This window comes from Podarcis pityusensis, assembly GCF_964106645.2.
Source record: "Podarcis pityusensis genome assembly, chromosome: 5".
In the NCBI taxonomy this organism is placed as follows: domain Eukaryota; kingdom Metazoa; phylum Chordata; class Lepidosauria; order Squamata; family Lacertidae; genus Podarcis; species Podarcis pityusensis.
Genome location: NC_138032.1, coordinates 49,967,027 through 50,110,743, shown reverse-complemented (window position 1 = coordinate 50,110,743; position 143,717 = coordinate 49,967,027). Strand labels below are relative to the sequence as shown.

The following is a 143,717-nucleotide window of genomic DNA, read 5'->3' as shown; positions in this document are numbered from 1 at the left end:
TTGGACTCTTAACTTCTATCCGTTCTAGTCAGCGTGGTCGGGGGCAATGGGATCTGCCCTGCAATCTGGAGGGCCACAAGCCTGGCGCAGAATGAACAGAAAAAGCTACCCACTATTGGTTGCTGAAATGATAGGCACCACCAGGAGACAATGAACAGCTGCATCTCTGCCAAAAATATGTATGTGAGCTATGCGATTCCTAAAATACCAATTGCAAAGCATTGGAAATAACTGAGCACTTGAGTAGTCTTGCTGGTGGATAGCATGTACTTAGTAAAAGCTCAAGAGCAACAAGTAAAATTAAGTTATCGAGGCTGTTTTGGGAAGAGAAGAAGCTGGTGGGAACTTCAGGCTTTTCTCTTTCTCTTGCTTTGACGAGCGCTAGCATGCGTTTCCAGGGAGCAGAGCAATAAAAGGGAGGCTCTGGTTTCTTATGCTTTAAACCTTGAAGTGATAATATGTGGTTTTTCATGTTCCTTTTTGAGAAGAGGGCAGTGCATGTTCAGGCTTGAGCTTGTTCTGATAGGAGGAAGATGAAGCAGATGCTTGCCTTGCCCTTTCAGGAAGTCATTGGCGTACGGTAAATGCATTATTCCAACTAGGTCATTGCTTTGTTTTGCCTTATTAGAATATAGCAGCTTTGAAAAGCTACACTGCATCAAAAATTAAGGGTAATGAAAAGAAATTGACATATGCCATTCAAGTTTAATTAACTTTCTTCCTTCAGTCCCCCCCTTCCCCACCCAAGGGTGGAGGCTTGAGAGGAAGGCAGCCTCTATTTCAAGTTGCAACGTTTCTTTTAATTTGTTTGTTTGAAATACAAATCTCAACTTGAACTTCTTACATAGTTGCATGTGGAGGCTCCATTCCTCTTCTCACGTTTGTGGATTGAGTCTCACTTTGAGAGAACTGCTCTTTAAAAACAAAAAGGAACCCTAAACAAATGTATTTGTACAAATATGTATATACTGCTAGAGTTTGTATTTTTTAAAAATCCATGCATTTCATACTTATGTACAGTAGCAACATCACATTAGCAAAACATGTTTGCCTTCCAAATGGAACCTTTATGATGCTGGGGAGAAAGAACTGTCCTCAGTCTTCTACATACAAAATTAGACACTTTCCCCTGTTTAGTGTTACTTCATTGTGTATAAATTAGAACTGGAGTAACTGAAACTGTACAAGTCTGCAGTTTTTCCTTCAAGGGGGTCATTGTTAGTCACCAATTACTTGTTTTTAAGGATCAGGAATTAAGGAGTGTTTGCACACAAAACCAACCAACCAACCAGCCCAGAATTTCTTGGGGTTTTTAATGGCAGAAGTGTATTTATTTTCAGAATAGTGCTTCACTGCGCACCACAAATTTAGCCTATCTACTATATATGCTTGAAAAGTTGTATATGTGCAATTGCACTGAGTCTTGTTTAAAATACATCCAGCCCGGGGTGAACCTCCTTTTCTCCTTTCATGAGGAACACAGATGTTTTGGAAGGGAAGAACTTCCTTTTCACCTGTGTGAATTGGTCCAGGACAGAGTTTGACTTAAACTATTAAGATGAAAAAAGAGCTCAGAGAAGGGTGATGTGGTGGAAGCCATTATTTTGATTAGCCTTTTAATAGGCCTGATTGCTTATCCTTTTCTGAATGGAGGATATCAATAAACTCGAGTGTGTGTGATATGCCTGGACAGCAACTCCCAGCTTGTGGTAAACCAATTGTGTGATGGTAGATGGCACAAGCAGAACTGGATATTTGGTGCTGCATCTAGTGTGAGCTATATTCAGAGTAGACCCATTGAAATTAATGGATGACTTAGCACCATTAATTGCAGTGGGACTACACTGAGTAAAACATAGATGGCTACAACACTTAAGAGGTTTGCCACAAAGCCATCTGTTTTCATTGGCATGCAAAATGAAAAACGGCTTTTTGTATTGAGCGAGTGCTCTGTGCAGAATATGCCAACAAACAGGATAGTAACTGCTGCATGAACAACTTCTGTACTTTGTACAAAAGGGAGACTGCACACCCCAAATTGTTAGAGTATGTCTCAAGGTATTTTCTAAAGGAAGTGTTCAGACAGACTACCAATTTGAATCAGCCCTTTGCATTTTAAGATCACTTTGAAGGTGGAATTATTGGAGAGCAATTTAATTTGATTGTATCTTTGCCATTCTTTCATAGATGCAATTTGCAAATGCTGTGAGGGCAACTTGACAAGATGAGGGGAGATCTGTAATTGACAAAAGTAGCCAGGGAAGATTCAGGTGAGAAATAGCAGTGCTGTGGGAGCAAAGGGTTAGCATGAGAAGGAAATAATAAATAATAATAAATGTTATACTGCCCTTCATTCAAATATCTCAGGGCAGTTCACAACATAAAAACACAAAAGACATAACCCAAAAAAATAAACAAAACCCCCCTCCCACAAGCACATTCTTTAAAAAATAAGATTTTAATCTTCCTGGGTTGCAGTCCGCACCCCTAGAACAGTTAACCACCTCTTCCTCCTGATCCAAATCTTTGTCACAGACAGTTGAATTTGCCATTTTATATGGGCAAGCCAATCATCATTACCATGACCAGAGCATCTTCATGGCCAGCATGTGTTTGCACTGAATTGTGGAGTATGCACGACTCTATCAATATTGAGTTTACTTTACCACTACCATAGTTTTCTGCCTACCTACTTTTCTGTGCAGTAGAAGTAGCTTAGACCACCCAGAGGAAGCAGGCATACTTAATGCTATTCTTTTACCGTCAGAGGTATTTAGGTCAGCATATTAGGCCACCTTCTTTTTGAATATTCAGAATGCTTAATTAGAGACCTCTTCAGGGCTACCTGCAGCAAACCGTCCAAATGATAATAATGGTGATTCAGCCATTTATAGAAGGGGTTACTAATAAAAAAAACACCCAGAGTTTTGTAGCGCCTTAAAGGCTAACAAATATGTTATGGCATAGAAGCTTTCATGGGCCTGAGTCTTTATATGCATGAAATATTATCAAGCAGTATCTGGAGAAAACTTGCTCTAGGAATGGCACATGTTTTGCAGCATTGTATGTCCCCAGTACGCAACATGACGTCTTAATTGGTCTTTAATTCCTGATAATTTAAACTAATTAAATAAGGGAGTTTTCGTCAGACAATGGTAATACAAGGATTAGTGCATGCTATGAACAGGGAAAATATATATAGGAAATTGCTTCAATATGAAAATAAAGAAATTAGAAAAAATAAAGTGATGTTACCACTATCTAATGCATTTCTGATGTTCCAAATAAACTGCACATTACTTTTCTTCCTTTTCAAAGCCCGTTCAAGAAAGAAAGTATATTTAAGAGTAACCCAGTCCTTTGGCTGCAGACCTTTGTACTTTTCTGGGATTAACCTCCCCTTGAACCCCATGGAGCTTTATAGACAGACCCCCCCCCCCTTCTGCACCATACCTTTAAAGCATCATCATCATGCCACTTTGAACCATCATGATTTACCCCCTTAAGACTCATGGAAACACTAGGTTTTTTAAGAGTGCTCAAAAGTTGTAAAGAAATCCCTGTTCTCACAGAGCTCATTCTCAGAGTAGTTTAACAATCAGTCCCTCCTTCCAGGGAGCTCCGGCAGTTGTAACCCTGGGAGAAAAATAGAAGACTCATAACAACTCTCAGCACCCTTAACAAACTTCAGGTCACAGAATTATTTGGGGGAAGCCATGACTGTTAAGTGGCATGATACATGAAGAGCGCAGATGGGCCATAACCAGGACTGAGATGCTAAGTCGGTTGTCCAGTCTTTCTAGCCTCATAGGAGCCTCTTAAAAAGCAGAGTCTGAAATGACCATGGCACAATTCACAGAAAGTGTTAGAGATAAAAGAACGAGCTCTCTTCATTTTGAGACAAAGATATCGGCAGCATTTTTGAAAGGACAAAGCTGTTCCATCAGAATTTAAGATTCCATCTTCTGTTAACAGAATGGCTTGGGTTTCGTATCTTATTCTTCTCTTTCTAGGCTTTTAAATTCAAGTGCTACGTGGTTTTCAGACACAGGTCAGCTTGGCAGCCAGTCCTGATATCTGTTCTAAATGAGGAGGTTACTCACAGATTTGGGTTCAAAATCTTGGTATGCCCCAGCAAGTTTTCAATTCCATTTCCTGAAGAGCAACAACCTTTACCCAGTGTCAAAATCACAGTGTTGGTTGTTAACAAGTTGACATCTATCTGTGAGGCAACCCATGTTATTCTTTGTTTAGAAAAATGACAGTAATTCCTCTTGGCGGCTGTCTGCATGTACATGAAAGTGGTAAATCAGATATTTTTGTAACAGAAAATATGCATACTTAGAGGCAGGGTTACTGTCATCTGAGGACATCTGTCATGCAAGAGGGAATGCTGACAGACCTAGACCACTGACTTGTATATGCACGTAGACAACGTTCATGGAATTTTAAAAGAGTGCGCAAATTAGATGGTATACCCAAGTATGTACATCACTTGACTGCATTGAAGAGTGTCGTATTTCAGGTGATGTTGGGGGATGGTTCTAACTTGGAATTAACATTTGTGGCAGCTCAGTCATACATGCAAGCAATCACTTGATGTTCCCACTGAGGTTAGTAGGTCCCCTCCAGTTACTATTGACTGCCATCCTTAGCAAAAAAAAATACAAAAAAAAATACTCTGCTCTTATTGATGATTAATTTGTTTGCAACTCATTTCCTTCAAGTTAATCATTTGCAAATAGTACTAAGGCTTAGTAATGAGGACCAAAACCACCTGTTTTCTAAGACAGCAGACGTGTTCTACTTTAAAAGTGCATCTTGTTCCTGAAGAATAGAGGGGTGGGAGTGTTCTTTCTGTTCATAATATAATTTTAGAGTAAACAAGCCCCTATGAATGTTACTTTATTCATAATCCTTTTAAAGCAAGGTAGTTTAATATTTTGAAACAACAGTAGGTGGTGCTAGAAAACACTTCATATCCTCTAGCGAAAACAAATTGAAGGGAAAACGATGCCATATCTGTGTGGATCTCTCAGTTCATTACAGGTGCTGAACATATTTTTCCAGAAATGATTATATTATTTATCTACTTTGAGTGCTGATAATTTCATTATGTCCAATCTTCCATTTGTATGTATGTGTATTATGACAAAAATATAGAAAATAATGGCTTGACTAAATCATATTCTGTAGATATTTCTGTATAAATGATGCCCCCCCAATACATGGATATACATTATGTATATATTGGACTTTGAAATAATAAATGCCACAAACAAATGTGCGGGTGCTTCTGTTTAGTACTTCTAACAGCAACATGTCTGGAAAAATACTTAATTTTGACCCTCTGTACATAACCTACAATTTATGGATTTTTAAAAAGACATTTTAACAATTGGTTCTTGTTAACTTATACACCTTCATCCTGCAAAAAATTAATGTACGTATATATATACCCTCATTAGGGACGCGGGTGGCGCTGTGGGTAAAACCTCAGCGCCTAGGGCTTTGCCGATCGCATGGTCGGCGGTTCGAATCCCCGCGGCGGGGTGAGCTCCCGTCTTTCGGTCCCAGCTCCTGCCCACCTAGCAGTTCGAAAGCACCCCTAAGTGCAAGTAGATAAATAGGTACCGCTTTATAGCGGGAAGGTAAATGGCGTTTCCGTGTGCTGCGCTGGTGCTGGCTCGCCAGAGCAGCTTTGTCACACTGGCCACGTGACCCGGAAGTGTCTCCGGACAGCGCTGGCCCCCGGCCTCTTAAGTGAGATGGGCGCACAACCCTAGAGTCAGACACGACTGGCCTGTACGGGCAGGGGTACCTTTACCTTTACCTTTATATACCCTCATTGCAATGCATACCCACTTCTTATTGACTAAATTAATGGATCTGATGAGGCTGGAGATATACACATTTCCTTTAGGTGTACGCCTGGTGGATGATGATGATGATGATGATGATTTGTAAGCTGTCCTTCACCATAAGGCCTAATGTGGCATACAACCATTAAAACGGTTTACAAAGCTGTTTTAATTACGGAAAGGTGGGTCCTATAAATATGCATTTCAGGTCAGTGTTAGAAACAGATATGAAAGCTAGGAGCTAAATGACACCTTAAACCTAGGTTATGGGTGCAACAACGAAATGTCTAGGCATGCTTTTTAAATAAGAAGAATACAAAGCTGAAAAAGAAGTAGTAGTAAAATATTTCTGAAGTATTATATACATTTTTTACATGGTCTAGCAGTCCTTCCCCTGCCCACCACCCTAATATTCTTAAGAGGGTCTCTTCTCCAGTCTTCAGAGAGTAGCTGGAAGCGGGGAGGCAGAAAAAGGTCCTCCCTTCCTTCTACTCTGCTGTTTTAATCTGAAATCTTAGGCACAGGATTGTGCCCAGAGCTCAGAACTCTTTGCGCTAATGAGATTCTCTGTTGCAAAATGCGCCTAGAACAATGGGAGTTTCAAACACTGTTTCAGGTGTCAAAAGCCCAGGGTAACGTATTTAGCATTTACTGGAAGTTACCGTATTTTTCGCTCTATAAGACGCACCAGACCACAAGACGCACCTAGTTTTTGGAGGAGGAAAACAAGAAAAAAAAATATGTGGAATCTCAGAAGCCAGAACAGCAAGAGGGATCACTGCACAGTGAAAGCAGCAATCCCTCTTGCTGTTCTGGCTTCTGTGATAGTTGTGCAGCCTGCATTCGCTCCATAAGACACACACACATTTCCCCTTACTTTTTAGGAGGGAAAAAGTGAGTCTTATAGAGCAAAAAATACGGTATATAAATGAAGATGGCAGACACACCTTTAAGGGGAGGGAGGTGGGGGCAGAACAGTGAACGATATTGGGAACAGTAGCGCAGTTCCACTTTCCACTTGACAGTGTGAAGCCTAAAAAACTTGCCTTAAAAAAGGGGGTTCTATGATCCTAGCTGAAAGCTATAATTTACACTTCGCAGCATACCTTTTTAATAGTGTCCTGTTTATTGCCTCATTCTTCCCAAACACAAATTGGCCTGTATGTGAAAACATGTCCTGGATTGTCTGAGTAATCACAACCTATTTCTCTGAAGAAAGGCTGGAGTACACCAGGTGTGCCTAAACCAAATTCTCAAGCCGGACACAAGGAGTTTCAACAGGATGAATCGTACGCTTGTATTGCCAGAGACACACAGACAGACAGAAAGCGCACAAATACAGTGCCGAACTTGGCTAGCTGAAGCTGACTGGGCAGCCCTGCTGGGGCCGGAATATCAGATTTCTGGGGATTTGTCATAATGGTATCTTCAAGTCCCTTGGTGCATGTGCTGTGTGAAAGAAATGATAAATCGTGTCCTCCCTAAAAGAGGGCACATGTTGGGGTGAGATCTGGAGACTGACCTCCTGTGTTGTGGGTGGGTTGGATTGGTTAGCCACAACACTCGATTAGTAGGTCCCTCATTGTTGGGTTCAATCTGGCCAATGGGGCGCAGTCTGAATGGATCAAGGGACCTATTTATACCCATGCGCGTGACCCAGAGCTTCTCCTTTTGGCTCGTCCATTCGGAACACCCGCCTACCTCTGCTTAATTTTAGGGCTTTGTGCGATTGACCTTGCTATGTCGTCGTCTGTCGTTGGGACAGGGGCACGGCAGGAATTTCCCCACTTGACTGATTGGCTGTTGCCATTTGGGCTTTGCCTGCCGCCTAGCAAATCGTCACAACTTGTAAGGTTGCGGATAGGCACTGGTTCAGGTGATAGAGATGGGAGAGTGATCTCACCATCCCTATGTGAAGGGTATTCCGTTAAAGGAATCCAGGGACTCAATTGGTTTTTTCAACCCCCGGGAGGGGGTTGTGCCCGTGCCTGAGTCCAGGGGGGCATCTGGGTGGTGAACATAGTCTGTTCCCGGCTTTTCACCTACCCAGGTGTTCACCCTTGGCTGACCTATGCTGGTGCCCTGGGTCAGCGCTGCCTGCAAGGGTGCAGGGAGCTAGTCGACCAGAGCCTATGCAACCACTCACCTACTGTAATCAATAAAGTTGTGGCCTAAATTCTGCCAAAAACCAAACTAAAATTTGAGCCAAGTGTGAATTTATTTAGGGGGGAGGTCTCAGTCTGAACACGCAACTATTTTGCCTTCTGCCTCCTGTCTAGAGTTCTCAACTTTTTACAGCACCCACTGGATCTCGGAGGCAGGTGAGAATGGGACACACCATTTATATTTCTTTTTAAAATGTTGTATGCAATGCCTTAAAGCAGAAAAACAGGTAATATTAAATTAACCTTGTCAATGTTGAATTAACCTAAGGCAACTGCCAATTGTAGAAAGCTTGGAGCTCAGCTTACGTCTTAATTCGCTATACAGGCAACAACGGAGATGCTGTTTTCAGAGGGGGCGGGGAGGTGCTGGCAGTAAATGTTCTCTGGGTTTTTTATCCTTGTAGTTTCTTCTGTAAATTGCATTAACATTTCATTTGCATTTTTAAAAACCTTTCCTTCTTCCAAAGCTCAATACAAAGAATGTGGTCCCTCCTCCATCTTCCTAACAGACTTATCAAGTACCGTATCTTAGATTAGCCTATAATCTCTTTGGTGCTGCTAACACAGTGGTTTGACTTCACCCCCAGAGGGACAATCCAGTGTTTCTAGAAACAGATGGATGCCAAGCACATTGCATAACCTTGGTGGCTACAAGTACGCATTAAAACATTGGTCCCTAAACCTAGGGCACCCCTCTAAGCACTGCACTACAGTGAGGGATAAGGGAGAAATTAATTCAGTTCATGTGCTAATCCCAAACCTACTGAATTTGTAGTTCCAGAACTGAAATGCCGATATCACCTTGAAATCCTCACATCTCTGAATTTTGTGTTGCAGTTCTGCAACCCAAGAAAATGTACAGTGGTACCTTGGGTTACATACGCTTCAGGTTACAGACTCCGCTAACCCAGAAATAGTACCTTGGGTTAAGAACTTTGCTTCAGGATGAGAACAGAAATTGTGCAGCGGCGGCGCAGCGGCAGCAGGAGTGGTGCTTCATTAGCTAAAGTGGTGCTTCAGGTTAAGAACAGTTTCAGGTTAAGAACAGACCTCCAGAACGAATTAAGTTCTTAACCTAAGGTACCACTGTATTCAGAAATGTATGTTTTAGAGAAATGTGTAATAGTGAAATAATGTCCATGATCACATTTAAGCACAGTTGCTTGTAAAAATGTGTATATTGGGAGGCATGTGCACAAAACTTCATACCAACTTAAAAAACAAACAAACTGATGCAGAAATGGGGGAAAGTAAACTAAAGACTGGAAAAAAGAGAAACTGAAACTGGCAGATCTGTGCATCCCAACAGCACATCACCTTTCTCTTGCCTTTCTCTCGAGTACTTAAGTTATTCAAAAATATTTTATTTGCTTAATCTGCTAGGTATTGGAAGGGTGGGCTCTAAATAGCATCTCATTTCAGTGCTACTTTGATTAAAAGCCTCTGCTATGACTGAGCATTGCATTGACCATAGTTTTGAAGAGTGCTTGTTATGGGGAATAACTGAAATGCAAATAATGGACAAAAATAAAATCAAAAACAACCGGGGAGCAATTTCTAAACAGAGTTCATATTCTATTCATAAATAAGATGCCAGGTGCTGTATAAGAATAGAAAAATGACAAGTTGCTTACCGAAAGCACACAATCTGAAAACATGACCCAAAAGAAAAGACAATTTGGAGAAAGGGGAAGTTGCACAAGCTACTGATCATAGGAGTAGGAAGAAACAGAAGTCAGTCCATCAGGAGTGTAAAGCAAACGAGAAACAATTAGTTTCTAATAATTTCTTAGTCTACGAGTTTTCCACTGCTCACACCAAAAGCCTACTTAAAGCTTTTTATTTTCACAATTGGAAATTCTCAGTGTTTGCAAAACTCCTCTTTGGCCAGGAGAAGGCGCCAGTGAGTAGTCTCCATGACAAAAAATAATGTGCAGAATTCCCACTGAGGATTCTGGGTGAACGAAGATCTGTTGAGGCCTTGGATTGCCTTCTGCACTCTCAAAGCATATCTCTGAGCTTTGAGAGGAAAAGGAAAAAAGCAAAAGGCAAAGGTGGCTGGCAGGATCATAGCAAACAGCGCCTTGTTTGCTTTGGTCCTGCTCTCAAGCGCTGGAGCAATGCAGCAGCACTTGCCTGAATGAATCCCCCAGATTGAATGGTCAGGATGCCACCTGAAAGTGAAACCTGCAGAGGCAGCCAGCAAAATATTTTAAGGAGCCGTGAGAGAGGAAGCAGAGCGATAAGACAGAGCACATGGTGCACGTGAGAAGTGGAGGTTTGATAAGCTTAATGTTTGGTGAATGGAAGGACTAAAGAGAACAGAAAGGAAACACAGATAGGCGGGGTCCCAGATCCCTCCACGACTCCTTTTTTCCTTTAACAACAGATATGAGAAATGCAACTGCACATACGTTGGCTCAAAGACAACACCCAAACTGTTGTTGAGAAGGCTGAAGGGTGATGTTATCAGTAGAAAAAGAAGACAGAATATTGGGGGAAGTGGACACAATGCATTCTGCCTTCTGCATATTTCCTTTAGGATACTGGGTTAAACCACAGAGCCTAGGGCTTGCTGATCAGAAGGTTGGTGGTTCGAATCCCCGCGACGGGGTGAGCTCCCGTTGCTCGGTCCCAGCTCCTGCCAACCTAGCAGTTTGAAAGCACATCAAAGTGCAAGTAGATAAATAGGTACCGCTCTGGCGGGAAGGTAAACGGCGTTTCCGTGTGCTGCTCCGGTTCGCCAGAAGCAGCTCAGTCATGGTGGCCACATGACCTGGAAGCTGTACGCCGGCTCCCTCGGCCAATAAAGTGAGATGGGCGCCGCAACCCCAGAGTCTTCCGCGACTGGACCTAATGGTCAGGGGTCCCTTTACCTTTACCTTACTTACCTGATACTAGGCTTTCAAATAAGTGTAAGACCTGTAGTAATAAGGACAGAGAGAGGGAACAGAAAGTTGGATACTGTCCCTGTGAGAACAGGATGCTGAGTTACATGAACTTTGGTCTGATCAGGCAGGGCTCTTATGTTTCTATCTGCTTTTTTGTGAGACAGGAGCAAAACCAAGAAGGGGCACAATTAAACTTGGCAGATGTGTTTCTCTGTATGTCGAAATGGATTTCCTTTTGGGGTGATTTCTATTCAAAAGTACAATATAAACATTCACTGAAACAGAGATGTTTCTTGTTCTGCTTGTTCTCCAGAAGCAGCTCTCTATCTCCAGAGGTGTGGCCCTCCACATCATTCCCAACATCATCAGAACAACCACAGCTTCCCTACCCCTGCTGCATCTTATAAACAAACGTGTCAAATAATGGCAGGGCTCATCAGTGAAGGCAGATTTGGTCTCTCTTCTATCTCTTTAAGAGGCCACACCGGAGAGTTCCTATTGGCTTCATACCTACCCTGTTTCTCTGTGTGTTGACAATTGTCACCTGCTTCAGATGGCAACAACTGATCACAAAAAAGCAACCAAAGCTTTCGAGAGGAAATATACATAAAATCAGGATACACCATCTCCAGCTTGGACATTTACTTATGTCTCAGAGGAAGAGGAACATCTTACTGCAACAAGGAGAGTCAGATGAAGGCATGGAGGGCAGGGTTCCCCCTCTTTGCCACACATGCATATTCCTGGAGAGCTAGTGTGAGTAGTGGTTACAGTACTGGATTAAGGCCAGGGAGATCCAGGTTTAAGGTCTCACGCAACTGCAAACTTCACCAGGAGATCTTGGAGCAGGAGATCGAGAGATCTTGGAGCAGGAGATCGAGAGAGAGAGAGCCAGTGTGGTGTGAGAGCCCGTGTGGTGTAGTGGTTAAGAGTGGTAGTCTCATAATCTGGGGAACTGGGTTCGCGTCTCCGCTCCTCCACGTGCAGCTGCTGGGTGACCTTGGGCCAGTCATACTTCAGCCCCACTCACCTCACAGAGTGTTTGTTGTGGGGGAGGAAGGGAAAGGAGAATGTTAGCCGCTTTGAGACTCCTGAAGGGGAGTGAAAGGCGGGATATCAAATCCAAACTACTACTACTACTACTACTACTCCTCCTCTTCTTCTTCCTTCTTCCTTCTTCCTCTTCTTCTTCTTCTTCTTCTCCTCCTCCTCCTCCTCCTCCTCCTCCTCCTCCTCCTCCTCTCTAAGCCTAGCCTAACCTAACCTTATAGGGGGTTGTAATGATAAAATCGAGCGGACAGGAAACCCTAACACTACCCTGAACTCTTTGGAAATGTGATGGAATAAACATTTCAGAAATAAATAAATACCCACGAATTATGGGTTGTAGGATTGCCATATTTCAAGAGGTAAAAATCTGCTGAGCTTTTTTAGGGCAATTGCCCAATAGCTCCTCTGCCATCATCAAGCCCATGAACAAGAGCCCAGGTCGCCAGAGCCCAAGCCTAAACCAGAATCACATGCAGGCATGCACACGTACACACAACCCCCAAATTCCAGGACATTTGCTTTAAAATGTAAAATTCCTCCCGAATGAGCATGTAGGACCCCCAAAAGAGGACATGTCCTGGAATTCCCGGACGTATGGCAACCCTATGTAGACAAGGCAAAGCAGGATCAGCAGTGTCCTCTGCTTGCTCAGAGTAGTGAGCAAGCCTAACCTGCAATCCTTTATAAACTGGCAGGGAATATCAATTTATCCGCTCTGCCCTACTGTATTGTGATTAAAAGGCTTACTTTGGCCAGAAGTGAGTGGTGGCACATAAGGTGAGTCTCCCTCAGCTCACAGGTTCTGAACGTGATTCTTGACACAAGTTGACAGGAAAGCCTTTATTTGTCCAATTGATCATTCAAGAGAGAAATTTAGATTTTTCTGCGGTTAAATTAAAATATATCATATGCCTTTATTTGATCCGTTTCTCTGTTACTGTTGTTACTTCCTCCAGATCTGATTATCTCTGCCCATGAGAGTGCTAAGTGGCCTGTAAAACAGTTATTGCTATATTGGTTCCTTCTAAAGGCAGATTATCAAAACAATGGCAATACTAGTTTATATATAGTATTAGTATCATCCGCCATCACCCGGCCTGGAATTCCAAGCATGTTCTGACCTTCAAATTGATCTCAAAGCAAAGTATGCTCCTTTCCCATGCATGCCACACTTCTTCTGCACTTCAACAATGAGACTGCTTCACCCAAAGCCACATGGTGCTAGAAATTCAGAATCTTGTGACTGAAGTGCCGGTCTCTTTGATTATATCAAGCGACTTAATTCCCCCAACAGGCCAATATAAAAGTAGAAAGGTTTAAGAGAAGGAGAACAATTATTGGGAGTTAGTTCCCAAGCCGAAGAAGCCATACCGAACAACACACACACACACACACACACACACACACACACACACACATATACAGATAGTGTGCCCCCTTCCTCCATCTTGCCTTTGCAGATCCTCACATGAGACACTGTGTGTACGTGCCAAAACCTGTTCACTTGCTGTAACCGTTTGTGGGCCAGCAAAAGTGGTTTGATAATAGAACCGTGAAAGGCAGCCTTATCTTTTGCACCACAGTTTGTTTTCGGGGAAGAGAAATTAGCTGCGTCACTGCTGGATTCAGCATGTTGTTATTAGCCTAGTTCGTGGACTTTTTTCTGAAGTTTGTAGTCATGGGGAGAATTCTGATCTGGTCCTGGGTGACGGAGTATGTCTTTACACCTCTGAAATGTAGCTGTATCGAGATGTCAGATATTCTAGTTGATTTAGAATTTGAGAGAAAGTGGAAAGAAAAGTAACTGAAGAGGCATGTTGAGGTGTTGGTGGGTTTTCCACAACAGTTACTTTCTTAGACTCTGCCACTCCAATGATCCAATTAAACCCCGGTTGGCTCAGCTGGCTGTTGGCATAGCATTCACCAGCATAGCCTGTCTGGCAGGTATGGTGGCACCCAAAGCAAATCCTCTGGCTCTCTCAGGAAGTGGCCTAATAAGGATCTATCTGGTTGCATACACACCATACATTTAAAGCACACTCACCCACCCGCAGATGATCCTGGGAACTGTCAAGGGTGCTGGAAATTGTAACTGTGTGAAGTAAACTACAATCTGGTGGGGGTGCTTTAACTACTTTGTGTGTACGCAGCACCAGTGCTCTTTTTCCTGGGGGGAATCAGGGGTACACATACCCCTAAACATTTTGTGAATCTAAGTTTGGCCTCATTGAGGGGCAGTATTTCAATATGAGTAGGAAAATGAGAGTAACCCTAAACATTTTTTTTTTTAGATAAAAAGCACTGCGCAGCCCTATGATTTTGGTTTAACTGCTGAGGCTTTCTCTCAAAGTTATTGCAGACTGTAGTTTGATGATGGCCATAATAATTCTCCATTAGAGATTCCAGTCCCTCCTTTCAAACTGCAGCTCTTATGAGGTTTATCGGCTGCTGAGACCGTTGGTAAGATTTGTATGTATTCTGTGTCGTTTCGTGTCATTTCATTATCAGTTTTAACAGGGAGAGCACCTTACCTAATCTCTATGCTTTTATAAATGTGGCATGCATTCTTCTTATCTGCCTTCCTATCAACCAAAGATATGCTTTTACCATTGTTAAGGAGACAAAGCAACAGTCAGCAAAGGGCAAAAAAGAAATCCCACACGCTCAGAAATAATTCTCTTTTGTGTGAACTAAGCAGAATGACTTCAAATCCATGTTTTACATCAATACAAACATTGCTAAAATACTGGAAAACGCCTCACAAACAAAATTTCCCAATAATTTAAACTATCGCTCCTTCTGAGAGCTAACTCATATGGTGCATGTTGCCAGGATTGTAGCTAAGGTGGGGTCACTGAGAAACAAGAAGTTTCAGGATACTTGGGGAGAATCCCAAGGTTTGCAGAAGTACAAAAAATATTTTTAAAACCCCTAAACAGTCCAAATAGGATTAAGTGTGCTTTGTAGTAGTCATTGAATGCAGAAGGACAGTATGAAAAGAAATAAAGAGGTTTATGTCAACGAAGTGGAATGCCCCATTTGGATGGAATGACTGAACAGGGGCACTCCTTTAAAGAAAGATGATGCATTGCAACATTGTGTTGTGGATTCTGTTTGTAGGGTTACAGTTTCCATTCTATGCTTAGAACTATGACCAAAGCCGAGTCCAAAGCTCAAATGCAAATTCCTCCTGTAGGAAACTTCCTGAAGAACATCCCTTCTTATTTGCTTTCCTGACTGTTCTGTACTCCAGTCGTGGCCGACTCTGGGGTTGCGGCGCTCATCTTGCTTTATTGGCTGAGGGAGCCGGCGTACAGCTTCTGGGTCATGTGGCCAGCATGACTAAGCTGCTTCTGGCAAAACCAGAGCAGTGCACAGAAACACCGTTTACCTTCCCGCCAGAGCGGTACCTATTTATCTACTTGCACTTTGATGTGCTTTCGAACTGCTAGGTTGGCAGGAGCTGGGACCGAGCAACGGGAGCTCACCCCGTCGCGGGGATTCAAACCGCCGACCTTCTGATCGGCAAGCCCTAGGCTCAGTACAAAGGTGCTATTATTGTCAGTCTTTTCTATAGTTTTTGGTGGTAGCGCTGCATTATTAACTTTTTTTGCATATTCTTTCCTTCTGACTTCACTGTTTCCTTACCCCATATGTTGAGTGTTTGTGTGTACGCACGCATACCCCTGCTCCTACCTGCAACTCAGGATAGCACTTCATACATAATCTAATGAAATGAATTTCAGTCCTCAAAAGCTTATTTCTTAATTGTTAAGGTGCCAGATAATGTTTTCCTTGCATTTGTGCATAATATTCTCCACACCAAGACCAGGATGGCTATTCTCCTGGCTTCAGAGGGTAGGACCCAAACCAATGGATTCAAATTGCAGGAAATGAGATTCCAATCCTGCATTGCAGTGGGTTCGACTAGATGACCCTTGGGTCCCTTTCCAACCCTACAATTATTTTATTCTGTTCTAAACACTCATATTCTGCCAATTAACCCGTCTGCTTTTGCTCATCAAACACTTCATGTTACAGCTTTCTAACAAACAGTTTATCCTACCTTGGGATGGTTGGCAGGTATTGTACTACCAAGATACAATCTCTCTCTCTCTCTCTCTCTCTCTCTCTCTCTGTGTGTATTTTACTGGAAGTGCTGAATTATGTGTAAATATGCCAGCACATGAGACCACAGCCCATTTTATTGCATGAATCAGATACAAATGAGCTGTCCCAAGGGATGACCTGAAGAACAATATAAAAACAGCAGCAGTGGTATTCACTTCCCCATTAAAAAAGCAACTCGGCAAACATCACAGGGTTGGGATTCCTAATCAAAAGAGATTCCTTGCTCCACTGCCAATGGGGATTTTTATTTTTTATTTTTATGAGATGGGCTGAACGTCCCACCTTCCTGTTCAGGGAAGAAGGGTTCTTCCCACCCACACCTTGCAGGTCACAATCTTGGTAACAGCTGCACCCAATTTCTTTGGAAACTCTGTCCTCAAAAGTCCCACCCCAGCCCCTCCAACCCTTCTAGAAAGTTCCAGCTACTTACTGTATCATGTTCACAGAAAAGTATCAGAGGTCCCCAATCTGCTCTTGACATGTTTAAAAAGCAAGCCAAGGCATGTGATTTAATCATTCATTCATTTTTTTTTATTTCACTCTTCCTCCAAAATGAGTTTAGGCAAACACTCCTGTGGCAAAAATAAAATGAAATGAAAAACAAAAGCATTTGAAACAAAAACAATCAGACATCTAAAATAAATTTAAGAACAGATGTAACCAAATCATATCCCTTGGATAGGCCTGTTGAAACAGAAAAGTTTTCAGCAAGTGCCTTAAAAACTACAGTGGTGGTGTGTGCCTGATGTCAATCGGCAAGGAGTTCCAAAGAAGAGAGGTTGCCACATTAAAGGAATTTTAAGAACGGCATAATATACTGATGGGAACAGGAATAAACAGTAGAATTTCCTTCTGCCTAGACAAACACCACTAGCTTTGCCCCACAGGTTGGCTTCCCAGGTAAGTGGCAGCCTTGTTTTAATAGATTTCTTAAAAATATATGGCAGTTTCCCAAACAGATTGTGAACTGCCAAGTACGGAACACAGATCAGAGAACCACAATGTTTAGAGCATGGATGGAATCCTCAAATTTGGCAGCTTGCCAATACCTGCAAGTAAATTGCATAACCATCTACACAACAGGTGCTAGAGAAAAGGGAAGTGTCCTAGGTAAATCCAAGCAATCGGAGCTTCGGGAACTGTAGAACAGAACTCGGAAACAATAGTCTTCCTATCTTCAGTATGACAATGAGGCTGTTGAGAACATTTGGCTCCCTTTAGCACCCATAAAACCACTTTTTATTTAATTGTTGAATTACGGGTGAAGAAAAAGGGGAAAGGGGATTTTTGAGTGCATCTGCTGCATTATTATTATTATTTTTTAATCCAGAAATGGGACTATCAGACCTGGATGCCAAATGCAGCCCTCCAGGCCTCTCTATGGGGCCCTCATGACTGTCCTCAGGTCACACCCCCTCCCCAGATGGTCGTCAGGAAGAATGACAGGACAATGTGTCTGCCCAAACCAATACAAGGTTTGCGCTGCTTGAATAAGTAGTGCTAAACAGAAGTCAAGGATAGATAGAAAATTGGGCAGAGGGAGGATTTGTTTTGGTTTGCATTTTAAGAACCTACAAAATGCAGCTCCCCTTCAAAATCTGCACACTTCTGAATGTTTTGGTTCTTGAGCCAAAAAGATGTGTACATTTTAATGTAAATCGGTATGTAAACTGCTTAGGGGCTTTGATGAGTAAGTGGTATACAAACCCTGTGAAATACATGAAAAAATTAAATTGGGCAAATTAAAGGAAAGTGTTCATAACAATGGCTTTATTACTGAAAATAACATACAAAAATGCATTAGCTTAGAGAAAACTGCATACATGAATTTAATGTATTTGGAGAAGTGTGCCCTAAAGTGCTGATTAATGTTGAGTACTTTCTTTTTTTAAAAAAAAATGAGTTTAAGATTGGGAATATGAGAAGTTGGCAGATTTGTTCATCCATAGTGGAGCATTAGAGAAAGCAGTATGGACTGCTTCACCTCAATGTGCACTGTGTAATGGACATTGTCCATAATGTGAAAGCTGCCCAAGTACATGAAGTACAGATAGGAGATCATTTCAACATCTAACCCCCCCCCCCCATAAAACTCAGGCAGCTGCTGATCGAGCTCACTCATCTCCAGCAAGCTCCCTGAACGCAATGATTTCACCATCTATCAACTCATTTCTGTTTGCACAATAAGAGCAAAAACCTCAAGCTGATGTCAGCAGAACTGAATTACAAGTAACTGTCATGCATGCACAGAAATGTTGTGTTGTTCTTTCCTTAAAAGTTTATTGTTCTTTAAGGTCATTGTAGACAAATTCCACTGTTAGGGATAGTGCTCCGGTGTTACTACTTCTGAATAGCAGTAGTTATGATATCACCTCTTTTGACCTTTGAAGCCATCATTTTCAGATGATCCCTTGAAGGGAAGTTTTTAATGTGTGACATTTTAATGTAATTTTAATCTTTGTTGGAAGCCGCCCAGAGTGGCTGGGGAGACCCAGCCAGATGGGCGGGGTACAAATAAATTGTTGTTGTTGTGGTGGTGGTGGTGGTGGTGGTGGTGGTGGTGCTTTCACGTGACACATTTTTACCGTCTGAGTCTCCTGCTCAGTCCAGTGAGGAACTGGAATCTGCCTGAAGCAGCAACTGAAGATAATTCAGGGAGAGCATGCCTGTTTGGTGGAGACTGTGTGTGTGTTTGGATAGATGAGAGAAGAGGGGTGTTTATAAGATAGGGAATTTGCCATGGGCATTGTTTCCTAGATCCTTAATTCATTTACTGATTTGTTTTATAGTGACTAACTTGCACAATTTCATTTGGTTACCTACTTTGCATCAATTTTGAGTTCTTTCATGGATTCATATGATTTTACTGCCTGTATCTTGGCTCATTTCATGGGCTTTTAGTTCTTTGCCATGGATTCACTGCCTTTCAAAATACTATTGGCCTCATTGTTCCTCATTTATAAAATGGGTACATGTTTTCTATGATGTCTCAAATACTTAATTCCTTAATAATATGCTACAAGCACATGTCACTTTGGTTTCACCTGCATGAATTCTTTTCATTCTTCTGTCTTGCTGGTTACACTGTTGGGAGTTTGGATTGTGTAAGAATGACCTCTGTTGACCTTGCGTCATGTATTGATGTAGGGCTCAGTGGTAAATGTCTAGTAAAGTACAACAGCTGTTGTACTTGGACACCGATTGAAGATGACTTAAATGCAGAAGACACATATCTGCTATCTACTTCCTCAAAAAAATATCTGGAAGCAGCATCCTACACTAGTTGCATTTCACACAACTGTATCTACCCAGATAAATATAAACTATAATCAGAGCTGCCCTCTAGTCCCTACAGAACTGTAGGATTGCTGAGATGTGTGTACTTTGTACTCAGGTATCTGAACACAGTGCAAAAGTATTATAAGCGGTACCTTTCAGCAGCTTGAGGATTAGACTTCTGTTCAGTGTTGTACATAGGTGATATATTAAAACTAAATGGAGGACTCTGCACTTCTTGCTTCATTCCTACAAACATGAAAACTCCTCTGAATTACCTTGTATGCCAAATATTTGTGACTGAAAACAAATTTATTTGGAATGTGACACACCCACTAGACATGTCTGAAGAGTAGGCAGAAACCACAGCATTCAGACTTGCCTAAGGGCGGGCCTTCCCTGAAAATGCGATGGGACACAAGTTGACTTCCTCTTATACCTCTTCTTCCTTGCCTAGACGTCGTGTGAAGTAAGGTGACCAGCAGGTAAACATGGGCAGGATAAGTTGTTTAGAAATAGGAAATTGATCAGGCACAGCTCTGTGTATGTATGCATATAACGGCTGAGATTTCATCACAACTATGGGATAGGAGCTCCCCCCACTTTGTATTTATATACAATACATGCAGGGCTGGATTTAGGTTTGATGAGGCCCTAAGCTACCGAAGGTAATGGGGCCCTTTATATGTCCACCTGTCCTTTGTCAATAACAAATTGTCAGTGTTTTTTGTGTTGAATAAATGCTATATAGTAATTTATGGACCTAATAGGTATCTAAAGCCATTTGCACATAACAAATAGGAGCCTACACAACACAAAACACTGTTGCTGTATGTAGGTTTTATTTTATTTGTTTATCTGTTTTAGAAATGTACATCCAGTTTTTTTCCCTTTTAAATTTTTTGGGGGCCCCCAAGAGATTGGAGCCCTAAGCTATAGATTGTTTAACCTATACGTAAATCCAGCACTGACATGATCCCCTCCTTACACTGGAAGCTCGTCAGCTTTTTCTCTCTCTGATGGCCAAACTGGCAGAGGAATCCAACCCTCCCTTTGCCCCAGGCTGTGTGTGTTGGATTGGGTGGAGGTTGCCCGTCAGCCCAGCCTCCAACACCCTTCTGCCACCTGTGAAGTGACACCGAGAGCTCCCTGCTGGTGCAGAGCTCCCTCCTCCCTCCTCAAATGTGCAGGTGGGCACAAGAATCTGCCTGCTCCTCAGCTTCTTCCCTAACCACCATGCCCTCTAACTAACAATCAGCCTTATGCACCCTTTCTGTAACTTATTTCTTGCATTTATATCCCACCTCCCAGCACCACCCAAGGAGCTCAAGGCTATGTACATGGTACTCCCCCTCCTCGTCTAATCCCAACAACTTTGTGAGGTAGGCAAGGCTGAGAGGTATTGACTGGCCCAAGATCACCCAGTGAGTTTCATAGCCAAGTGGGGATTTAAACCCTGGTCTCCCAGGCCCTAGTCTAACACTCTAACCAATACACCACCTCTCTCTACACACAAACACACACCAGCTGTAAGTTTAAGCAGAAGGACAGGGCAGGAAAGAAGCTGCTTAACTACTTTTTCACTTGGATACTCCCCTCCTCCCTGTTACTTTTCCTCAGATCTTGTGGCCAACCAGTTCCCTATGGGATGCCATAAGCAGGACCTGATCACAACAGAACTCTCCCCACTTGTGTTTTACAGCAACTGGTATAGCATCCTGCCTCCAGCAGATCATAGAATCATAGAGTTGGAAGAGACCACAAGGGCCATCGAGTCCAACCCCCTGCCAAGCAGGAAACACCATCAGAGCACTCCTGACATATGGTTGTCAAGCCTCTGCTTAAAGACCTCCAAAGAAGGAGACTCCACCACACTCCTTGGCAGCAAATTCCACTGTCGAACAGCTCTTATTGTCAGGAAGTTCTTCCTAATGTTTAGGTGGAATCTTCTTTCTTGTAGTTTGGATCCATTGCTCTGTGTCCGCTTCTCTGGAGCAGCAGAAAACAACCTTTCTCCCTCCTCTATGTGACATCCTTTTATATATTTGAACATGGCTATCATATCACCCCTTAACCTCCTCTTCTCCAGGCTAAACATGCCCAGCTCCCTTAGCCGTTCCTCATAAGGCATCGTTTCCAGGCCTTTGACCATTTTGGTTGCCCTCCTCTGGACACGTTCCAGTTTGTCAGTGTCCTTCTTGAACTGTGGTAATATAATATAAGATAAGGTAAGATAATATAGCCATTGTGGTTAGATAAAATGGAGAACATTCTGGCAACAGAAGCCCAACCCTATTTACTGGCCATGGGCTTCTCCAAAGAGCACTGGGAATTAATTTCCTTGGTAGCATTTAGAAATCCCCAGACGAGACACCTTGAAGTTTTCCTGCAGACATTGTTGGGAACCAGGGCAATTAAACCAGACTTAAATTAGGGCAGTGGGATATAAAGGAGGACAAAACCACTGGAGGGAGCTGTGTAGAAAATGAATGTCTGCAAGTGCAGCTTGTCATACAGGGGTCAGAAAAGGTGTACCTGCTGAAATGTCCTCTGTCAAAGGGACGCAGGAGCCTTGCTCACCTTTGGCACTGCATCATTTCCCCCCTCCCCAAGTTTAAAGGTGTAGTGTAGATGTACTTGCAGCCTCTTTGAACTCATGGTAGCAACTCTTCCGCTCTCTTTTAATAGCTTGTAGTGAGGACTCTTGCGTTTCTATCTGAATAGCGGGGAAAAGCTTCGCCTGCTAAAGTTCTGCTCCTTAATTATTTTTATTTGACAAATGTATAAACTGCTTCACAGCCTGGGCCCATCAAAGCAGTGTAAGAGAATACAAAATACCAAAGAAACCCCATCAAAACTATTAAAGCCATTTCTACATGGGAGCACCGCCACCGGGGGTGGGGTGGGGGAGTAAGCTACTCTGGGAGACTGAGATTCTTCCATCATCTTTGTTTACAAAACATTTACTCACTCTCATTTTAACACATACATGCATTAAGTGTAGAGCACACTTTGTCCTTATGGAGAAATGTATTCAGATGTATAGAAAATGGCAGCTCATCTTCAGCTATGCCTCAGAATCCGTAGTTCACAACTTATACCTTACCAGTCCGTAAAATCGTGGCATTGCAAGGGGTACAAGAAAATTGCAGGCTTTACTCAAACACAATTTCCACAAGGGGTGGGGGAAATAACTAAAATGATTGTAGTGGAAACCATGGATTTCATGGTGGATTGTTTTTAATTACAAGACCTTGATCAGAATCTCTAGAGCAGGCATAGGCAAACTTGGCCCGCCAGATGTTTTGGGACTACAACTCCCATGATCCCTAGCTAACAGGGCCAGTGGTCAGGGATGAAGGAAATTTAGTCCCAAAACATCTGGAGGGCTGAGTTTGCCTATGGCTGCTCTAGAGAATATAGAACCCTAGAGATCATACTGGAGCCTTAATGCAAATTAACCAGAAGTTCAGGTAAACAGGAATGCTAGCATTTGCACTTTGTTTACAATGCCACTGGAGGTGAACTTTGGCCAAATACCAAAGACTATGATGGTTTCATTGTTTTTCAGATTTAATGCTTTCTTATGTCTGAGTCATGCCTACTTGAAGTGCCACATACCTTGCCTTGTTGGCAGCACCTGGGTCCCACCTTCACCTTGATGATTCTCTCTTCCCACCGATATCTGAGAGTGAGTGAGTGATTCGTCTACTTTAAAACCTCCACAACAGACTAACAGATGAATATCCCCTTAGCAATGTGCCACAAACAGATAGCAGGAAGTATTACAGGCTGGTGCATGGTGCGGAAGAGCAAGTTTAATAAAACACACCCAGATGGCTCAGGATTGCCCTGGAGGATGCTTGTATTATTAGTCAGTGCACCTCCAGGCTAAAGATAGCTGCAGTTCTACAGGTTTATTCTGTAATGGAAAGAAGAAGATTCAGGTACCAGAATGGTCAGAATTTAACCATCAGCACATGGGCTCCATAGGGGAGCCAAAGGACTCTCTTGGGTTAATAGCCAAGGGTGGGTGTAGGAGGAATAGGAAAATTACTGGACCAGAATTTTCATCTCTCATGGGGCGTGTGCACAAAAGAAACCAGTATTTTCAGTCCTACTATCATCACACCAGATTTTGGTTTAGCAGTAGTGATATCCAGTGTAAACCAGGATAGGATTCTCATGCCTTTAATAGTTGTGTAGAAGAGCTTTATTAAATGTACCCCCTTTACAACAAACTTCCCTTCCCCACATGCCATTTTTAGCACCCATCATTGTTAAGGATGGGACACTCATCTATTTGTATTTTTTTCCTTTTTGTTTAAAAGGCTTAAAAACTGCTTTTCAGAAAAATTGTCTCAAAAAATGGTTTACAATCACTGAAATACACTAGGGGCATCCATCTACTACCAGACATTAAAACAAACCTAGACTATCATAGGAGTAAACCAGTATCAGACACGGCCCAATCATTCTAATCCAACATCTGACCTCACATTTTAATGCTTTAAAAAAGTAAGTCTTCAAAGCTCATTTAAAAGAGGTTGACAATGGGGCTTGTCTGACTTTGCCCAGAACTGGGACACGTATTCCTACTGCCAATTGAAGAAAATATCCTGGCCCTTTCTCCGAAATCCTGGTGCACACCAATGACTTGCTGCTGCGTACATTAGTCTCTCTAATTCCAATGTCAGCACCATCTTGCATCTTGCCCATGCATCTTGGCAAGACCCATTGGAGCTTAACACTATGACTGCCCCGCCCCCCGCAATGTTCATTGCCACTTGATCCCCCTGTCAGTGAGACATTGACTTCAGATGATTTTCCCAATACACGGTTACAGATGAAACAAATCAGGTTACAGTATGCCGCAATTTACGAACCAGCCTTTCCGAACACTCTGGGCGAATGTTTCTGTGGAACAGCACTTTTGAAAGAAAGAATCTCCTCATCAGCTTCTACTTTTAGAAATATATCAACTAGCATTTTTATCCCCAAGGATATTCTTCCCATCACTACTTCATTTTATAGATAGGTAAGCCATTCTGAAGGAATTCTGTTGAATGATCCATTCATTCTATATATTGGGGACGGGGAGAGGCAATTATTCCCAAAAGCTACTAAAGGGGTATCAGTTTTACAACCCCTACTGCATTTGCCTGACCTCCTCTAAGGGCTCATCCACCCCCAGATTTTGATCATATTGTTGATTTTGTTGTTCTGGAGCTGTGCCTTGCAAAAATCCGGTCTTCCTCATTGAGTCAGATCTTATTAGATGTGCGGAAAAATCTGAAGAGACATTTTGCTAAATGAGCTTCAATTTAGTGGGAAATAATGGAATTTCATAAGGTTCAGAGATGGAAGAATGAGATAAGCTCTGGGCTTGGGAGAATTAATTGGTACACAATATGATAAAAATGCAGATCCAGGAAAAGTGTGGATGAGCCCTAGGCTGCCCATCACCAGCTTCCTGTAACTGGGTATCATTATCCTAGCAAAGACCCAGGAGAGACATGAAGGTTTATATCCTCTGTGATGGCTCTCCCTTCCTGGCCATTTGTTGGGTCCCAATGCACACCTGGTTCACCTTTGGCATCTCTTTCCTCCCAAAAATTAAATCATCTGGCTACCCCACAGGCACGTCTCTGAACTTCTTGGCAGGCCTGACACCATCTCCACTCCTGAGGGGATAGGAAGTAAAGAGGAAATGTAGCTAAATTATTTTTTTTACTACCTGTGCATTCTGACTGATGTACAGAAAAGCACATGAATCTGACTTTTGAAGAGTTTCTAAGTAAACCATTTTTAAACTTACCAGACGTGTGGTTTTCTCCTATGCTGTGGGAAAAGGGAAACTTCAGAAAAAAATGTTTTAAGGGGCTTTTTGGAACTCATTTTAAAGGGGATATTTTAAAGGTTTTACAGCCTAGATTTCCATGCTTTACGTTGCTGCATATTTTGTGACTTTACATCTTTGCTAAGGTTCTCTCACTAAAGAGTACATGCCCCAAACTTGTATCTTGGCAATATGTTCTTTTCTCCTGAACCAAGAAAGACTTGCTTTGCTTTTTCACTTGTTACATTTCTTAGAAACCTACTCTAAATTCAACAGTAAAAATCGTGTTACAAATCTCAACTCATGCCTCATTCTTTTTAAAAATAGTTCTTTCCCTCATATGGTGTTAGCAAAGTCCCTTACTACACCCCATGCCTCAAAAAAAAAAAAAGAAGTGAAAAATTAGAGTGAATTTTCACACATCATTATTTTTCCTGGTTTGATCTGGTTAGCTTATTCCAAAACTCTGAGTTCAATAAAGCAGAACTTGGACGGTTGACAGACAACATCTTATTTTAGTTATTTCTCAGCATATGGGTGATGGGGTTTAGTGTGTTGTGCAGAGTCTAGATACAAAAGCAACTTTAGCCACTCAAAAGTGTTTCTTAAAATGAAGTATTTTTTTCCTATTTACTTTCATTTTTATATATATTTTCCTTTCAAAAGGATTCTGTGTAGTATTTCCCAGCCAGCCCAAGCTGACGTCCAATTTGGACATGAACTGAATTCTTCTAGTTGAGAAACATGCCAAATGCCTACTGAATGCTAATACCTCCATTATGCCTTGCAGACCTTTTTCTCCCTGGCCAACTGATCTGTTAGCTAGGAAATGGGTGGTCCAAGGTATGGGTAACTGATTTTCAGTACAAACTTTCAGTCGCTAGGTTTTAATCCAGCTTTGGTCAATAATACCCTTCTGCTAAGGTGTTTATTGTTGTTGTTGTTGTTGTTGTTGCTGCTGCTGCTGCTGCTGCTGCTGCTGCTACAATTATATCCTACATTTCCTCCAAGTAGCTCAGGAGGTACACACGGCTCCCCTCCCCCAATTCCTCCTTAAAGGTAAAGGTAAAGGGACCCCTGACCATTAGGACCAGTCGTGACTGACTCGGGTTGTGGCGCTCATCTCGCTTTATTGGCCATGTGGCCAGCATGACTAAGCTGCTTCTGGCAAACCAGAGCAGTGCACAGAAACGCCATTTACCTTCCCACCGGAGAGGTACCTATTTATCTACTTGCACTTTGACGTGCTTTCGAACTGCTAGGTTGGCAGGAGCAGGGACCGAGCAACGGGAGCTCACCCCTTCATAGGGATTCAAACCGCCGACCTTCTGATCGGTGGAATATAAATGGAGTAATTAAATTTATCCTCACATCAGCCCTGTGAGGTAGTCTAGGCCAAAGGTCACCCAGTGAGGTTTGTGGCTGATTGAGGATTTGAAGCTTGGACTCCTTACTCCAACACTCTGCCCACTACACTACACTGGCTCATATGAAAACACAGGGATAAAGATGTAGCAGAGTAGCTGCCTGAGTGTCATTTCCAAATTTCCTTCCTCCGTTCTCAGCTGGCTTTGCTGCAGCTTCCATTTCCCTACTCCCAGTCAATTATGGTTCAAGATATTTTGCTGCTGGAAGCAGAACCCAAATAGTGCCTCCTCCCAAGACTTCAATGCTGCACCATTCAGATATTAATTTCTGCCTTCATCTCTCCCTTGTCATCGTTTTCTCCCTGCTGCATGGGAGGGAATGCCATTCCCAATTATCCATTCATCCTCTCTTAGGTCCCCTGTGTTAAGCTATATAGGCACAAAGCAAGCACTGAGGAGGTAAGGAGGTAGCAACAGTCTGAGAATAGCTTGGACTTCACTCCGGCAGTAAGTTGCACAAATTTAGAAGCGAAGTCACAGGATGAGGCTTTAATGCATGAGGTGGAGCCCATCAAGGCACTGTAGATAGTGACTATTATAACTTTCTTTTTTAAAAAATAAAGGTTTACTGTCTATGGATGCAAAGTAATCAAACACGCATTCAGCATTGCTGAGGTTTTATCCCATTATGGTTCCCGAGGAGAAGGCTTATATGTTGACTGCTGGCCCCTCAAACTCCTTTCCAGCTTTATGAAAGAAATGGCATGCTTAGAAACCATAAATTCCAATGGCAAGCAGGTGCCGAGGGGTCCGTGCTAGCAATTCAAATATGGAGATGCACGAGTACTTCTTTGCCCCTCCCCTCCATTGCAAAATCTTTCAACAAAAATTAGAGTCACGTTACAAGTTAATGAACCAACTTATATCCCCTTTGAACGTTACAGGTGGCTGAACACACTTGCCACATAATGCGCGAAGTGATTCTGAGGCAGCAGGGAGAGCTGGCTAGGATTTCAAGTCAAGCTGTTGTCTTTCTGGATTTATCGTTCCGCCATAAATATTTGCTCTGGGTCAAAACTTGGCACTACAAGGGCTCAGCTTCAAAATGAATCTCAACAACAAAAACAAACCAACTTGTTCTGTCATCTTTTAAAGCTGAAGGAATAAAGAAACAAGTTTCCGAGTTTTGGATAGGATGCCTATCGTTTGCATGCCAGAAGCTAAAGAAATAACCTTGTTTATGGGAAAGAGCATTTCTCGAGCCAATAGAATTTTAATAGGAACCAGGCTTTATTGATGGATTTGCTTTTCCTTGCACTTTAAAAAAAATAATTGCACCAAGTTTTAAAATGCAATGTTTGCACGTTAAAAATGTTTTTCCAGAATACCTTTATTGGCCATATACATGATTTGCTTTGCAGCCTCTGTCCATTTCAGGCAATATAAGTTTACACTTGACTAGAGAGAACTGGGCCATTCTCCATTACAGCTGCTTAGATGACATTCTTGGTACAGTATATATGTCTGCACAGAGGGCTATATACATGTGCAGAGGTCAGGGGCATAGCCAGTGGATGTGATCCTGATCCCTGCATCATATGTTGATTCTATACAAATTTGTTTTGTGTGAATAGAGTCACTTGATTTAATTTAATGTCTGAAGAAGTAGTAAATTTGAAGAGGCAAAGTAAGTGAAAAAAGACCCCCTGGAGATGTATCCAAAATAGTGCTAAGTAACTCATTTCATCAGTGCAAAGATTTATGCTCAAGTGTAACTTGAACTCACTCCATGCACTCTCTAAATCTGTTCTGAGGGTTGCCCAGCCTAACCCTCTGGAGGAGATTTGGGGAGGGTGTGGGGAGAGGAGAGGGGGGCAAGTTCTGTTGTGCAAACATGTTTGTGTGGTTGGAATGTGTTTGTTGGATACTGCCTATACCCCTGGTCTCTCTGAAAAGAGATGCAAAAGGAAATTGGGTGACCACTCACAAACGAGGAAATGCATGACCAGAATAGAGGACAAAAGAGGATACAGCTTTTTAGAAAAATTTGCATAAAATTTGCATGCTTCTTAATATCTGCAAATTTAATAACTATTACTATAATTTAAATAGAAATATATATTGTCATAGTGGGAATGATTGTGTTCAGGTGGTCTGTTTGTCTGCCCAGTTTGCTCTCCAGATGCTCACTGATAATGGGCAACTTCAAAGCCCCATATGTCCTATCATTTTTTATCTTAAAACCGGACTTGGACCAGACAGCCCTTCTAACACAAGACATCTTCAAACAGAAGAATGCCTTCAAGCTGAGGAATGTCCTGTGTAAAGTGGGACACACAGCCAACCAAAATGGAAACGTAAGTAAACTCTGCAGACTTTACTTTGCAACATTTAGTTTACTGAGATTTGTTGACAGATATGGTTAAAACAACAGTTTGAACTGATGTATGTATGTATGTATGTATGTATATGTATTTTATTATTATTATTTTTGGGCTACGTATTATTAAATGGATTGAAATATATAGCTAGTTCTACACCATACTATTAAAGCACATTCAATGCATATCACATCCTCTAAAGAATCATGGGAACTGTAGTTTCTCCCTGACAAAGGTACACTTCTCAACACCCTTCAGAAACTACAATTCCCAGGATTATTTGCAGGAAGTTATGTCCTTAAATGCACAGTGTGGAACTGCCCACTGAAGCATAGTTTAAATGATTCACTGATGACTTAAACTCTGTGTCTGGTCTCTCTGTTACAGTGAATCTTTCAAAATTAGCTCTAGGGTAGAACAGCATCTTTTAAAAGGGATTAGTTTGATAATGTTTTATGTTGTGTTAAGGGTTATGCTTATGATTTGCATGTGCTCCTTCATCTTAAAGCAAACAGTTCATAAAGAAACACATTTTGGAGTGCTTAATCCTGGCAGAACTTTTGGTCCTTCATTTCTGTTTATGTAAAGAGGTGTTACTACGGATCAAATCATTATTGGTGCTTTTCATTCTGTTATAGATCACAATCAGTATGTTGTCAAGAACGCACAAATATTTTTCAATATTAAGTGTTAAAGAAATATTGATGTTACTCAATGTTGGACATCATTTACCCCTCCATGTTTAAGTATTTCTGCCCTCTGCCTTTCTGCAGTTCTCTGTATAACTTGTTTATAATAATGTTGTGCGGCACCCAAGTCTCTGAGCAGTGTGAGATTACAGCAAATTCTGGCCTCCAACTCAGGTTCTGTCCTTCTAACTATCTAAGAACTGGAAGAGAGGCTCCACCCCATTTATTATCTTGGCAAGAAGTCCCCTTTCCTTTGTTCTGTTAATGGCCCATTACCCAGGTGATCACCTCATCAGAAAGCCAGGCTGGCTTGATCAGCTTTTAACATTTGCTAGGATTATGGTGGTCTGGCACCGACAAACTCAAAACTAAAACTTCTACAATTCAGTTCTTGCTGCCTGACAATCATAGTCTAAATCTCCATCTCTAAACTGCAGTGATGCAGCTTGGTAACTTTAGGAACAGAGGAAGTTCTCTTATACTGAGTCAGAACATTGGTCCATCTAGCACTACTGAGCTACAGCCCTTCCCTATTAGACCCTGAACTTAATGGAGGTGCGGAGGGAGGCTTTTGATGGCCACAATATCGTCTTCCAAAGCAACTAATCAATTCCCAGTTTAAGAATGGAAAGTGAAATACTGGTGGACAACAAAAGAGGTTTAAAGATGCTCTCAAGGCAAATATTTAAAAATGTGGTATAAGCACCGATAACTGGGAAACACTGGCCTGTGAACACTCCAAATGGAGAACAGCCTTTACCAAAGGTGTCATGGATTTGAAGATGTACAAACTCAGGGTGAAAAGGATAAACAAGCTATGAGGAAGGCATGTTTGGCAAACCCTCACCGTGATCAACTCCCCCCTGGAAACCTATGTCCCCACTGTGGAAGGACGTGTGGATCCAGAATTTGCCTCCACAGTCACTTATGGACTCACTATTAAGACCGTGTAAGACAATCTTACACAGCTACGAGTGATTGCCAAAGAAGAATAGGCTTCAGCTGTGAAGCGCATAATCACCATCTATTTTCTTTCCATTCCCTCCTCCATCAAATGCTTTTGCAACTGCTTCTGTTTCAATACGTTAGAGCAAAAAAACACAACCAACCAGTTTACCATCTCTGATTAAAATAACTACTTTGAACATGTGCAATTTCACATTTAAAACTCACTTAAATCACAGCAGTACCATGACTCCAGGAAAAAATGAGTTTAATTCTGCTGCTCCTATCACCTTTTGCTTTCTGGGTTGTCATTGGATGGCACCTGGAAGTCATGAAGCCTTGGACACCCAGCCCTAGCTGCGTCATTGGCGCTAGGCAATTGCCACTAGGCGTTGGCCCACTTTACTTTCTCCTAGTCTCCCATGGATGGAAAACACCACAGGGTTAGGTTCTCTCTCAACTCACATTCACTTCCCCAGCCTTCTCGTGGAACAAGTGGTGGTTGGCCAATGCAGGGGAGAAATCTCAGTTCCAGCCTAACAAATGACCTCAGGAACGAGGCAACAGGCTGCCTTTTCCAGGTGGCCAGAACAGACAAAGGCAGAAAATGTACTACAAAGTGTGTTCCACAATAAAAAAGATTAGGAGTACCTTAAACAACCACAGGAGATGCCTGTAATAATTCAGAACTCTCAATGGGAAAGTTTACTGCAGGATATAGGCAGTTAAAATAAACGTAGGAGCACTTTCCAAGTAAAACCTGCAGTAAATAGCAGTATAAACAGATCCATAAACAGCATCATCATATTTATTATTAATACAGAATTGTATGCTTATATCCTGCACATAGATAAATTACCCTCACTTTTTTTCAATGCAAGGGGTCCCCACAGGTTCAGAATGCAATTGTTCTTCACGAGACTTGACTTTGTTACTCTCTTGCGTATATTACAATATCAGTGAATGATAGCCTGGGAGGCCTTTTAAAGAAGAGTATAAACTTACAGCAGAGGTCCAACAACTCCCTCCTTGCTCCTGCTCACAGCAGCCCACAGGAAGAAGATGACTTCTCCACACCCAAGTAAGGACAGACACAAGCTTTATAGGCCCAGGCAGGCTATGTCACATGGGAACACAGGTGGTTGGTATTAACCATTGTCTGGGAACATAGGAGACTGGTATTAACCATTAACTCCCCCTCTAGCTATGCATGGGGCCTGTGGATACTTCAAAGTGTGTGAAACACATATGAGTTCAGTGCTACTGCTGCTACCATATAGGTGGGGGGCATCTTGACCATCAATATGCTGCAAGTAGGGCTTCCATGCCAGCTCACCTTTTCGGGTCAACACCTGGGTAGTTGCCACTGATAGCTTTCTCCTCCGTGAGGAGGAGTGTTGAAATGTTAGAGACGGATTGTAGCTTAGAGGCAAGCCATGTACTTTGCATACTCCAGGCTCCATATCTCATGGAACAGGATTTCAGTTAGGAGGGCTGGGTAAGTAAGCTCTCCATTCCTGAGGCCTTTGAGAGTTGCAGTCAGTCAGAATAGACATCGCAGGCCAGAAGGACCAATAGTCTGTTGCAGTGGCATAGTGGGGGGGGGGCGTGGCCCCAGATGCAAAATTCTAAAGGGGCACCTCCATGCAGTCTATCCATAGATGGGATTTCTAATGGCAGGAAGGGCTGGTGAAGAACTATGTAGGCTCACCACCTGGAAGGCGGAAACTGAGAAAAGCATTGAGAAAAAATTGTTTTATCTAATGTAATCCATTCACTTGTGAGTTAGCTTTTGTTTCCTAATGACACCATCTTGCAGGTGAAAAAGAGTTGATACAACAGATCATGGCAGTGTTTTCACAGTCTACAAGTCTGCAGTGTCAACAGCTACATTCATTTTTTAAACCTGCTTGCATCCAGTTTTATCAACGAAGTATTGTTTAATTAAGTTCCAAAACATAAGATGCTTACCTCACTGGCCTGCTAATTTATCTTTTCCATTCAACCTACTTTTGTAACTACCAGTAGTGTAGTGGAATAGGGGTGGGTTTGGACAAAGTTCTGCCACTTCTTTCAAAGCAGGGATAATGATGTCATCTCCTGGGGCACTATTTGCCAATCCTCTGCATGCCAAATAAATAGACTTTTCTCAGAGAGAAACTCACCAAATACAGCAGACAAGGGAAGCTAAAGCTGTTTGCAATTTAGGCAGGCCTCACTTGCTATTGCCTTTGTGAGGATATTACAGTAGTTGGGTGCAGGGCAGCCAATGTTGTGAGTTAGCAGGTTTATCAAGGGACCTGGTATTAGACACTTGGTGCTGTTATTACATTTAAAGCCCCTTATAGCTTGGGATACAAATAGCTGAAGCCGAAGGAACATATTTTCCTGTATAGTATCAGACTACCCATGTCTCAAGTTCTGTGGTGGGAGCCCTTCTCTGGTGGTCTTTCTGAGCAGAGGTATGCTCTATAAGTACAGAGGAAAGGACCTTTTCTGGAATGTTCTCCTCAAAGAGGTGCGACTGGGACTAACATTACCATCTCCTAGTCTGAACCCCTCCCTTTGCTGCCACAGATATTTCTAACCACCTGAGGATGTTCTGCCTTAGATTTATAGGAAAGGCATCTCCTCCAGACAAAATTATATAAACAGTATATATGTTCACAATGTCCATAATTTTCATTACATAAACAGGGCACATTTTCCTTTGTTATAGAATGGTCTGCAACAGAGACATGGGTCCATCCATGCACTGGGAAAGGACAAAAAATTATTCCGATGATAGCCCCTCATGTCTCATGAGGTGCCACTCTTGAAGGGCCTGACCTTATGAGTGGAGATAAAGAGGAGGAAGCTGCTGCTTGGATGCTTGAGCTTGCAAAAACCCTCCCTTGTATATAAGCAAACATCTACTTGCACCAGTCTGGATCCTGACCACTGAAACATTTGCAATAAAAAGTGACTTTTAAACACAGGATTACAATGATTTGGATAATTATAAACTGTGGATGAGAACTATTTGAATTATGGGATGGTTCTTTGCTATCATTAGGCTGAGTTCAGTACAGGTTGTTCCAATGCAGGGAACTATCTAAGAACGAGATCGGCAAGAGAGCAGAGGGCAATTTTTTTGTCTTGAGGGTCACACTGCCGGTTTTAAACATAAAAGCAGGCTGTGTCTGTGGATCCATATGCTCTCTTTCCAAAACACACTTTTATGTGCGTAATATATGTACCCGTTGCCTTCCTAGCACCAGTTTGTTTAAAATATGTGCCCAGGAACTACAAACGGAATCCTATTACAGGAATGGGTGTGGGCACTCTTGGGAAACATCTCAGAACATCCTTCACTGGTTGTCATAACTTCATAGCTGGACTATAGCTAAACAAAAGCACACCAGGGTAAACTTGTTAACAGTCTGTTCAAGAGTTGTAAGAGCCCAGTTGTAAAATTCCAGCTATTGATCGATTGAGAATAAATAAATAAAACTCTATTTCATCATGAGAAAATAGTTTGCAAAATGTACCTGATTTGCAGATAAAAAAGATAAAAGGGAATTGAATGAAGTAGACATGAAATGCCAAGATCTTTCCTGCAACCAGGTTGCAGCTCACTTCAAAACCAGCCTCTGATATGGGCTGCTGTCCTGACTGGGTCAGGGGTGCAGAACCTGTGACCCTCAAGTTGTTGTTGGACCACAGCGCTCATCATCCCTGTCTATCAGCCATGCTGGCTGGGACTGATGGGAGAAGGAGCCCAATAGCATCCATTGGACCACAGGCAGGAGCAGCCAGTGCCAAGCTACCCTCCTGACACTGGTGTCCCTGCTGCATACCAGGATGGTGCAAGGACAGAGCAGCTGCAGAATCAGGGCTGGTAGAGCCAATACCGTGCTCCTGTTGGTGCACTTTCACATACCCTGATCTTGCCACCACCCTGCTCTCACACTGTCCAGATACATAGCAGTGCCTTTGATACCTGGCCACAGGTTGCCCATCCCTTGACTAGTGCTTCACTAGCCTGGAATGGCACTAGTCAAGGAATTCTTGCAGTGCTAATCCTTCTGGGGCTGCCCCAGTATACATAAACGGTAAACCCTCAACTTATGTGGAGGTTACATTCCAGGGATTGTTCCTAAAGCCAAAATTGTGTGTGGTCAAAACATATTGGGTTCAATGGCAGGTGGGATTGCCGGTCATTTCCCCCAGAAACCTGCTTCCTTTTAAAAAAATTTGCCGTGCGCATAAAGCTGAATGTGCACAATTTAAATGTGCGTAAGTTGCCGGCTTACTTTATGTGACCATCAAACTCTGAAAAGTGGTGATGGTGCTCTGGAATGATAATGTGAACCTGTCCAATTGCTGGTCTTTGCTGTGAGTAGGACTGTGCGTGGCTTGAATGCCCACTCTGTTTAGGTAGTTTGCCCTGACATGAACTGAGCTAGAAACAAAAGCCCAGCAGTGAAAGGACTCATTGCTATGTATATGAAAGCATTAACATCACCACAAATACTCCCAGGTCACATGGCTGAAAACTCTTAACACAAGTAGTTCTGAGCCACATGAAGGGGAGTGTTCCTCCCAATGCAGGATTAAATTTCATCAGAGTTACAAAATACACTTGAAAAACACAGGTGTGTTTATGTTTGCTTTGCAAAAAGAAAGAAAAATGACTCCAACTTCTTAGAATCTTAAGTCAGTCTCTGAAATCCTTTGCTTTTCTTATATGAAGCTACTGGTAATTAGATTCAGGGTTTCAAAACTTTGGGCTTGTCCACATTTGAGCATTGTTTTGAACTACTTAATATAACGCATACTTAATATATACTTCTTGAATTGGACTTCAGAAATTCTAATACATGCATGGAAGTCTGGAACAAATTGCCGTACTCTCAGTGCCACAAACGGTTGCTGGAAATGGCAAACACCTTTTACCTATTACTAATTTTAGAGCAAAAGTCTGCAGTGAAATTTGATGAGGATATTAGAATTTTCCAGCAACAATCCCATGAGGTAGGGAGAAGAGATATTGCCCACTGACTTTCCCAAATAATATTCCAGTTGGGAGTTCTCATGTGGTCATTAGAGAAGAATTCTAGAAGCAAATTGCCGCATCCTCAAAGAAAGGGGAAAGGAAGTTCCTGTGAGAGTTCAAAATCAAGATTCTGAAACTCACTTTATAAAGAAAGTTATAAAGAACAGGGAGAGAATCCATAAGATGTCCCTTTATTTAATTGTTTCTAACCAGTCTTAGCGCAATAAATGACTAACTTTGCCTAAATGATGACTCCCATCAGTATGTTATTCTCCATATACTATTGAAATGTTGCAGGATGGAGATGTAAATTGGAGGACCCTGGTTTTTTTGAAGTACCTCCAGCCCTTTGGCATTACTGTACTGCCATTCTAGATGGCTATTGGCGGTCAGCTTTGTCTCTGTTCAGGGCTGCAGAACGACAGAAGCACCAGCAACCAAAATCCTGAAATTTGGCTGGGGTAGTTGAGACTGGCTCACATGCAATTTTATATAGGTGGTTCTACTTAGTTATGGGGGAGGTCTTTTTATTTTCATATGCTGTATGAAATTTTAATGTTTTATATTTATTTTTTATTAGTTCCCTCCTCATGGTAATAATAATTTTATTATATTATTAATAATAAATCTGTTAATCTACTTTCCCCATGCACATATTTATATTTATATAATAAGAGCAACTGCAGTCTTTCCCATGCATATCAATAGGTATTACTTTCTGTGTTTGCCCCCACTTTCTTATTTGTTTATTCCATTATGCTGATTAAATACTGATAGGACATGTGCACAGATAGCCTGCGTGCACACCTTGTTATTATTTCACCACCCAGTAAGTTCCCCAAAGCACAAAGACAGTTGTGAAAACTCAGTGCACACTTTTGCAATTTTCTGGTTTTGTGCAAATCTGAAGAATCAAAATATATAATTAAATAAATAAATAAATAAATAAATAAATAAATAAGACCATGCTCTGCCTTTCAGGAGCACACCAGCTGGAAAAGAAATGAAAATGAAACTGTAAATTTTCAGCATACACTTTTCAGATTGCTTTGGCGTAGACATTTTTAATGTGGCTTGCTTGTGCAATTTTCTGGTTTTGAGGGATCCAGATGACATGATTGGCCAAGTTGCAGAAGAGCTAGGAGGGATGAAAAATAATATTATCATCACTGTCAGTAATGAAAGCACTGGACATGGAAAGAGGAGTAGCAGGAAATGACAACTGAACCACCCACCCCAAAACACAGAAACAAATGGTCTGCAACTCCAAGTGGAGCAATTTGGAGGCCAGTTCCTTCTACCTTGTTGGATTATCCTATATCAAACTAACTAACAGGGGCAAAGCATCGATATTGTTGTTGCTTGAGGGTATTCTCATGCGGACTACACAAATTAAATGAAAATGCAAACAGCTGCAAACACATAGTAAACTCTGGTGTGGACAAGCCCCAAATCTGTGTGTGGGACAACAGGAAAAAGGTAAAGGTACCCCTGCCCGTACGGGCCAGTCTTGACAGACTCTAGGGTTGTGCGCTCATCTCACTCTAGAGGCCGGGAGCCAGCGGTGTCCGCAGACACTTCCAGGTCACGTGGCCAGCGTGACGAAGCTGCTCCGGCGAACTGGCACCAGAGCAGCACACGGAAACGCTGTTTACCTTCCCGCTATACAGCAGTACCTATTTATCTACTTGCACTTAAGGGTGCTTTCGAACTGCTAGGTTGGCAGGAGCTGGGACCGAACGACGGGAGCTCACCCCGCCGCGGGGATTCGAACCGCCGACCATGCGATCGGCAAGTCCTAGGCGCTGAGGTTTTACCCACAGCGCCACCCGCGCCCCTGGACAACAGGATAGTGGGTGACAAACCATATATCTGGTGAATGCCCCCCACAGTAATGAACAGAGCATGTGCTGTTGGGACGATTTAAAGACCAGGCTGTCAATTAAGGTTGTTGACCTCTGAAAAAGGCAATTCTGCTGCCTCAGTATTGGGAAGGTTTCTAGGAAATGCTTTATCAGCTAGTGCACAAGAAGCCTGAAGGGAAGAGAACAAGCTCTCCTGGACAATGCCCTTTCCTTCTCCCCTCCCATTCTAGGCTGCCAATTTTGCAATCATGTGAAAACAAATTAGCCGTGTCCAGGAAGCTTCACTTCTATACCCCGCCTCCCTGCTACTTCCCGATTGTCTCCCGCAATTAGGGAGAATTAGCAGCCATATAATCATTCTGTGCCTAATTTCTCTAGTAAATAATCTGGATTGTGAAACAATACTGAAGCACTTCACGCAAGTTTATTACTTTCAGTGTAAGCAGGCGATGTTACTCTCCGACTTTACGCTTCTTCCGTTGTCTCTTGGGACAGACAGGTGCCAACAACTAGTTGGTAAAAAGTCAGGATTGGCTTAAGAAGGCCTCTGTGCAAGTCCTATGTTTGTCATGGAATTATTCTATAGTCTTTGGCAAATTTTTCGGTTGCAAAATGGGAATCAGGAACGACCCAAGACATTTTGCTGCCTGAGGTGGAGCAACACACAGCTCCCCTCCCCCTTCCCAAGCCAAGGCATATAATATTGGATAAGTTATTTTGGCAGAAAATTCCCCAGCGTTTTCCCCTCTCACTGGCAGTAAAAATACAATGGTTATAAATTAAGTATCAATTGTTGTACTCTCATGAATCCCCAAACCAGCCACCTCACTCTGCCTACTGGAAATAATGGTAACTGAAGCGTATTGTGAGGGGAAATATCACAATAACAATAGGAAAACATGTTGTATATTAAAACTACTATAGAACCAAAGCATAGCATTTATTTATTTGGAGGTTTGTACCCCATTCTTCAGCCAAAAAGGCTCAGAGAGTGGCTTACATACAAGCAATTAAAACAAGACAGCCCCTGCCCGCAGGCTTACAATATAAAGAAACATGGCACACAAGGGGAAAGAGACATTGGTGAAATGTATTGTTTGGGGAAATTGCTTGCAAAAGGGGAAAATTATGGCCAAAATAGACAACCAACTCATCCAGTAGAAAGGCTTTATTTTCACCATGAATTTGCTCAGGGGTCTATACTGAGGCAAATGTTGTTTGAGGTTTATTTGAGGTTTGCCTGCCATAGATTTATCATGTATCCTAAATGTATTTTGGGGGAAGGGGCCATGAAGCTCACTGGATGACCTTGGGCCGGTCACGTACCTCACAAGGTTATTGCGGGGATAAAATGGGGAGAACTATGTAAGCCACCTTGAGTTCCATGAAGGAAAGGTGTAAATTTGGTATTGTTTTCCAAGGTATCCAAGTTGGGAATGCTTTATAAAGTTATTCTGGAGATTACAGTATGGGTAGACTATTTAACCACTTAGACTTCAGCAAATTTTGGAATAAAAGCATTTCTGTTTGGTTTGTGTACTTCATTTTTCTAATCTTTCCTGCATCTTGTATGCTTCTGCGGTTAGATCTGGGTAGAATATTGTAATAGCTATAGAATCTAATTTCAGTTTGGGAATGTAACATTACTCCAAACAGCAATGTATGCATGACAAGATTTGAGCAAAAGCAAAAAGGGAGGAACTGCATGTGAATATTTCAAAACATTTGCAGAATTTGATTTTACTAGAGCAGAACGTATTTTTGTCATGTCTGCCAATATTTATTAATTTGATTCCATCCAGGCATTTGTATCTCAAAATAATGCAAACAGAAGCAGTCCATTTATAATATAGCTATACCGGTTTTCTTTTTTCTAGTTTACCCCTCACAGATCTACAGATCCCAGCAACTCTTAACAAACCACAGTGCCTAGAATTCTTTGAGGGAAATAATGTGATTTAAAGGTATATAGTGCCTGCAACGTGCTAGCTTTGTTCACATCTGGTCTTCCTTAGCTTCTTCTGTTTATATTTTAAGAGACTCCTTTGGAGGAGTCTTTATTTGAGGACAAGCGCCACTGGTTGAATCTGGCATGGCTGAATCATTTTTCCTCTCTGCTTAGAATGTTATTTATTGATTTTCTTATATATATTGTGGTCCAAATAGGTATTTCGAAGGCAGTTTTCATATAAAATAATAAATACTTAAGAAAACGGCAAAGAATCCTGGGAGCTAGTTCCCCACAGCCAACCTACAATTTCCTGCACCCTTAACTAACTACAGTTTTGGGATCCTTTGGGGAAAGTCGGGTGCTTTGAATGTAGGGTTGCCATATTCCAAAGAGCAAAAAACAGGACACATTTGTAGGAAGAGGTGGGGAGGAAGAAAAATAGTAGTAATAGTGTGTATGCAGGTGTACTGAAATATTTAATAATGGTAATTAAAAATGAAAATGACATACCCGCTAACATTTTGTGAGGAAAATTCGGGGCTTCCCTCGCTCACCACTTCCCTGGCGCTGAGCCCTTCCTCGCCTGCCAGCTTGCCCCCGCCTTCCCTCCCCTCTCTTACCTTTGCTGTCTTCGGCCTCCTGCTCACAAGACACTGAGTCTCCAGACGATGCGAGGCTGAGAAGTCCCAGAAAGGCCGTGACAGGCCTGGTGGCCACTGGAAATAACATAAAGCCTAGAGTGGCCCCAGGAAGGTTGTGCCAGGTCTGATGGCTGCCAGAAACCACACAAAGCCTGGTACGGCCTCCAGAACCAACACAAGGCCTAGAGTGGCCCCCAGAAGGCCGCATGAGGCCTCACCACCACGAGTCCCAGAGTGGCCCTCGTAATAATGGTTAATATAATTGCAAAATATTAAGCATCTGCCCAGATGCATCTGTCCCAAATCTGAGACTGTACTATGAAGCCTCGTGCCTTTGCTGGTTTAGAGAATGGATTATTTTGAAAAATACAGACCTGCTAGACCTAGAAGGATTTGACTTAAGATTTGGTTGGCATGCTTATCTCTGGCAGAATAAGGAAAAGGTGCATAAAGGCTTCTCGAACCATATTATCAGAGGAACATTCTTAGAAACATGGGAAAAGAACAAGAAACTGTTGGGGAAAAAAACCCCTGGTGGCTATCGCCTATAGATATGTTAACTATTAAAAAAACAAATATAGAAGGTGAGAGATGGACTTATGAAGACCTCCTAGAAAGATCAGAAAGAGGATGGAAAATTAGACCATATGAAGAGTTAAAAAGTAAATTATCAGGTTGGCTGCAGTACCATCAAATCAATGCCTTATGGAAGGAAGATAAAAAGATCGGAATGAACGAAAAAAAATCCAAGTTCCAGGTAGAAATAATAGAAGGTAAAACTAAACTGCTATCTAAAATGTACAATCAGCTATTAGATTGGGACACCAAGGATGAGGAGGTTAAGGATGTCATGACAAAATGGGCTATAGACCTCGGATATAATTTGGATTTCAACAAATGGGCGAGGCTGTGGACTAAAGGAATGAAATTTACAGCTTGCACCACCCTCAGAGAAAATATGGAAAAGATGATGTACCGTTGGTACATCACCCCTGTGAAACTGCAAAAAATGTATAAGACCGGAGATAATAGGTGTTGGAAGTGTAAAACCAAAGAAGGAAGTTTCTTCCACATGTGGTGGAAGTGTGAAGAAATCAAAAAAATTTGGGAATCAATATATAATGAACTGAAAAAAATACTTAAATACACTTTCGTTAAAAAACCCGAAGCTTTTCTTCTGGGAATGATCGGAGACGAGATTAAAAAAGAGGATCATATAATGTTTCAATACGCAACAGTAGCTGCCAGGATCTTGTTAGCAAAAAATTGGAAAACCCCAAATATCCCGACTGTTAAAGATTGGCAAATTAAATTATTTGAAGATATGGATTTGGCAAGAATGACACAGAATATCAGACAGCAAAAAGGTACAAAGTTTATTGATGACTGGAATAAATTTATAATGTACATGGAATCAAATTCTAGAGATATAAAAATCACAGTAGGTTTAATATAATCCTTGCGATGTTTAGATGATATAAAATGAAAACTGCAGAACAGAATTACTACTTTACATAATCCAAAATCGAGATGGAGGGAAGTCAACTTTTATTTGTGTTAACTGATGTTTGTCTTCTGGTTTGTTTATATTTTCTGTTTTGGTTGATGTCTTTCTTTTTTCTTCTCATTGGTGTGTTCGGTTTGTTTTTCTTTCTCTTTTTTCTGTTGTTGTTTGGCTTAGAAAATTAATAAAAAGAAATTATATATATATAAAAAAAGCATCTGCCCAGATGGTGATTTTACCTTTGGAAAAGAGGACATGTTCTAGAAAATCCAGACGTATGGCAACCCTATTTAAATGTGAGTTGAGTTGGTTATGCTTTCAATGTATGGTGTGGATTTGCCCTTTAAAAATAGAAAAAATGCATCCAGTTTGGAGCCTGCTAGATGCAGTGTTCAGCTACTATCACACCTAAACTACAAACCCCAGTGGCTGTGTTTCTATGCTTAGCTACTCAAGGAGCCCAGCAAGGCTATTGTGCAACTCTAATATCCTGACGGGAACCTTTGCGTGCTTTAAATCATGTTGCAAGCCAGACCCTCTGATCGTCTGTACGTTCAGAAGCTGTCACTAAGGTGGCAGGAGACCAAGCAGATGACCTTGAATTAATGAATCTAGACAGAGTGAGATGGATGGAGGAACACAGCTAGTTGCTTAGATGGTCCCAGTTGCACACGTACTATCACATGTGGGATAGATTAAGCCTGCAGTGGTGAAGAGTCTTTTGGTAACTTGCTTGAGATAAGGCGAGTGATGGATGAACTTCAAGAATGTTTGAAGATTATGTGTATGTTATGTGTACACACACACACAATCTTCACTAGCTAGGCAAACCAAAATTTAGAAACACCACTGAGGTTAATCCCATTGATCTGATGCTCTTGGATGTGGAAATGTGAAACATAACTTGTGCAAGAACATGGATTGTTCTGTGTCTGCTGCCCACTGGGACAAAGACAAAACACATGAGTCTTATCCAGGCAATCAGTGACACATTTTATCCTTGCCAGGAAAGTCTACAGGTCCCATTTCAAAGGCAATAGCACAACACCCGGTGTATGTTAAGGATGGGCAGAATTGCAACATAGTGAAAACAACAAAGCACCTTAATTTATTATAAGCTTTCCTGACATATCATCCACGTCAACAGATACATGGAGATGCCTTGTGCTGAGTCAGATGGTCATTGGTTTATCTAGCTCAGCTTTATCTAAATTCTTTCCTAGCCGTATTGAGAGATGTCATGAATTGAAATCGGGGCCTTCTTTGCATTTACCCTGACTTTGCAGATATATTTCAGCTTGCACACACACACACACACACACACGAGAAAATGTTATAAACACTGGGGTAAAATAGAAAGAGAATGCAACAAATGCAATCTGAATTAATTAAAATAAAATATGAAAAATAAGCCTAGTGACCATTCACAACATCAGCCATGATATTTCTTGTTAATGATTGGACCACAGATTTTTTTTAAAAGGCTGTGGACTCTCCTTCCTTGGAGGTTTTAAAGCAGAGGTTGGATGGCCATCTGCCATGAATTCTTTAGTTGAGATTCCTGCATTGCAGGGGGCTGGACTAAATGACCCTCAGTGACTCTTCCAATTCTACAATTCTATGATTCTTCCTAGCACATAGTATGAGGAACATGCAAGCTCCAATGGCAAGACTGACAAGAGATGTGCAACAGGGCCACAACACCAAAGGGCAATGAGAGAGTAGTGAGTAGTTGTTTTTACATGCAATGGCGGCAGCAAGAATATTATTGGCACAAAAATGGAAGCAAGAAGAATTACTGACAAAAAAAGAATGGCAAATGAAATTAATGGACTATGGAGAATTAGATAAATTAACAGGAAGGATTCGAAACCTATGGGATCAGAGATTCTTAGAAGACTGGAGTAAATATTTGGAGTAAACTATTTGAAAAGCAACTGTAATAAACAGATTATGCTAATAGGATTGCAAGAAGTTCTGTAAGGAGGACTATTTGAAACACTGCAAGAAAGACTATGATGAGAATTATTGGTTAAGGACAATTAAAAGTAATATAGAAATTAAGAAATGCAGAACAAGTGATAAAGAACGGAAAATCTTCAGAAGTCTAAAATATTGTATAAGATAAGAAGTTATCATTTCCAACAATCGTTTAACATATGTTTAAAAACCAATAAAAATGTATTAAAAAGAGAGAGAGAGAGAGAGTAGTGAGTAGGGTTGAGGTAAATGGGTTGAGAGGCAAAGTTCCTCTCTATGTAAGCTATTTCTGGGGCCCTCGTTTGAGTAGCACAGCACAAGGGAATCAAAATAAGTGGATACTGTTCTCCAGAGCAAAATAGGGCTTCATGTGGAGCAGGTCCAGCCAGAGTGCTACTGGAATGACTCAGAGTAGTGTAGTAGGGCTGAGGATAGGATGGAATAGGATAACAGGTCAAGACAAATCCCTCCTTTTATGTGTTATTCCAATTGTTTTTTAAGCCTTGGGATGGGGGATCAGACAAAGGAGGTTTTGTTCAGCTGTTACTTCCTTCTGGCAGGAGGGGGTGGCTATCAGTTATTTATTTATTTATTTATTTATACATACATACATACATACATACATACTTACTTACTTACTTACTTACAAATATATATACATTTAAAATACAAAATGCCTTAAAATAAGTATTTCAGTTTACTTGGGTGCTTTGTTTCATTTGGGGATAAAGTAGCAAGCCTTCTTTTTACATAAAAAAGTATCTTATTAAGTAACAATTGAATAGAGATCCTGCGTGGTAGAAGTTAATAATCATATTTTGTTACTTTTGTAGAAAATGCTAAAGAAAATACCATCAACACATGACAGTAAAGGTTGCGTGAACTTTTGAAATTTCATTTAGGTTTTGTGAACAGGATCAGGACAGAAGTTAATTACTCATTTAATACACCTTTGTGTGATGTGGAGAAGTTAAATAGACATTTGTGTGCTGGTAAACAAACCACCATTTATTTTCTGTCCTTTGCAGAACAAAGGCAGCTGCTTTGTGCCAAGTCAGACCTTTGGTCCATGTTACTTTGTGCTCTGCAGAAAGGCAGAGTTTTAGACAGGGACCTTTCTCCATCGTACCTAGAGATGGCAGGACCTGAGCCTGGGAGGAGACCTTCTGTATGCAAAACATGGGTTCTCCTACTGAACTATTGCCCTGCTATGCCACATGTTGTTGTGATCTTGTGTGTTCCCCCCACAAAAGCAAAAAGCAGAGGAATAGGTGCAGAAGCAAGAACTAAGGCAGCAGCAGAAACAGTGTCCCTGGAAACTCGATTGCTACCTTCCAATCCTGACAATACCCTCACATTGCATGAAAGGCAGCAGAAGGAGATCAGCTCAAGGGGACCGCAGCACCCACCGTCATCTTCCTGCCTCATCCTGTCATGCAGCCCCGAAAATGTACAATTGTTCTGCTCTCCATACATCTACAAATTTTAAATCTTAAACCGGTTCAGAAAAAGTCACTGGTTCATTTTTTCTATACTTTTTAAATCAGAGCTATGAGCATCATGTTAGTTCCTCCTTGGTCTTAAGCATGCAATGTTACTTTCCCTGTTTGCAATGAGGTGGTGGTGGTGGTTAGAGATTCCTTTACTTAAATTTCCTTGTATTATATTCTGTTTTCAGTTTTGAATACCAAAATGACACTTTTTTTACTAGGAAAAGAAACAAATGGAAAATCAGTAACTCAAATCCTTATAGTAATAGGGACACTGGAGACATTAAAAGTGGCTATTCAAGTGGCATTCATCATGCATCACCTTAGCCAAGACCAGCAGGAAGAAATAAAATGAGCTGAAATGTGTATATTAGGAAAAATGTTCTCTAACATTGAGGTGAATTTCCATAAGGCTTTTTTTTTATTGCACTTCACTGCAAAAATGTGGAGTACTGAATTTAAGACTGGTAAAAGGAGAAACACAGAGAAACCTAAACTGACAGTTACCTCCCTAGGTTAGGGTAAGATTCCCCCCCCCCCCAAGCTGCCCCTGGAGTGCCACACTTCATTATCAAAACCACCACATGCCAATGGGCCATCTTCACTGGTGGTTCTTTCATCAGGCATACTGGGAGGTAGGCCACAGTGGCGTACATGCAGCAGAGTGGCATTGTAGCACAATTTTCTATGGCTCCTCAGCCAACCTTCTGCTGACTGTAGTACTGCACCCTAATAAAGTATTGAATTTTGCTGTCTGATCAAATTGCTTCTTTTACTGGAGAGAGAGAAAAACATGCCTTTCTTTCTTCAGAGAGCCTTTTCAAAGCCTTGCTTTATGTGAATAAAAATGGCAAAAGTCTGAAATTTAGGAAGAAAAATGGCATCTCAAAATGAGCCAGTACATTAAGAGATAATGGTTGCCTTCCTCCTTCCACATAAAACCTCAAAACTGAAGGAAAGAGGTCATAATAAGTTCAGAGCATCATTGTTCTCCTTCCAGAGGTTTTATCTAAGGAGCCAGGCATTCTGCCGAAGTCACCCGAAAGATTATCGACGATGAGTGTTAATGACATGAATGTGACAGTATCAAACCTTTAATTTATGAGGCGCCTCCTAACATGAAGACAAAGGAATGGCCCGACCTATGACAGCCTGTGCTTTGAAAATGAATCGTGTATTCAGATTTTCAGATATCATAGCTTGCAGAGGAAATTCAGTTTGCACTGTAGCATAAGCGAAAACAAGGAGGGGGAAGAAAATTAATTTCCTTTTCATTACTGTTAAACTTCCACAATATTACACAGAATACAACAGAAAAATCCACAATTATTTTCAAGTATTTTTTTTTAGAAAAATCATGATCTGATCTAGCAAACAGGTTTATGCACGGACATCCCTAGATAAATGGGGAACTGCCTAAACAAAGGGGAGCTGCTTGTACAGTTCCATTGCCTGGTCCAGTGATGTGTAGCCACGTTATTCACGAAGGGATATGGGAGGCTGGATTAAATCCCCTGGCCTTTCCCTTTCAGTTGATCATTGTGATTGCAACATACTTGACAGACTCTGGCTGCTTCTGACAGTAGACATACGTGACTGGGGCCACCAAAACACAACCAGTTGTATTCAGACTTAACTGTGCTTAGAGCAAATCCTTGACCAATTCAAGCCCCATTGAATTCAACAGATCTGTGCTAAGCATAACTTAGGATCATAACTTAGGATTCTTCCTAAATTTCAGACTCTTGCCATTTTTATTCCTATAAACTGTGGATCAAACCCAACGTTTTAATTTGCATCTGTGCAAATTCTGTCAATTTATTTATACCTGGATGCTTCCATAAGCAGAGGAACGCCTCCCCACCCTGATCCAATTTACACTGAAGCCTGGAGTGGCAGCACATTGCTTTTGTCAATGTTTGGAAGCTGTTACAGGCTGGAAAAGGGTAGACATATGGGAAGGAGGGTATTACCTGCTCTTGATGAGGTTACACTCTCTCTGAAGGAGTGGGTATATAGCTTGGGGGTCCTTCTGGTTCCCTTGCTGTCGCTTGAGGTTCAGATGGCATGAGTGTCATGAAGTACCTTTAATCAGCTTCAGTTGGTGACCCAGCTGTGCCCCTGTCTGATAACTTCTAGCTTAGATTACTGCAACACGTTATACATGGAACTGCCTCTGAAGATGGTCTGGAAACTTCAGCAGATGCAGAATTTGGTGCTCAGGTTTCCTGTGGGCTTTCGTTTTGTTTGCTGGTTTTCACTGTATGCTTTTGATTCTCATATTAGCTGCCTTAGACTGTGCAAAGAAAGGTGGGACAGGAATATTTTATATAAGTAAATAAATAAGTCCTGGTGGCTAGTAGCCCTTCCAGTTTTGAGTTGGAATGCTTAGATTACTTGTTTTATATGGGATCATGCCTCTTTCTCTAAAGGAACAGGTAGACAGTTTAGGAGCTTAGCCTTCACATGATGACAAGGAGTACCATTGCCACTTTCAGCTGCAACGCCATGGCGAGAAAAGTCAACCTGTCAACCATTTAACATAGCTGTTGCTGGCAAATGAAGGCATCAGAGGCCCTTTCCAAGATATTGGCAGTTCTGTGCTGAATTCTGATATGCTACACCTCTTGCTTATTCTTCTCTGCTTTGTACACTTCAAGCATTCTTTCATATTGCCAATTTACCCTCTTACACACTCATTGTTTTGAATAGTAGGTTCATACCTGGCTGTTGCTATAACCTAATTGGTTGGTTTATAGGCATAGCCATGTGCATATTCATGAAGCTAGTTGTGATATCAGCCTATGGACTCTATCTTTCACTCTGTGCATTGATTTTTGCACTGGCTTGCAATGGCTGAGTTTCCCCATTCTTCTTTGAGTTTCTGCATTGTTGCTTCCTTAGAGAAGCTAGATGTGGGCTGGGGATCTTTCATAATGCATGTCCTGGACAGATTATCACTAAAATGCCTTCCCATTCCAACTTTCTCCATCCAATCCCATCTCTAAGAATTGTTTACTAAAGGCTCATCTCTTTGCTGCATTAGTTCCCAGTTCCCTGGCTGATTGTAATGACTCTTTTAGATTGTGGTAGAAACTGTCTGCTTGCTTGTCTGTCTGTCTGTCTGTCTGTCTCTGTTTATTGCATAATATACTTACTGTACTTAAACACACTCCCCTACTCTAGACATCCTTTCTCTGTGTGTCCCTAGCTGACACAACTCTGTGACACTGAAATTGCTCAAGCTTATTATCTCCACATTCCTCAGTTGTGAGTGTTAATAGCAGGCAGGGCTTTGCTCTACTATGCAGAAATACACAAACCTTGCAATAACACCTGCCTATTTTTCAGTTGATTTGACCTCTCCTATTTCATTTAAAAAAAAAAAAAAAGCTTAGCTCCTGTCAGGGAACTGCCATCAGTGCCGGAGGGAGAGAGCAAGCTCCAGAGGGATTCCAGAGAGTGTCCCAGGATTGGGAAAGGCAGCCCATCTTCTGGGGAAGAGAATCAGCATAGCACCAGTGGAGAAGGGGGGCAGATGGGGGAAGCGGCGAGGCGGTCCCATGACTCCTTGCCGGGGACCAGCGGGGAGAGTAAGGGTCCTCTGCTGCCTACGCCCTCCTTGTGCAGAAGGCTTTCGCGCAGAGAGAGTAGGAGGAGACTAGGCGTCAAAGAGCTTCTTTGCTGGAAGAAGTTTAAGAAATGCCCACTGACGGATTCTGCCAGCGATTGAGTCAGCCACGGGTGAGTGGCTGTCCGGACAGAAAAGGTTCACTCAGGCAACCCAGCCAGGTGTTGGCACTGGCTTACGCACGAGCAACCCCTAGAACCATTACAGCTCCATTGCCATACAATTAGTAATTTAAAAAATGCATGAATTAACATGTTCAAATACTCAACACCCAAATCTGAATGACTTTTGATTAGATTAGAATCTTGGTCATGTATTCTAGTCTAAAGGAAATATTCTGTGGAAAATAAAATGACAGGAGACAACTCTTAAAACTTACATAGCATTCAGGGTATGAATGGTAGGATATGGGCAACTAGAAATGCAATTATGAAATGAAAACTGAAAGGCAAAGTGATTATATTATATGAACAAGAGGATGCCTGAAGTACTCTGAGTTAACTAATCTGTGTTGACTGATCTCAGTGACGGAGCCTAATGTCTGAAGTAGTGGTTCTTATCCGTATTAGAGATTGTAACAAAGGAATGAGAGTACATTCATTAGAGATTAATTAATCAGAAATCACAGAACGTGTCTTTTTGAATGCCTTTGAGCAATCCGCCCAAATTCCCAGAAGAATTGAAGTGAACCTACTCTTCAAGACATAGCTACACAGTGATTCGGAAAAGGGGGCATGAAGTGGCTTTTATCTGAAGAGCGATACTAAGTGGATGTAACTGATTTGGCCACAGTGGCACACACCTCAGTTACATCACATTTGGATCATTGTAACATGCTCTATGGTGGACTGCCTTTGAAAAGTACTCAGAAACTTCAACTGGCTCAAAAAGCTGCAACCAGATTGCTGACCAGGGCTGGTTATAGGGATCACATGACTCTTTTACTAGAACAGCTCCATTGACTGCTGGTCTGTTTGTGGGCACAATTCAAAGTGCTGGTTATGACCTATAAAGCCCCATGTGGCTTCGGTCTAGGCTATCTGAAAGACCATATTTTTTCTTACGAATCTGCCCAGGTTTTGAGATGTTTTGGGGAGGTCCTTATCTCTGTCCTGCCACCCTCAGAGGCACACTGGGTAGGAATGCAGGACAGGGCCTCAGTGGCTGCTCCTAGATTTTGGAACTTCCTTCGTAGAGAAGTTAGACTGGCTGCCACCTTGTTATCCTTCTGCCAGCAGATCCAACAGGCTTTCAGAAGCTGACCGCTTTTATTGAGGGGGCTGGTGCAGTGCTGTTTTTGTTCTGATTGTCTATATGTTTTATAGATAGATATACCAGTTTTAATTCTATAAATGTTTAATTGTTTTTTAATTATTGGGATTTTTTTCTAGGTTTTTAGTTGTTCTTATTCATGTGACCCAGATCATATTGTTAAAACTGAGCAACAATCCTTTTTATAATTTTGTTTAGCTTGGTTGAATAATCATAGTGGGAGAAGGATTGACACGTAAAGATGTTCAAAAGCAAAGGGAGAATTGGGGGGCAGGGTGGACAATGTGATGGTTCTGAATGTCAGGCAGATGCTCTGCAGCCACTCAATTCAGAAATGACTTCCAGATATTATAGCAGCAGTCAAACCGATTACAGGATCCATTAATCCTGTAATCCTGGTGAAACATTGGAATTTGGCTGCATCAGAAGCAGAAAGCAGAAGAACTGGGATTAAAACACAGGAAGGGGCTCAATGGCAGAAGATCTGCTTTGCATGCAGAAGGGCTCAGATCCAATCCCAAAAATCTTCAGTAAGGCTAGGAGAGACCCATGTCTGAAACCCTGAAGAGCTTGTGTCAGTCAATATAGACAAAACCATACTAGACAGTCCATGCCAGAAGTCCATCTAACCCTCTCTTTTAGACTTGGGTACCCAAAGACGCGGGTGGCGCTGTGGGTAAAACCTCAGCGCCTAGGACTTGCCGATCGCATGGTTGGCGGTTCGAATCCTCACGGCGGGGTGCGCTCCCGTCACTCGGTCCCAGCGCCTGCCAACCTAGCAGTTCGAAAGCACCTCCGGGTGCAAGTAGATAAATAGGGACCGCTTACCAGCGGGAAGGTAAACGGCGTTCCGTGTGCTGCGCTGGTTCGCCAGATGCAGCTTGTCACGCTGGCCACGTGACCCGGAAGTGTCTGCGGGCAGCGCTGGCTCCCGGCCTATATAGTGAGATGAGCGCACAACCCTAGAGTCTGGCAAGACTGGCCCGAATGGGCAGGGGTACCTTTACCTTTTTACCCAAAGATGCAACTGGGATATCTTGTTATGCCTAACACACAACTGCAGCTACATGTTTATTCATGTGGGAAAATAATACGTTTTTCTTGTGTCCAGGATAATGACCCCCCACCTGCTGTTGGATGCTCTGGGAAGATCATTTGGGGTTCATGGGGATGATGACTTCTAGCCTGCTCTGGGAATTCAAGTCCTTATTTATAGCTCACGTTTAACAGTAGATTGCATATTCTGTGCTACACATTACATATGAGAGCTAGTGTGGGTGAAGTGTTGAGGTTGTGAGGACTGTGTGAGCTCATTTAAAGACTGAAATAAGTTGTTAAAGGAAGCTGCATTTTCAGATTCAAAAGAGATGCGCATTAATAAGAAGTAATGGTCATTTCCACATGCTGCTGAGGTTCTTAGTCCAGAGAGCATTATGAGAGAACTTGTAGGGTAGCTTCACATACAACTGTTGAGGTTTGTGTGTGTAAAAACATGGAGATCGTCTCCATGGAGGGAGAAAAGTAGCAGTACACTGACATTTGTGAAGTGGGATGCAAATGTTTATTTTGCAAGAAGTACCTGGGTCAGGAAACTGATTTGCACAATCCAAGTCCTCATGCTAAAATAAACAGTTGCAGCACACTTTGCAAATGATGGTGTGTGTATTTTTCATGGAGTTATAGCTATGTTGGGGGGGGGGATGTGTGTGAAGTAGTCCTTAGGTAAACTGGTTTCTAGAGAATCAAATCAAGAGTGTGAATAGTAAACTTGTTGACTAGCCTTGATCATTTCACAATAAAGATATGGTTCTTTATAAGAACCACTCTTTTGATTTTGCTAAATCAGTTGGTGGTCACCTGAACTTTTTCATGGAATAATAAGTCTTGAAAGAAGCCATTTTCATTTACCTTACCACTGAAGCAGTACCTCTTTATCTACTTGCACTGGTATGCTTTCAAACTGCTGGGTTGGCAGGAGCTGGGACAAAGCAACAGGAGCTCACCCCATCATGTGGACTTGCCGACCTTCTGATTAGCAAGCCCAAGAGGCTCCAGTGCTTTATGCCACAGCACCACCCATGTTCCTCCTCTGGAATGAACATCATTGGTTCAGGGGTTTGTGATTATGGAGAATCCAGATGACTGTGCTGACAAACTGTTGCATTCCAGTGTTTCCCCAGTGTTCTTTTTAGAGATGCAGCATGCCACGAGCTATTTCACTTCAAATGCAATTGTAATACTAGTGTGTCCAGTGTAGACAGGCACAGTACTGAGGGGAGACATACCTTATCAAAAGCAGATCCAGTTTATTCACCCCCTCCTCCCAACACACACCCTTACTGATGTGCTTCCTAAATACTCTCTTCTTTGATCCGTTTATAGAATTTTATTGTAGAAATTTATTTACTTTCAGTATTTATCTATCACCCAGTAACAAAACATTTTCTGGGCATTTATGGGTGATAAAGTTTGCCAAAACAGACGTGACAGGGCTGATTCTATGACTGAATCTCTCTAAGAAGCCTAACAACAACAACAACAACCACACCACCTTAAATGCACTTACGGTAAATGCAACCAGGGAAAATGGAGGTGGGTGATTAGAGCAGTGACACTAGGGAAGGTGGGAAAAATCTACTCCCCTCTTTGCTGTTTTCTAGAATCCCCACCATTGTGGGGGCGCAGGAGGGGGGAATGCAGGTACCTGTATTGGCTCTGCATTTTAGCAGCTTCTGGGGGTCTAATAGATTTAGAGGCAGAAAATTGTAAAATGGGGAAAGGTTAGCACCTTTTCACCAGCACCACTGTTCCAATCACAAACAGAGGCTTGCAGGACTGCTGCTTCTATGAACAGAAACAGACACACACACACACACACACACACACACACACACACAGTGAGAAAGATCCCACATAACATCTGTTTCAGCCCTTAGTGACATTTCATAGATTGGAAGACCAGTTAGGCGGAGGGCAGTCTCATCTCCAGGCTGATAAACAGGTCATTTGTAGTTCTTCTGATGTTGCTCTTTGTTCGCTTGGAGGGATATCCTCCAGCTTTGGCAGTTGCTGTGATCAAAGTCAGGCTCTTTCTCTTTCTCCTTTTCAGTTCAATCTGGCTTTGTTGGGCACCAAGGGGTTATTGAATTAGGTAACCGACTCTGCTGCTGTTACTGTGGCTGTTTCCTTTGGAGGGATAGGCAGAGGTCATCTGTTTTAACAAAACCATATTGATTTCTTGTGTAAGGCAATCATAACAATCCTGCCGTTAGGTCTTAAAAGAGCCACATGATTATTTACACAAAGGCAAGTGTGCTTACTTCCTCCTTAGCCCTTTAAGATTTGGCAGCTTCTGAATGCAAAGCAGTGAGGCATGCTAACAGTCATTCTATTGGGAGAAAGTGCTTAACACCATTTGGGCAGATCACATTACTATATTTTTTTGACACACTCAAAGAGAGGCGTTCACTAACCTATGGCTTTTTCAGAGTGAAACTGAAATAAGTGTGTGTGTGTGTGTGTGGTGGGACTGCGTGAATGAATTTCATATCATTTCACTTGCTGATGTGGCTATGGCAGAACTATTTTTAGCTGTCTAATCCTTCCAGCAGAACATGTCTTCTCCTTTCTGATTAGTACAAAGCTGGCTGCTAGTCAAACGACAATTACATCCCAACCCATCACCTACCACAGGCCAACAAACAAGACGCCAAGTTATTTTAACAGTTTCATCCCAGCTCACCTTTTTAATGATTTTGAACTGAACTACAGCAGTGCCCTGAACCTCTTAGAGATGACCAAGATCTGACCAAGTCATCTACAGTCATTCAGGCACTGATCTGGCAAAGGTAGCACCTTCTCTATGAGAAGACAATGGTGGGATGTCTTTTAACCTGCTTAAATTTAAAGATTTTTACACATGAACAATGAGTGGTAAAGGGTGGGTGAGTCTTTGAGATTCAAGAAACAAATAAGAGGGTAATTGCTGAAATTAGAAACAAATTCCTTTCACATTGTATTTGCAAATCTGTGCTGATAAAAGTGTGCTTATTTAGTGCCATTTGGAGGATCTAGTGAAATATTAGAGCCAAATTAAGCCTCCATCAAGATTGTGCAATAAAAACTCAGCAAAGGATTTGTTTGTGTCTGTGTAGCTAGCTCAGGGCTCCTATCCATGCAATTTGATATATTACTAGAGAGAGAGAGAGGAAGTCAACACATTCAACCAGATAGGAAATTACAATAAATTAGGAAAGGGTGCAGAACAAAGCCACATTGCACACTAGCTCCTTAGAAGTTATTAATAAAAACTGAGCTTCTAATTAGGCAGAGAGAGAGAGAGAATATAAAGAATTTGGCCTTTGAATCTTAAAACACTGCTGTTCCCGATGAAAGAGAGAGCTAGCAACAAAAATAGCACATGCTGCTGGAAACGAACGGTTGACTGGATTGCATGTCCTGGACAACACAAAGACCAGGTTGCCAGCATTTTCAGATCTATGTGTGTGGCTTGGCTAGTTGAAGTTACCACTCACTGATGACTTTTGCAGGTACTGCCCCCGCACAGTTTATGAATGGCAGCCCACATAGGGGCGCATTTTCCATTCATCTCAGAGGTCTCTGGTCCTGACATGCTCTGGAAACAAGCCCCTCTATGCTACCATCTGGAGCAAAGCAATTTGATATTTTCAAAGCTTCTTATCTAAACAGAAGTGAATTAGCGTGTCTAAAACTCCAGAAATTATCATTCTGAATGGTATAGTTGACATGTGAGAATTATATTTCATTGCTTAGAATGCTTTATATTTCTCATGCGGCTTTGAGTAAGTTATTTAACTTAACCCATGACTTGGTTTTGTCCTTCTGTAAAATGGAAATAGTCAATAGCTACCTCTGTTATGACAATCCAATCCACTGTTATGAAAATCCATTCCACTAATAACTAATGAATGCTTCTATAAATAAGCTCTATGGAAGTACCTAACTAGATCACCTCACTGGAGAACAACTGCATGGACTGATTTCTAGTGGCTACTGAAATTCAAGCCAATATTATGACATCAAAATCCTAACTTTAGATACCTTAATTTATTGTGTGCATGGATTATCTGTGAGAAGAATATTTTCCTGTGATAAATCTTGCATCAATGCAATGATTTGGACTAGAACAGTAACTGTCAAACTTTATGAACCAGGGATTCCATTAATTGTAAACTCCAAATGGAAAAATGGGACCAAATTTCATAAAATCAAATATGTTTACCTTTCTCTTTCCCCCCTCTGTCCTATGGTGTCTACTAGTTTTTTGCTTCTCATCTTAAAAAACAAGCCCTAATCCAGGAGTAACTAATGTTGGTATCTTCTACGTGTTATTGGAGTACTGAACAACTCTCATAATCCTTGAATGCTAGCCATGCTGGGTTGGGGGCACTGTATTCCCCCCCCCCCCCATGCACCAAACATATGAAACAAGAGAAAAGGGTGGTGAGGCAACTAGATCAGATGGCAACCTTTTTATGAGTCTCTGTCCACCAGTTAAATCAATGCATTAGATGATATCCTTCCAGTATGCAACAGTTCATAAACTTCAAGCAGGGCATGTCTCATAAATATACTCTGAATAGATTTTAAATCGGGGTAGGCAACCTAAGGCCCAGGGGCCAGATACGGCCCAATTGCCTTCTCAATCCGGCCCACGGACAGTCCAGGAATCAGCGTGTTTTTACGTGAGTAGAATGTGTCCTTTTATTTAAAATGCATCTCTGGGTTATTTGTGGGGCCTGCCTGGTGTTTTTACATAAGTAGAATGTGTTCTTTTATTTAAAATGCATCTCTGGGTTATTTGTGGGGCATAGGAATTCGTTCATTTCCCCCCCAAAATATAGTCCGGCCCACCACATGGTCTGAGGGGCGGTGGACTGGCTCATGGTTAAAAAAGGGTTGCTGACCCATTTTAAATGTTTGAAATATAGGATCTTGTGAGGAATGTTTGAAGGAACTGGACATTGTTCTCACCCAAAAGGGAGAGCACATAATAACAGTGCTTGAATAGATCCCAAGACTGCTATAAATAGGACAACCAATGAGAGTAAGCCAAGAGATAATGAGTTCAAACAGGAGGGCGGGGGAATAGTCTGAGCATCGGGAGGTGATTTCTTACACTAAACATAGTTGAATAGTAGAATAAACTCATAGTACACAGTGAATCTTGAATATCTGACATTTTTTCAAAAAAGATTTGATAAATATCTATTAAAGATCCTTTGGGTATTACTTTGGAGGAGAATGGACAGGATGACCTATTAAGGTCAACATGTCTGTGCTGCTGCGATCATAGGCTGTGATTTATTTCTTTGTTCCTTTGCTCCTTTGGTTACCCAAACTGCTCAGCACAAGTGTGTGTGATATTTGTGATCTTTTGACTACAGCTCCCATTCTTAATCCATGTCTGGTTTGCTTCAAATAAATATCCATCATGGATGTTTGGACTCGCTGCCTTGCAATATTTCAGTTGTCCTGTAACTCTTCCCTTTGCATGCTCTTTCAATCCTTAAGAACGCACTGTACTGGGAGAATAATCCAGAGTAAAGCGCTCGCCAGTACTCTTCCCATTGTTTTCCTGTGCACATGGAGACCACATGTCTGTTGGAATCTATATGTTTGATTTTTCTAATACTATGTTAAATGAAAACTGTATCAGCAGCACACATTGCACAGTGTATGACTTTTACTAAATAACTGTTGTTAAAAACGTCACCCCCTCTTCTGACTTACCCAAGCATCTTCTCAGAAAAGGAGCAAGGGGCTAATACTATGTATTAGTATCTATTACTATGTAATACTAGTAATACATATTAATATGTATTATTCTGAGTATACATGCATAGGGAAGGGCTGCAAACCATCTTAAATGCAAAAGTGCCACAGTAAGCAGTTTGTGGATTGCATGGTAGAGGCAACATAGCTGGGTCCAAGTGCAGTACTAGAGCTTTGACTTTAGTAGTGCTGCTGTCCTATAGTAAACTATCCTTGCACCATTTGCCTTGAAGTACCATCATCAAGGGACACGGGTGGCGCTGTGGTCTAAACCACAGAGCCTAGGCCTTGCTGATCAAAAGGTTGGCGGTTTGAATCCCCGCGATAGGGTGAGCTCCCGTTGTTCAGTCCCTGCTCCTGCCCACCTAGCAGTTTGAAAGCACGTCAAAGTGTAAATAGATAAATAGGTACTGCTCCAGCGGGAAGATAAATGGCGTTTCCGTGTGTTGCTCTGGTTTGCCAGAAGTGGCTTAGTCATGCTGGCCACATGACCCGGAAGCTGTATGCTGGCTCCCTCGGCCAGTAAAGCGTGATGAGCGCCACAACCCCAGAGTTGTCCACAACTGGACCTAACAGTCAGGGGTCCCTTTATCTTTACTTTACCATCATCAAAACAAAAATATTAGGGGTGGCATTCAACTAAATAAATGCACAACTGGAATGACATCTGCTTGTGCAACAGGACTGCCTACCCTCCCCAAATCTGCTTAGGAGGGAATCCCCAGGACAGATGTGGAGAGGTCAAGAGGGCAAAAAAGTCCCATTGTGCTGTCGGAACTTTTCAGGACAGATCCACAAAAAGGACCTTGTAAGAATTTAGCATCTTATGCTAGCACCTTCCATGTGAACTGCACAAGAATCATTCAAATCCTTCCCGTCAATAAATGCTTTGTCATTTCTACACCCCTAGTTGGCATATGGTATGCTTTGCACTGATGTGGCTATAGATATGTTTCAGGTTCAAGGTGACATTGTAGGATGTTGTTTCACCCATTCTCAATTGCAGAATAGTGCTGTACTTCATCTGGCAATGGTTACATGATGATGATGAGTATTTATATAGGCTTTAATCCTGAGTTGTCTATTTATGATTAGAATAGCTCCTTCTGTTCACAGAAGGGGCTCCAATTGGGAGGGGGTCCACTGACATAGGTAGAAGAAGGTGACCTTTGCCAACTCTTGTTCTGGTGGTCTCCCAACCAGGAGGGAGGAGAACTCTGTTTAAAATAAGTTTATACATGGAAATAGGCAATTCAGACCTAATTCAGCCCTGGCTGCATTGGACTGCCTCTCACATTGTGTGCTTATCTCCAAACTGCTTGTGTGTTCCTTTTTCTTTTTGTAAGAAAAGCCCAACCATATGGAAAAATTATACACCAAAAATATGTGTATTAAGCATATAGAAGGGTCAAGCCCTATGTGGGACTATACAGGTATTTAAGAATTTAAAAAGAGTCCTGCAGGATCAGGCCCATGACCCACATAGCTGAGCATCCTGTTTTCAAAGTGGCCAGCCAGATGCCTATGGGAAGCCAAAAGGAGGACACATAATTTTATAAATATGCATACCTATGCAAGCATGTTTATATGCTTTGCTGTATGTATGTGCTTTTGCACTGGTTACTTTAGGATACCTGGAATGTACCGTAAATGCATGTAATATTTGCACATAATAATGCATACAATATGTGAGAATTCCTCATATTTTTAGCAGATCCAAAAAAGAAAAGAAAAATAAGCTTTTTGAGATGAAGGAAAGAGATGGGAATTTGAAAAAATAAATAAAAGTCCATGTGGATAAACTTGCCATTGAGATTTGCAGAAAATTCCATCCTTAACCCCAACCCTCCAGACCAGGATTTCAGGATAAAAGGTGATCAGATACAGGACTTTCCAATGATGCTGGAAAATTGATATCAATGTGGTAAACAAACATTTGGTATTTATTATATAAAGCAATTTGAAGCCAGGCTGGGGCCATATGTTTATAGAAGCAGATTTGCATGTGGGTATTCCTTGCTGGACTGGAAGCTGTGCACACAAACAGGTGCCATGGGTACAATTCTCCAGTCTGATAATCAGAGAAGCACCAATTGGCTGCTCAGTGGGTAGAAGCCAGAATGATTATTTCCCACTGCTCTCCATAGCTTGCCAAACAGCTGCTCAGTGAAACTGCTACTTTGCAAACAGTTCTATGCAGGCACCTACGGTAAGTAGACCAGTGGCATTATATTCTTCATTGCTGCATCTTTTATTTGATCAGTGGGTTATTCAAGTTTTGTTTGGCTAAAAAAAATGGTCCCCTCAATTAATAGGGTAGCATTTTTCATTTTAAAGTGAAATGTAAGTAAGTAGGTACAAATCTATGGGTGGCAGCCACCTTCTTAGAGGAAACTTTTCCTCCCTTTGTTTTATGTGAAGGAGGCCACTTGCAAGATGCAGCTTCCTGTGGTACGTTAGCATCACCTGGAAATAAAGAAAGGATGCCTTTCCCCTACTTCTGGACTCTTGTTTTCATAGTTTTTGCAAACTCTGAGTGTAATTGTATACACACGAACCTGAAATCAGCAAGGTTTACTTTTGAGTAGGCACCCATAAGTTGATGCTGTTACCTGATTAGTCAAAACAATTAACAGCCTAAATTGTTTGACTAACAGCCATAATGTTTCTTTACTTAGTAATCTGAGTGCTAAATTCTACCTCCTTGGAATCTAGATCTACTCCAGAGAATTGTAAACACCCCAGTATTTCAACAATTCTCCATCACACTGTAATTCAGCAAGACGCATATTTTTATTTCGGTGACAACTGACCTAGCTTCACCTTGGAGGCTGTTTCCTATGGGGATCTTGATCTGCTACTGGTAGGAGGAGAAATATTAACTGCAGACAAATAAATCAGGAGGAGGATGCAAACTGTCACCCTAATTTCAAAGAAATGTTGCAAGACCTTCATACTTTCTGATGCAATTTATAACATGGTCCTGCATGGAAATTAGTTTTCTATTGTTTTATGCTCCCTACCCCCACCCAGATAATGTTTGATATCAGAGCTATGAAATCAGGGTTGGAGCTGTAACGCTAGATGGATTTTGAAAACTTGTTCCTTGTCAGGACTATGGTTCTGATTAAGCATCACATCTAGGGTGCTTTAAAAAAGAGAAGACCACAAAGAGATTCACAAAGAATTTGGGCCAGTTGGAGAGAACATGATGCTCAACTATTTCAAGCCTCAGTAGGAACCCCCAACCCCTGCTCAATATGCAGCAATTCCATTAACAAGCTGAGAATTGGCTAACAGCCAATCCATGTATAAAAGGTCACTATTAGAATGGAGATGGGAAGTTGCTTATTTGAAAACACTCCCATACTCCACTAACCCCTGCATGCAGAAAGCTCTTTCATCAAGGAGAAGATTAGGCTATAAACCATCTCCCTGACTTGGATGAAGGTCTGTAACATAATTTTCATGCAGAAATCTTCAGGTTCAATCCCTGGTATCTGTAGGTAGGGCTGATTAAAAACTTTGCCTGAAAAGCTGGAGAGCTGCTGCTAGTCCGAGTAGACAACAAGAAGTTAGATGGCATAAGGCAATTCTCTACATTCCTATTCCCTATACAGAGAAGTTTTGGTGCACATGTGTGCTTTCCAAGAGACTACATGCGCATCCTGTGTTGGTACCAGAGGGATGTACCTTGCTCCCTCCCCACACATCTGAATTTGCTCTTAAGGAAGGTACGATTATACAGTGTGGAGCAGTGACATAAAAGAACAAAAATAAGCAAGGAACCCTATACCAGGCGGAATGACTGTAGGAGAGGAACCATTTTGGTATAAGTAATTGAGTCGGCACGGGAAAGAGAGCAAGCTTGTGTGCAAGGTGAAACACTTCTCACTGTTGCTCATGTGCAGACACATTATCTCAGGAAATTAATTTACCCTGCCCACAAAACTGTTTGTGGCTCTTTCTGCAGCAGAAAAAGTACAAAAGGTTTTGATTCAGAGAAGTGTAAAGTTACTTCCATTTAAAATCCTAGAATTGTAGAGTTGGTAGGGACCGCAAGCGTCATCGAGTCCAACCCCCTGCAAGGCAGGAATATTTTGCCCAACATGAGGTTCAAACCCACAATTAGCTTCCTGCTTCTGGTGATCTCTCCCCCTTGCATCCACTGAAAAGCCACATCCCATGTGACGTGAGATGCTGCCACGGGATCACAAACCGGATGAGCACATGTGCAGCCACATCAGCATCTTTGAATCACGGCTTCGGCAGAAGACGCGGCCATCAAGAGACGAATCCTTTTCAGTGATCAGTGTAATATGAAAAGTTCTGTTATGGTAAGTTCTACCTCATAAACCGCCTACACCTATCTCAGCAGCTTTGCTGACTATCTATATACCAATCTACCTACCTATACTGTTCTCAAAGCATTTAGTCTGATTAATACTCATACTCAGTACGAGTATTAGACATACTCAGAAATGAGACAAAAGCACTCTTCGCAACTCAAACACTCTACTTTTTTTATTCTATCACATATTCTGTAGGCAGTTATATTTTTAATTTATGCATCAAAGTCTGTTTTATATGCACAGTGCTTCTTGCCATGAATAAAAGCATGTGTAACAACAGGGCAATTTCACTTATCTCAGATTACGATCTACAGATATCATGGCAGCCAAAAGCACCCTCACATCTGCTTTTAGCTGGTGCAGTATCCATAGATACCAAGGTCAATCTGTAAGAGTAGCGGGGAGCATCACAGATTCAAAAAAAAACACTTTGGTGCATATCATGAACATGTGATTCCAACCTGACAAGACAAACTCCAGGACTAAACTTTGGTACACATGAAGCTCTGTTCATGGCATTGTGTCATGGGGGCCAGCTCACACTAAACACTGAAGCACACTATCCGAAGCAACTAATGATCATGGTATTATAACACCGGAGCGTGCGGATCTGTGTGCCATCCCTAAATCTGTCAAAATGAATCTTAATGACTTCACTTAACGATATATTGCTGCATCACCACTGACAAATATTTTGGGGCTTTACTGCTATCAGTAAAATCCACTCAGCTCCCAAAGCCTACTTTTCCTGTATGGTAACATTCCATTATTAAATGGGGGTGGGGTGGTGGTGGGAAGCGGGAGGGATACACTGCTATAACTGAAAAGAAGCCATACCCATGCCAAAAAGCAGGGCCCATAATATATTGTTGGCCCACATACCCAATGCTACTTAATGCTAAGTACAGTACGTTCCTATTAAAAAGGAATAACTGATGCAGGTAGGGCTCCTAAGAGCAAGAGCGGGACAATGCGATAAATAGAAAACAGAATCTATTGTAAGAGATGGGCAGCACACTTTATGTCCCTCATGGCAATTAGACTAACAACACAATAATGTGTGCGTTGACTCAGAACTAAGAACCATTAACTTCAGTGGGACTTGTGCCTTGGGAAGCAAGCTTTGATTAGCTGTACTTAGTTCCCACTGAAATCAATTGGTCAAGTCATGACTAAGTTACCCTACTGATCTCAATGGGATCTAAGCTAGCTTAGTCCAGACCTAAGCCAACATTTTCCTCTGATAAAAGCAGGTTCTCTCTTTAGTAATCTTTTGAATGAAATACACTGCACAGAATGCTTTTTTTAAAAAATCTGCAGCTTTGTGTCCATAAGGTCTATGCTATCTATCCCAACCTGCATTTTGACACAGAATTTCATCCAAAACCAAATGCAGAGAGCAATTAGTTAAAAGGAGCGACCATTTCCTTTATTTCAACAGGATTGCTTCATCGCCTTGCACTCCGTATTGATCATCAATATCCCAAACCTAATTAGTTCAGATCATGGATATAAGATTGCCTCAAGTAGGGTTGATCAACAGGGTTAATACTGGATTTTGTCTGGCGGAGGTTTTTCTGTGCCCTTAATGGCAGTGTGGCTAGCACATATTGAGCTTGCAGGAAAGCCCCCACTTTTGATTTTCTGCCTGTTGTGCTGTTAACGGCACAGGAGCCCAACTATAAAAAGGTAGCAACTCTAACTGCTAACATCCCACAAGCTGGGAACTGAATTGACCAAGACTGTTGAATTTCCCAAGAGCAAAGCATATAAAACAATTCAAAATGATCATCAAACACAGCAACAACAATTCCGTTAACGACTTCAGCATTCACTGCATGGATGAATGTAGTTTGAAGTTCTGATAAATTTCCTTTTCCTGATTGCTTTGTATCATCAAGAGATCACAGTAAGCAACACTATCTAATTATCACCAGCTTCTCCATTTAAGAAATGACAATGCTGACAAGGTTCCCGCAGGAACACATTAAGAATCTACCTACCAGCTACCGTGGAGTGGTCCATGTAAGTAATCAGAGCGTAGTAAACGGCCTGAAGATTAACACTCGTGGGTTTTTTTAATGGTGTTCTCTCATACATGACTTAAACATCGCTAAAGATAATTGAAGTTAAGTGGATAGAGGAGGCTAGCCTTTAATTCTCAGAATCTCTCATCTCAGTAGCCTGAGTAACCGGGTGACTTCAATGAAATTAATCATGTGTAAGAGATTTATGGCTTCTGCATCCCAGCGAACAGTTGGTTTTTCCTTCCTAATTTTCAGTTCTCAAATGAGCCCAGACACAGCCCTGTCACTTTCAATATTAGGTCTCCAGCCACCTGGCCTGGCATTCTTATTATCAGAGCAGATTCAAACAGATGATAAGACCCATCTATCAAAGGAAAGTAGCCAATGTATTTATAGCCAGCCAGGAAACAACTTGCCTTTGGCTCTGGAATTTCAGGGCAAGTCAGCAGCCTTCAGTCTAGCTGGAACGCTACCTTATTTGGTACAGCAAGCACATTTTTTAAAAAAACGATTGTTGTGTCAGGAAAAGCCATTAAGTTGAACAGTATTGGTAATGCAATCCATATTTTCAGCAAAACAGACTCTGCTTTTTTCATCAGAACTGGGTTTAGTTTCTGTACCTACAGAGACACACTGTAAATAGGTTTGCTTGTGCTGCAGTGGCATTTATTGCACATAGACCGATGACTTATACAGTAGTAAACTGCACCAGAGTATATAAATACATTATAAAATGCATACACACTCACACATGCACGAGCACACACACACACACACACACACACACAAACAAAAAATGGGAAATGACAATGAAGTGTTGAAGTCTCAACAGGTTCACATGGACTCTTGGGAATAAAAATATAACTTATAAAATCTCTTAGAACAGATTCTTTTATAGTATGAATACACTTACAGTACCTCCATTAAATAATATAAAACACTTTTTTTTAATAAAATGACAACATATCAGACAACAACAAATATCAGGATGGGATTTGATGCTTTTTAAAAACAACAACACCCTTCTTTGTTTTCCAGTGGATCTCTCTCTCTCTCTCTCTCTCTCTCTCTCTCTCTCTGCGTGTCTGTGTGCGCGTGTGTATGTGTGTGTGTAAGAGACAGAGAGCATGCATCAAACTACAATTGCTAACACTGTGCAAAAGAAAAACCTCTCTCATTCTTTTCAAATGTGCAGTAACATTTCTGGTTCCCCCAGCCAATTCCCCCCCCTCTTAAATTTTCAATGTGAACAAATTGTCTACAGAGGATCAATGCTCCTGCCTCTCTCTCTCTCTATATGTATTAAACAAAGACAAAACCCTAACTAATGATACATAAATAAGCTGTTTAATATAAACACATTTGTTTTCTGTACAATATGCACAGCTTGAGGTAGACGTTTTATAGCCTGATTGCTGTTGTCTCATAGGACAAGAAAATTGCACACACACACCCCAGAAAGTCAATGGGATGAAAAAAATCAAAAACAGGAGAGATTTGTTCAGAACACAAACATGACAATGAACAATATTACTGGTGTATCTTTACCTTCTAGATGTTTAAGAAGAGTGTGGCCACTAAGTTATTAAGGCTACAAGCTAACACACACTTACTTGCAAGTAAGTTCCATCAAACTCATAGGATCAGACTGCATGGTAAAACTCACAGGAATAGTTTTTCAATGGCTTATTAAAGAGACTTTTAGCACGGTTTGCAAAGGTGCTGAGTGCCTGAAATTTGCACTGGGTGACCAGCACTTCTTTTTAAAAAAATAAATAAATAACCAGGCTACTTTTTCTGCTACTGAATGCCTGGGATTAGTACAAACAATGAAAAAAACGCTCTATGTAGCTCTGCGGTCAAGCCAACAAGGGCTTGATCCTGTTTCCCTCAATATCAGGAGAAGAATCCCCCGCCCTTTTCAACGCCTGTCAGGCTAAGTGCCTGCCACGACTTCAGCTCTTCCTGAAACACTTCTTGTGCAAAGTCCTTCCAACTTATTTCTGCCCTCTTCCTGGCTCACCAACAGCCCCTCCATGCAAATATTATTATCCTTAATAATAATAATCCAAATAGCTTGGGGAAATGGGCCGTTTATCTCTTGGTCAGTTGCTCTCTGTTTGCTTCGGTTTCTGATGAGTCAGAAGTGGTCTGATGCATACACATTCACCTGCTTTTCACCTTAAGTAAATAAAATCTCTCCCCCCCGCCCCGCCCCCCTGCAAGTGAGACAGCTCAGTCTGGTGTTTGTATATTAGCCAGTCCCCTGGTGGGGGTGTTTTCTTCCCTTGCCTGTTTCTTTGGTTCCCCTTCTTGAACTGCAGTGTGCCCACCTAATCCATGGCTTTGATGCTCCCCACCATCTGCCCTTATACCTTGGATTCTGAATAGGAGGTTTTACTGTTCCTGTCCTCTAAGCTGGAGTCACTTCCATCCTGCGTCCCACCATTGTAAGCAGACCATGTCCCTCCCAGAGTGCATGGAGGGCTGTTACCCAGAGTACTGATGAAGCCCCCAGGGTAACGAGAGAGCTCCGTAGTGGTAGCATGCAGCCTTCGGTCGGCTTTCCTAGGGCAGCACAGCAGCCTCTTGAAGGCTTTGCGGAAATCGGGGCTCCTGCAATAGATGATGGGATTAAAGGCAGAGTTGGCATAGCCCAGCCAGTTGAAGAAGACAAAGAGCTGGTCGGGTACGAGGCCTCTGTTGAAAACTTTGACCACGTTGACCAAGAAGAAGGGTAACCAGCAGAGAGTAAAGACTCCCATGATGATGCCCAAAGTCTTGAGGGCTTTCTGTTCCCTTACAGCCAAAATGCGGGAGGTTTTCCTTCTATTGGCTTGACCATTGCCCAAAATCGGCAGGTCCTGGTGGACTGGCTGATGTTGCTGCTGGTGATTGTTGTAGAACCTGCCCTCGCACTTGTCAATTTTCTTCATCTGCTCTTTCGCTTCTCTGTAGACCCTCAGGTAGACAAAAATCATAACAAAGAGGGGGATGTAGAAGGAGATGACGGAGGAGGCGATGGCATAGGCCCTGTTGGTGACGAAGTCGCAGCAGCTGGGGTTTTCGTAGCACTCCATAGCATCATGGCCCGTGTCTCTCCACCAATGCATCATAATGGGCAAGAAGGACACCAACGCGGAAATTGCCCAAACGACGCAGACAATGATCTTGGCCCGTCTCTTCGTCATGAGGCTCTGGTAGTGGAAGGGCGAGATAATGGCCAGGTAGCGGTCAATGGCGATGACGCACAGGGTCTCGATGCTGGCCGTCACACACAGGACGTCCACTGAAGTCCAGCACTCGCATAAGAAGGAGCCCCACAGCCACGAGTCGCGCACCACCAGCGTGGCCCCAAAGGGCACCACCACGGAGCCCATGACCAAGTCGGCGCAAGCCAGGGAGGTGATGAAGACATTGGTGAGGGTCTGCAGCCGCTGCGTCCGCCCGATGGCCGCGATCACCAGCCCGTTGCCCACCACGATGAACACCACCATCAAGGACATCAGCAGGCTCATGCCCACCACCCACTGCTGGGACAGCTCCTGGGGGGCCAGCTGCCTGCTGTCGCCGGAGGCGTCGCTCCCGTTGCTGTCGCTGGAGGCGTTGGACCTGTTGTGAGCGCTGTTCTCCAGGAAGCCCCATCCATCGCCCATGGCTGTCCAAGTGAGGCTCACGTCAGGGCAGCCCGGCCGGAGGCATGAAGGCGAAAAGAGGACCTGCCCTCTCGCAAGCGCCCGAGGAGCGGCGGCGGCGATCGACTTCCCGCAGCTGCTGCAAGCGCCGCCACTTGCTCGGGGGCTTTCAGCATGTTTGGGAGCGATCCTCCGGCGGCCCGCGCCCGCGACGCCTCCCCACAGCCTCGACGTCAGGCGCCGGGCAGCCAATGGCGAGCCGAGGCGCCCGCGGCCGCTCCTCCGGAGATCACAAGAGGAGCTCAACATAGCGCCAAAGGGCCAGAGCCGCCAAGGGTCCCGGCGGAGGGGAAGCCGCGGGCTGGGCTGGGGGTCAGGCGCCGGGCGCCGAGCCGAGCTGGTGGGGATTCCCCTCGCCAGGGAAGGCGCCGGAGCCCGCAGAGAACACTTTCCTTGCCCCTTACGAAGGCGCCCTCCGAAGCTGCGGCTCGAAGGGACGAGCGAGGTCTCGGGGCTGCGGGAGGCGCTTCTCCAGCCGCTGCCGGCCAAGTGTCCTTGCGGCGCCCTTTCCTCCTCCTCGCCGCTCCTCCACCGCGGGGCGGACGACCCTCCCTGGCCAGAGCCAGCAAGGGAGGCTGAGGGAAGCCTCGGAGCAGAGCGCCGGCGCCGCAAAGAGCAGCCCGGGCCCGTTGCCACTGTCCCGGCTGCGTCTCTCCGAGGAAAAAAAACACCAGAACCGGTCGCGGGGGCCCCTCTTGAGCGCGGCCAGCGGCTGCTCCCGCTCCGTGCAAGGGGCTTGGCGCCCCCTCTCGCCCGGCTTTGGGGCGGCGGCATGAGGGGAAGTGGGCTCAAGCCTGCGCTCGAATTGAGGGCGAGGCCACCTTGCACTTCCTTCACAGAGTGGGCCAACCTGCTATTTCCTCGGATTCTCAGTATTTAACATGTTATTTGTATTACGTTATCAACCCCCCCCCCCCGATTTACAGAAAACAACAGAAATGTTTGGAAAGTTAACTAAAAAAAAAGAAGAAAAGTATAGACAAACAGACATATACAGAAACACTCACCTAAAATAAACCACACCAGGCTTGGGAATCACTCAGTTTTTTGGTCTGTGGCTTGGCCTGGTTGCTTCACACTGAATGACAGGCTGTGAGGACCCAGTTTTGTGCAGTGTGTGTTGGTTGCCTCATACAGTGCCTTTAAAAAAAATATGTTTAGGGCCGCTCGCATTTTGACTCAAGAAAATTGGGAAAAATAAATACAGTAAATGGACAAAAGATTCACAAAATGTTTAGGAGTATGTGTACCCCTGTGTCCCGTCCCCCCCAGAGAAAAGCACTGGCCTCATATATTTGTCAGGGAGCCTACCTGCAAGAGCAGTCTTCTCCAACCTCCCGCTCTCCAGTTTGTGTTAAGTCTGCCCTGGCCATCACCTCAAGTCGTTCTGGCCAGGGCAGATGGGAGTTGTGCAACAACACAGAGAACAGTGAGTGGTGGAAGCAGTTAATGCTTCGCATCTTTCCTCCCTCTCTGCTACCTAACAACCAGTTCTCTAATGCAGAAGGAGCAGGAAACCCCAGCTGCTTCCTGCAGCCTCTGCTGCTTGCTTTCCCGTCCGAGCATCCCTTCCACTGCAGCTCCATCTGCAAGGAGCAGTGTCATCCAGATGGAGATGGTGAATGATCATATGGAAGCAGCAGCTGCTCCTCATCACAATCACTTGCTAGCTGATCCACTAAAGGACCAATATTCCCTGCCACCCAGTGTGGGAGGGCAGGCTAGTATATACAGAGGTGACTGCTCTTTTGAACCTCCACCTGGTTTTCACGGGGATGAGTGTTGGTGTGTCAGCACAAGAAGTGGGGCCAACCTCTCAAAGGCTCCTGCCTCTGGCTGTTGCTCTAACCAGGCATGGCCAAACTTGGCCCTCCAGCTGTTTGAGGACTATAATTCCCATCATCCCTGACCACTGGTCCTGTTAGCTAGGGATGATGGGAGTTGTAGTCCGAAAAGAGCTGGAGGGCCAAGTTTGGCCATGCTTGCGTCTAAGCAGTGGCTTGTCGCAAGCCCATTCCTTCCTATGGCACTGCATTCTCTAGGGATGCTCAGTGATGCCGTCTTCCTGCCATAGGGGGCAGCTGTGTGTTGGGGGCATGAGCAAAGAGAGGTTTGTGGGCTCACCCTTAATTTACTGGGGAGTAACTCCTATGGGATGCAGGTGGCACTGTGGGTTAAACCACAGAGCCCAGGGCTTGCCGATCAGAAGGTCGGCAGTTCAAATCCCTGCGATGGGGTGAGCTCCTGTTGCTCGGTCCATGCTCCTGCCAACCTAGCAGTTCGAAAGCATGTCAAAGTGCTAGTAGATAAATAGGTACTGCTCTGGCGGGAAGGTAAACGGCGTTTCCATGCGCTACTGTGGTTCGCCAGAAGTGGCTTAGTCATGCTGTACGCCGGCTCCCTCAGCCAGTAAAGCGAGATGAGCACCGCAACCCCAGAGTCGTCCACGACTGGACTTAATGGTCAGGGGTCCCTTTACCTTTACTAACTCCTATTAATATAAGAAGAGCCCTGTGGGATCCGACCAAAGGCCATCATGACCATGAGCCATAGAACCATAGAATTGTAGAGTTGGAAGGGACCCAATGAGTCACTCTCTGCAATGCAGGAATCACAGCTAAAGAAGTCCTGGCAGATGGCTATCCAAACTCTTTAAAAACCTCAAATGAAGGATAGGGAGCCCATTCTGAGGTAGCCCATTTCAGTGTTCAACAGTTCTTACCATCAGAAAGTTCTGCCTAATGTTTACTTGGAGTCTCCTTTCTTGTAAATTAATCCACTGGTTCAGCAGGGAAAAAAGCTTGTGACAGCCCTTCAGAAATTTGAAGATGACTCTTGTATCACCTCTTTGTCTTCTCCATGCTAAACATTTTTTTGTTACCCATTCCTCAACTTATTTTTGAATAAACATGCATATGATCAAGCTACCCGATGTATATGAGAAAATGAGTTGTGGGAATAACTGTAGTGTGCATGTGTGCTTTGAGAGAAAGATGTTTCTGTATGTTTTTGTGTCTCTGTAGTTTTGTTTGCTTGCAAGTTTCTTTCGATGATGTGTTGCAAGGAAGTGGAAGGTTAGTCTTTCTGAGCTCCTTGAATTCTGTGCCAGCCATTGTTACTTCTTATGTCAGTCCAGTGGTTACATAAATGGGTGAATGACATAACTTGCAGATAGTGTTACTCTATGTAAATATGGCAAGCGAAAGAGTGAATCTGTATAGGCAGAATTATGAGCTAATGGTATGTTTAATCAGATCAGGGGGACTGGAAAGCAAGGGATGGTATTAAGAAAGAAAAAGAAAGGAAGGAAGAAAGAAAGAAAGAAAGAAAGAAAGAAAGAAAGAAGAAATTACATTTAATTGCTGCTTTTATTTACTTCAAACTCAACTGTGTCAATTGCATGAATCAGAGGAATAACATCCGCATCGTATTTCCCCCTTCTTTGCATGCAACCAGACTAACAGAAATATGGTGGTACTCTTTTTTTCTATATGCTTAACATAAAGAGAGCAGTTTGTGCTATTGTTTTATTTATTTTTTACAGCAATGGGGCTATTCAAAAGTTTACAGGTGGCATATAAAGATTGCTTTCCAAGCTTCAAGAGCTTTCATGTCCTCTTTTATCTTCCAACCCTAGACATGGTCAAGGCAAATAGAACTGGGTGGATGCTGTAATACTGTAATAGATTTCATGCACTAGCAGGAAGTTGGATTAGCCAATGCTGATCCTGTAACCTCGTGCCTGCAGTTCTACTTCCTAGCCTCATAAAGTGAACCCATACTGGTATTACATATGGATGGGGACGTGGGTGGCACTGTGGTCTGAACCACTGAACCTCTTGGGCTTGCCGATTGGAAGGTCGGCGGTTCAAATTCCCGTGACAGGGTGAGCCCCCGTTGCTCTGTCCCAGCTCCTGCCAACCTAGCAGTTTGAAAGCACACCAGTGGAAGTAGATAAATAGGTACTGTGGCAGGAAGTTAAACGGCATTTACGTGTGTTCTGGCTTCCGTCACAGTGTTCCGTTGCACCAGTAGCAGTTTAGTCATGCTGGCCACACGACCTGGAAAGCTGTCTGTGGACAAACGCCGGCTCCCTCAGCCTGAAATAGAGATGAGTGTCACAACCCCATAGTCGCCTTTGACTGGACTTAACCATCCAGGGGTCCTTTACTTTACCTTTACAGTACATAGGAATAAAAAGTGATGGCACCAGGTGAATGCAGATGACTGTGAAGGATAATGGCAGTAGCTCCATCATTCCAGTTCCTGGTGGCCCAGTCCCATACTGTGCACACAATGGTGGTGGTGGGAGAAGAATCTGAAAGAAGAAAATGTGCTGAATGCACATGGTCCTGTCTCCTTTGAGGTGCAACCCTGATGATGCACTGCTGCAGCTCACAGTGACATCTTACATGTGTTCACCAGAATAGCTTATTTTCAAATTGTATTTGTTTGAAAAGCATTATATAAATAGGTATATTGCATTAAAAACAATACACTTCATGGCTGATAAGGCACTTGGGTTTCCTTGACTCATAACACTAGCTCTCAGATCACCGTAATGACAAATTAGGCAATTAATATGATACAGCACATATTTGTCATACGCACATCATACAATATTTGGATAACAGCTTAGACAGGACTCTGATCTTCTTCCAAGTTAACTCCCAGAAGCCTCTAAAAACTGCAATACTAGCAGCCATGGAGTATAAGGCCCCTGGAGTATAAAAGATCCTCAATGCGTACTACACTGTTTTTGCAGGACATTAATTCAACATTCAGCAAAAGCATCAAAAGAAAGAATTGGTGACTATTTCATCTCTATGGTAGAAAATGGTCTCGTTGCCCAGGAGTGGTATAGAATGTTGCAAATTAGTAGTGAATTATTTCTCTATTTATACTCACTGTTTGTTTAACCCTGGCTAAAGGCCAGCGACCTCTTACTGCTTGGCAGTCTTTGTCTCCCAGAGAGCCCATGAACTTTGGCTCCCTGTTCCATCTACCCGCTTGAGATTCTCAGCGGCAAACCTCACAGTGTACAGAAGGGAGCGAAGGAGAATGACGTACTCTGCACCTTTATGGAAGCAGTTGGCGTTTAAGCTAGGCTTTCTCAAATATAAAGCCTGCACTGACGATTTGTTTGGGAACAGCTTTCTGTATCACTCTTTCTCAATCAGCAATATTCTAAATGAACTGTAAAAGTGGCATGCAACTAAACAGTTACATGAGAACAATAACTTTTAGCTGCACAATGTAACTTCCTTGCGCTCTCCTCTCTCTGTGTGCCCCCCGCCCCCGATCGGCTGTAGAGGGTTGGGGGAACCCCTGGAGCAGATTTAGAGAGTGCTCAAGCTGTAGAAAGGTGAGCAAACTACATTGCACAACTACAAGTCACTGTTTTGTTGGATCCTGCTAGTCACTGCTAGTCTATTTTGTTGGATCCCACCCTATGTCTCCAGTGCTTTGTTCTCCAAAGGAAAATGACTCTGTTGAAGCCATCTTGGATACAAAATGATAATGCTATCCAGCAGCTAATCAGGAGGCAGCAGGAACTGAGAAACTGTTGTTCCCACATGCAGAAAGAAGACTCAAGACAAGTCAATTAGTCAAATAATTAACTGTGGGCAGGAGAATCAATGATTGCAAATGAGGGTAGCCACATCTCACCCACTGGGCATGTCAGCCAGTGCATTATTTGCTCCCCAGGCAAGGAGTGGGAGAAGTATATCCTGCCTTGCTAAGTGGGCCTTGCAGAAGAAAAGCCCATCCTGTATACCTGAGCCCAGTTAGGGTGCCATCAAAATGCATTTTGTGATTTAAAATAGACCACTGCATTTATTTGTTTTTTTAAAAGCTAAGCCAACTTGGCTAGGGAAATACCGTGTGCTCTAGTGGGGAGGGGGATCAAGGAGTGGGGGATATTACGTTTGATGGCAAAACTGATACTTTGTTTTGATGGATTTTTAATCACAGTGAATTTGGGTATTGCAATCATAGTGATTCTGGAGAAGGATGTTGAAGTACGGTAAATAAAAGTACTTGTTTTTCCTATGGCTATTGTGAGTTTTGCCTAGGAAAGCACAGTGGCTTTCAGAAAAACCCTGGACTTTTGGTATCCTTGCCAATTGCCTTATCTATCTATCTATCTATCTATCTATCTATCTATCTATCTGACTGACATAATTTGGGGCTGTGACTTCAGAGACAAAGGTGATCAAGGACTCTGCCTTTAGGGGCTCCTTGCAATACATTTCAATGAAGACATTTTACACAATCATCCATTGCTTAAAGACCAAGTGATGAACATTAGTATGTGAAGTGACCCTTTGAAAACCATCTTAGACCTGGGTCATTTCTGCTAGGAGAAGTTGACACTATATCCTTCCATCTGACTCCAACACAAAATATACCTACTACAGGAAGGACAATATTTGTGCCTTTGTGAGTAAAGCAGAACTTCCTCTTGAGAACATTAAAATGTTCTCTTAAGAAGTTCTAATTGCTGATTAAAAGAGAGTCCTGTGGCACCTTCAGGACTAACAAATTCATTGCGGCATCGGCTTTCATGAGTTCATTTCATCAGATGACTCCAGTCCACAAAAGGTTATGCCATAATAAATGTAGGGTGTTTCAAGACTCTTTGTTTTTGCTGCAACAAATTAACACAGCTACCCCCATGTTAGTCTTTTGCAGAAAAACAAAACAAAAACAAAACAAAAACAGCAAAAGGACTTGCAGCATCTTAAAGACTAAAACAAATTAATCAAGATACAAACTTTAATAGATGCACCTAGTGAAGTGAACTGTAGTCCACAAAAGCTTACACCATAATAAATGTGTCAGTTTTTAAGGTGCTATGAGACTTTTTGTTCATATGTAACCTTTAAATAAACAACTTATAGACTCTCTACTTTGGGGCGAATAAGGCAAACAAACATTGCTAATTTCATCAACCATAATTACTTGCTTGTTAGATCCATCTGGAAACCTTTTGTCATCTCAGCTAGACATCAAATGTGCAACATTAACCTGTCACATTGCATAATAAAGAGAAAAACAGATACCACCTTTCGCAAGTGAGGAAGAAAATCATAGTGCTTTGAAGTCATGTCATGAGAGATGTTTCCTTCTGTTAAGGGTGTGAGAAGGAACACAGAGAATTAATCCATCTAGTGTGAATTATAGTAGGCAAAAAAAAAAAAAAAAAAAAGCAGTAGGAGCATGAGCATTAAAATAAAGGACCACTTTGTTCTCACAGTGGCATTGATATTAATCGATCTAAAATGAAGTTGTTGGGCAGTTCAAACAAGGAGTTTTCTCACCATGAGAATACATGATTAGGCTTGTCACTTAATGGTTTATTTCACCAAAACTTCTGCCTGTGGAAATTGTCTTTGTGCAAAGTACATTGTTTACAAAGTGCAGAGGGGAGCAAATTCAGGAAGTGGTGGCATGTGAAAGGGGTTTATATAACCATGTGGTGAAACTACAGGCAAGGGGGTGATGAGAAAAGGGGTCCCTGTGCCAGGCATGCTCAGATGCCACGTTAAGGGTGGACTACACCCCTGCTGGCAATGTGTTTGGTGGCTGTTGCGATTGGCCCAATGTAAATGCCAAGGTGGAGGTCCTCCATGCAAAGAGGAACCAAGATAAATCATGATCCCCACTGCCAAATGTATGGTAGGCGAGACTAGTCAATACAACTCCATGGTTGCCTCACATCTGCTTTCTATGTGTGAGGGGGTTGTGTGAAACCCCATTTGAGTCCAGTACTAGTCCTACTCAGAGTTAGTCCCACTGAAGTTAATATACATGTCAGTTCATTCATTTCAACAGGTCTCCTCTTAGCAGAACTTGGTTTGATACAACCCATTCTTCTTACTAAGAGCTCATTGATTGTGTATATATGCCCAGGTGTCTAAAAATGAGACTTAACTGGGCCTGTTTCAAGTATCAGACGGAACATTAATGTATAAAATGGGAGATGATGAGGCATAAAACTCTTAAAGTCATACCTTCTGACTTGGAATAACTTAATCCCTGGTGTGTATGGTGGGCTTGTGGTTAGTCAGTGGTGAGAAAAAAGCACTCTGCTCATGCTCGGAGGTGTTGTGTTAAAATTCCTCAAGGCTCAGAACTGGCACTGAAAATAAACCCTGCTTATTATTATTATTATTAATTGAATTTATATACTGCCCTGTACCTGGAGGTTTCAGGGTGGTTCACAGAACTTGTTCAAATTAAGCCTTGAGACAAATGCTGAATTCTGTAATCGGAGTAGCAGAAGCAAAAGAAAAGTACCTCTGAAGATGCTTTCCGTTTACTAGTGAGTAACCAGACACCAGAGGTGGGGAACTTGAGAGCTCTCCAGATGCTGAACCCACATTGTTATCAGTCCCAGTCAGCATTGTCAGGGATGAGGAAGTTGGAGTCCAGCAACATCTGGGGGTCTGCTAAACTGGCCATGTGTCCCATAGCCAGGAGGGGACACTCTCCTCATTTTGAGGAGTCCTTTATATAACAGGCTGTCTAGTCTTTGGTCTGACATGCTGGTAGGTCTAGGTAGGTCTAGGTTCAGTCCCTTTCCTCCTCCTCAGTTAAGCCACTAGCTCTCAGTCTAACCTCACAGAGTTGATGTAAGGGAAGCCTCGTACATCCCAATCTAAGCTTCTTCAAGGAAGGGTTGGATTAAAATGTGATAAACAAATTAAAAGTTGGTTTAAGAATTCAGAGATAGTTCTGAATGAGAAGACAGTGTGTTACTGGCAGGCCCCCTTTGTAACTCACCCATTTTAGAACCACTAGTCTGTTCCTTATAAGCCTGCTTTAAATCTCCTCAAAATGATGACAATCTACAAGTGGATGCTGAAATTCCAAAGAGCAGAGAAAAAGAGAGAGAGAGAGAGAGAGAGAACACAGGAGGAAACTGAGAGATTTATCACAATTGACTAACAAACTCCCAAACTTAGGAAAAGTGAAATACTCTAGCTTGGGAGAAAAAAGTCCTCTACAGTGACTGATTAACTTATCAAAATTTCACTTGTTTGTCCAAAGCTGAAACCACCTCAGTAACAGAAAGAAAGCTTGAAGAGTAGGAGAGGAATAATTGTTACTCAAATTAAGGCAGCTGCTCCGATAAGCCTTTGTTTTTCCGGAGCTTTAAAAAGTCTCCTTTTCCATGTCCATGTTTTGTGTCTTTTCATACTGTTATGACCTTCAGCCACAATCTGTCATGAGGCCACTTGGCATAAACCAATCAGAAATGGCATCAATCCTGCTCAGTCTGTTTATGTATTTATAACCATAATAGTGTCATTCAGAGTATTGCAAAGTTCATGTTGGCAACGCGAATGACAACAATAGTGATCCGATCCCTCACTTTGAATATTAGATCCATGATCATTCAAGGATCACACACCATTCGAGGTATGGAAGCATCCATTTTCTTTGATGGGACACATTTTCTTTTTAAGAGTTCCTTTACTAGAACCACAGTTTAGAAAAAGAAAAGGAAAATGTAGGAGGGTGGTAGAGCTCAGTGGTAGGGCATATGAAAAAGGTTCTGGGTTCCATCCCTGGTGCAGGAAGGACTAGAAAAGACTTCTGTCTGAAAACCTGGTGAGCTAAGGGCTTGAGTTAGATGGGCAAGTGTTCTAACTGGGAATAACAGCTTACTTTTTAAGTTGCTGCTATTTGTTATAATTAAAATAGAGAGCTGAGGTCTATTTCAGCAACACTGTTTCAGTTAACATTTAACTGGACCTCAGCCTTTCAAAAGACCAAAGCAAAAGTGAGTACAAAATGCAAAGAAACCCCCAAGAGTGTTTAATTGACAGTAGATTGTGAAAGGTGTAGAATAATGATACAAACTGAATACAGTGGAACCTCGGGTTGCGAATGTGATCCGTGTGGGAGGCACGTTCTCAACCCGCAGTGTTCGCAACCCGCAGCGCCGCGTCTGCGCACGCGCGGGTCGCAATTCAGCACTTCTGCGTATGTGCAAAGCACGATTTAGGGCTTCTGCGCATGCGTGAGTGCCGAAACCCTGAAGTAAGCCGTTCTGGTCCTTCTGGGTTTGGCGCGGTGCACAACCTGAAAATGCATAACCTGAAGCGTTTGTAACCCAAGGTACCACTGTACCAGACAGGACTGGAACACAGAAAGAGCATGCAGTAGAATTGATTCATCTACTGTGCTTTAATTGAAAGCTTAACAAGTGGATTCTCCTTTCAAATCACTCCACTCATAAGCCGCGCTTTATGAGGACTAGATTCAATATATAAATATATATGTACAGTGCGACCCCAGACAGTTTACTCTGGATTGTATTCCCCTTTGTTCAATGGAACTTCCTTCCAGCCCATGCAGTGCTTGTCTGAGGTCCAGGATGGGAGTTTTGCTAGAATAAACTTATAAACTCAATCAAGACTTAGTCCTCCAAGGCCCAGGTCATCCTTCAAAATCCATCCTTCTTCAAATTTTGCAATGTAGTTCTTAAGTAACACATGCAAAAAAAAATTATATATTGTGGTAAAGTACCCAAAAAATGCATATATTGGTGAAAATAACATGCAGAAATATATTATTTTAGGGTGAATCATATTGCAAAAATGTGTATTATTAAATACATTTTTTTCTAGTTGTAGAAGGGAAGGGACCTTTTTTTTTAAAAAAAAATGAAAGGCATTAGTGACTTCTAATATAACACCCTCATTATTTAGGATGCAAAAGATCTCTAAGTGGTTCCTTAAAGGCAATCTAAAATATTCATTAAAAATAATAAAATAAACCTGAAAATAAATATTAAAATAAAATCAGTAACTTTAAAACAATTATATTTAGTAAAATGGCATGGGAGGTAAGAGAGCAGGAGTGAATCTCTACACTGGAGACTTCAAATAAATATAATTGTTGTTTCTGAATTTCCCCCCAGGTGTTTTACAAAAAGTAATTGGCACAGAAATAAAATTCACGTTTGTAATTGGCAAACATCAGAGGACAAGGCAATTGTGATCAGGTTTTTATTTCATACACACAGATTTCAGCAGTTCATGGCATGAATCTCATATTCCAGAGATTACTATGGCTCACTCTAGAAATTTCACTTACGTTTATTGGGAGTGAACACACAGGCTGAACTGATCAGCTTGTCTCCAAATATGGCAACCATGACAGTCAGCTTGCAGTGTGTGTTGCTTTTAGGCCAGACTTTGGAATGGACAAATCATTTGTAAACAATACTCACCCAGTGGATAGATTAAGAGCAGGAATAAGAATTTAAGGTTTGGATGTGCACCATGACTGGTCTAGTATAGGATGTCTTCCCCAAAAGCAGATGACTAGACCAATCAAAAGAACGTTGATGTAGGGTTGCCATACATCCAGAATTTCCCAAACATAGCTGGGATCTGGCCGTTGGGAACAGTGTCTAGGTGGAAATCACTGAAACATCCAGGAAAATACGGATGTATGGCAACCCATGTCGGCTGTGTCATTTTGGCGATTTCCCCTAAAAATAGCTCCGAAAGCTCAACAGCTTTATCCAAAAAACCCTTTTGTGTCCAGATTTTCACTTTTTGAAATATGGCAAGCCTAGTTATGACTGATTCAGTTCTGAAGGGTAATGATATCAGTTTGCATCTCTAAAATGGAAACATGAAAATTAGACATTAATACTATGTTTTTAAATATGATTAAAATGAGTTATATTATTCACAAACAGTGTGCTCATTGTCAAAAACCACATAAACACCACCACACAGTTCTCTAATGTGGTAGGCTGTTTTAAATACAAAAAGCACTGACCAAAGTTTTTACAGTTACCATTTTGGAGGCTATTCATTCTCCAAGATGGCTCCTTACCAGAAATTTACTGCAAAACTGAAATTTACATTTTGAGTGAAACCCAAGTATGAAAATGCATACATGTAGAAAAATCTATTTTTTGTGATTTATTATATGGAAAAGACATTAGCTCAGGTCCAGAGCAAATGTTTTTTCACTGCAGTAGGACATAGGCTTCATTCTCTGGTGTTTCCAGGTCTTAGGGTTGGGAATGGTCTCTTCCAGAAGTGTTGGAGAATGATTGAAAAAGTAGTAATTAGTGGGCTCAATGGCTCTGTTTTCTGTATCAGTGCAAAGCAGTATCATATGTTCATATTTCTAACCGAAAGGGACTCACAGCGGCTTATTCTATTGTAACAAATTGTAAAATGGCATCAGAATCATTTCCTACAAATGGAGTGTGTAATGGAATGGTAGCAAACATACCGTATTTTTCTCTCTATAAGACGCACCAGACCACAAGACGCATGTAGTTTTTGGAGGAGGAAAACAAGAAAAAAAATATTCTGAATCTCAGAAGCCAGAACAGCAAGAGGGATCACTGTGCAGTGAAAGCAGCAATCCCTCTTGCTGTTCTGGCTTCAGTGATAGCTGCGCAGCCTGTATTCGCTCCATAAGACGCACACACATTTCCCCTTACTTTTTAGGAGGGAAAAAGTGAGTCTTATAGAGCAAAAAATACGGTAAATTAACCAGAGGTTCTATGGAAACATAGACAGTAAGACACATTGGGAATTGAGAGCCTCATGCGGGAAGCATTAGCATCCCAAGAATCTATTTGTACCTGTTTCACAACAACATATTTTATTTAAAAAAGTGAAAGTGGTAAGAAAATATCGGAGAAGAAATGACACCTTGATGTCTCATGTTCTTCACCACAATTTCCTCTGTACCCATGACTTTGTGTACTGTTCAGAACAAGCATGTTTTTCTTTCCCAGTTGCTTCCTCCACCTAGTATCTGAAAAGCCAGCTATGTATTTTCTGCTTCGTAAACCCTTCATTACAGTAAATCTTTCAGAATCACTGAGAGGAGAGCTTTGCGAAGTGATTGTTGCCACAGCAAGAGAAATGCCTGGACTTCATCAGAGCACAACTTGCTATTACAGCCAAACCTAGTGGTCTTAGTTTGTATTGGCAAAGTGATAAAACCAGATTCAAGGTCTTATCCAAAGTTGGCTTAGATACAATAGAGAGAGCAGATTTAACTCTGTTTGGTGATATTCTGTCATCTAATTACAATGTATGTAAAGCAGCTGAAATTGTTAAACACTCACATAATGAGGAGTAGAATTTCAGTGGAGAGCAGTGGCTTATTATGCCACAAAGAGTCAGGAATCTGAAAGAGAAATTTACATTCCATTTTTCTCTGTATTTTTCTGTTGTGAACTGCCCTAGGACCTCCGGATGAAGGGTGGTATACAAATGTAATAAATATATATTAGTGAAATTCATGATCACTGTATGGCCAAAGTTAAGCATTTTTACATTCTTAAAAGCAAAATTCCTATACACACGGGTCCCACTATCCAAACACTCATTATAAGAAAATTCACTTATCCAAACTTGGGTAATTAATACCCAAAGTTCTCTGTACTCAGATTCAGATATCCAAATAGCTGGACCTGTGTGTGGTGCTGTAAACAAATAAGGTGACTTAAACAAGCCTTACTTTTTGTGTTTTGCTAGTCCATGGCAGCTGTTTTGCCAGAATCCATGGTGGGAGGGAGGGAGAAGTAAGGAGGCAGAGATTGGGCAAATAAAATAGCAGTTTTTTCCTCCCTTGTTTGCCTTTTGCAGGATTTCAGTGGTCAGAAACGCATTAATAATTTTCCCATAGGAATCCATGGAAATTTTCAACTCATTATGCAAACACTCACCTAAGAAGCGATTTCCTGAGAAAGCATTGTGTTGGGATAGCAGGAACTGGGTGTACATCATAGCTGTCAATGTTTCCCTTTTTTAAAGGGAAATTCCTTTATTCCGAATAGGATTCCTCGCAAGAAAAGGGAAAAGTTGACAGCTATGGTGTACATATCTTAGAGGTAAATTATATTATGTTAAAAGAGGCTTACTCCCAAGTAAGTGGGTACAGCATTGCAACATATCCCGCTGAAATCAGTTGGACTAAAATGTGCAAGGCTCTCAAGGCTACAGGGAAAAAATTGTCAAGAGTAATGCCTCCATGAGAAGGACTCACAGCTATGCATGCTAGTCTGCCCTCAGTGTTATCAGGTGCACTGGCACATCTTAGAACTTTTCCATGTTGAGAGGGAATATCAATGAGGAATCTAAACAGGTTTGGGTGAACACATTTAGGTTCTTTTTTGTGATTAGGAACCCTAAAATGGCAGGCTTCCTGATCAGAGGGAAGATTTAAGCACATTCTGTTGAGTACCCTCAGAATCTCCCTTCAGACCTTCCATCTCAATGTGGGAAGCTCTGCAGAGGACAAGCAGGTGTGGGAGGGGGCATGGCCCACAAATGCATCTCTGCCTGCTCCCCACTTTTAGCCCCTTTGCCCTTAGATGAAAGTCCAAATGAGAGTTCAAGCCATTTAGGCAAATGGTACTGTGCTACACTTTATCTCTTCCCAACTCTATTTCGGAGGCTTAGGAAAACAGATTTATCGTATATGAATTCATTTTATCTTCAAAACAACTCTGTAAATTAAGTTGGACAGAGAGGCTGTGGCATTGTTCCCATTACTCCCCCAGGCAGACTGTAATGACTTGCCATTTTTGTATTTTTGATTTTAATTCTTGAGGAGCCTTATTGGGTCATGTGGAATGAAAATTTGTTTGAGGAAACTCTGCGAGGTAGTTAGGATTGATTTTTTAAAAATCTCATCTCAGTGTAGGGTGGACCAAACAGATTCTTGAAACCCATTCCTGTTCAGCACATTTATGTATTTGTGCATGTATTTAGATTTTTAGGTCTTGATGGAGGCCTCCCGCTTTTCTAAGGCCTCACTCCTGCTGTTCTGAAACATTGGTCTTTTAGTATGAAGAGCTAAACTGCTTGCTGTTAATAAGCACCATGACAAAACATTGGTCTTTTAGTACTAAGAGGCAAGTGGTCTAGTACCATGATAAAACCATTTCCTTTGTATACCCTTCTCTGAGTGCTGAGACATTTCCAAGCCAGTGCTACCTCAGTTTCCTTTGAATGCAATAAAGTGCTAGAAACTGAAGGTATAATAACTTTACAAATAAACAAGCAGATCATAAAAGGAGACAAGGAAGCATTCCTACAAGGCAGCAGATTCACTACTCTGCCTCAGAGCCCTCTAGACTGGTGGTTCCCAAACTTTTTTTGGCCATGCCCCACCTAAGCATCTCTAAAATCCTGATCCCCCCCCCCCACGTGGAGGAAGCCTAAAAGACCATTCACTGTTAATAAGTCATTCCCAAATTGCCCCTGTTAAAAATCAAATTGCCCCCCTGTGCCCGAAGTTAGGAACCATGGCCCTAGACAGACGATCAAAGGTGCTTCACTTTCAGCAGTCATTTCCTCTTTGTCCTTGTCTATTTCTCTTTGACTGAAGATACAAAACTGTTGTTTCTCAGATGGTTTCGCAATCTGTCAAACACTCATCACAGACACTACTTCTGCAGGTGAACTGCCCACTCACCATCCACATTAAGAAGTGGGGTGTAAGACTGCAAACTCTGTAGTCCCTGCTGGACTACTTTAACTCATTTCATCCCTATTGACCACGAAGACCGGAGCTGATGGGGCCCAAAGTCCAACAACATCTGGAGAGCCAGGTCCCCCAGTGCTGCATTAAATGAACTACAATCCTTTTTTTAGATCCCAAACTCTAATCAGTTGACACATTAGGACAAACCAAAAGTGACTGATCCAGTCACACACGTGAGAAAGCAAACTCATAGCACTATTTATTTATGACATTTCCTCCATTCAAAGTTACAGGTGAACCTTTTGTTTCCATTACGAGACATTTTGTCTAGATCTCCCAGCCTGATGTAGTTTACATCTGCAGGGGTAACACTGATTTGCTATTGTGGTTTACGTCACCTTTCTGTTTTCATGTCCACTTGGATTTTATGCCCTCACTCATTTTCTAGAGCATTAAACACGACCCCATTCTCTGATGCTGACCCTTGCTGTCATGACAACAGAGTCAGGTTTTGTTGCATGCCCACTTTACCAAGCCCTTGAAATGGAGGCAGCTGAACTGTAATTCATGTTATTTCAAATATTATGTGAATGGGAGCATGGTGCTCCTCTGACCTGAGGTATTTGCTGCGATTCAAATGGCTAATTGTCCCATTTCAGTCCATTTCCCAGTTGCTACATTGTGGGAAAGAGGTGAAGTGGTCACATAGTCAAAACACACAACGCTAAGAAAGGCCAAAGAGGGTCCAGAACAAAACAGGAAATAGCAAAGAAGGGACAAAGGTTGGGGTTGCCCTCAGAAACAGGGCAAATCTACCTAACCTTTTTTTATTTATCTCCGCTCTCCTCTGCCCTCAATTTCGTGGTATGTTTTGTTGACTCTGCCTTTTAACAATTTTCTTCCAGAGTATTCTGCATATCAATGGTGCCTATTCAAGCAGGGGGGACTAAGAATCCCAGAATCCTTTTCTTTTTATCTTTCATAGATGTAAGGAAAAACTATACATATTATACAGGTCATGTCCATTTGGAAATCAGAGAAAGAGTGGCTAGTTCTTTCACTGCATTCTACACTGCTCCAGGTGCATTCCCACCAGAGCCCTCAAATTCCATATTTTTTCCATATGCTTTTCTTGGACTGTGGGAGAAATCGGTTCAAGAAGTACAAATAGAGGCTCTTCCACACTTCACTTGCCCTGCACCCAGAAAGCATGGGTCCAGTGCAGGCTTCTTCAAACTTGGCCCTCCAGAAGTTTCGAGACTACAATTCCCATCATCCCTGACCACTGGTCCTGCTAGCTAGGGATCATGGGAGTTGTAGGCCAAAAACATCTGGAGGGCCGAGTTTGGGGATGCCTGGTCCAGTGGATTTCCCCTTGCCCCACTCCATTCCCAGGGAAAACCCACTCTTTAGCTTTAAACTAGAACAAATGGCAATATGTGGGAAACCTGATTGCTGTTTGCTTCAATTGAGCACTAAAGAGCAGTTTTCCCCAGGGGAAAGGAGCAGGACAAGAGGAAGTGTGGATAAGGCCCCTATTTGCACTTCTCAGACCAATGTGTGAACCAAGACACAATTCTCCAGCTAAACAAAGTGTGTATGAAATGCATATATTAATGAAAATTGTGGAAAGAAACCTGCATTATTCTGGGCGAACTTGCAAAAATGTGTATATTTGGAGAAATTAGCAGTAAAATGCTGACATATTTTAATGAGGATAAAAAAACAAACAAACAGCACATAACAACACCACTAGTTATGAGCAAATGTGGAAAAATCAATTCAAGATTGGAAAAATAAGTAATGGAGAGAGACTGAAATTGACAAAGTTGCTACATTAAATGTATCCTACTTGGTACCACAGAGCCTAGGACTTGCCGATCAGAAGGTCGGTGGTTCGAATCCCCGCAACGGCGTGAGCTCCTGTTGCTCGGTCCCTGCTCCTGCCAACCTAGTAGTTCGAAAGCACATCAAAGTGCAAGTAGATAAATAGGTACCGCTCCAGCAGGAAGGTAAACGGCGTTTCCGTGCGCTGCTCTGGTTCGCCAGAAGTGGCTTAGTCATGCTGGCCACATGACCCGGAAGCTGTACGCTGGCTCCCTCGTCCAGTAAAGCAAAATGAACACCGCAACCCCAGAGTCAGCCACGACTGGACCTAATGGTCAGGGGTCCCTTTACCTTTACTTGATATCACAACACTTGATGACTATGGGTGGTAGTCAGCAAAGGTTTACTCAGAGTAGACACTATGAAATTAATAAACATGACTAAGGGTGATTAATTTCTTTGGGTCTATTCTCAACATAACTTCGTTGACTATTACTCTTACAGCTGGACTTGTGAACTGTTTCCATGTATTGTGTTCATTGTTACGTTTTGTGTGCTGACTGTTTTGTAGACGGAAGCTGAAGTCATTGAGTGATGGGCATGAATGCGTGAGCTCACCCTGAGCCACATAATCTTCACTGCAGATTAATGGAGTCACTGGTGTGATTGTGGTGTCAGGATCTTCTGTTCTGGGACATACCATGCAATAATGTTCCTGATTTAAGAGTCATAAATCTGGACCTTGGAATGTCTTCATCTTTTTGCTTTTCCCAAGTATGCCAACATTCTTTTGAGGATATTGCTGTCACATATTTAAGCAGATATACGAAATAGGTATACTCCAGAAAAATAACCATTTTAGCTTGCAGTAACACAAAGATTAAATGTGCTACAGCCTATTTAGAGGGTCTTGTGCACAGCTGATATGTCTTGCATAATGTTCTTTTTCTTCTTCTTCTTTTACTAGACAACCTGTGTTTTTGATTTACAAATCAAGAAAGCTTATTCAGGATAATGTAATAGTTAAGGCAGAACTAATCTCTTTTAAATGATCCACGGTATACAGTCTTCCTACAAATAAAAGAAGTGTCTTGCAGGATTATAGAATCATAGAATTGGAGAACTGGAAGGGACCACAAGGGTCATCTAGTCCAACCCCCTTTTCACCCAGTGTGGGACTCGAACCTGAGATTGAGAGTCTCATGCTTTACTGACTGAGCTATCCCAGCTCTTGCAAACTAGAATTATTTGCAAAATTCCAAGTAGCCCACAGGAACTAGTTGATCCACCTGAAATTGGCCAATGACTCACTCAAATTTGTGTCCACCCCAATTTATGGTACACAGATATTTTTTAAAATAATAATAATCATTGCTGTTATAGCATGAGCAGTGTTGACCCCAGTCAAGAGTGTAAAGATGACTATGGCACTGATCATTTTGCCATACAACTTCATCACTAAAGTTGTAAAAACTAGTCTAACTGGCACTTTCTGTTGTGGAACTTTTCCTAGAGGTATTTGCATGTCACTTGTAGAAACACTTCACATTGATTTCCATGGAACTTCTTCCCACAGAAGTGTGATTAGAGAGAAGCAACAGACTGAGCTGAAAAGTAGACGCTTGGGGTTTACATATAGTAAACGGGATAAGATGGGATTTGATAGACCAGTGAATTAATAGATTACCGTAACTTCCCTCAGCTATTGTTCCATATTTTCCTGGAGGGCTGAGATTACTAGTTATTAATTTATCAATTGTAAGTGTTTACAGACTTCGAGAAATCAGCCCAAAACAAAGCAAAACAAAGTTGAATGCTTAGTATGTCTGAAAATGGCTGGTACTCCCCAACAACTAATGCATTTCACATGTTGGATAATGAGTAGAAAATAGAAAGGCAGATAACACCACAAAGTCCAGATGCAAAAAGCCTGTAACAATGCAAATAGAAAAACAAATTATTCTATGTCTTTAGACTGTCCAAGTAGCAATATATTGTGACCTATGGCCAGTAACAAAAGTAGCAACCCCACCTGCAAAATATTTTTTTTAAAGTCACATTTCCTTGGCTTTTGACTCCCACAAGCCCATTATCGGTTTTTTCAACCTAAAACATACTGCACTACAAAGTAAACAGATGCATTTAATTTCACTTAATTAAAATTAATCCTATATTTCTTTTATAATGAGAGTGAAAACTGTACAGATTTAATTTGAACCCCATTAAGGGTCAAACTATGCTATCCAGTCTGTGACTGGCTGTTTTCCATCAGTTTTGACATGTTTTATTCAGTGTTCCTTCTCTGTCAGATCAGATATATTTGCAATATAACCTTTGCTCTCAGAATGACCAGCTTCACAGCCATCCATGATGGTGGTGGGGAGAGAATGAAACAGATCACATATTATATCTTATGCTTTCTTTTTTCCCAGCTAAATATAACTGTATAATTCTCAGGTGTTTTAAAGAGGAACACCACTAAGGCCTGTAGAGCACTGGGCTAAAGTACACATTTTGTATCCATTCTTCCACTAAAATACATGTTTTGCATGCATTTTCACCTAAAATATGCATTGTTCTGCACATTTTATGAACTGAAATTTGGAGGCTTGCCTAATCCAGTTGCATTCTGGTCCATATATAGATACAGGTGAAAGTGCATGCTAAAATATGTATTTTAGTGGAATAGATACAAAATGTGTACTTTAGGGGAAAGTGCATACCATTTAAAAACAAAGTTTTCAGAAAAAATGTGATGGAACAAACCTATGATTTAGCACAGGTGTGTGGAACCTTTGGCCCTCCAGATGTTGCTGGACTATAGCATCCACCATCTCTGGCCATTGGCCATGCTGGCTGGAGCTCATGGGAGTTGTAGTTCAGCAACATCTGGAGGGCCAAACTTTGCAAAACTGACCTACAATAAAAATAGATTGATCCATCCATGTATCCCTCCTTCATACGTGACTCTGACTTTCTTCCATTCCAAACCAAGTGATGTGAACTACACTGGCTGTCAGTATGCATGTTCCAAAAATTCAGCTGATAGCTTTGTAGTATTGCATATATGTAGCAAAAATTAAAACAAGGTCCTATTTGAGATAAAAATATGGAAAGAATGGTCTCCAAAGTCTGGAAACTATTAAATTTTCACCTTTGAGGTATTGCCTTTGATGCCCTATTGTAGGAAATTCACAACACAAATTTCTGCATGTTTCTCATGAAGAAGTCTCCCATATAAGTGGGTCTGGAACTGCAGTTACAGTTCTACTTGCCCCCACTGAAATCAGTGAGCTAGTTTACTTCCAAGCAGCTCAAGTCCTACTGATCTTAATGGATTAAGAATGATGAAATACGAATCTGTGCATTGGGCTCATGAAGTCTTAAGACTTTACTAAATTAATCCTTGAACAATTCAGGACCCATCTCAGTGCAAAACACCAGAATCCCTCAATCAAGGTACTGAAATTTCTGTCTTGGGCAAAAGCCTCTGATACTGGCAAATATTTTCCTTTCCTTCATAACCAGAACAACCAGGTAGGCTTGCTATCTGGTGCACGGTGAGTCAAACCTCACATAGCAGGAACCCAAGAATCAGTTTTGAATGCCAAGGCTGGGAAATATAAATTAAGAAGGGTGTGCCTATAATAATACACAAAAAGTATTTATTTCACAACAGTAATCTATAAACCTATCAATATGCTTGTTTGGAGATCTTCTTTGAAGAAACTGCTTTCTACCAGCTAGCTTGTTGTATAACCTTTGGCAGTAAGAGCAAAGACACGGAATAATTAGTGAAGCAATGTGCAGATTAATTTCCACATCACTGCTGAAATGTAAGACATTACTCAGTGTTAGACCATATGTGTTGTATACAGAAAGTACTTAACAATGCACCTTGGAATGCTGGGTTGGAAAGACCTCTGAGTGACTCTTGGAAAAGCAGCTGCCACACACCTTTTGACTTTGTAATACAAGGAAACATCTGTGGAGACCCCTACACAAGTGCCTCCTCTGAACAGCTTTGGCAGATGACTTTAGGAGAGAGGGCTTCTTCAGTGATGGCACCCTGGCTATGGAAAACCTTCCCCAGTGAGGCTTGCCTGGTGCACTCCTTGATGTCAGTTCAGAATCAGGCAAATATATGTTTTATTTCCCCAGGGCTTTTGATTGGCTATAGGTAGGACCGGCTTTAGATGAAGAGAGTCCCTAGGCTACTCCACTTGTGAGGCCCCTCTCTATCACCCACCCTCACAACTAGAAGAAAATGGAAGAGTGTTATAAACAAAATTGAGTGAAGCCAAGGATGATGACGGGTATTTAAAATTCTACAATTCACAATTTCTCCTCTAAAGGACATAAGATATTATTGTTAAAGGGCAGGGCGAAGGCCTCTTATATACCTGCTGGGATTGACAAGGCATCTGACCCTCACCTGAATCTCATAACTCTCCTGACAGGTGATTTGGTCTGAAGCCACAGTGTGGAAATAAAGGATGAGATTGCCCACCAGATACCAGGCACTCTACTATTCAAATTAGGCCCCAGTGTTTTTGTTAAAATCCCCTTCTCAATTAAGTAATCCATTTTAATCTAGAATTAAAATTATCAAAACTTTCTTATTTGTTAATTCGAGCAAGTAACCTACTGCTCTCACTTCAATACAAACAGTATTTCTACCTGCAACACACTTGAGCAAACCTGCTCTTCTTCCTTTCATAGATATTTTGTTGCCATTTGCAACTGTAGCTGCCTCTGATTAGTTATTTAACTCTTGGGAGAAATAATTAGCATCACACGTCATGTGCATGGAAGTTGCTGAACCAATTACCAACCAACTAGAAGGATTACTGTTAACAGCACCAGTTTTGCTATAACTTGATATTGCTGGATAGTTTTGACGAACTGCAAAAGCATTTTTAGTTTGCTTTCTGTTGCCACCCTGGAACTTTTCTTTATTATTGCCACTAATATTAAGCATTTGTTCTGATGTGTTTACAGGGTGGTTATATGACAAGGAGTATTTTTCTTGCATTCACCCTGATATGCTTGTGGGGTGTTTACACATCTTCCCAATAATCATTTGCTCATACTATAATGTTTTACAATTTTTATTTTTGTTATATGAATAACTAAATAAAGCGTTACAAAGGTAGAAAACACAGAGGACAAAGAAAACATTCAAAAACACATTTCAAAAGCATAGATCTGTACCTAAAATTAAAACTCAAAAGTACAATGAAGCAAGTATTCCAGACCTCAATTGTAGATTGTTGCTGTTAATATATGTAATAAAGTTCCACCCAATTGCATAAAAAAGTTCCAATGCATTTCCGCAAAACCTTCCAACACAAAGTCTATTTTTTTGAAAAGTGGATTTGTTGCACAAAGGTAACAGAGCCCTGTAATCCTTTTAAAATGTGCACACCTGAAGTGCACACCTCGAATCCTTACTGCAAAATAGTGGCTGTCTGGAGGCACCCTTCATTTTTATGCTGTTTTTCCTCTGGAATGCTGTATTTATACTTTTATTGTTATTGACTGATAAATTGTCTTCTGTCTTGCTAACAACTGCCTTGAGAACTCTGGTACAGGGTGGCCTATAAAATACTGCAAACAGATAAGCAGACAAACCAATGCTCTGACTTTAGAATACAGCACATTCCTAACTACCTACAATAGTGGCTAATGTGGTTGGGCAGAGCCACAGAGATGCTTTCCCAACACTGGCATCATTACAGCTCACCTGGATGGGGTCAGGGCCTCAGTACAGAGCTTATCTGTAGCATCTGGAGGGCAGCTCTGTGACTGTCCCAACACATTGTCCAATACTGACTGTCAGGTCGTTTCCGAGCACAATTCAAAGTATTGGTGCTGACCTTTAAAGCCCTAAACGGCCTCGGTCCATTATATCTGAAGGAGTGTCTCCACCCCCATCGTTCTACCTGGACACTGAGGTCCAGCACCAAGGGCCTTCTGGCGGTTCCCTCACTGCGAGAAGCCAAGTTACAGGGAACCAGGCAGAGGGCCTTCTTGGTAGTGGCGTCCTCCCCGTGGAACGCCCTCCCACCAGATGTCAAAGACAACAACAACTACCAGACTTTTAGAAGACATCTGAAGGCAGCCCTATTTAGGGAAGCTTTTAATGTTTAATGTATTACAGTATTTTGATATATATTTTTTGAAGCCACCCAGAGTGGCTAGGGAAGCCTAGCCAGATGGGCGGGGTATAAATAATAAATTATTATTATTATTATTATTATTATTATTATTATTATTATTCTGCTTCACATACCAAGAAACACCATTTGCTTTTATGTTCTTATCATGCAATTCAAAAAAGTTCCTCCTTGCCATTTTTTTTTGCACGGAACTGTATTTCTTTCCAAAGTGCAAGTGTTTCATGGATGTTTTGATTAAGCCAGGGTACATGAGTATCAGAAATTTATGGCCCAAACAGATGGGATGTTAAATTGGTGAATGTGTCACCTCCCTGTGCACTTTTAACAATAGCAGTGTTGGAGGAGGAAATGATTCCCTCAGGCTTCTACAAAAAGTTCCCTGGAATTAAATGCCACTGAAATCAGTGCAACTTCTCAGTTAACATGCATAAGGCTCTTAATCAATATTATGGTGATAAATTCCTCTGGAAAAGGAAGCTTAATCCTAGGTTACACTTTTTCCAATGAATCTGTGATCCTGTAATGGGGTCACTGGTGTGCTGCTACATTGCAGGATATGATCTCTGAGGTGGAAAAGTGGAGATGGAAGTGTAGAACGGAACGGACAGTCTTCAAAATCAGAAGTGTGAAATTGAACCTGAAGAGAGATAATGGGCAGTAGAAAAGAAGGAATTCCAGTATTTATAGTGTTGGAACTAGAAGGTTGGGATAACAAGCCCACGTTATTTTGTTCAGTGCCCTGATATTCAGGAAATGTGAAACAGTCTCCATAATAAAGCACTCAAGATTGTGGACATTAGGAAAGTGAAATCAATGTTTTGAAACTTCACACTCTGAAATTCTAGGTATGACGCTTGGGTATGTCTTCTCTTCTTTTTCAAGACACAACTATGACATCAATGGACCACATTGTCCAGAGCTTGTGGAATCTAAAGGGCGTGGGCCAGCAACATTCAGGACTGACATCAATAAATATAGACAAGAATGGTGTGCCATAAGTCAAGCAAACATGACCCTTGCACCTTTCCAATCTGTTTGAAAAGGTTCTCCAAGCCAGTAACAGACTCAGCTGGGAGTAGTCAATGTGGTGCCCTCCAGATTATGTTGGACTCTTAGCACATCTCAGATCTAGTCAGGAAGGCCAATGGTCAGGGATGATAGAACTATGACAACATTCTAGATGGTGACACTGGCGACCCGGTAAGCAACAGAACTCAATAGCCAAGGAATACTGCTCCCTCAGCCTCACATGCCATAATATTTTGGGTACTATGGTAGTAAATAGTTTCTCAAATACGTTATAATAACAACAGGAATAATTATAATAATTGATAATAAAAGGCACACCTTTATAGAAATTTACATGAAGCCCCTGCATGGATTATAAAATGAGATGAACACATGTAGGATTTATATATAGATATATTTCCAGCATATATAGCATGTTCCAGATATTAAAATCAACAAACACATTTCATGTTTATTCCTGCATAGAAGTACTATCAATGGGGGGATTTTATAGCATGTGAAGTGGCCAGGTTGATTTGCTCATCTTCTTGTAACACCTGTTCCAGAACTTCAGCTATGTGGCCCACCCAATTTGGCCTGAGAGGCCATTGACCTCAAACTCTGCCCACATTTCAACTGGATCTGTCAATTATTTACTCTCTGTGGTTATACTTTCGTGTTTCCTTTAGAGCTGCGGTGTCTGAGTCCTTACCCTGACTAAGCTCCCATGAACCTTCCGAGAAGCACTTTTAATTTGGGCACCTATTTCTCTGCCCTGCTGCTTTCAGTGGGAATTGGAGGCATTCGTAGCTGTTACCATGGTGGTTGCTACCGGTGCTCTGCTGGATTCCTTGGTTACCAGGCACCCTGGAAACATCCTAACTTGTGCATCCTATGCAGCACCACCCACCTTCCACTTTTGGAGGAAGTGGGTCGTCATGGTGTCACATTGTATGTATTAGTTTTTAATCACGATGCTTACCTGTTTTGTTCACCTTATTCTCCCACCCACCCCTGCCCCATTTGCCACTAAAGGCAGAGTGCTTCTGAGATTGGGCAGAGTCCAGTCTGCAGTAAAACCTGCTGTGAGGCGGCCAGGCCCCCTTTTCCACACCCCAACCATTAAGCCATTGGTGGGGGACCTGTAATGTACTATGCTGAAAGGAAACTTATTTTTAATTTAATTTAATTATTTAATTTTTTCCTTTGTGTTTTGCACTACCCACTTTTTCCATGCCCGGGTATAGAAGCAAAGCTGGCATCTGTAAGGACTAGGGCCTTTTTAGTGGTGATGCCCTTTTTTGCAGAATGCTGTTGGCCTTGTGCCGAGACCCTCATTCATTGATGGATCCCTTCTGGCCTTTAGGAAACCTATAAAGACTGTTTTCCTTCTTCAGCCTCAGATTCAGGTTTTAATTGTTCTGTTATGCTGGCTGGTTTCAAATCATGCATGCTGAGGAGGACCTAGAATTGGATGGAAAGGCAGGAAAGAAATGTTGATGCTGTGCTGGACTGATTCACAAGCAGCTCCCTCTCCAGTGCCCTGTACACTCCAAAACATCAAAGGCATTGTCAATACCTCATAGTCACAGTGCAGATTTATGGAGGAGGAAGGATCAAATTTAAATAATCCCCCTGGGAATCTTCCAGTTTTGTGGATGACTTCACAGACTGTGAACTCATGGAGTCTAAAATCAAGTGCACAGGTTGGCTGAGGAGCTGTGAGAAATTAGATCTCTTGTGTAACCAACATGTTACCTTTGGAAACCACTTAATGCTCATTTAACTAAACATTTTCTTTGGAGGTTTTTAAACAGACGGTTGCAAATTGGTGTGGTTTGACAGCTACTTAAATGACACCAGGCCATTTCCTCATACAGACCATGGGGGTGGGGGTGGAATCTTAATGCTATAAACAACATTGTGTAAGACAGGCACTGCCTGGAGACAGAATCCAACTTTCCTGGGAGTTGCTTTTGAATCCAGGCAGTCCACTTTTCAAACCCAGTGGCAAGAGACAGTGTTTATAGGTAGGGGCTGCACACAAATGTCACTAAGCTCTGCATGCTTAATAGCTCTGAATGGGAACATTTTGCCAGATGTTCTTTATTTACAGGAAGACGTAATCATCCTTTGCTGAGTTATTCATTCTGGGTCAAATTAGCTGCCGGTGTCACAGTACAGAAATTGCTTGAGAGCGATGGGGCCACGTGTCCTTTACGCCGATGCAGGATTTGACCCTCCATGTTTGTTTCCTCGCAGCTTGGTAAACATCGCAAAGGTAGGAGCTAATGAAGCCGAATGACTTGGAACAGCCACCGGGAAGCGTAACTGCAGCATATAAAATTTGCACCGTCCTGGAATGATACTTGAGAGGAGACGCCGATGAACGTTCCAAACGCTTTTGTCTAGTGGAATGACAGCATTGTGTATATCTAGGCTCCAAAACTCTGGCATCCTGGTTTTTGTGTCATGAAGGTCATTATAAAGCTATGAAGCAAACACAAGTCTTAATCTCTTTGTTTGGAGAAAGCTGAAAGTCAAGGAAGGAAAAAACCAGACATTGTTCTTGAGTTTGTGCACTGCAGATTTTTGTACAACCCCCACCACCTCAAGTTAGATATAAACTCATAATGCTGGTCAGGGTGTCCATTACCAATTATGGGGAAAAGAGTTTTTTTCCTGATGCTGCTCCCACTGCAGCCCCTTCTCTGATGTTGCTTTTCAGAAGCACACAACTGAGTGTGTTTTATCAATTGTGATGTGTTAAATGAATGAGGGGTTTTGCTAGCGCAGGAAGAGATACTCAAGATGTAACATTTTTTGGATTTTTGTGGGGGGCTTTATGTCACATGTACCTGAATATGTTTAAGGTCTGTAAGAGCTGTGTCAGCAAAGACATACTGGGTTTAAAAAATATCACTTATTTCACAGATTAAACTAATTGGGGATTAGGCCTCAGGTAAGGCTGGGCTTGATGAATCCCTAGCCAGAATTAAGATTGCCGGAAGAAATATCAACAACCTCAGATATGCAGATGACACAACCTTGATGGCAGAAAGTGAGGAGGTATTAAAGAACCTTTTATTGAGGGTGAAAGAGGAGAGCACAAAATATGGTTTGAAGCTCAACATCAAAAAAACAAAGATCATGGCCACTGGTCCCATCACCTCCTGGCAAATAGAAGGGGAAGAAATGGAGGCAGTGAGAGATTTTACTTTCTTGGGCTCCATGATCACTGCAGATGGTGACAGCAGTCACGAAATTAAAAGACGCCTGCTTCTTGGGAGAAAAGCAATGACAAACCTAGACAGCATCTCAAAAAGCAGAGACATCACCTTGCCAACAAAGGTCCATATAGTTAAAGCTATGGTTTTTCCAGTAGTGATGTATGGAAGTGAGAGCTGGACCAAAAAGAAGGCTGATCGCTGGAGAATTGATGCTTTTGAATTATGGTGCTGGAGGAGACTCTTGAGAGTCCCATGGACTGCAAGAAGATCAAACCTCTCCATTCTTAAGGAAATCAGCCTTGAGTGCTCACTGGAAGGACAGGTCGTGAAGCTGAGGCTCCAATACTTTGGCCACCTCATGAGAAGAGAAGACTCCCTGGAAAAGACCCTGATGTTGGGAAAGATGGAGGGCACAAGGAGAAGGGGACGACAGAGGACGAGATGGTTGGATAGTGTTCTCGAAGCTACAAACATGAGTCTGACCAAACTGCGGGAGGCAGTGGAAGACAGGAGTGCCTGGCGTGCTCTGGTCCATGGGGTCACAAAGAGTCGGACACGACTAAACAACAACAACAACAACAGGAACTTCTGTATAGACCAGCAAACAATGAAAGGAGATGGTCTTGCCCTAAATACCTAACAGACTAGGTGATACAACTGATAGCTGAATTGAGATAATGGGGGGTAATAGATGGAGTTGAGAGGATGAGGCCTTAAGAAAAGAAAGAGATTACCATGGTGTTTGCTGCAAAAACTGCAGAAGTCTCAGCTTTTGCTCATTAACCAACATTAGATCAGAACATTTTAAAAGCATCATTACAGATAATTAAGAAGAAGATGTGTAGGAGTTAAGAAGGTGAGATGGTGTCCTTGTTTCAAGTAAATGTAGAAATAAGTTTGATTCTCTTTTCAATATATGAGGTTATTTAAAAAAGCCAAAAACCCAAATCCCCCTTAACTAGGATTTGAAATCAGAGTAAGAAGCGGGTGAACAGAAAACCTTGGTTACGAGGAAACCTGGACAGCCATGTGGGAAGGAAAAGGAGCACGGTAAAATTTGTATGTAAAAGAGATGGGGCTATATGTAGAGTGCCTCCGCCTTGTGTCACCCTTCACGTAGGATGAGTTTCTTTGTGTTTTTCTCTTATAAACTTGCCTGATGAAGGAATGATAGTATGTAAGGGAAGAAAAATCACATCAACAGCTGGGAAACCAGTGAATAGAGTTGGGGTAAAAGTTTTAAAACAGAGCCAAGCTAAATGTTCTAAATTTCAAGGCATTACATTTCAGAGTCCCTTTTCAAAAGTTGCACAGGTTGTGTAAGTGAGAGTCCTTGCAAATCTTGATGTATTTCCCTTCATGGTGAAACTGGAGGGGGGGGGATCTTTAAAAATAGATGTTTGACTTCCTGCTTTCTTTGAGTTTCTTTACAGTTTCTGGACCCATGCCCCCAAACACCTTTATCTTCTTTGACAAGTAAGGGGATTAAAGATGTTTGGCACATGCTGGAGCATTTTCTAATCTCTTTGTCAACTGACCTGTGATTTATAAAAGAAGATGTTAGTATCAGTGCAGAATAGCACAACCAAAATATTAGCCCATCACCAGGCTGCTGGTGATCAGGGACAATGATATTTTAAATATGCAGTCCTTGAAAATTACAGTTTGTTCCCAGCAGTAATCAAGCTCTTCCGTTCTCCCCATTAATCTTTATACTTTTTAAAAATAAAGGAAGGCTCTTTAATCTCTTACACACTATTCTTAAATGGAAATAAAAGTAAGGCAGGGTAACATCAAGATGAAAGTGAGGGCAAGGCTGCAACATCAAGTCATGACTTGCAGGCATGAAAGAAACATCACAGGCATCATGTTCACCACATTGCCTGTTTTTTTTTTTTAAATGTTCTACAGTTTCGTGAGAGATCATGACTTGCCCCAAACCACCAGGTAAATACTATATATGAGATCAGAATGTTTGAAGCCAACATTTTCCCATATCCATATCATCTATTCTATTCACTGCACCACACTGTCACCCCAATGCTATGTCCATTGCTATATTGCTGTTATATATCATTGCATGTTTGTGGGTAACATATATTTAATCCAATAACTTTTTAAAACTTCTCTGAAATGTTTTCTGTTTTCTGATACTTAATGTTTAGACACAGGTTTAAAATACCACCCATACTGAATTTAGAAATTTATTCCTCCCCCTCTACACAGACAGGGGGAGAGAGATATTTTTATGGATTGATCCTCAATATTGCAATTTTTGGATTTCTCCCCCTGAGTTGGCAGGTTGATAACAGCTGAGGAGACAATGGTGGTGTATCTGCCTGAATATTTTTAGAGATAGCATATCATCTGATTTTCTATCAAAAAGCTTATTATTAGTAAGAAAGATGGCAAGGGTCTGTAAAAACTGATCCAGAAAACTAGAATCATAGAATCATAGAATCATAGAGTTGGAAGAGACCACAAGGGCCATCGAGTCCAACCCCCTGCCAAGCAGGAAACACCATCAGAGCACTCCTGACATATGGTTGTCAAGCCTCTGCTTAAAGACCTCCAAAGAAGGAGACTCCACCACACTCCTTGGCAGCAAATTCCACTGTCGAACAGCTCTTACTGTCAGGAGGTTCTTCCTAATGTTTAGGTGGAATCTTCTTTCTTGTAGTTTGGATCCATTGTTCCGTGTCTGCTTCTCTGGAGCAGCAGAAAACAACCTTTCTCCCTCCTCTATGTGACATCCTTTTATATATTTGAACATGGCTATCATATCACCCCTTAACCTCCTCTTCTCCAGGCTAAACATGCCCAGCTCCCTTAGCTGTTCCTCATAAGGCATCATTTCCAGGCCTTTGACCATTTTGGTTGTCCTCCTCTGGACACGGTCCAGTTTGTCAGTGTCCTTCTTGAACTGTGGAGCCCAGAACTGGACACAGTACTCCAGGTGAGGTCTGACCAGAGCAGAATACAGTGGCACTATTACTTCCCTTGATCTAGATGCTATACTCCTATTGATGCAGCCCAGAATTGCATTGGCTTTTTTAGCTGCCGCGTCACACTGTTGGCTCATGTCAAGTTTGTGGTCAACCAAGACTCCTAGATCCTTTTCACATGTACTGCTCTCAAGCCAGGTGTCACCCATCTTGTATTTGTGCCTCTCATTTTTTTTGCCCAAGTGCAATACTTTACATTTCTCCCTGTTAAAATTCATCTTGTTTGTTTTGGCCCAGTTCTCTAATCTGTCAAGGTCGTTTTGAAGTGTGATCCTGTCCTCTGGGGTGTTAGCCACCCCTCCCAGTTTGGTGTCATCTGCAAATTTGATCAGGATGCCCTTGAGTCCATCATCCAAGTCGTTGATAAAGATGTTGAATAAGACCGGGCCCAAGGCAGAACCCTGTGGCACCCCACTAGTCACTCTTCTCCAGGATGAAGAGGAACCATTGATGAGCACCCTTTGGGTTCGGTCAGTCAGTTACAAATCCACTGAGTGGTAGCATAGTCAAGACCGCATTTTACCAGCTTCTTTACAAGAATATCATGGGGCACCTTGTCAAATGCCTTGCTGAAATCAAGGTAGGCTACATCCACTGCGTTCCCTTCATCTGTAATTCTGTCAAAAAACGAGATCAGGTTAGTCTGACATGACTTATTTTTCAGAAATCCATGCTGACTATTGGTGATCACAGCATTCCTTTCTAGGTGCTCACAGACTGTTTGCTTAATGATCTGCTCCAGAATCTTCCCTGGTATTGATGTCAGACTGACTGGGCGGCAATTATTTGGGTCCTCTCTTTTCCCCTTTTTGAAAATAGGGACAACATTTGCCCTCCTCCAGTCTGCCGGGACTTCGCCTGTTCTCCAGGAATTCTCAAAGATGACTGCCAGTGGTTCTGAGATCACATCTGCCAGTTCTTTTAATACTCTTGGATGCAGTTCATCTGGCCCTGGAGACTTGAATACATCTAAACTAGCCAAGTATTCTTGTACTCCTTAGTTCTTCTGGGCTGTGTTTCCTCTGCTGAAACATTTGCTCCAAATTCTTCAGGTCGGGCATTGTTTTCTTTATCGGAGAACTAGATTAAGTTCTTTTTAGATATGATATAGGAGATCAGTTGTGTAGCCAAACAGTTGCTTTTGAAACCTGTCGCACTACAGTTTAGAACTGCCAGGATTTATTTATTTTTGAAAAACATATTATTGCAATTAACTTTCAATCAGGAAGTCACATGAGAAAACCTCACTGCTGATTCCTGCAGACTTAAAATAATCTAGCCTGGGTTTAATTCTGTAGGAACTGAATTGAACAAACTGTATGGTACTCTTTCAAAATCCCCTTGTTACACAAGTTGTTTCGCCAGGGAACCTAGAAGATAAGGGACAGAGGAGGCTGTTGTTGTTTAGTCATTTAGTCGTGTCCGATTCTTCGTGACCCCATGGACCAGAGCACGCCAGGCACTCCTGTCTTCCACTGCCTCCCGCAGTTTGGTCAAACTCATGCTGGTAGCTTCGAGAACACTGTCCAACCATCTCGTCCTCTGTCGAGGAGGCTAGACCTTCCTAAAATAAGCCAGCTATGCTAAGCCCACCCTGCTTCAGGTGTCAGGCATAAAATACTATTGTTGTAGCCAAGGTTAACTGATTAACAAGAGAAAGAGATACACCCTGCTTTATGCAGTAGATAATTGCACTGGTATGTTTGCTGCTACTTGAGTAGAACTTGATGTGGAAGGAACAGCAGAGCTGAGTAAGCTGATACCCAATAGCCCAGTTTGCATGTAACTCTAAGCTAAACCCTGAGTTAATGCAAACAAGCGAATGTGCAGGTTGCAGATAGAATTGCAGCTGCAGTATGCCTCCCTCAGCCCTCTTGCTGCTGCCCTATGGGGGGCAGAGCAATGGCCTGCCTTGGCATTACGTTCAAACCCAGGTTCATTGTTTGTGTCACTCAACCTAGCAATGTTCTTGGTTTGTCTGGGACAGACAAACCACAAGACTGGGTTCAGACGTAATGCCAAGCCAAACCATAATTTAGCCCTGAGTGGGTCAGCAGCAGAAGGATCAAGGAAAGAGTGCTGCAACTGCAATCTCTGGGAACCTGCATGTTTGCTTGCTTAGTTGTTCTTTTTCAAACATTTGCATCTTTTTTTAAAGATTAAAAAGAAAGAGGAAAGAAACACTGCAGGCATGTGGTTTTTGGTTTATTTACAAATGCAGAAGTTGAGCTGACTTTAGTAGAGTGCAGAAATAAACATGCATGCAAGCAGTGCTAAATCCTTCTGCCACATCAGTCCTTTCTTTCAAAATCCAAACAGCTTGCCATTCAACTTAAGACTTATAGCCCAACCTTATGGACGTTTGCTCAGAGTTCTGCATGACTCATTTCCAATAAGTGGGCAAGTCAAATGTTGACCCCTACAGCAGAAGGATGTGATTCGCGTTCAAGAGACTTACGAGAACTAACTGCCTTTTGTTGTGCATAGCTGCCAACAATAAATTTCCCAGCTCAGGAGAAAGCCATTTCCCCCACTGCTTTGTTCAACCCAACAGCATTATTCACAACAGGTAGTGTGTGCATATTAAAAGCAGAGTGAAGCACAGCACAATTTTGGGAGTTCGCCTTCAAACTGAACTGACGGAATCACATGATGGTATAATACATAGATTGGGGACAGACAAGATCTGTTTTGGATTACAACTCTCATCAGCCCCATGATGATGGGAATTGTAATCCGTAACATCTGGAGGGCACCTGATAGACACACTATATAGCTTGGGTGAACTCAGATAATGCCTCTTGCTTGGCTGGCGATAAGATAGAGAGGGCTGTGGGAGTGTGTGTGTAGAAAGTGTCCTCGTGTGCAAAGGTACCATTTACATTTTGCCACCCAATCTTTGTCTCTGGCCCTGTCCATGACATGACTCTGGAGAGGCTGCAAAGAACAGAATGTAGACCTCGAGAGCTGAGAAATGTCCCCCACCTCTGCTATATAGGGTTGCCAAAACAATAGCAACAAATAAAAGCAAAATCCAGAGGTGAATCTTTAATTGGAACAGGCCAGGGGGTGATGTGTGAAATGGTATTTGTGGTGCCATCACACACACACACACACCTGGAGAGCATACCTTTCCATCCTTTTAGAATCTTTTCCCTTTCCTTCCCTGACTCAGCTATCCTTAGTACCAGTCTGGAAAGTTGAACAATACTTTCTTTCACACTGTGCCGGGATGCCAAATGTTTAAGAAAAATGTGGTGGCAAAGATGGAGAGGCAGACAGACTTCAATGCTCTTTTTTCCTTTTCCTTTTCGCACCCCGTTTTCAACAGCTTCTCCTTTGTTTACAGAAGGCATGCTGAAACAAGTTTGGCTTTGTTTCTGTTGGCTATCGTTGTAAAATAAACCTTTGCATTAAAACTGAAACAAAGGGAAAGAAATGCACTTTCCTAATAGGTGGGTGACAATAAACTTATCCCGAGAGGAGAAAGGAAGGAAGGGAGCTGTTATTTATTTTCCGAGGCATGAAATTCCTTGCTGTTTGATTGAAGAGCTAATTCAATATCAGCACAATCCCATCGTTTGCAGGCACCAAGGTGTAGATTGCTGTGAAATCCACTTGCGCTGTAGGAAACCAGAGATGTGCTGGTGTGAAGGATCCTCGTTAGTTTTAGCTCAGAGTTGCACTGGCCTCACCATGGCATTAGCAGAACTCTGTTGGTACAAAGATTAAAGCTAGGCAGTGGCTGGAGTGTGGAGGTGGAAGATCTGGCTGCATACAGACCAAATATTTAAAGCACACCTCAATAATCTTGGGAACTGTAGTTTACCCCAGCACCCTTACACTACAATTCTCAGGATTCTTTGAGGCAAAAAAGTGCTTTAAATGTATGGTTCCTATACCGCCTGCTTTGGGCAGCTCTCTCCCCCTTTGCCTCTACAGTGGGATAGATTCTGACTAACTCTGAAGCCAACTGGGGCTCTCTGTGCCCTGGCTTACTTAGCAAACTGGTTAATCCAGCCCTGCAGTTTAATTTGAGTTAATTCCTTCTTCCATGAGTAGGCTTATTTAAAAAAATTAATAAATCCAGTTACACATTATTTCTATTTTAAAAGCAGAAGTGCTAGGAAGAAACACTGGTTCTTCTTGCATGGATGTGGCACCACAGCCTTCAAATTCTCCCTCTTACTAACTATGCCCTAGTGAATATCTTCAAAACAAAGGGTAGCAGTAGTTCCCAAAGAGACGAAGATCAGAGAGAACTGGCTTTTGTTTATGGAAAGCCTGCTTATGGTGTTGGATATAAAAGCACATTGTATCCAGCCAATTACTCCCAAGAATTGCCAAAAATCCTACCCAATTATCTTCTAGCTATTCATTTTTGTATTGCGTCCAAAAACAGAATGTGTGAACCCCACTCCCCCAGCTATAACACAGTTGACAGGGCTGACCCAGGACATTTTGCTACCTGAGTCAAAGGATGAGATGTGTCAATCATTTTATGTACAAAAGCCAACTGGCCTGACTGTTAAATCTTACTTAACACTGATGTTCACCTCTGCAGCTAAGGGCATCTGGCTATTGCGGGGCTGGATGTAGGGTTGGTAGGTCAGCCTTCCACTGTCTTGGTGCTGCTTGCCCAGCAACTGCCTCTTGAGGCAGCCAATTCACTGTGCCTAATGGTAGGACTGGCCATGATTGCGGAATCCAAAATTGCTGTAGCCATTTCAAATCATATTCCGGATTTGGATTGGGGAAAGTGGATTTCATGATGGGATACTGGGTGGGCATTTACATGTGCAAAGAAGGCTGCAGGCTTATACACATTTAACCTGTGGAGCAAGGCCCATTGAACTTAATGGCCTTACTTCTGTGTAGGATTGTGCTGTCAGTATCAAAGTATTAATCTGCCACCAGATTTTGAAAAAATCATCTGAATACTGCCATAATCTTACCAGATGGTGTTAGGGATTTGATTCCAAAGCCATTTTACAAACTCTCACTCACTCACACCCCTTCATCATGATTTCCTTTTTATCGTGTGCATTTTGTCCCTGCTTGAGAAACAGTGGGTTTGTTCTTCTTATGCCGAGAGCCAGAGTATCAAAACAAAAAGTACTGCAGTGATTTTTATATTTAGAAATGTGCTAAGCATCAACAGTTATTTTTCACAATTGAAATCCTCACATCCAAAACAATGCAAAACTGCCCTGTTCTTTGATTCTAATTAATGCCTTTGTTCTTGGCTTTTTATAAATCTATTGAACAAGGATTAAAGACATTGCTGAAATATGTCTGTACGTCATTTACATTCAATTCACAAATACCATCTTCTTTCCTCCTTGATTACCTCCATGCAGAGTTGTTTATCGTTTGTGCCAGCAAGTGGGAGCAAGGCAAGGACAGAGGAAAACAACATACACATGACACAAGTGAAGATCACGTCCCAGGTGCTGTGAGAAAAAAGTTTGACCAGGTCTATCTGCTGGATTGTGCTGGAAAGGTGAACAGGAGGCCACCTTTCTGAAAGTAGATGGCACTCTCACGGCTGTTGTCCCTGAGACCTCTCACAATGTGAGGGATTATGAAGCCCATCCCTACTCCTTCTTTACTAAAGATTCTGCCTGCATCTGAGTAGGATAGTTATAGAAGAATCCACCACCCTGCAGGGGCAACAGAGTAACTATATATGCCCACAAAAATACTATAAGGAAGGCAACCTCACCCCTGCAAATCCCAACCACCAGTTGGGATCTCAGGTAACATCCTTTCCTGGCCCTGAGAAGTGGGGTCCATCTCTGCATTCATAGCGACCACACCATAACAAGGCAATCTGAGTAACACATTGTGGCAAAAAGGGCGGTCAGGGCTGAACCAAATGCTGGAAAACATTGGTCGGGTCCATGTTGGACAGGCCCCTAGATTTCTATAGGCTGCAGCAGAAGAAAGAGGATTTCCCACCATTCAACCCAGTTCAAAACCCACCCCTGCTCCCCAGCTGCTTCTTGATGGGGCAGGTGGGAATAGCCAGATACATCCTGTAACTTGTAGAAATGATGAACATTATAGGTTTCCTTTCTTCTTCCCCCTCCCACATTTGCCAATGCATCTATTAAGGGAGAACCCATGACCCTTGGACCTTTGGAATTGCAACTAAACAACTAAAAATTAGATTAAGATGTTTAATTTTAAGGACAAATTTATTAAGGAGGATCACCCAAACAAATGCTGCTAACTGTTGCAGGAACAGAGTTCTCTTTCCCAAAGGTGGTCTTGCTAACCAACCCAGTGCTGTTGGATGAACTGAACCCTACTCAAAACATTTCCCTGGAAATATTTCAATCAATATAGGACTCAGAAGCTCAAGATCTCACTCCAAAAGATCTCATTACTCATCTTATGACAGCAACAAGACTAACTATAGCTAAGGTTTGGAGATAGTTAAATACTAACTTGATGGAAACATGGTTTCAACAATTGTGGGATTTAATTCTTATGGGAAAACTGACAATGAAAATATGAAAATAAAAAAAAACCCAGTAAGAGATCAGACAAATTTCATGCAGTTTTGACAAAAGAAGAGTTCCAGCATCTCAAAGTGACTTGTGGAAATAAACTTTTATTTGTTGGGCAATAGGACTTGACAAGCTTTTAACTCATCCCTTTTCAAGTACGGAGTGCTGTACTCATCTGTCGGCAGGGAGAGGGGATTCCTGTGTTGTGTTTGTCTGAAAATCAATATAAAAATAAAAAGGAAACTGAGAAGTTAAAAAAGGACAAATCTGGGTCATAGACTGTCCGAGACAACTGAAACTAGAGGTTTTGTGCTTCCTGTGCTTTGAAAACCCCACATTTTGCAAACAGGATGTGTGCTAAGCCAGCCCAGCTTGATGTTGTTTTCTGGTTTGCCATGCCAAAGTACCAACAAAACTTGTTGACAGCTTTCAGGAAATCATGAAAATAATCTCCTCCTCCCCTGCGCCCAGGTTCTCATTTTCTATAAACAGGAAGCAGACAGTATTGCTTCTTCCATATTGTAATGGGTTTAGGGGTTGCTCGTGCGTAAGTTGCCGCCACTCCTGGCTAGGTTACCTGGTTAACCCTTTCTTTTTTTTAAAAAAAAATATTTATTGGGGTTTACAATAAAAATAAATATAATAAACAGTATAACATATATCTTAACATAATTTCACATTTTCTTTGGACTTCCTCACATCTCCCGCTCCCACTTTCATCGTTGTAACATTTTGCCAGCAATTTATTATCTTATTTGCATTCTTATATCCCATCTGTATATTTATAATCTTATAATTCTCAGAAAAGTTCATATTTTCTCAATTTCACTTATTATCTTAAATCATCTAATTTAGTGGTGCTCAATTATTTGTGATCTAGCATCCTGCTTAACATTCACTCAAATTACAATGTTTTTGTAAGTAATTCTTAAATTTCCTCCAATCCTCCTCCATCTTCTCTTCTCCCAGGTCACGGATTCTGCCGGTCATCTCGGCCAGTTCCATACAGTCTATCAGTTGCATCTGCCATTCTTCCAGTGTGGGTAGATCTTGAGTTTTCCAGTGCTTTGCGAGAAGTATCCTTGCTGCTGTTGTTGCATACATAAAAAATGTCTGGTCCTTCTTTACCACCCCTTGGCCGACAATGCCCAAAAGAAAGGCCTCTGGTTTCTTAGTGAAGGTATACTTAAATACCTTTTTCAGTTCATTATAGATCATTTCCCAGAACGCCTTCACTTTAGGGCAGGTCCACCAGAGGTGGAAGAATGTTCCTTCACTCTCTTTACATTTCCAGCACTTATTATCAGACAGGTGGTATATTTTTGCAAGTTTGACTGGGGTCATATACCATCTATATATCATTTTCATTACATTTTCTTTCAAAGCATTGCATGCAGTAAAGTTCAACCCAGTACTCCACAACCTTTCCCAGTCCTCAAACATGATATTATGCCCAATGTCCTGCGCCCACCTTATCATAGCCGATTTAACCATTTCATCTTGTGTATTCCATTTTAACAGCAAGTTATACATTCTTGAAAGTACCTTAGACTTTGGTTCTAACAGTTCTGTTTCTAGTTTCGATTTCTCCACCTGGAACCCTAGTTTCTTGTCATTTTTAAAGACTTCTTTAATCTGAGCGTAATGTAACCAGTCTCGCACTTTATCCTTCATTTTCTCCAGACTCTGCAATTTCCAGTTGTCTCCATCTTTTTCTAGTATTTCCCAATATTTTGGCCATTTAGCCTCCATATTGGGTCTTTTTCGGGCCTTGGCTTCCAAAGGTGAAAGCCACCTTGGAGTTTTATTTTCCAACAAGTCTTTATATTTTGTCCAGACATTAAACAGTGATTTTCTGACAATATGGTTCTTAAAGGCCTTATTTGCTTTAACCTTGTCATACCATAAGTATGCATGCCATCCAAAAGTATTGTTAAACCCTTCCAAGTCCAACACGTCAGTGTGCTCAAGAAGTAGCCAGTCTTTTAGCCAGCAGAACGCTGCGGCCTCATAGTACAACTTTAGATCTGGCAGGGCAAAGCCCCCTCTTTCTTTCGCATCAGTTAATATCTTAAACTTAATTCTGGGCTTTTTGCCCTGCCAGACAAATTTAGAAATATCTCTCTGCCACTTCTGAAAGCACTCCGTTCTGTCCAAAACCTGAAGTGTTTGAAACAAAAACAACATCTTTGGCAATACATTCATCTTGATAGCAGCAATTCGGCCTAACAAAGAAAGTTTCAATTTTGTCCAACTGTCTAAGTCTCTCTTGATTTCTGCCCAGCACTTTTCATAATTGTCCTTAAATAGACTTAGATTTTTTGCTGTTATGTTTACCCCTAGGTATTTTACTTTTTTAACCACATTTAGTTCTGTCTCTTTCTGAAACCGTTCTGACTCTGTATCTGTCAAATTTTTCCCCAAAACCTTAGTTTTCTGTTTATTTAATTTGAATCCCGCCACCCGACCAAAGTCATGAATCAGTTGTAATACTTTTTTCGTACTAGACTCTGGCTCCTGCAAGGTCAAAACCAGGTCATCTGCAAAAGCTTTTAGTTTATATTGTTTCTGTCCGACCTGAATTCCTTCCACTAACCGGTCCCCTCTGATCATATTCAATAGCACTTCCAGAACCGAAATAAATAACAAAGGGGAAATAGGGCAACCTTGTCGTGTTCCTTTTTCTAACCCTTTCTGACTGAACAGCCTCCAGCATCGTGACTGTCTCAGTCGCTGGCAGAATCCGTCAGCGGGCGTTTCTTAAACCTTTTCCAGCATAAAAGTTGTTTGACGCCAAGTCTCCTCCTACTCTCCCTGCGCGGAAGTCTTCTGCGCAGGGAGGGTGTGGGCAGCGGAGTACCCGTACTCTCTCCGCTGGTCTCCAGCGAAGAGTCTTGGAGCCTCCTCCCCAATTCCCCCACCTGCCCCCCTTCTCCACTGGTGTTACGCTGATTTCCTTCCCCAGCAGATGGGCTGCCTCTCTTCCTACTGGGACCCTCTCCTGCATCCCTTTGGAGCCTTCCCTCCGCCTCTAGCTCCGATGGCAGTTCCCTGACACATATGTAGGCACAAGAAACTAGTACCATTTTGAGATCTGCCTCTCCATTGCTTCACATTGCTTCATGGTAAGTGTGGCGGCTGCAGCCTAGAAGCAGAGCAGCTGCATCCCAGTAGAATTCAGGAGCACAGAGCTCCCTCTGCTTCCCTCTCTTTGGATGGTTTGTAGAATCATAGTTGCTCCTGCACCATACTTCTTAGTACTCATGGTATTTAACCTAGGCACTTGCTCTTCTGTTCTAAGTACAGTATCCTTACTGGTATCCACTGACACTCTCCTTCCTGTGCTGCAAGATGATGTACCTGGATCTTTCACAGGTTTTCTTAAACAATATTTTCTCTTAAGCCAGATGTATGCACGCATATATGCACCTAAGGTCATACACATGCATATTCTTGACAACTTTGATGCTGTGCTTTGAGAATATCTAACACTCCAAGAGGAAAGCGACAAATAACATTAAGCACACTTCTTTAAAAGCATGGTTAATGCTACTACTTTTATTCTGAAGGAGAAGTAGCCCCACAGGGACCTGATCCAGATCGGGAGCATGATGCATGGGTGCCAGTTTCCTGCTGAAAATCACCTCTTCTTCAACGGTTTTTTGGAAGGAGACCAGCAACTACACGCCATACTCTGAATCTGGACCGCGGCCTAATTTTAAATCTGATTAATATCAACTGGTTTTGGCCCCTGACATAAGACTGAAAGCGGTTAAAAACAAGCACACCCCCCAAAAAAACTGCATCAATACTGCCTTCCTTTCCTCCTGGTATAATGGAGGCCTGCAATAAAGTCCTGCAATAAAGGAAGCAATCTGCTTTTACCACACAAGAGAACCAACTGCAGTTTGCGGCTTGCAGAAAATCAATCTTGATACAGCCACTTATTAATTGCAAAAAATAAAAAAATAAAAAAAGCAAATGCCAAGAGGACAAAAGTTAGCAACTTGCAGAAAATTAAGGCAATTGCTAATTGTCTTTTCTTCCAGAAAGTTGCTTAGGATTTGAGGTGCTTTATGAAAGAGTTTGAGATGCTACAAATGGTCAGTGGACCATACATCAAGCATTGTTTAAACTGGATGTTGCATCTGGATACTGTATGAACATAAAAGCAGAACTATTGTTTACAGAAACCTGCAGACTCCTGCTAAGAATCTTCTTGGAGGAACTGACTTTCAAATGCACACAGTGTAAAATGGTTCATTTTATACTAGGCTGTAGGATCCCAACCCTCTTGTAGGTACAATAGATGCTTGGTTTCAAAAACAATCAAAGATATGCACATTGAACTTTAATAGTGATTAGACCAAAGGATGGTAACGTATTTATGACAAAAAGGAGAAAATGCATTACAAAGAGGACAAAAGAGGCTGCAAATTGAGATGCAAATTTAGAAATTGCTTTAATTCAAATAGAAATATATCTCACCGGTGTGGAACTATGTGACCAGACTATGTGCCTGCTCAGTCTGTTGTCTGAGTGCCAGCTGTGAAAGGTACTCCTAGCCACAGATCACCTGAGCTTCTAGTGCCAGTGATGGATCCAGTAGCACTCCCAGACAATGAATCCACTCCTTCAAGGAAGGATAACCCCTCAAAGCAGGCAACTGATCACTCAGGAACTGCCCATCTACAACACTTCCATCTGGACAGGATTCAGGGTCAGTTTATTGGCTGTCATCCAACCCACCACCAAGTCAAGGCAGTGGCCTTGCTTGATTCATATGTTACAGAGAGATAGAGTGTACTGATGACACCTCACCCCACATTTCCTAATAATTGCTCCCAATAGCTTCATAAGAAGTTAAATAGCATTGGGGACTAGATAGTCCCTGCAGCACACAACAGCTGAATCTCTAGATGGCCAACAGATCATCATCCAATGCTATTATCTGAAACCAATCCTCAAATTGGGATCAAAATCACACTAAAATAGGGCCTCCAATGTCCATCTCACCAAGCTGATTCTTGCTAGCCAACTCCAAGCGTTTTACCTTTGGTTTATTTTATTAGAAAGAGAGCAATATTTTCAACAGTACTTTCAAGATCTAACTTCCCTAACTTTTGTTGCCCTTAGAAGAGCTTTTACTTCCCTTTGTTTCCAAACAATGCCTCAACCTATTTGGAGGAAAAAGTATAAAAGGATCTTCTATACTCAGCAGACATGTGTTTGTGGTACTGGGGAGGTGGAAGACGTAATGCATTATCATTGGCATCGTCCTTTGTATAGAGATCTCAGAGCTCTTTTGGGGGAGACCTTTTGAGAGCAAGAGCTGGCTGGACCCTGACTGGTATTATTTGTGATCTGTTGACAGACCACAATAAAACCATTACAAACAAGGTTGCCACCTTTGCAGTAGCAGCTCAAAACATTCACTGCGATTTTCTAAAGATGTCTGCAAAGAGGTCCATCTGCAATAGTATTTTGATATTGTTGATAATCTTTCTCACACATGTATGTACCTATTGCCCATTGATTTTACAGGATGATCCTCATATCTAGGGTTTTTATCTCACTCTCACACATTATCTTTTTAGTATCTTTACACCATTTTCTCTCTCTTTCAAATGCTGTAGTTTTCTTCATTACAGCCTAGCTTCCTGCAATGACTGGAAGCTGGGCTGTTGTCATTTTTGAATGTTCATTCTCATGAGGGTTACGAAATCATAGTCAAAACCACAAGTGATTACTCACCGTAAGCACCAGAAACATACTTTGTTAAGTAAAAGAAAGGTTGCATTGGTAGAACATTTCTCAGGACTTCTAGGGACATGAAGCACTGCCTTCATATTGGCTGTATGTTTGCATGAATGGAATTTATACTATAGTGAAGATATAAGCCACTGGCATGCTATGATTAAGAAATACAGCCTAGGTTTTATAACGGCTGAGATTTGCAGTACAAAGAACAGAACTTGCCCTGACTCTCAGATAGCTTGTTAACATAAAAAACAGATAGCTTGTTAACATGTTTTATTCTGCGTCAGCAAGCAAGATATTCTGTGTCTAAAGTGTTTAAGGGACCTGAGCATGAACCAAACTCTGTCCTAGATTGTGCCCCAAGATTAGGCAATGTTTTGAAATAGAGTTTAACGTAAGTCTTCCATCCTCTGAGGAGTAAGATATCATTAGCTTTACAAACAGAAAAGAAGATCATGAATTTCCCAGAGAAAAAAAGGTCCCCAAGTTAAAAAAAATCTTAGCAATGTCGCACTATATCTTGTTTATTTTTATTGCAAATCTCAGGCTGCTGCATTCTACAAAAAGTCAGTATTAATGTCCAGACCACCAAGTGGCAGTTGATGCTACTTGCTAGAGATGGAGAAGTTTGAATTGATTCACATTGCAATGCAGATTTACCTAATGCGCAATTCCCCAAACCAATATCTGAAACATCAACAGCTACTCTCTGAAATTTGCACATCTCTGAATTTTGTCATGCAGCTTTCCAACCCAAAAAAATGTGCACAAAATGCATATATTAGTGAAACTAATATACAAAAATGCAAAAATAACATACAAAACTTTGGATATGAGGAGAAATGGGCACTAAAATGCTGATAAAATTTCATGGGGACTTAAAAATCTTACAAACTGATGTAGGAGTGTGGTGAACTGAATTTAAGATTGGGAAAAACGTGAAGCTGAGAGAAACTGAAATTAACAGATTTGTCCATCTCTGAACTTGCTATACATATCACAGATATCCAACTTGGATTATCCAATTGTCAGGGTTTCACCTAGAAGATTGCTTCTTAACTTTTGAAAAGCTGAAGTTACATCTGCTGAAGCTAAAAATGGCTGCATCTTCTCAGCATCCTTCCTAGTATTTTTCATTCCATTTCCCCCCATGTTTTGAACTTTGAAATACTGCACTCGGATATGGCACAGTCATCACACCTGTCACCATATTGTAATAATAATGTGGATTTGAATGGCTCTGTTGGACCATGTGAGTTTATCCAATTTAATTTCCCTGTGGGAGAAAAAACTGTAAAAAGAAAACGAACTGGAAAAGGACAGAGGATTGTTCTTGTCCTGTTCCACCTGCAGTGCCAGCAAGATCCCAGCAGGGTGCTGGATATGCCAGATGCACTACAACTTGGTTCCTGCCCTGCCACATCCCCTGCCGCCTTCAGATTGCTTAGTTAATAACCTTCAAAGTTTTCCAGTAATGATGGCTCAGTAACTGTGAAAATGCCAGAAGCAACCTGATCCGCTTTGCTGACAAAGTAAAACAGGACAGGACAGGTGCTGTGTATGACATTGGCAGCTTTGTACCAGTCAGTGGAGAAACTGCTAGCCGGATGGTCTGAGAGGGAACTCAGGAGATATTTCCACCTGATAAGTGTGCCACAGAGGTTGTTTCTACTCTCATATGTCCGTATAAGATTATATCACAGATACAAGCGAAGAGATATGAGATGAATTGATGAATTGATTGTTGCATCAATTAAGTGTTTTAAATTTGTTGTTAGCCGCCCTGAGCCCAGTTTTCTGAACCGGGAAGGAAGGGGTATAAATAAAAAAATATTTATTTTATTTATTTATCTTTGGCAGATCTGTGTACTTGTCTCTAGCAGCTTGGATTCCAAATTACTTCATACAGTGACAGCAAGGCAAAAGGAAGTTAATATATAACCTATGGGTATATTCAGGGCTGGATACCACAAGATTTCTGGAGAAAAGTAACTTTTTGAAGGTAGTTGTAAATGCTATCTGTGCCCCTTGAATGTAGCCTGTGAATTCTGCACTGGGTGCTTCACAGAAGATGCTCACAATATGCACAACATGTAAGTGTCAAAATGCACATTTTATTTACAAAGTTTATGGATATCGCCTTTGAATATATATTTTTATCTTTTAATATATAAAATAAAAAGATTTATAAAAGTTCTTCTAGATAGCCATGCAGCTGCAAAGATACCAGGCCAGAATACAAAGTTAAAGAGAAATAAAACAAATATATCAAATATAATGTAGTGTGTTTCTGCCGTGGATGACTAATTTGTACCGTTATAAAATAAAAAAATCTGCTGGGTTTTGTAGAAAGTGATTAGTACTAATAATCAAACAACATAATCATAAATAACAACACTAGAGTCAGTTAAAACTAACTATAATTCATGTTCAAACTGAAAAACTGAAGTTATGCACCCCTTCCATAAAAACCCACAAATCCCACATGGACAGCTGTTTGATATAGCAAGTTTTCTCGCCATTTTTTTTTTAAATAAACCCTGTGAAGTACATCTAGAAAGTGATTTTTTAAAAAACTTGGAAGAAAATATGTCTCTGCGTTTTATTTTTAAATAACTCTGTTGGGATGCGTAGAAGGCGTCACAGTATAGATTTTGCATGCAGTATGTCATAGGCTAAACCTGCAGCTCATGTTTCTCCTCCTGCTGCTGCACTTTAGAGTAAGTGTGAGGAACTTGTGGTTCTTCAGATGTTACTGGACTTCAGCTCCCACTGGTTTGGCCCATGGTCAAGGGTGATGGAAGTGCTAGTCCAGCAACATCTGGAGGGGCACAGGTTCCCCACTTCTGCTTTAGTGCAAAGGAAGTTGTGCAGGAAGGCTTTACCCTGTCACTGTTGGGACCAAGTGCAGAGCTGGTGGGAACCTCATCATCTTTGGAATGGGCCCAGAGCTAATCCTGATAGCAGCACCATTGAGGTTGGGTGGGGTGCAAGACTCACAGCAAAGAGGAATATTCTGATCTTGGCCATATTTAAGATTAGATTGCAAAACAAAAAGCAGTTGGTTTCAAGGATATTTATTATTTTGCATTTGTCTTGATATCTCCTCGTAATGAGATATCAAGGAGGAATCAGAGATTATAATGCACTGCAGATTCCTTATGGTTGGAAACCACAGGTTTGCAGGATATTACACATAATGTATGAAGATTCATCTGCAGAGATTTGATAGAGAGCAATGGGATCTAAGTGTGAACCACTTAACACATAATTTGAAAGGTGGCAACTGCTCATTTGCCAGGTTTTCTTCACTGCTTCCAGAAAACTTCAATTTCAGAGTCATTCATAAACAGAGAAATGACAAACGTCTGAGAAGCTGACTTTTGAAATTCATTTTTAGATCTGCCAGGAAAGATCCAATCTTTGCCCCTTATTATGCTATTATATCACTATTAGTCATTGGCATAGGCAGAACTCCCAGGTGTGAGGCTGACAGACAAAGCATATTGTCAATATCAAAGAATGGCAATAACAAAAGGCATTCAAATGCTGATTGTTACCCGGCTCTTGCCTCCTACTTTTGGGCATATCAAGCACTTTGAAAAGGTCACTCCATGCAGTCAGGTATATGCAAAGACTGGTTGGTTAATACTGGAAAGAAGCTTTCTACTGAAAGGTGTCTCAACTGTTATTGTGATATCTTGAAAGGCAATGAATGGAAAAGCCACCTATTGTTATCAACGTAGCCAAATTTTTAAACAACCCCTTTTTCTTCCCTATGCCATCCCCAAAGGGTCATGTATCCTACTTTACAGCAGACAATCTTCTATTTGAAGGAGTCCTCTGTGAAGGACTGGCCCAATACATTTTGCTGCCTGAGGCAAATGACAAAATGGCCTCCTCCATGCATTTCATGTACAGAAACTGAACGGTTTGGCAGCTGAGTTTACTTCAACATTGGCAATAGCACAGGATTCTTCATGGAACCCGAGCACAGCAGGAAAGCTTAGCGGACACAGGGCAGGCGCCATCCTCTAGGGTCTGCCTCCTGTAGGTGTCACACTCTGGTACAGCTGGTTTTGCTGCCTTGTTTGAAGATAAAGAACCCTAAGAAAGGAGAGCAGGGTTCCTTGAAGTTGCTTATTGTGGGAATGTTCAGGGAGGCAGGAAAGGATATATTGTTTGATTATATACTTTCCAACTTGTGTTAACAAGTTCTACAATTTAGCAAAGTAACATTCCCCTTTTTAAACTTGCACAGCGGATGTGTTTGCTCAGGCTCTCTAAAGCCTCTAAAATAAGTTACCTGGTAAATTCCCCTTTAGTCCCTCATAAAAGAAATAGACACGACACAATCTTCTATAAAAGTATAAAAAGAGTTTACTCGCTCACTCATTCTGTTCACAGATGGATCCCAGAAGGCAGACTTAAGTTACAAAAGTAATATACCTGGAATCTATCCCATAAAGAGATAGTCCCTTTGTCCCCTCTTAGCTGGAAGCCAAGAGAGCATCTTAGGCTAAGCAGATGTTGCTTCTTCGATGAATGTAGTCAGAGAGAGAGAGAGAGATGGTGGCCAGTCCTATGCTTTTGTTACCTGCACAGGTGAGGCCACACCCACCTCTGGTCACATGTAGAGGAAGTCTGTCCCAGCCTAGGAGGAAACAGGAAATTCCGACTGGCTGGTCCAGACACCCCCTTTTTATGCCCACTCTTGGGATGTTGTACTTGACTGCTCTGTGTTTCACATCCCACACCTATCAACGGTTAGCACTTAGACACAAACATCAGACTGAGCAGGTACAAGGTAACAGTCTTCCGTGCTATGGTGAGATGTATTTCTGTGTAAATGATATACATTATTTCCAAATCTGTGCCTATGCATGCGTTAGCATATGGAGGTTTTATGCAAATCAGTGTCATTTTTGGGTGATGCATGAAGTGGCCACTCTATGGGGCCACTGAAATTTATTTGCTCATCTTGGCTCCCAGCATTGGCTCCCAGCTATGGTCCCTGGTGGGCCAGTCACATGCATTCATGCTGGCACACAAAGGACACGGTGCATGCCATTGCAAACTGCGTCTGTACTTCATAGTGCCTCAGGAACTGAGGAAATTGCTTTGCTGAACTGCAGCCATTGCTATCTGCTGTAAATATTATATTAGCACAAATAATACTTTCTCAAAACCAATCATAGTGAATCTTCCCAAGAGTTAACGATGCTGCAATGCAATAGATAATATATTTAGGAATAATATGAGGCACACTTACTAGGAAGTGGAGTTTTGTTCTGAGCAAACATGCATAGCATTGGGTTGCATGATAGCAAATATTAAAGAAAGTCAATCTTTTTATTATTACATTGGGGGTGAGGAGGCACTCATAGCTACAGATAACCTATATGAAGATATATCCAAGAATTATGTATGCCTGTTTTTCAGAACTCGCTCCCCAAAGGGTTTGATGGTACCCTCGATGTGATTCTCAGTATAGAGAGAAATTCCCTCTGGCAATTTAAAGCGATATTCCTGTGCTTTCAAAAAGATTCCCTTTCATGAAGTGATTTATACCTGCCATAATTAATCTAATAGCTTGGATTTATCTTCTTGGATGATGCTGATTTTAATTGATATACTGTATTTTCTTAACATACTATTTTTATGTGCTTCAGCTTTATGTGTTTATGTCTAAGAATGATAGATAGCTTCTCCCCCCCCCCCCCGGGTTTGTTTGTTTGTTTTTTAGCTATATATATATATCTTTCCTGGTTCTTTAATCAAGTGAAAATAAAATAAAAGAAACATTATTTTTGTCTTTGTAGGCTTGCTTCCCTTTTAATTTTTTGCTCTCTCTTTTCCAGGTGTGTTTTCTGTATCTGCTCATATTTCCTTTGCATGCATCTTGAACCAACATCATGTTTTGTGAATCATGGGATTAAGGGTAAATTTAAATTATCTAGATTCCCTCCCAAATTCTTGGTTGCTTGAGTAAAATTCCATACATAATCAGCATACTTTCTTAAAGGTTACACTACATTCATATTTTAGGTTTGATTCAGGAAATGAAGCCCTCTCCTTTAAAAAAAAGTAAAAAAAAAGTTTTAGAGTTTATTGTCTGTAATCATGCCATCACAACAAAATCAAATAATTTGGTTGCACTGACTTACTTTGAAGATATCACACAGATCCTTCCAGAATGTTCCTGCAGGAAGAAGCAGCACACCTGGAGACAAGGCAAGTTAATTTTAAAAAAGTAAGATCCTGCCACATAGAATTTTGTTAGACAATAAATAAAATGTATGAGGCTAATTTTTATGCACCACAGGGAAACAAACAAACAAACAAGCAGGAATGTGTGATGTGTCAACAGATGGATCCCTCTGTACTGTGTTTTGGTTTCATACTCTTACCTGCAGCCTGAGGGAGTTTAAACTGTCCAGGTTTTCTAAACAATGGCACCATTTCTCAGCAAAACTCTGTGATGAATTTTGGCCTGTGTTTTATAGTCCCAGGGTACATTTTTGGTCTGCCTTCAAAACTCTCTTTGCTTCACAAGCCTCAGCCCTTTAGGCCTCAGTACGGTCTATTGTTCAGAGACAACAACAAAATATTGTCATCTACCAGCCTGTTGTGGAACTTGTGGTTTTATAACTTAGCAACCTTGGACAAAGAGAAGTGCACTAGCACTCACTGCTTCAACCAAAGTCAATAACGGTTGTGCTGTGACTCATGTGCTGTGACTCTAGTGACACAAACAGGTGTTGTGGAAAAGAAAAGGAAAACATGTCTTGTATCAGCTCATCACAGAACAATTAACAAAGCCATCCCAGCTGCAGACAAGAAAATGTTCTGGTCATTTGATTTCCTTTTGTAATGTTCCTTTTTAAAAGCAAAAAACAAAAAAGCTCACTTTACAGTAAATATTGTGGACAACAAGCTATCCACTGCATTAGATGCTAGGTGGAGTTGTCATGTGCTGTCTTCTCCTGCATAGTTGTTAAATTGTACAGTCTACTATGTCACCGTGAGGCACCACCTTCCAAACTTTCCTACCTGTGAGGGTACAAGCAAGTGAAAGGCAAACTGCACAGGATGCTAAAATATGTCTTTGCATTTAATGTTCAGGTCTTTAAAATTGCAAATAGCATCAGCTATGGAAGGAAGGGCTGCTGATACTGGTTATGAATGCATCATACATGAAGGAAGAATTCAACCATTTCCTCCCCTGCTGTGGTTGTGAGGAAACCCCTCCTCTGAAGGTGTGGGTTGGCTCCAATTTGCCCAGTGGAAAACAAATCTGACCTTCAGAGTTGACTCAGGACTGTACCAGAGAAGAAAAGGTTAACCTTCCCACCACCACTCAGGTCTGCTGCAGTTCTACTAGCTATCAGCGCTAACCATTGGTCCTGCTATAGGTAGGGATGATGGGAATTGTAGTCCAACAACAGCTAGAGACCCAAGTTTGAGAAACACTGGTCTAAAACATCTGGCAGGCACAAGGTTGGTGAAGGCTGATATATTGGATAACTTGTTCCATTACTGTAGCGCCCGAGTAGTTCTTGAAAGTCTTAAACTGGTTTTCCTCTATTGCCCACAGAAAATGTCAGGAAGCCTGTGACTCTGTGATGAAGTTCTAGTCTCACAAATGTTTACAGTGGTCATTAAGTATTAACTATCTGTTACTTAAATCTTAGCTGAAATTGACTGAAAAAAACATGTCTTAGAAAAAAGTGAACAGGACAGTCCTTTTATTTCCGTTTCTAACAGCAACCACTTAGGATTTCCAGTGAGTGGGTGCTGTTAGTACGGTGAGAACTTGCCAATATCTCATCCAGCAACCAACGATGGTGATGTGGCAGCTCTGCTCCAAGATCGTTCCTAGAACTATTCCCTATCACAAATATTTGCTGTCATATCAGAAGGCTGACTTCATTTGTAGCATTTGTAATTCCCATTTTATTAAAAGGTTGTGAATGAATTAATTGCACATAAAACCAAAGGGAGCTGTCCTTATCTTAATTTAGGTGGGCAGGTGCAGTTGAGCAGGCAAAAAAGGTTCCTCACCCTTTGCACTAAAGCAAAATCAAACATTAGATACGATACATTTTTAACAAAGAATAATAAAGTGGTTGATGTAATCTGAAAAAAAAAACTTTTAAGAAAGCACACCTATATTGTTTTGAATTTTGATTCTGGAAAACCTTTGCATCTTTACTCAACAAATAAGAGTTTAATTGTGTGGTTCTTTAAATCAGCTTGTGTGATTATGTAGAGTAGACATACCTGTAAGCACTCAATTCTAAGTAGGTTCAGGATCGTGCTGTTAAAATACTTTGAAGAGACACTCTTAGGTATCTTCCTTCTCACCAATAATACATTGAGCAATGTGATCAGTGGTTGCTTCCACGCTACCCTTTTATTTCCAGTTTCCTCCCTTTTTTTAGTCAACTTTTATGAAAAAGTTTTCAATTTGGTGTTGTTGAGTGTTTTCTGTGCTGCTCTCCCATCTCTCCCTCCCTGCCTTCATACCTGATTTGTGCTTATTTTGGGTGTGTAATAAAATAAAGTTGCAACACCCACATTTTCATTTTGGACAGGCAGAGAACAACTGAAGCTTAAAGCTTCAGATTCCAGACAGAGAGGGGTTGTGATGAGTAACCTCTGCAATGTCCCTTAAACAGTCTCAGTTGATCCGGTGCCATTTTCTGTTCTTATCGTGACAGAGAGGGCTATAATTGTTAGTTTCCTTGCATTAATTTTAAGCATAATATCACTACTGCATTATAAAAACAGCAAAATGAAAAACTAAGGAAACAAGTAATTATAACCCGCCTCTTCTCATGGAACAGAAACTGACATTGGGGCAATTAAGAGTGAAGAAATGGAGGCAGTGAGAGATTTTACTTTCTTGGGCTCCATGATCACTGCCGATGGTGACAACAGTCACGAAATTAAAAGATGCCTGCTCCTTGGGAGAAAGGCGATGGCAAACCTAGACAGCGTCTCAAAAAGCAGATACATCACCTTGCCAACAAAGGTCCGTATAGTTAAAGCCATGGTTTTCCCAGTATGATGTAAGGAAGTGAGAGCTGGACCATCAAGAAGGCTGATCGCCAAAGAATTGATGCTTTTGAATTATGGTGCTGGAGGAGACTCTTGAGAGTCCCATGGACTGCAAGAAGATCAAACCTCTCCATTCTTAAGGAAATCAGCCCTGAGTGCTCACTGGAAGGACAGATCGTGAAGCTGAGGCTCCAATACTTTGACCACCTCATGAGAAGAGAAGACTCCCTGGAAAAGACCCTGATGTTGGGAAAGATTGAGGGCACAAGAAGAGGGGGACGACAGAGGACGAGATGGTTGGACAGTGTTCTCAAAGCTACAAACATGAGTTTGACCAAACTACGGGAGGCAGTGGAAGACAGGAGTGCCTGGCGTGCTCTGGTCCATGGGGTCACGAAGAGTCGGACACGACTAAATGACTAAACAACAAAATTCAAGAGGCTATGAATATCTAATCCTTCAAGCACAATTAAAAGGAAGCCATAAAGAGGCAGGGCCTGCAAACAGAAATCTTAACAATTTGAAAGGGTCTTTGCTAAATAGAATTACTTGTACATAAACATTACAGGAAGATGTGGAAGGCGAACCATTGAAAACACCTCAGTTGATGTTTTCTCCAATTAGATATGAAACGTACATTTGTATCAAATATGTATGTAAAAAAAAAGGACATGGAACTTCTTCAAGGGCCTTTTAGTTTTATTGCTGCAGGAGATAAAAGACCAGAACTAGAAATCCACAAGGCAATAAATGTTCTTCATTAATGATGCCCTCATTATTTAACAGACTTCTTGGTTTTCAGGCACTAAATCCCCAAGCCACTCTCCCTCAGTTTAAACAACAAGCTCCCTCTCTGGGCACAGAATAATACTTTTACTCAATATGACCCTGTCTGCAATGGGGAAAAAACACAAGCCTCTCCTGGTGCAATGACATTTTAAAATGATCATCTTCCCTTTCACACAAACACAATGGGTTTCCATTAGCACTTTCCACAGCAGTGCTAATGCAAAAGATATTTTCCTGGCTCTCCAAACAAGCTGAGAAAATGGAATACGGCCCAATTCATGACAAATTTGAATAAGTTGCTTTCCCTATGGATGCAGCTGGGGATGCTTTCAGATTCCCGAAGCTGTATTAGTTTGGCTACGGTTGTACATACTGCAGAACCAATGAAATGCAATTAGTAGGGACATTTTTATGCAGTTGACAGAGGTTGGGAAGAGACAAGCTGGTTATTTGTTCACTCTGAAGAAGGCAAGATATTAAATGGAAATGGTCAGAAGTGATTCTGACCCACTTTTTGAAGATGCTGCAATCTTAGCCTTTTTACTAAACCATAGAATTAGTGGTAGTTTTCTAGAAAAAGAGGTGCCGGAACTCACCAAGAACACCGCCCCTGTTCTCTTATAATGGCAATGGCGCCCACCTGAGAGGTACCAGAATTGAGTTCCGGTAATTTCTTGCACAGTAGGAAATCATCTTAATTTACCAGTAATTCTCAACTGCACAAGCAACGTCTGAGGCTGAGGACCTTATGGATATGTGAGGCAGTTCTTTCGTTACTCACCTACCCACGTGTAATTTTTAGACAAACCAGGGACTCAGCTATACAGCTGCAAATAAAACGTCTTAAGTGTGTTTTAAGTGCTATATACAATGTGACACTAGATGGCGAGCCTTATGGAAAATTCAATGCATTTTTAAAAATGCTTCTTTTTTAAAAAAGGATTTTCAGAAAAGTTTTTATATGTGTGTCGATGTCAGGGAACTGCCATCGGAGCCAGGGGGAGAGGGAGGGCTCCAGAGGGATTCCGGAGAGCGTCCCGGGAGGGAGAAGCAGCACATCTTCTGGGGAAGGAAATCAGCGTAGCACCAGTGGAGAAGGGGAGCAGATGGGGGAATCGGCGAGGTGGCTCCATGACTCCTCGCCGGGGACCAGCGGGGAGAGCACGGGTCCTCCGCTGCCCACACCCTCCCTGCGCAGAAGGCTTCCGCACAGGGAGAGTAGGCGGAGACTAAGCGTCAAAGAACTTCTTTGCTGGAAGAAGTTCAAGAAACGCCCACTGATGGATTCTGCCAGCGATTGAGACAGCTACGGGCGAGTGGCTGTCCGGACAGAAAGGATTCACTCAGGCAACCCAGCCAGGTGTGGCGGCGATTTACGCACGAGCAACCCCTAGAACCATTACAGTAGATTCCACCCAGAACTATATATTTGCATGTTAATTATTTCCAAGTAGAAGCCCTCTGGCGGTCAACTGGGAAAACATGATCTGAGCTCAATGATATCACACTATAATCAGTATACACTTTAGAAAGATGCGTACGGTATTTCACATTTTAGGTAAGTATGAATGGACCCTCTAACACTATGCCAGTCACATTCTATGAGTGTAATAATTCTTGAATTCAATCTCAGACTTCACAATAGTAAAAGGAGCCATAACAACTCACATATTTTATAGATGATAAACTATGCCAGGCAGCAGCAGCTATTTTTCAAGGCATACCTCACAGAAGCCACTGAGAACCGGCTGTTATCTTCAGGCCATTAGTGTTTGACTGTCAGGCTTTGTTGTAAGAAATTTTGAAGAGGTAGTACCTTCTTGGAAGTATGCTTTGTGATGTGTGCCAAATTGTTATGTCTCCTTTCCAGTAACTTTATTCATGAATAAAGCAGCACTTCATGTATTGCACTGCTGTGCTTGTTTCTGGATACATTTGGTCCAGAGAAGACAAGGGCATTATGTCACTTGACTCACCAGCTGATAGCAATTTTATAATTCAAGCAACACACTGCTGCTTCTACTGCCTTGACTATCGCCATACATCCAGACCATACATTTAAAGCACTGCAATACCACTTTAAACAGTCATGGCTTCTGCCAAAGTATTCTGTGCATTGAAGTTTGTTAAGGGCGCTGAAAGTTGTTAGGAGACCCCTATTCGCCACAAAGAGCCACAATTTCTAGAGGGAAGAGGGATATTAGTCAGTCTTCTTATATTGTTGATATTGTTGATGTTACCAATATGGTGTGTCACTCCCAAGGTATTCCAAGGTGTCCAGGAAGCAATAGCCTTGTGGCCACTTCATCTACATAACCAAGCAAAGTAGCAACTCCCCAAAATTTCAGAGAAATCGGGGAGGGTTTCATTTAACTTGCACCTACCCAATTAATAGGAAAAAAGAGTTTCTAGCACACATACATGGAACTAAAGGGGAAAATGCTAAGTTGCAGTTAGCAGTGTACTTTTCTAAAAAATGAAAACACACACAAAGAGAACATTCAGTTGTAGCATGGTAATTCATTTCATTGTCCTAGCTCAGAATCCATTTGTGTGTGTGTTTATCTGTCATTTAAACAAACTACCAAGGCAAGACCTATTGCCCAAATTATTTTTAGCATTCGTTATTTGCTTGACATGCTACTTATTTTTCAGTTATTATGTGCTCTCAGGTAATTGGCTCTTTGATAGGTCAGACTTGAAAGAGACAGAAACAGCCTTGTTCCAGATTGTACGGCTGGGAATTTCTGGTGTGATTGTGGAAAATAAAGAACTGCTAAAAGGCTGTCAAGTGCCCGAGCTACCATCCCATATGGCTTATTTTTGTTCTTCAAACTATGTGAATGGGGAATAACTGGGACTTTATAAAAGGGTTTGAAAAATCCTCCTCACCTGTAAATTGAAGAAGGAGAATACTCTGCAAGGCTAGATGGGGAACTGAGTAACCATTTTCTATCCCTCCCAAGATTACTAACATATATTAATTCTGAATAAATTGAGTGCACATGGAAGCCGAGAGAAAAAAGCTCCAGAGATTTGAAAGCCTGTTTATTGTCAAACAGCACATATTTTTTAATTATCTGTGTGCTCTCTCAGCTGTAGCGTACAGATACTACTAGGGTGAATAAAATTCTCACCTTGTTCACACCTGAGCTAAGATGGGAAATAGGTGTTGCCTATTCCATGATGATGGACTTTTAAAAAATGAAAAGACACTAGACCAAGAAAAAAGCTTTTTCAACATGTGGCAAATAACGTAGACACTCCCAGGTTTGTGCTCCACCCACTGTTTTCCAGGTACAGTGGTACCTCAGGTTACAGATGCTTCAGGTTACAGATTCCGCTAACTCAGAAATAGTACCTCAGGTTAAGAACTTTGCTTCAGGATGAGAACAGAAATCGTGCGGCGGCAGCAGGAGGCCCCATTAGCTAAAGTGGTACCTCATGTTAAGAACAGTATCAGTTAAGAACGGACCTCCAGAACGAATTAAGTTCTTAACCTGAGGTACCACTGTAATTGAATATGACTATAACGAGGTTCTGCTTTTCTATGGAACTTTCCCCTGCCCTCCTCTTCCCAGTAGCTGCCTGTGCACTCTCAATGTACAAAGATGTATACCATTCAAAATCTTGACGATTTGTGGTTGAGCACCGAGCCACCCACATTCTGTAATAGATCAGCCTAAGAAGTGGCTTAAGTCTGAGGAACACAAACAGTTGGGGCAGCTAATTTACTAAGTGGTTTAGTATGGCAGCCCTCCAGATGGACTTTGGTCATTCTTCCTTATAATAGCAATGCTCCTGCAAGGAGGTTGACAACATAAATCCCCTATTTCCCCAAAGAGCTACTATTTCCAGAGCTCTGGGAAGAGGGCTTGACTGTTAAACCATTCTGGAAAAGGTAGCCCTGGAAATAGGGGTCTCCTAAGAACTCTCAGCACTCTTAACAAACTACGGTTCCTGGTATTCTTTGGTATTCTTTGGGGAACACCATGACTGTTTAAAGTGGTATAAAGGTAAAGGTAAAGGGACCCCTGACCATTAGGTCCAGTCGTGACCGACTCTGGGGTTGCGGCGCTCATCTCGCTTTATTGGCCGAGAGAGCCGGCGTTTGTCCGCAGACAGCTTCCGGGTCATGTGGTGAACCAGAGCAGCACATGGAAATGCCGTTTACCTTCCCGCTGCAGTGGTACCTATTTATCTACTTGCACTTTGACGTGCTTTCGAACCGCTAGGTTGGCAGGAGCTGGGACCAAACAACGGGAGCTCACCCCGTCGCAGGGATTCGAAACACCAACCTTCTGATCGACAAGTCCTAGGCTCTGTGGTTTAACCCACAGCGCCACCCGTGTCCCCTTAAAGTGGTATACTACTACTTTAAACATATAGTGCAGATGGGGCCTTTGTCTTGGCTCTTAAATTTACCTCACAATGCTGGCAACCTAAAGGCACACTGTACACAAAGTAGCATGTTTTGTGCACTTTGCTGGGCCTCAAAGCAGCATTTGGTAATCAGAATTAGAGTGCTAGAACACCTCTGGAACATTTCAATCTGTGAAGCAGAAAACTAGATAGGGAATATATATCTAAAGCTTTCATAATGCTTGCTGATCCTGAAGGAAGCTAATAAAGTTTTGTTTTATTATAGCAGTGATTGTCAGAGTCTTCTTACTCCTAAGATACAATTCACCATTAGTATTCTGTGCAGGATGCCTCCTACACATTTGGCTAATGAACAAAGTTCAGATTTAACATCCAGTTCTTAAAAAAAAAACCCCAAAAAACTTTTTTGCATGGTTTTCTAGTTACATAATTTCCCCCCAAGTATCTCTGCTGTGTTTTATCAACTCAGATTGTACCATAAGAAACTGTGTCTGAGACTTTGTGTACAGGCCAAAGGAGATGAGATGTAGCCATTTGTTTGTGTAGGACACGAAGTCAGGCAGCACCTCATTATTTTCCCTATTATATTACTTCCTAATAAAGATTAGAGGACAGCAGCATGCCCTGAGCCAATTTCTAGCTTTAGAACAGATAGTAAACGCAATAGTAAAGGGGGCTATGTGAGATGGTATGATTCAGATTATTGTAGCACCTAAAAAGGTTATGTGTCTTAAGTGTTTCTTCCTCTTGGTAGTAATGAGCACTTTCACTTTACAAAAGTTTAACTGCAGCCATGGGAGCACTAAGAAGGGATATTGAAAAGAGAATGCTTGGGTTTCACCACAACTGGCATACTACACTTGATGGATTATTTGCTAAAAGGAAAACTGTAATGAAAGAGTTCTAAACTCTCTCGGCACTGTACTCCAGACTCTCTGTGTGAACCTATTCCAGGTTGGAAATGTACTACAACTGACCAGGAGGACAAGGGAAATTAGAAGTAGATGTGCCTGATGTTCACTGCTCTGCAGCTGTGTCAGCAAAAATGTGCCCTATCAACAGTTCTCCTGACTCCTGGCCCTACAGAGATGTTGTTGGACTTGAACTTCCATCAGCCCCAACCACATGGCCAATTGTCAGGGTGATGGGAATTATAGTCCAGCAACATCCAAATGGCATTTTCCCATACAGTCACTGCCAGTCAGAGTAAACAGTTATAGGCTAGGAGGGCTAATGGTGTGACCAGGTCGTGCTCCTGTCTAAAGTCAAGCATTTGACATTTTTTCACATTTGAAGGATAACAGTTTTAGAATGCATAAGTGCAATGGCATGGATCCCAACCAGCTCTTTGTGAACACAAGACCACCATCCTCTTGCTGAGGGAACTGGAATCTAGTGGAGACAGGACTATGGAGGGCCTGGGAAGCATTTTCTGCTCTGCTCTGTGTTGCTCCCTGGACCATACTGCTCCAGAGAGCAACTTTCTGAACAATAAAGGGTCTGCAGAGGGAAAAGGAGACCTGTGAAAGTCACTTCCCTTTTCCACTGATGGGAAGGTTTTATGAGCAGAGCACCTAAGTCAATGTGTCCATCAAATGCAACCTGACACCTGCCAAATCCACAGAAATGTTAAGAAAATGATGAGCAGCTAAAATGTATGACTTTTCCAGTATAGAAAGTCCTTCAGAGTGGATTAAGCATGCAAAATTAAAGCAGAGACAAGTATGTGTGAATGGAGGGCCTGTTTCCATTTTTACAGTTCTCCTAGTGCAAGGACTTATAGCTGCACAATGAAGCTTCCCTGCCCTTCCTCTCTCCATGTGATACCTAAATCTGCTTTGGGAGTTTGGGGAAACCCCACAGAACATATTTAGGGGCTGCAGGGTGGTACATGCGGGCAGGGAATTTCCAGAGTGCAGCCTTTGTGCTAGTGGACCTGCTTAATTGCATAACGCCCAAAGTCAGTAACCTTTCTAATTTTCTGACAGAATTGGATGCAAATTGCCAGCATGATCCCTACTTGTGAGAAGATTAAATTATGTGCTTCTGAAATGTGCAATTTAGAGGTGGTCCTCTGACTCACAGAAGTTCTAATAAAGCCTATGAAGTACTAGGGAATGATCCGTCCCTGGACAAGAGGTCACTTTTTTCTGTGTTGGACAGATTGTGCAAAAGAACTCTTCATTTGATTCTAATTTTTGTAGGGGCTTTCTTATAATTTGGCTCTGACAACTTTGCTTAACTTGGAAGTTTTGCATTCAAGTGCAAAGGAAACTGAATATAAACTGAAGTGGAGGGAAATAAAGATGTTTGGAAATAAAGGGTTTGCTTTATTTATTCCCCAAATCAAAGTACATTTAGCCTAAATGTCACCATTCTATTTAAAGTCTTGAGTGTCAAAGGCGCAGAACAGCTAGCAGTAGCTAGTGTAGTTGATACAATGGGCTGGCTTTCGTTCCCTATTGACTGTATTGTCTCATTTACTCATGTAGGTGTACCTGTAAAATATTAAAGTGGCCTGAGAGAATATCAAGCATAAATAACTTCCATTGTAAGTAAACAATGGAGCTCCAGGCACCCAAATGCTGTAAAATGAGTTATTGCTCTCTTAACATGGAAGCGAGTGTAATTATTATTATTAATTTTCAAATCCACGTCACAAAGGTTAATCAAAAGGGGTAACTTTTAATTTCCATTTTAAAAGTCTGCACGTTTATGGGTTGACACTTTGTCTGAATTAAGAGTCAGGTGGGGATGCTTAAAGAAGAAAAAGGGGAGGCAGCAGGAAGATAGGGCTTAATACTAATTTCACCCGCGTCAGACTACGAAATGACAAAAAGGAACTTTCCCCAGAACCTTCGTGGATAAAGTGATGATGTAAGCTGCTGGAATCAAAAGGATGTCAAAATGTGAGGCTGTGGGAAGTTGTGGGGAATTATGGGGAAACCAGTATGGAAAGCAGAAGATGGCAGGGAGAAAATCACATAGCAAACTAAGAAGAGGACAGGGGCAGCAGGAGCAAAGGCATTTGGAGTGTGGTTCCACTTCCTTCCTTGTGTCTAACACGGGCATAGGCAAACTTGGCCCTCCAGATGTTTTGGGACTACGACTCCCATGATCCCTAGCTAACAGGACCAGTGGTCAGGGCTGATGGGAATTGTAGTCCCAAAACATCTAGAGAGCTGAGTTTGCCTACACCTGGTCTAATGTGTGTGTGTGTTGTGTAGAAAGAGGAGGATACCCGGATAGCCAGCGACTGTGTTTCTCTTTTGCTTGCATCACTTCTCACAGCCAGAATTGGCTTCCCTAGTGAGGCAGAAGTCTCAGCATTAGCCTCCTGGCATGACATTACTGATGCTTATTAAAAGGGGGAGGGACAAGGCTGTGGTGCACTAGTGGAACCAATCTGGTACTTCTGCCATTGTGCCCAAATAGCCCTGACTTTGCTCTAATCTCTCCCTTCCTGGTAAGCAACCAGCAGTGCCATTGCCTGGAGGCTAGTGCTGTGGCTTTGCCCCACTGGGCAGGTCACTTCTGCCTACAGCACTTCTTTGAAACCCTATTTGGGGGATGCCTGAATGTGATTTGCTTGGACTTATATATGCCTAAGTCTAGGAATGGAAGGATCTGACAGTTTTGCTTCTCTCCGTTTTTCATTTTCCCAACCTTAAATTCAATTCTTCACATTTCTTGTTTTCAAAAAACCCTCAGGGGAAATTAGTATGAAAATGCTGAAGTATTCTTTTCTCATAATATTACATTAAAGTCATTTCATGATACAGTAAGAGAAAAGAAACTAATCTAGATAAAAATGCTTTCGTTTTTTATCTAGATTAGTTTCTTTTATCCTATTGTATCACGAAAAAGAAAGGAAAAGGGGGGGGGGAAATGCAGTCCTCTCTCAAAGTTAGCTCTTAACCCTTGTCTCACACAGGAATTGGTGGACCCTTCTAGTTCTCACCTTGGAGATTTCCTTTCTTTTCCAGTCTCTCACCCCAGGAGATCTTCCCATCCCTGCCTCTGACCCAGGGTACCTCCATCTATCACCTTCATGGGTATGTAATTTTGGGACCCCAGTAATGGCCTAGAACAGAGGACATCAAAGGAAAAGAAAAGGAGAGAGAGAAGAAGATAAGAAGAAGGAACATATATAAGAAAGAAAGAACTAATGAAAGAGAAATGCTGAAGAATTTTTCATACAAAAATGTGAAGAACTGACTTTAATTTGCATGTTTCTGCATGCGGTTTAGATCAATATACACATTTTTGCAAGCCATTTTTCCTAATATTTTTCCATTTTTGTATGTTATTTACACTAATACACTAATACACTAATATATTCATTTATTCACTTACCAAATATATGCATTTTTCTAAATTTTGTTTAATTGGTGAACTGCATTACAACATTCAGATAAGTGTGAAGTTTGAAGTATGGCTATTTTTTGTATAATGTTGTTTAAGAAAGTGAAAATTTGATAAATTTGGCCTTCAATGCAAACTGAATTGAATTTCATCACTAGGACTAACTACCTTATGACCAGGAAACTTAGTATTTCATTAAGATATATGGAGATATATGGAGAAACGTGACTCAAAGAAGTAGGAGGCCCAGGGTTCGCTCTGATCATTTAGAAATACACAATCGCTTTGAGGTCCTCTCCCCTAGCATGGAAGACAAAGAGCAGACTCCATTTGAGGATCTCTCCCTCATTACAGTCGATCAGGTATATGAAGACGAGCAGCAAAGTCAGTCCTCAGGGAATGTGCAGGCGACCTTGGAACGGACAGCTCACGGAAGAACCCCGACTAAACCTAAGAGGAGGCGTGTAGTGGTGATAGGGGATTCCCTACTGAGGGGAACAGAAGCAGCGATCTGTGGGCCTGACAAGATGTCTCGAGAAGTGTGCTGTCTCCCCGGGGCTAAGATCCAAGATGTAACTGAACGACTGCAAGGAATCATAAAACCCACTGACAAATACCCCCTCCTCTTGGTTCATGTGGGAACCAATGACACTGCAAGCAATAGCCTCCAGAAGATCAAAAGAGACTACAAGGCTCTGGGCAGGAAATTGAAGCAATTAAATGCACAAATTGTCATCTCATCTGTCCTCCCAGTTGAACGACGTGGCCCAGGGAGAGAGGGAAAAATAGTGGAAGTGAACAGCTGGCTTCGCAAATGGTGTAAACAGGAACGGTTTGGATTCTTAGATCACGGACTGCAGTTTCTTGAAGATGGACTTCTGGCAAGCGATGGGCTGCACCTCACAACGGTTGGGAGGAATGTTTTTGCCAAAAATCTCAGAAACCTCATCAGGACGGCTTTAAACTGACTAATGTGGGGGAGGGAGACAGTGCTCCTGAAGGTAGGAGTCTATCAATTGATGAAGATGATCATCCAAATGTCATAGACCAAATGGAGCAAACAGCACGCAGACCTAGTGGTGGGAGGAAAAAATCCTTAAATAAGAGACACGGGGGAATGATTAATGGACTTCAATGTCTGTACACTAATGCGCAAAGCATGGGAAATAAACAAGATGAGCTTGAGCTCTTGGTACAGCAAACTAAATATGACATAATAGGCATCACTGAAACCTAAATCCAAGATCTAGAACCTCAAAGCCAAAGTGAGAGCATTTGGGTCAAAATTAAGGGAGAGAAGAATAACAGTGACCTCATTGTGGGAGTTTACTATAGATCCCCAAGCCAAACGGAGGACATAGATGATGCCTTCCTGGAACAGATGGCCAAGCATGCAAAAGGAAGGGAGATAGTAGTAATGGGGGACTTCAATTACCCGGATATTTGTTGGATGTCAAACTCAGCCAAGAGCATAAGGTCAAACAGATTCCTCACTGCCTTGCAGACAACTTCATTGTCCAGAAAGTGGGAGAAGCAACAAGAGGAACAGCCATTTTAGATCGGGTCCTAACCAATGTTGATGACCTGGTTAGTGGGGTAGATGTGTAAGGATCATTAGGCGCGAGTGATCATGCTCTTCTGAAGTTTACTATACAGCGGAAAGGAGCAGCCAAGCATACTAGGACTCAATTTCTTGACTTTAAGAAAGCCGACTTCATAAAACTTAGGGAAGTGCTGGGTGAGATCCCATGGACAATAATACTAAAAGGAAAGGGAGTTCATGATGGCTGGGAGTTTGTTAAGAGGGAGATAGTAAAAGCACAACTTCAGGCAATACCAATGAGACGGAAACATGGAAGGTGCCTAAAGAAGCCAGGGTGGCTATCTAAAGAACTTTTAACTGAGTGAAGATTAAAAAAGGATGTGTACAAAAAATGGAAAAGGGGGGAAACCACCAAAGAGGAATTCAAACAAATAGCCAGCACGTGTAGACACAAAGTCAGAAAAGCTAAAGCACAGAATGAACTCAGGCTTGCTAGAGAGGTTAAAAGCAACAAAAAAGGCTTTTATGGGTATGTTCGTAGCAAAAGGAAGAACAAAGAAACAGTGGGGTCACTCAGAGGAGAAGATGGTGAAATGCAAACAGGGGACACAGAAAGGGCTGAACTCCTCAATGCCTTCTTTGCCTCAGTCTTCTCCGATAAAGAAAACAATGCCCGACCTGAAGAATTTGGAGCAAATGATTCAGCAGAGGAAACACAGCCCAGAATAACTAAGGAGATAGTACAAGAATACTTGGCTAGTTTAGATATATTCAAGTCTCCAGGGCCAGATGAACTGCATCCAAGAGTATTAAAAGAACTGGCAGATGTGATCTCAGAACCACTGGCAGTCATCTTTGAGAATTCCTGGAGAACAGGCGAAGTCCCGGCAGACTGGAGGAGGGCAAATGTTGTCCCTATTTTCAAAAAGGGGGAAAGAGAGGACCCAAATAATTACCGCCCAGTCAGTCTGACATCAATACCAGGGAAGATTCTGGAGCAGATCATTAAGCAAACAGTCTGTGAGCACCTAGAAAGGAATGCTGTGATCACCAATAGTCAGCATGGATTTCTGAAAAATAAGTCATGTCAGACTAACCTGATCTCGTTTTTTGACAGAATTACAAGCCTGGTAGATGAAGGGAACGCAGTGGATGTAGCCTACCTTGATCTCAGCAAGGCATTTGACAAGGTGCCCCGTGATATTCTTGTAAAGAAGCTGGTAAAATGTGGTCTTGACTATGCTACCACTCAGTGGATTTGTAACTGGCTGACTGACCGAACCCAAAGGGTGCTCATCAATGGTTCCTCTTCATCCTGGAGAAGAGTGACTAGTGGGGTGCCACAGGGTTCTGTCTTGGGCCCGGTCTTATTCAACATCTTTATCGACGACTTGGATGATGGACTCAAGGGCATCCTGATCAAATTTGCAGATGACACCAAACTGGGAGGGGTGGCTAACACCCCAGAGGACAGGGTCACACTTCAAAACGACCTTGACAGATTAGAGAACTGGGCCAAAACAAACAAGATGAATTTTAACAGGGAGAAATGTAAAGTATTGCACTTGGGCAAAAAAAATGAGAGGCACAAATACAAGATGGGTGACACCTGGCTTGAGAGCAGTACATGTGAAAAGGATCTAGGAGTCTTGGTTGACCACAAACTTGACATGAGCCAACAGTGTGACGCGGCAGCTAAAAAAGCCAATGCAATTCTGGGCCTCATCAATAGGAGTATAGCATCTAGATCAAGGGAAGTAATAGTGCCACTGTATTCTGCTCTGGTCAGACCTCACCTGGAGTACTGTGTCCAGTTCTGGGCACCACAGTTCAAGAAGGACACTGACAAACTGGAACGTGTCCAGAGGAGGGCAACCAAAATGGTCAAAGGCCTGGAAACGATGCCTTATGAGGAACGGCTAAGGGAGCTGGGCATGTTTAGCCTGGAGAAGAGGAGGTTAAGGGATGATATGATAGCCATGTTCAAATATATAAAAGGATGTCACATAGAGGAGGGAGAAAGGTTGTTTTCTGCTGCTCCAGAGAAGTGGACACGGAGCAATGGATCCAAACTACAAGAAAGAAGATTCCACCTAAACATTAGGAAGAACTTCCTGACAGTAAGAGCTGTTCGACAGTGGAATTTGCTGCCAAGGAGTGTGGTGGAGTCTCCTTCTTTGGAGGTCTTTAAGCAGAGGCTTGATAACCACATGTCAGGAGTGCTCTGATGGTGTTTCCTGCTTGGCAGGGGGTTGGACTCGATGGCCCTTGTGGTCTCTTCCAACTCTATGATTCTATGATTTTACAGTGCCCCCAAACACACAAGAATGGTAGCCTTGGCATTTGTTATTTTGGAATCAACCAGGCCTTTTAGGATTGTTTGGCATGATAACATCTGTTCCTGTTCAGCTAACTTTAGCCTGCAATACATATGTTTTGCAAATTCTCTGCCCACCTACCACACAATGTGTTACAAGAAATGTGTTTGCTTTGTCAAATGCAAACACTGGCCGCTAAATGGAAAACTTATAGGTTGGAAATATGTAGGAAATATGAGTGCTTGCAAGAAGCTCTTAATAAGGTGTGCCAGATTTTTTTTTTTTAAGAACATGCCTTCAAAGCATTAAGGGTTTTGTTTTTGTTTTTGTATCTCACTTCAGAGAGGACTCATTGGGTCAAAGAGCTTCCCTGAAGCCATATAAAGGAATGGGCAGTCAGTCATTACTGAACTTCAGATGACAGCTTCATCTAATTTACTGCATTGTTTTCAATGTCAGGGTGAAGAATAAAAACAGCCAGGCTCAGTGGTTCCTTAGCATAATGAATTCAGACTGGAAATGGATACAGCATTTGACCCCATTATGCAGTGCTCACTTAAAAAACCACTGTATCAACAGAGCATCTTTCCAGTACTTACATTTCAGTGAGGTAACATGTTTTTGACGAAAAACCATTTGAAATACAGCAGGCGGACAGATCGATGGATGAAGCGCTAGTTTTGCATTCATGAGACATCAATTGACCAAATGCATTCTTCAGGGTAAAGAGAGGGGAGTGCATTGCTAAACCAGGGACTTAATTGTTCCAGTTATTCAGCTGGGAGTAATTCTTTTTAGGTCAGGCCCATTAAACACATATTAGAAGGTGATCAATAATATTACCGTAGAAAGATTGACCTTCGACTCTTAAGTTCGTTCTTTGCACTTTTACCAGGAAAATAAGCGAATGCAGGGCTGGCACTATCAGCAGATGCTAGGATATGGGGAGCAGCAACAATGTGTTGGATGACAGAGTTGTATGTGTCAGACCGCACACCTGCAGCATACATTTAAAGAGATGTCTCAGAGCTACAGTTCTCTTAGTGGTTTATCTATCAATCCCTGTTCCCAGAAAACTCTGAGGGGAACAGGGGTCTCCTAACAACTTCTCTGGGGGAAGCCATGACTGTTAGTAGTATCAGAGTGCTTTAAATGTAAGGTGTAGATGTGGCCTTAGGCATCCCCATATTGAGCCTGCTGCCCTCAGGTGTGCTATCCCATCACCAGTGTTGGAGTAAGACAAATCAGCTTATGTCTATGGAATTAGGGGAGCACCATCTTGTTCATTGCCTCAGACAGCAAAATGATAAATAGGTCTTGGGTACCTTATATGACTGGTACACCAAGACTGCATTCACATGGCAGCTTATTCCATTTTCATATTTCCATGTTATTTTGCACATTATTTTTGAACTTTCACACAACGCAAAAGCCACTTCCGGAACTCTGGTAGAAAATAGCACAGGTTTAGCACTCATTCTGAGATTGTTTGGAAATGGATTTTTTTTCTGGAAGCAAATAATGCAGAAATTAGTTCCAAAATTACACTATATTCTACTATAGTTAGATTTTCTCTTTGGGGCACTGAAGACAGACTATTTTAGAAATGCTTTGCTTTCTCTGAGAGCCCAAAGGTGTAGTTTGACCTTTAAGAAATGGACCAAGCTTCTGAGATAAGAGCTAATGTCATCTCTTGCTTTTAAGCTTACTTATTTGAGGCTTTGTTATATATTGTTAGCCTCTTTGGGGACTTGGAGAATGAGAAGCAGAATGTACTAACAGGAACACTGGCTATTTCCTTATGCCAGATCAGATGATTTGTTCATTTTCATATACTACTGTTCAAGGTTTCAGGCATTTACCACCATGGTTTTCCCCTCAAGGCATCCTGGGAACTGTAGTTTGGTGAAGTAGCTAACAATTCTGTCAGAAAGCCTTAGGCTCCCTCACAGAATGACACTTCCCAGAGATCCTAGGGGTTTTTGAGTCTATTTCCACAAGTTGGGAGCAATCCACATGGCAAGCTGCTCCACTCAGTAGGGCCAGAAAATTGAGTAATTGTCACACACAGGCTGTTTCAAGTGGCTTTTATCCTGCGGTTCTACACTGCTTAGTGCTTGCCCAGTTCTGCAGGCATGACAATATGATTCTGAATGTTTGGCCAGATAGATCACATTCAACATCTTCCTGAAACAATCCATTAGCGCTATCTGGGAGTGAACCCAGTGCTGATCTTACTGTATGTACTGTCTGATAAAGATATTGAATCAGCAGCCAGCAAGGGCCATAAATAACACTCTGTCCTGATTTATAGGTGCTTTATCAGGCAGTCATGCTTCTAGTAAGTTGTGATTTCTGCCAGGTTATTAGAGTCTTTGACGCTGCCAACAAAGGGTGGAGGGAACATCACCTGTGATAAGTGCATATTGCTAAATGAATTGGTTAGATGCGTTTTGACAGAATTCCATGGAAAAAACATGTTTGGTGACTAAAATGTGCTCAGCACACTGTTCTGAAGTTAGAAGTAGCATGGGCTTCACTGCCAGTGCTATAATGTAAAGATGAAGTCCTGAGACAACATGTACGAAGGAAAAAACAATGAGTAAAAGGGGGAAAGAATAGGATGGGGGGAAGTAATGGTAAATAATTGTCAAATCAGGCCAGAAAAAAAGGGTTTCTTTTTGTTGTCACATGCAGGCCAGCTGGCTGCTACCTGAGTCCTAGAGGAAAAATCTTCCCTTTCATTGCCTGGCAAGGACATTAAGATCAAGAAAAGCAACCTGCTTAGTTTTCCATGGAACTAATGATGTTTTGATAGTATTCTCTTATTGGGTATTTTAATGATATGTTTTTAATTTTTTTCGTAATTGGTTTTATATTTCTAAACAGTTTAACGGCCACGTTGCCAAATATGTGATATGTAAATGAATATAATGGCAGTCATAATAGTAATAAACAATCACCATCACCACACTGGCATCATCCTGCAGGCTAATGGAAAATGCTCTTCTGCTCTCTCACCTGCAAAGCTGCAGAATTGTTGGCTGCTGCTGGAGACACACTTTATTTGCTTTCTCAACTTCCTTCATTATTTATATGTATTCTGTTTGGTTGTACGGCTCTGTTTACTTAGCATCAGTACTTTATCCATATTGTTCACCAGCTGAGGAATTAAGGGACTCTTAGGCTGTAGTTCTATATAAACAGTAACTCCCATTGAACTCAGAAGGTTGTATCCACTGAAGTCCTGGAACAACTTCCCTCATGAAATAGAACTATCCGGTACACACACCCAAACCTCTTCTGAGGATTCCCCAACCCTCTGGAGCAGATTTGAAGGGCTGCAATAGGGTGAGAGGGAGAAGAGGTTCCGTTACATAAGTGTGAGCACAATGACCTCATTGGATGCAACCCAGTGGCTTACTTCTGAGAAATCATGTGTAGGATAGAACCACATGTGGTCTAACGTTTTGTGTAACAACTCTGCAAATCTGCAATAATTGGCAAGGAATACAACAAGAAGCAATGTGAAAATTTACCACTGCCTTCCTCAATGTGGTGCCCTCAAGATGTTTTGGACTTCACTTTGCTGGCTGAGGTTCATAGGAGTTGTACTCCAAAACGTCTCAAGGGCACCAGGTTGGAGAAGGCTAACTTGGTGTTTGGTGGAACCTTTTTTTGTCAGCCAACTTGAATCTCTGTTTCTATGTTCAAGTATTCTGGTTTAGTGTATCTTATGGACTTCTGGGTTCTATAATGTACCAGCAGCTCTCATTCTTTCCCTTCCCCAACCAGTTTTTTGGGTCTTGGTTTTCCACAAGCATTTTCTTCTGATCTCTCTCATTTAGCTACTTCAATAACCTGTGCTTTCTGGTGCCCCCCCTGGTCCTTTAGTGTTTGCACGTGATCTTACAGACAGACAGACAGAGAGAATCTTTAAAGGCATCCTACACAACCAACCAGCCTATGGCTGTTTTCTATAAAACACTACATTTTCTGATATAGCTTATCTGTTGTCTTGTTTCTTAGCAGCCAGCTGCTCTCTCTCAATGGCATGCCAAGGTGAACATCTGAGTTTCTTTTGTTGTTTTTACAGAAAATAGCAACATGGCTGGACACATTTGCATACCAATTTTACAGTATGCTGATTCAGACAATTTGGTCTAGTTTCATAATGAATATTCTGGGGAGGGCAACGAGAACTGGAATCCTTTTTGGTGTGATGTTTACATTTATCCAAAATTAGTAAAATGTTCCTTTAAATATTGATATTTACCTTCTGCTGGGAAAGGCATATGGGGTGGAGTGGGGAGAAGCTGGGCTTGAGGAGGAGCAGACAGGGTGAGGAGGAGTAGCCAGGGGCTGGTGGTTTCCACACCCCTCTTTTAATACTCTTTTTTCCAACTGTTTACTTCCAGAGACCAAGTCTATGTATGTTTATGTATGGTGTTCTTCCTTGCTGCAAAGGACTAGGTAGTGAGCTCTGTACATTAATTGATTTATCTGAGATGTCCACTTCCAGAAACTGCAATCCTGGCCACTGGCCAAGCAACCTCCCAAATTTGAAAACAAACACAAACAGCTTGCCCCAGCATCATGAGCTGCTCAACGGGAGAAGGGAGGTGGGAATATTTCAATGCCTAGGAATCCCAGCTACTAATCTGTAGACCAGGTGCCTGGGATTAAGTCAGCAACTGACAAAAAGAGGAATAAAGGACAAATGTTTACATTTGCAATTACTTATATTGTTAGTCTTGCTCCGGGCTGAATGTGCCTGAGACAGTTTTAAGCCAACCACTGTGTAAAAGAATAAGGCTAACAAAAACTACCATCCATACTGCCACAGTGCTAGAAAGGGAGAGGGCAGGTCTCCAGCTCACCACGGCTTTGAAAATAGCTAGTGGGGGGCAGCTGTATGCATAAACCTCTGCCATTCTGTAACAATTATTTACCTCAGCCCTAAAGCTTAAATAGCCAACTAGTACATAAGCCAATTTCCACAACCTCTCTCCCATTTTTCCACCAGGGAAGAAAATTACAGCACAACCCTATACATTATGTCCTCAGAGGTAAGTCCAACTGAGCAGAATAAGACTTACTATTCAGTAGGTACGTATAGGATGCTGCTGTTAACTTGCCTTTATACAACAGGAGCAGAGTGGCATAAAACAGAGCACATGTGAAGGGTAAATCCTGAATATTTTTTTCCATACTTTAGGTGACAGATATTTTTTGGACAGGGCTATTTAAATATAATCATATATCTGTCAACAAATTTGACTGCTTAGAAAGAGTTCTCCCCTCATTTTGGAGAAGTGGTGGTTTGTAGCCAAGACTTTTCTAAAGCAATAGCTTTAAATAGAAACTACTTGTCTTTTTGTACAAAGTAGCTCCTTATTATTGACATTTATTATTATCACTATTGGCTTAGTAGCTTGAAAGTACCAGTTAAGAGCTCAGACCCATCGGGTGAGTGCTGAGTTACACACTGTATGCTCACGTTAAGTCCAGAAACGACACTTCACTACTTCCCACAAAGCCCCTAATTGCTTTGTAGGGCTGTTCTCCTGCCAAGCTGTTCAAAGCAGCACAGGATACCCACAAGAGAATAGGGCTATCGGGATGCCAAAGCCAAATGAAACAAGCGGGACAAACAAAACCATTAGCGGTGTTATGCCAATGCAATACAGTGGTACCTCTGGTTAAGAACTTAATTCGTTCCGGAGGTCCATTCCATAGCTGTCCACTTTTCCCTTTTCTTGCGAGGAATCTTATTTGGAATAAAGGAATTTCTCTTTAAAAAAGGGAAATGTGGACAGCTATGGTCCATTCTTAACCTGAAACTGTTCTTAACCTGAGGTACCACTTTAGCTAATGGGGCCTCCCACTGCCGCTGCGCAGCTGCCACGCGATTTCTGTTTTTATCCTGAGGTAAAGTTCTTAACCTGAGGTACTACTTGCGGGTTAGGGGAGACTGTAACCTGAAGCGTTTGTAACCCGAGGTACCATTGTACATAGGCACGAAACGCAAGACAGGAAGGTGAGGTAAACATTTAAGGCAGGAGTTCCAAAACAGTGGCCTGTGAGCCACCATTGGTCTGCAAACTTCATTCAGGAGTCTACGACTTACTGATTTTTAATTATAGATCATTTGTTTAGAGCATGTGCTGATAATGCCAAGGCTGCAGGTTTAATACCTGTAAAGGACAGGTGCATATTCCTGCATTGAAGGGGGTTGGACGAGATGATCCTCAGGGTCCCTTCCAACTCTATGATTTTATGAATTGTATTTTGATTGCTTCTTTAATTTCTAATACTGTAACTTATTATAGTAATGTTGTTTGATAATGTCCTTGGGACTGTTTTGATGTGTAATTGCTTTTAATTCTACCTTTACCTTACTACGACTAAAGACTTCTAAATTATGTATATGGAAAATGTGCATCATAATAGCAACCGGAATATTTGAATGCCAGAAATAGCTAGCAATTTATAAACTCCAAGCTGTAGGACACAGAAGGATTTGATGCACCTGTGTTATTAACTCTGCTTTCACTATGGTTCGTGCCAATCCTGGGTAATTACAGTAAAGGCTTTATTCCTGCTGAGGGCATTATCACTGTGGAGGAATAATCACAATTATTTACAGGGTGGCATTTTTGCCAAATAACAGCATTCAAAGATCTTATGCCTCAAAGAGTAAAACTCTGGCTGTGTGACTCTTTCAGGTCAATGAGAAGATATCCCTTGCTGTACCAAACATCCATCCATCCATCCATCCATCCATCTGTAAACCAAATTATGCCGTTCAGACAATACTCGAGTTTCCATCCCAGCATGGGATGCCTATCATCCTGAGGGAATTCTGGGATGAGGTTATTATTTTATTGTAACAACAGTGTTTTCTCTGGAATGCAGAATGCCATTTGGAGCCAGAGACATAAGATTTTTGGTAAGGTTATTCCAGAGCACAATTCTGAATGAGTCAAGATAAAAAAAGCACAAAAAGCTATTTAAAGACTTTCCCATTGTACCACAGGTTTATTTCTTGTTGTATAGAGATGGTCATTGCTTAATTTTCAGGGACGTAACAAATTAAGAATTGAGACTGTGAAGCTCTTGTTTCTCCCTAATGGGTTATTGTCTGCCTCTGGCTCCCATCTCCTCTGCCTTTCATTTCCACCCCTTTAAAATATTCTAGTTGACGGATTTGCTGAGGTCAAAAGACACAGGATAAAAATGAAATAATTTTGTAGTAAATTGGATTCTGTCCTGAGTACTGACAAAAGAACTTTGTTCTCCCAAACATACAGTATGGTTTTGAGATGTTTTGAATTTCGTAAAGAACCAATTATATTTTGTTTCTCTTTTTCTTTACCAGTCTGTGTGGTTTACTTTATAGGTTTTGTGTTTGATGAATACTGTAAGCTTTTCTTCTTTTTCCTAATTGTAATTGTTTTATCCCCATCTCTAAATGTTGCGTGATGCTCTTCCATTGTTTAATTTTTTTTGTTATCGAGTCCTGTATATTTTATAGGGACGCGGGTAGCGCTGTGATCTAAACCACTGAGCCTGGGGCTTGCCAATCAGAAGGTCGGCGGTTCGAAACCCGCCCCAGTGGGAAGGTAAATGGCATTTCCCTGCGCTGCTCTGGTTCACCAGAAGCGGCTTAGTCATGCTGGCTACATGGCCTGGAAAAACTGTCTGCGGACAAACGTTGGCTCCCTCAGCCAGTAAAGTGAGAGGAGTGCCGCAACCCCCGAGTTGTTTGCGACTGGAATTAACTGTCAGGGGTCCTTTACGTTTTACCTGTATATTTGCCACTTTATACTTCTTGTAAAACGGCATGTATTTTAGGTTTCATGTCACTGAAAAGTACAAGGTGGCATCTAAAGTTTATATGTAGCTCTCCATGAATGAGCTGCAAACCTTATCACCAAATGGCCCACAGTGGTAGCGAATCAGACCTTGCATGGATTCTTTGTGTGTAGACTCAGCCTCTAGGCAGCTCTTTAGCATTTCAAACTAAATATTGCTAGTAGTTCTGCATTCCTCAACAATCTTGACAAGCGAAAGATTAAGCCACTGGTTTTAAAAAATCTAACTGTAGAGAGAAACATCGATAGATGCTTGAGGGGCCAAAACCTGGAAAGATACTCTTTCAATTGAACTCTGTATTGCTTATGAAATTGCTAAACTGGTGACTTAATCCCACCCCTTTGGGATGCATCAACTTGTTTACTTCTGAACACTCAACAGAGAGACAGAAATGGCAGATTTCTCCTCTCATTTGGGACTCTTAATCCCCTTAATTTGTTTGCCTAAATTTTTGATGGCCAAGGAGCTGCGATAAACATAAGGATCTCCTAATCTCCTGGCCCAGTATTTACCTACAAAGATAAGAGGAAAGACCCTATAAACATCAAACCTGAACAGTGACTGAAAGCGGCATGTGCTTTAAAAAATATTCAGAAAATCTTTCTGGTATTTTGTTGGATAGAAGTTAGCTTTGCTCAGGAAGGAACCATGAAGAAGCTGTGGAATTTTAATAGGTTAGAGGTTTAGAAAAAATCCCAGTTTTACCTAATTTAATGCCTTCCACAGTAAAGTTGTATCTCCCTCCCAAAAAAATGGACTTCAAATCTAAGTGTTTATTGTAGCATGCCATTCTGGCATTTGTGAAATGTTTTCAAATACTGTGGTACATTTTTTTCATATATGGGATACGGGGACAGATCTAAATTAAGCAGCACAAAATAGTATTGCAATTAGTCTTGGGAGTGTATATATCATGAAGCGTTTCTGTTTGGTAATGATAGAGGAATCTAGAGACTGGTGGATATTACATTTCCTGGGCAGATAATCAATTTTTCTCTTGCATCGCAGTTTGAAATTGTGATTTGCATGTAAAACGATTTACTTGGCAGATTGCTGACTAACCACAAGTTTTATAAATGTTTTTAATTCTGATAATCCTTCACTTTAAGATTGCTGCATCTTACATGAAACACAGAATCCAAGTATTGCAATGCCTTGCCCCTACTTTCAGTCCACTCATGCCATTTTGAATTGTGCTCAAAATCTGCCTTACAGGCAATATTCTGCTGTTCTAGTTTTGCTAAATTTTCCTCATGAGTGCAACAAGAGGATTTAAAAGGAGTAAGGATACTGATAAGCACTCATTTCATAATGGGGAAGCTGTCCTTGATAGAAAATGGACATTCAGATAAGATGATGGATGGATCTGTACTGTGGAGTTCAAAATCAATGCAATTTAAAATAAAATAAAATACATTCACCTCATCACTATTACAAGGAGTGTCCTTCATGTTTACCTTCGTATGTATAGTTAACACAGCTGAGTCTACCTTTCTCTGGCTTTTTTGGTGTTATCTAATTTGCTTTTGATTTTTACGATTATCTGTACTAGTTTTAGAAAATAATTAGTAAATGTATTACTGGTGGGCTGTAGAAACATGAGAGGCTCCAAGCTGCCTGATTAATGCAAGCATTTACAAATGCTCAATTATTTTACATGTTTAAAGTGCCCCACAGATATCGTGATAACAATCCAAGTAGGCGAGTAAGAGGCACCCCATATGGGCTAAGACTGAGAGAGGCTGGTTTGCCCAAGGGGATGTGCTGAGATTTGATTAAGGGATTTTCAGTGTACAACTAAAAATAAATAGACTCACACCTTCAACACTGGACAACTTTCTAGGCTTCTCTTGCATTTAAGGCTGTAATTCTGTATCTAGCCGTGAATCTCACTGGACTCAGTTAGCCTTACTTCTGAGAAAATATGCATAGGAATTGCACTGTAAGTGAACATATAGGGAGTACTGTTGATAGCAGGACACTTCCACTAGGTTTGATAAGATGCATCTAGAAGTTATACATATGTATGTTTACAGGGTATCATTCCCTGAATGCAAAAAAGGTGAATTCTAGTATATTTGAGGAGAACAGTAAACCCAAGCATCTATGGAAAATGAACAATTTTGTGCCAACCAAAAACAGATGACCAGTAAGCTCCAGCCCCCAATGGCAAGAACCACCAAGAAACCTGCTGTACCTGTAACTGGGTGTGGAGTGCAGCTGAATGGAACACAGCTGTGGGCAGCCTAAGGGAGGACCACTCACCTTGGTGCTTGCCCATAAAGATGCAAGCCCTGCCATGAGACAGGAAAGCAGCTGTAGGTGAAGAGGACAGAAGGAGTTCCTCTTCCCATCTTTTGGAACTCCCCCCCCCCCCCCCAGTCCACACACCATGTTATTGTTGCTGTTGCATGTGTAAGCTGCCCCGTGATATTCGGATGATGGGCGGTATAGAAATTTAATAAGACATTTTAGAATGATTAACCATAAAAAAAACAACACCTACATACAAATTGTGCTTCTAGGTATTTCTCCCCCCCCCCCACTCTCATTTATTTTTTTAAAAAAGTTCTTTACATAGCTTTTCCATTTCTCCTTGATTTATACATTTTCAAGTAATGATGCTCATACATTAATAGGCTGCATGGATCAGAAACTGTATTTGTGAAAATGGGTGCCATGTGTGCAGCCCTTGTGGTGGGCTGAGAAAGTAAACAGTTCCCATTACCAAACTATTATATGCAAACACAGCACCAGTCAAATGCACTCAATACACTTTTGCGGTACTGATAAGTTCTTTGGGACTTAGCAAACTGAACCAAGGCTCCCTGTACCTCAAACAGGTGGTCTAATTGTTGCTGAGGGGACCTGAGAATGTCTGCAATTGGAAAATCCACCGCCATGTACATATTTCTCTGGATTGGGCCCATTTAATACATTTTTCAAATGTTTTATTTTTTAACTTTTTTTTATTTACATACAAAATAGAAATATAATAACAGAACAAAAAAATTGGAATTATAATAAAACACTCAAACAGTTTTAGTTCTTGGTTTTATTATATAGTTTAATATAGCTTTTCTATTATTAACTATCTTTGTTGTAAAATAATTACCAAATATTTTAAACATATTACTTTGACTCTGTTCTTTTTATATAAATTTAAAAGATCGCAACCCTTATTGCAGAGATTACATTTCCAAAGGCACATTCGACAGTTCACTTAAATATATTCTGGGATTAACTCTGAACCATAGAATCATAAAGTTGTAGTGCTAGAAGGTACACAAAGAGTCATCTAGTCCAACCCTCTGCAATGAGGAATTTCAACTGGAATGTTCCATGTTAGTGAAAGATGATCTGTTGCTCTGTGTGCATCTCCTCAGTACAATTCAAATCTGACTCTGACAAAAGCTGAAAGAATCTTGCACTCCTTTGAGAAATTTATCAGATGTATTCGAGTATTCGAGGAAGAGGAAGTAATAAAGCATCTTGAAGTGAGGCA

General features: G+C 41.8%; 2 protein-coding genes across 11 annotated transcripts; both read right to left on the bottom strand.

Moving 5' to 3' along the window:
- Positions 1–41,442: 41,442 nt before the first annotated feature.
- ADRB1 (adrenoceptor beta 1) lies at positions 41,443–68,196 on the bottom strand. 7 transcript variants are annotated; one of them, XM_081006031.1, is made up of 3 exons: positions 64,776–66,986; positions 46,157–47,360; positions 41,443–41,766 (listed from the first exon to the last, which is right to left on the bottom strand). In XM_081006031.1, exon 1 carries the CDS (start codon positions 66,816–66,818, stop codon positions 65,532–65,534), a length of 1,287 nt encoding a protein of 428 aa, XP_080862157.1. In that variant the 5' UTR covers positions 66,819–66,986; the 3' UTR covers positions 41,443–41,766; positions 46,157–47,360; positions 64,776–65,531. The 7 variants fall into 7 exon arrangements, 6 of the variants coding, with proteins under 6 accessions (XP_080862157.1, XP_080862158.1, XP_080862161.1 ...); XM_081006032.1 differs by having other exon boundaries at positions 47,038–47,360; XM_081006033.1 differs by lacking the exon at positions 41,443–41,766 and having other exon boundaries at positions 45,611–46,287; positions 47,038–47,360.
- A 2,010-nt stretch (positions 68,197–70,206) lies between these two features.
- On the bottom strand, positions 70,207–116,526 carry LOC308477451 (uncharacterized protein). Of its 4 annotated transcripts, XR_013986572.1 has the most exons (5): positions 116,284–116,526; positions 116,041–116,096; positions 79,981–80,042; positions 71,034–71,175; positions 70,207–70,957 (listed from the first exon to the last, which is right to left on the bottom strand). XR_013986572.1 is itself a non-coding variant. In XM_081006044.1 (4 exons), the coding sequence occupies exons 1-4, from the start codon at positions 116,333–116,335 to the stop codon at positions 71,112–71,114; spliced, it is 234 nt and encodes a 77-aa protein (XP_080862170.1). In that variant the 5' UTR covers positions 116,336–116,526; the 3' UTR covers positions 70,207–71,111. The 4 variants fall into 4 exon arrangements, 3 of the variants coding, with proteins under 3 accessions (XP_080862170.1, XP_080862169.1, XP_080862168.1); XM_081006044.1 differs by having other exon boundaries at positions 70,207–71,175; XM_081006043.1 differs by lacking the exon at positions 79,981–80,042.
- Between the last annotated feature and the right edge of the window lie 27,191 nt (positions 116,527–143,717).

Coding starts and splice junctions, on each gene's coding strand:
- ADRB1 (XM_081006031.1), bottom strand. CDS start 66,818: ATGGGCGATGGATGGGGCTTCCTGGAGAACAGCGCTCACAACAGGTCC.
- LOC308477451 (XM_081006042.1), bottom strand. CDS start 116,335: ATGGTGCCATTGTTTAGAAAACCTGGACAGTTTAAACTCCCTCAGGCT. Junction 116,097..116,283: donor TAAACTCCCTCAGGCTGCAG/GTAAGAGTATGA, acceptor CCTTGTCTCCAG/GTGTGCTGCTTCTTCCTGCA. Junction 93,854..116,040: donor ATCTGTGTGATATCTTCAAA/GTAAGTCAGTGC, acceptor TTTGCTTCATAG/CTTTATAATGACCTTCATGA.